At 41.3% G+C, this 135,346-nt stretch overlaps 1 protein-coding gene across 1 annotated transcript; it reads left to right on the top strand.

Moving 5' to 3' along the window:
• The first annotated feature begins 22,703 nt into the window (after positions 1–22,703).
• Positions 22,704–89,089, top strand: LOC134356326 (dynein light chain roadblock-type 2). The gene is made up of 4 exons (XM_063067208.1): positions 22,704–22,788; positions 34,793–34,868; positions 75,898–76,065; positions 85,622–89,089. Exons 1-4 carry the CDS (start codon positions 22,786–22,788, stop codon positions 85,663–85,665), a joined length of 291 nt encoding a protein of 96 aa, XP_062923278.1. The 5' UTR covers positions 22,704–22,785; the 3' UTR covers positions 85,666–89,089.
• The last annotated feature ends 46,257 nt before the right edge of the window (positions 89,090–135,346 follow it).

The raw sequence follows: 135,346 nt of genomic DNA, 5'->3' as shown, positions 1-135,346 counted from the left end.
TTCACAAGAAAAATATAAAATAACGCATAAATTACACAAAATCACCCAAGAAAGAGCACAATTAAGAACAATTTAAAAATTCCTTTGTGGTGCAAAGTGGGCAGAGTGATGGAATAGTGAGGTAGAGGTTAGGGCTCAAACCACAAACGAGAAATTCTGCGGATGCTGGAAATCGGAGCAACACATACAAATTGCCGGAGGACCAGGCAGCATCTATGGATAAAAAAAAGTACAATCGATGTTTTGGGCCGTAACCCTTAGGTGGGACTGGATAAAAAAGCTGAGAGGTAGATTTAAAAAGTGGGGGGGAGGAAAGCGAGAAATACCAGATGTTAGGTGAAACCTGGAGAGGGAAGGGTGAAGTAAAGGGCTCAGAGGTTGATTGGTGAGATGAGGTGAGAGCATGAAAAGGGGATGGGAAATGGAGAGGGGTGGTAAGGAGGCATTACTGGAAGTTTGAGAAATCGATGTTCATGTCATCAGATTGGAGGCTACCCAAACAGAATATAAGGTGTTGTTCCTACAACCTAATTAGGTGGTTGTAGTAGTGGTAGTAAGGCATTGTTCCAGCTATACAAGATCTGAGACTCCTCTTGGAGAACCGTATTCAGTTCTCGTCACCTCATTACAGGAAGGATGTGGATACTATAGAGAGAGTGCAGAGGAGATTTACAAGGATGTTGCCTGGACTGAAAAGCATGCTTTATGAGGATAGGTTGAATAAACTTGGCCTTTCCTCCTTAGAGCATCAGAGGATGAGCCGTGACCTGATCGAGGTGTATAAGATAATGAGAGGCATTGATCCTGTCGATAGCCAAAGGCTCTTTCCCAGGACTAAAATGGCTAACACGAGGTTTTAAGATGCTTGGAAGCAGGTACAAGGGGGATGTCAGAGTTAAATTTTTCACACAGAGAGTGGTTGGTGTGTGGAATGCACTGTCAGCAAAGGTGGTAGAGGTGGATACAATAGGGTCTTCTAAGAGACTTTGATAGGTACATGGAGCAAATAAAAATAGAGGGCTATATGGTAGGGAGTTACTAGGCAATTTCAAGAGTAGTTTATATGGTCGGCACAACTTTGTGGGCTGAAGGGCCTGTAATGTGCTGTAGATATCCATGTTTCTAAGTGTGCCCTCCTCCACTGTCGTGATGAGGCCACAGTTAGGTTGGAGGAACAACATCTTGTATTCTGTTTGGGTCGGCTCCAACATTGATTTCTCAAAATTTCCAGTAATGCCCCTCAACCACCTGTCCCCCCCCTTTCTCCATTTCCCATCCCCTTTTCCCTCTCTCACCAATCAGCTTGTGAGCTCTTTACTTCATCTCTCCCCCTCCAGGTTTTACCTATCACCTGGTGGTTCTCTCCCCCCCACCCCCCACCTATTAAATCTGCTCCTCAGCTTCTTTTTCTCCAGTCCTGCAGAAGGGTTTTGGCCCGATTTGTAGACTGGACTTTTTTCCATTGATGCCGTCTGACCTGCTGAGTTCCTCCAGCATTTTATGTGTGTTAGAGATTAGGGCTGTGCAGATTGGCATAAATTCTATATCACCTCTGAAATACTAAGCATTTCCCTGCACATTTTTAAGTGTTTTTCCGTAAGGCATAGCATCAAAATTTAGCCATTTGGCCCATCGAGTCTGCGCTGACATTCGATCATGGCTGATTTATTCTCCCCCTCAACCCCATTCTAGTACCTTTTCTCCATAACCTTTGATGCCCTTTCTATTCAAGAAGCACAATCTCCACTTCTCAATCTGGATATCACTATACACACAGTGATCCAAGAACAAAGGATTTTATCTGCAGGAAGAGCTCTGTTCACTTCTGGAAAAGAGAATGTTATCCCAAAAGGATAGCTTTAGTTCTGACAGTGATAACTCCTCATGAGTATTTTAGATAATGATCTTTCTCTCTGCGAAAGAGAACCAAAAACTGGAGGTGAAAGAGACCTGAAGAACAACTTTAGAATTAGGTGTATTATCATTGCCTTATATGACATGAAATTTATTGTTTTGTGGAAAAGGAGGATGGTGTGTATATAGAACAAACTATCAGAGAAAGTAGTTGAGGTGGGTACAATAACAACATTTTATTAATTTGACATTTCTTTATTTTACTGTGACTGCCTGCAAAAAAGAATCTCAAGGTAGCCATGCCTTGACAATAAATTTACTTTAAACTGTCATCATTTTAAATTATAAACAAATAGTTCCGCTGACCACCTTGCATGTTATGGTGGAATTGGGGTGTTGGGCTCGTAGCTATGTTGCATTCTACTTCTGTTCTAATATTTATATCCGTGCACTTGTAATGCTAATGTGAGACTAATTTCCTTTAGGATCAATAAAGTATCTATATAATCTATGACTATGTATTTTTAAAATTTAGTCACCATTATGTAAGAGCATAGAACGGTAATATTAATGCAAGTAATTAATTCAAATAAAACCAAAATGCGATACTACCCAGATAATTTGTTTCCCTTGTAGTTAGTGGACGAGCAAATGTTGGCCAGATAAATCAAATAAAATTGTCCAATCTGCTTTCCCAATTGCTGCTGAATCCTCAGACACTCTCCTTAAGGAACTCCTTTATCACCATCGGGAATTCCTACCATTCTATATTTCAGGAAATCTGATAAATTGGCAGTTCTCCTCATCAATGTTCCCTCTAAACTGTAATGACCAGTGTGCATAAACATCTTGTGCTGTGCTACTTTTGTTGCCCAGTGACAACAACATATGCACACTGAATAATTTCTTCAATAAAAACAGTATAAATAAGCCAGTTCTAAAATCTGAAGACAAGTCATCTCAGACTCCATGTTTTCAGAAAGCAGGGCAAAAATGTGATTGCGTATATAGATGTATATATGTGCATGCATGTGCACAGTACATACCTTAGAGGGAACATTGCTCCTCGTACCTGCAAGCTGGCAGAGGTAAGGACAACAAAGAAGTGGCCACAGGAAGGAGAGGACTGGCTACGCAATTGCTTCAAGTTGGTGGACTGGGCCGTGTTCAAAGACTCATCCAAGGAGAAGAATTGATACATTACAGTTGTCAAGGATTTTACAAAGTCAGTCATGGACGAGTGTGTCCTCACAAATTCAGAGTCTTCCCCAATCAGATGCCCCAAATGAACCAAGGGACCGCAAACTGGCAACAAATTAAAGTAGAAGTGGTCCAGGTACGACTGCTGGAAAACCATCTCACATGCAAAGTAGCAATTCTGGAACAAACTTGAATCACAGAAGGATGCTCGACTGCTGTGGTAGGGATTGAATGCCATCACCTCCTATAAACCAAAGGACATATAGTAATTGACAACAAGGTTTTGCTCCTAGATGAGTCCAATGCCTTTTATGCTTACTTTGACTGACAAAACATGGAGGCACTTTCAATAACTCCCACAGACCCCAGTGACCCCCTGATTTCAGTATCTGAGGCAGACATGACAACATTCTTCAAGAGGGTGAAGCAATGAAAAGCATTCGCCCCAGATGGGGTACCTGGCTAAGTACTGAAAACCTGTGCTAATCAATTGGCTAGAAGGTTTTGTGATATCTTTAACCTTTCGCTTCGGCAGTCTGAGATAGCCACTTACTTCAAGCAGGCTTCAATTAAACCGGTGTCCAAGAAGAACATGGTAACCTACCTCAATGACTATCAGCCAAAAGCACTTACATTCAAGATGATAAAGTGATTTGAGAGGTTGGTGATGAAAAATATCAACTCCTGCCTGAGGAGCAACTTGGATCGGCTCCAGTTTGCCTGCCAACACAACAGCTCAATAGCATATGCCATTTCATTGGCTCTTCACTCAACCCTGGAACATCTGGACAGTGAAGATGCTCTTTATTGACTACAGCTCAGAATTCAATACTATCATCTACTCAAAACTAATCAATAAGCTCCAACACCTAGGCTCAATACCCGCTTATGCAACTGGATTTCCTCACTTGAAAACCCAGTCAGTTTGGATTGTCAACAACATCTCCTCCACAATCACCATCAGTGCCAGTGCACCATAAGACTGTGTGTTTAGCCCCCTGTTCTACTCATTTGATACTTATGATTGTGAGGTTAAGTGCAGCTCCAATCTATTTTTAAGTTTGCTGATGACACCACTTTTGCTGTAATTGTATCAAACCAGTACATCTGCTCAAGCCCTGTAGATTATTCTCACTCAAGTACCCCACTCAATTCCCTTTGGAAGAAAATTAATAAATCTGCCTCTACCACCCATGCAGGCAGTGTATTATTGAGGTAACTACCTTATCAGTAAAGTGTAAAGCTTTTCCCCCTCACATTCTCATTTCTTTCTGTTCAAAATTTTTCATTTGGCTAATAGGAAGAGCTTTCCTCTAACCTATCTAAATCATTCATTATTTTCTAAACTTCCTTCAGATCTCATATTGTCAAGACACAGAAAAGGTATCAATTCAGCCAGTCAGGTTCATGGCTGTTCCCTGGTAGCAATCCCGTTAGTTCCATTCTACCACCACCCCGCCACCCCCCCCGCCAACCCATTCAATTCATTGTCTCCCACACAAATCTACTCTCCTTCATAAAACAGAGAACAAGTTCTTGATCAACAATTCAATTACATTGCAAAAAATGCTGATTACACACTCTGAGGATAGGAAGTAAATGACCTGTGAACAACAAGAGCCTGTGCTGAGGAAAAGAAAAACTAATTTAGAATATTCTCCATAAGGATCAACAACACACGCCACAAGAAGATTTTCATAATTTCATCCCATTTTTATTTTCTTTCAGGAACACTTTACAGACAGAACATAGGGATGAGGATGCAGGTAGAATGATTAGTAAGTCTGCAAATATCAACAAGGTCGGTGGAACAGTGGACAATGAAGAAGATTACCACCGGAAAAGTGGAGAATGGAAAGTGATGCATTTTGTGAAATTAAATCAGGCTAAATGTTAGAGTTTTGGAAAGTGTTGTAGAACAATGTGTTCTAGAGGTACAAGTTCCCTGAAAGTTGAGAGCAGGTAGACAGGGTGGTAAAGAAGGCATTTGGTACACTTGCTTTTCTCAGGAAGAGTGCTGAGTACAAGTGTTCTAATGTCACATTAGAAGATGAATCAGAGTTATAGGGATAGGTTAAATGGGTTAGGAATTTATTTCCCTGGAGCACAGAAGAATAACAGATTTTTTGATATAGGTATACAAAATTCTGAGGGGTACAGGTAAGATGAATTCTGTTTCCCCTCAGATTAGGTAAGACTAGAACTAGAGGTCATTGGTTTAAGGTGAAAAGTGAAGTATTTAAGAGGGATCTGAAGGGGAACTTCTTCATTCAGAGGGTGGTGCTTGTGTGGAATCAGTTGCCAGCAGAAATGCTAGATGCAGGTTCAATGATAGCATTTAAGAGAAGCTTGCAAATGTACCTGAATGAGAGGGGAATGGAGGGAATCAGAATCAGATATGGTCTCAGTACATGCAGATAGGACTAGGTGGGTGATTAGATGGACTACATGAGCCAAAAAGCTTTTTTTATGTGCCATAGTGCCCTACAGTATGATTCTATGTTGGTGAGACAGCACTTAGAACAGGGTTCCCAACCTGGCGTGCTCTTAATGGTCGGGGTCCATGGCATAAAAAAGATTGGGAACCCCTGTGCTAAGCGCTCTGACCATTGTGTTCCACTCTGGTTGCCCTCCTAGAGCATAGATGCCATTAAGCTGGAAACAGTCCGGATTCATAAGGATATCACTGGGATTCAAGGGTCTGAGATAAAAGGAGAGACAGTTTCCCCTGGAACAAAGAAGTCAGAAAGATGACCTCAAGGAAGTTTATAAAATCATGAGGGGCATAAATGAGATAGATAATCACAGTCTTTTTTCCAAGGTAGGGGAGTCTATAGATGGCATAGGTTTTGTTGTGAGAGGGGAAAGATTTAAGAGGGACTTGAGGGGCAAGTTTTTCACACAAAGAGTGGTAGGTGTATGAGCTGAAGAAATGGGAGAGGCAGGTCCAATTAAAACATTTAAAAGACATTTAGACAGGTACATGTTAGGTGGGCCCCTTGTTCAGCATGAACAAATAGGGTTGAAAGACTTTTTTCTATGTTGTATAACTATATGACTCTATAATGTAATCAATAGCTACATTTTCTAATAAGGCTGCCAACCAGAACAAGTGGAATTATAAATAGTTTGCAGTACTTCACTACAATGATCTATTTGTCATCACTCTTAAATCTGTGTAAATAATCAGTAAGCACACAAGTATTCCATTTAATACAAGTCATGTAACTCAGTTGGACTGTATGCCAGTAGGAGTTAGCCCATACGGCCTCAGGAAAATCCTAAAAGTTTGACAAGGATAGAATAGTTTGCTCCTTAGATACCTTCGTCACTGAGTGCATTGTTCATTCTGTTCATCAGTTAGTCTCATTTATATTTGACTGAAGGAAGGTGTTTCAGCAATTAGCCAAATCCTTCCCTGACATTCACTTCCAAGAATTACAAACTCACCAATAATAAGTCACACCATTATCAGAATCAAATTTATTATCACCGGCATGTGTCATGAAATTTGTTAATTTAACAGCAACAGTTTAATGCAATACATAATATTGAAGAAGAAATAAATAAATCAATTGATCAATTACAATATACGAATATTGAATAGATTAAAAATCATGCAAAAAGCAGAAATGATATATATATAAAAAAGTGAGGTAGTGTTCACGGGTTTAGTATCCATTTAGGAATCAGATGGCAGAGGGGAAGAAGCTGTTCCTGAATAGCTGAAAGTGTGCCTTCAGGTTTCTGTACCTCCTACCTGATGGTAACAGTGAGAAAAGGGCATGTCCTGGATGCTGAAGGTCCTTAAAAATGGACGCTGCCTTTCTGGCATCTCCTTGAAGATGTCCTGGGTACTTTGTAGGCTAGTACCCAAGATGGAGTCGACTAAATTTACAACCCTCTGCGGCTTCTTTCAGTCCTGTGCAGTAGCCCCCTCATTACTCCCCCCCCCCCATACCAGACAGTGATGCAGCCTGTCAGAATGTTCTCCTTGGTACATCTATAGAAGTTTTTGAGTGTACTTGTTGTCATACCAAATCCCTTCAAGCTCCTAATGAAGTATAGATGCTGTCTTGCCTTCTTTATATCTGCATCGATATGTTAGGACCAGGTTAAATCCTCAGATTTCTTAACACCCAGGAACTTGAAACTGCTCACTCTCTCCACTTCTGATCCCTCTAAGAGGATTGCTATCTATGAAGTGTTATCTACAGTACCCCTCTAAGTTACATATCATCACATCCAGGACAAACATCGCTTTTCACGCACGATGGTTGGATGAAATTTTATTATTCCTTGGCTGGCACCACTATTAGAGAACCATCACCAAAGAGATATCCCTCCACTACCTTTTCAGATCACTAGGTCGGAAGGTGACTAATTTGCCATCCTATCCCTCTTTCCAAAATAATTACCCTTTGATACCTGAGTTAATCTTTATATATGTACTTCAACAACTATTACCTTCCTTTTGAAAGCAAAACTTCTGTAACTGGAGGATCATCCAGGAAACAACTCCAACTAAATCCCAAATGACCTCTAGATGAGGTGAAAACCAATAATGTACCTTCCATTAAAGAGATCTGTTCTAAATTTTGTAGAAGGACTGATAGTTTCTGAGAAAAATATGAAAATAAAGTAAATTGATCCCATGCTCCTTGGAATTTATAATGAGTTGTGTCTTTATCAAAGTAAATATTATTCTGAGGAGTCCTGACAGAATAGCTACTGTGAGGATGTCTTCCCTTGTCAGGGATCAAGAACTAGAGGGCCAAGAATATGTATAAAAAGACATATACATGAGTGAGTTGAGGGAGACTTTCTTCTTATGCAAAGTCGTTAACCTTTAGCATTCTCCAGCAGGCTGTGAAAGCAAAATTGTGAACAATAAGACAGATCTATTTTTGGTGTAAGATCTTGAATATACCACTTCTGCTCCTGTTCCTTCTGTTAACAGCATAAAGGGAACCATTAAGCCCACCATTCCTCTGCCAGAATGATTTCCAAGTCAATTTCTTCCAAGTTTTCTTAAAAATCTTGATCCACTTTCTATTTTAAAATAATATTTCCAGCATATCTTCTATTATTAATATTCTTTGTAGGAGCCATGTATCTGTTCTCTATCTGATATATATTTTTGTGTGCACATTTATTATGGTAACTGGTCAAATGAGCGGAGGTGTGGTGAATGTGAAAGGAATAAGTTACCTATTCTTGCTTATTGCATGGCAGTTTGTAGCTTGGGACTAGTGGAGATCGTATCCTTTGCTGACCACTGAGGTAATGCTCAATAATGCTTAATTGTATGTTTGCTAATGGCTAATAAAGATCGAATAAAGGGTTTGACTTTTGGAGCAATCATTGGAGCGGTGGGCAGGTCACGCAAGTATAACAGTCCGTACGGTTGCAGGCAAGCGGGATTGTTTTGATTTTGGATTAGTTTTGCTGTTACATTCTTCTTGTGCTCATCCTAAAGTAGCTATGTCTCCAACTCAGCACTTTCAGTTCAACACACAATGTATAAACCATTATGTTCTACTGAAGGTTCTTCAATCTGAAGCAAAGTCTGTTTTACCTTCAACGAATACTGTCTAACCGGCTAAGTCTTTACATTTTCTTTTTTTAATTATTCCAGATTTGCAGAACTTGCATTTTTGTTTTACTTTCAGTGTATAGAACTTCCTGGAAATGGGCATGCCATAAAAAGCTGTTGAAATCTATTACCGTATAGAAACTATTATCAATGGTGAACGGAAGCATCACTCATCACTAGAGTTTAAGGGGATATCAAGGGGAGAATGCATGCAATGCCTTTCAGAAGAACAGGAAGTGCAGATGAGGAAAGAGAATGCTAACAGAATATATCATTAAATATTCAAAGTTAAAGTCAAGTTTATTACCAAATGCACAAGTAGATGTATACAGAGGTGCAATGAAACACTCATTTGCAGCAGTATCAGAGGCAAATAGCATCATATCAACAGCACTTAAAAGAAAAGCATCCAGCAACCGTAAATTATGCATAATTTTTACAAGAAAATTCAATTAGAACAAAAAAAAGTCCATTTTAGTGCAAAATGGCATCAAAGCAGCTTGCGTGCACTGTACTGTAGAAGCTAGTGATAGTATCAAAATCAAAACCTACACCTAAAATCAAGGGACTTTTCTCATGAAATTATGAATCATAAAAATTCGTACTATTACTCAGCAGATGCAAATTACCCTAATAGCTAACTATAATATCTATCTATCAAATTTAAATAATATTTTATCAGTAGTCTCCCTTGGTGAAGCACTCATGGTAATACTAGACTTCACTGTAAAATTCTTCCTTTTTCCTTCCATGTTCCTCTGATGGGAATCCATTCCTTTGTTCTCTGTTCAGTCACTGGTGGGAAAATAATAATTTTCAACTGCTGCAAAATGAAGTTTTATTTGCCTGTTAATTGTTTGCTATTCCCTTGATACTTTTACCATGTTGCTGTTGCTGCTCCTAGTCCTCTGAAAAATCCTTAACCTCATCCAAAATATGGCTTCCCATTACAACCACAACTTTGTCACACTTACACCTTGCAGCCACTATTGTCTATGGTCTATTTCTACAGTTTAACCTTTTTCATTTATGTGCTCAAATTCTTTAAGGATTTTAAGCGTATACGTTTTGCAAGTGTGATGCAAAGGAATACAGCATGCATCCTGAGTTCAGGTGTTCAAAAGTGGCAGATTGTGGAGTACATACTTCGCGGTTTTAAATATGTGCTGTTTAACCGGTATCCGTCTTCAATATTTTGCGTAGTGTAGGAATCAGTGTGGAGATATCTCAGTGAGAGGTTTTACCCAGATGTATCTACCAGGATGGCACCTAGCGAGGTCAGGCAATGTCAGGTCGAGAATCCTGATGATCCAAGCCAGCCCTTGACCTTGATTACAACCCGGGGAGAAATAGAACATTTTTGTCTGAGTTACCCTCGCTCAGTTGCATGTGGGAATTTGGAATTCTGGCGTAAGCTTGAGGAAATTGTTGAAGTTCACCAGATGCACTATAAAGATAGATATACACGTGTTGGTGAAAGTGAAGTGCCCAAGGAATATGTGGGATGGTATAGCCCAGAGGGTGCGGGATGGTACATAGGCAACTACTGGGAGCGCCAGCAATGAAGAACGATATCACTCTTTTAAAGGAGAAGTGAGGCAGCGAATGGGGGGAGGCGGGAGTAGCTGGGGAGTGATAATAGCAGTAACTCAGGAGCTGACGAGACAGCCATGGATTATGCAGAATGTAATATCGAGTGTACAAGGAGTATACAAGAATCCAGGGAGGGACGACCAAGAGAAATCGTAAAGTGACTATAGTGGATGCAGCTGCTGTGATGTCCCAGAGGGTTTGTTTTGCTTGCTGGTGGCTAGGGCACGAAGCAAGGAACCAATAGATGTGGGAGGGTAAAGGAGTTGATATGCTACAGGTGCAGCCTATTGGGACATGGCTGGAGGGCAGTGTCCAAAGAAGAGGAAAGTAAAACAGGTGAACGCCACAGCAGACACGCAATCTCTCACCCCATCGGTGCCCAGTCTGACCAATCTGACTGCCAATCAAATCATAAAGATGGCTCCTCGATCAGAAAAAGATGTGGCGGCGGGCCCCACTGTCAGCGCTGGTGACCCGCAGATGTACGCAACAGCATTGTTAGGGGGACGGCAATGCAATATGTTGGTGGACACAGGGGCATCGGTATCGATAACAAACCTATTGTTGCCAACAACCGGACAGGCTATTTATACTTGGGGTGTAGGAGGGAAAACAGTGAAGGCAGAAAGAAGCAAATACTCGAAATCCGGGGAGTGCAGCTTCCAGTGTATTTCTGGGTATGGCCAAATATCGAGGGCACTATCCTTGGAATAGACATCCTAAGGGAAGTGGAGGCTGTTATACAGTGGCATACGAAAGTTTGGGCACCCCGGTCAAAATTTCTGTTACTGTGAATAGCTAAGTGAGTAAAAGATGAACTGATTTCCAAAAGGCATAAAGTTACGGATGACACATTTCTTTAATATTTTATGCAAGAAGACTTTTTTATTTCCATCTTTTCCAGTTTCAAAATAACAAAAGAGGAAAAGGGCCGAAGCAAAAGTTTGGGCACCCTGTATGGCAGTACTTAGTAACACCTCCTTTGGCAAGTATCACAGCTTGTAAATGCTTTTTGTAGCCAGCTAAGAGTCTTTCAACTCCTGTTTGGGTGATTTTTCCTTGCAAAAGGCTTCTAGTTCTGTGAGATTCTTGGGCCGACTTGCATGCACTGCTCTTTTGAGGTCTACCCACAGATTCTCGATGATGTTTAGGTCAGGGGACTGTGAGGGCCATGGCAAAACCTTCAGCTTGTGCCTCTTGAGGTAGTTCATTGTGGATTTTGAGGTGTGTTTAGGATCATTATCTTGTTGTAGAAGCCATCCTCTTTTCATCTTCGGCTTTTTTCTACAGATGGTGTGATGTTTGCTTCCAGAATTTGCTGGTATTTAATTGAATTCATTCTTCCCTCTACCAGTAAATGTTCCCCGAGCCACTGGCTGCAACACAAGCCCAAAGCATGATGGATGCACCCCCATGCTTAACAGTTGGAGAGGGGTTCTTTTCATGAAATTCTACACCCTTTTTTCTCCAAACATACCTTTGCTCATTGCAGTCAAAAAGTTCTATTTTAACTTCATCAGTCCACAGAACTTGTTTCCAAAATGCATCAGGCTTGTTTAGATGTTCCTTTGAACCTTTTGAATAGAACTTTTTGGCTGGTATGTTTGGAGAAAAAAAGGGTGCAGAATTTCATGAAAAGAACCCCTCTCCAACTGTTAAGCATGGGGGTGGATCGATCATGCTTTGGGCTTGTGTTGCTAAAGGGGGTGTTATTAAGTACTGCCATGCAGGGTGCCAAAACTTTTGCTTCGGGCCCTTTTCCTTTTTGGTTATTTTGAAACTGTAAAAGATGGAAATAAAAAAGTTTTCTTGTTCAAAATATTAAAGAAATGTGTCATCTTTAACTTTATGCCTTTTGGAAATCAGTTCATCTTTTACTTGCTTAGCTATTCACAGTAACAGAAATTTTGACCAGGAGTGCCCAAACTTTTGCTTGCCACTGTAGATTTGGGAGAGGGAGAAATAATATGGACAAGTCAGGGGCAGCAAACATATACAACCAATTGAAGACACAACCTGGCTAGCATAGTTGTGGCTGCCCCGATCATTAGAGACTGGAGCCAGCAGTTCCCAGCAGTGTGGGGTAGACACAAGTAAGATTGTGGTAGAGTAAAGATAAACCCAGTTAAAACAGAGGAGAGGCTGTATAAACCCCATAAGCAGTACCCTATAAAAACTGATGCACTGACCGCTGTTCAGGGTAAAGTGAAGGAACTAAGACACCTGGAGATACTCAGAGAGACTGCGGCAACTACTAACTCGGCTATATTGGTCAGTAAAGCCCAGTGGATCATATCGCCCTTAAGACCATGCCGAGATTGCATCCCATAGTGGTGAGCCCTGCAATAATCCTGAATGGCCTGTCTCCAGAACTTAAAGTTTTTCCAGTCCCTCTGCGTTTAGACATTACTGCGAATAAGGCAACAGAGGAACAAGAGGCAACTGAAATTGCAAGTGTGCAGGAAGAAACTATGGAAACCAATTTAGTAAAATTGGCAGAAGAGAAGGAGAAATGGCGAAGAAAGGAGGCGCAAGTGCTACACCTGCCCCTACACCTCCTCTCTTGCCACCATTCAGGGCTTCAAACAGTACTTCCAAGTGAGGCAACACTTCACTTGTGAGTCTGTTGGGGTTACCTATTGCATCCGTGCTCCCGATGCGGCCTCCTCTACATCGGTGAAACCCGACGCAGATTGGGGGACCGCTTCGTCGAGCACCTCCGCTCCATCCGTCAAAACAGACAGGATCTCCCAGTAGCCACCCACTTCAACTCTGCTTCCCACTCCCATTCAGATATGTCCATACATGGCCTCCTCTACTGCCATGATGAGGCTAAACTCAGATTGGAGGAGCAACACCTCATATACCGTCTAGGTAGTCTCCAGCCCCTTGGTATGAACATAGAATTCTCCAACTTCCGGTAATTCCCTCCCCTTCCCTTCCCCTATCCCTATGTCACTCGGCCCCCTCCCCCAGCTGCCTACTACCTCCCTCTTGGTTCCGCCTCCTTCTACTACCTATTGTGGTTTCCCCTATCCTTTCTTCACCTTTCCTGCCTATAACCTCCCTGCCTCCCCTCCCTGACCCCTTTATCTTTCTCCTTACTGGTTTTTCACCTGGAACCTACCAGCCTTCTCCTTCCCACCCTCCCCCCACCTTCTTTATAGGGCCTCTGCCCCTTCCCCCTACAGTCCTGACGAAGGGTTCCAGCCCGAAACGTCGACCGATTGTTTCCACGGATGCTGCCTGACCTGCTGAGTTCCTCCAGCATGTTGTGAGTGTTGCAAAGGAGGGACCAGATGGGGAAAAAGGAGTCGTGGTACCACCACGTATTAGGCAGATACCACTGAAGTTATATCATGGGGTGATGCATCGGGGGAGGTAGAACATATTCATGACCCTCCAGCAGGATTGGTGGTGGCCAGGGATGGGCGGGGATGTTGAGAATTTCTGCCACCATTGTATCATTTGTGCCCAGCATAATCTTGGTAAGGGTAGAAAGCTACAGCTGGCAGATCAACCACAGACAAGGGTACCCTGGGAAATCATCAGATGGACTTCACGGGCCCCTACCCGGAAGCAGGGGAGGTGGGGAACGTGACTGTCAAGTAATTATGGATCACTTCACTGGGTAGGCAGAGGCTTTCCCAGCAAGGGACTGCACCGCTGAACGCATTCTAGTTCAGGAATTCCTCCCAAGGTGGGGAACCGCGTTTCAGGTGGACTCAGATCAGGGAGCACATTTCACAGGAGAAGTGATGAAGGAAATGTGCCAACTGTTTGGGATTCGACAACAGTTCCAAGTACCCTACCACCCTCTGAGTTAAGGAATGGTAGGAAGGATCAACCAAACAATCAAGAACACCTTAGGCAAAACTATAGCTGAGATAGGAAAGATATGGGGTGGTGTATTACCAGGAAACATGACGAGATTACAAGCATCCCAAACTGCACATTGGGCTTCAGCCTCTACGAATTATTAATGGCGCAAGCAATGCAACTCCCTTATGGAGTAATTACGGGTTGCGGGGAGCCTGGGGCTTACAGGGATAGAATGACACAGTATGTGAAAGACCCTTGTAACCAACTTAAAGTGTTGAAATACCGAGCAAAACAACAGCAGCAAATCGCTGATCAGAGAGAGCCAGAGGGAAAGGAGATAGTCCTTCCACAGCTCAGTGACCAAGTCATGGTGCGGGTGCTTCCGGAAAGGCCAGGGTTTGCCCCCAGATAGATAGGACCACAGATGGTACTCTTAACCGATGGTATTTGTGTCTGTGTGCAAGGCAGTGGAAACACTGGACTCAAGTTAAAGCATACGACTCATCCTCTTGTTGCTCCCACAGATGCAGCAGGGGAATCAAGTGTACCCAGTAACCATGTAATTACAGTGAATCTAAGAGAGGAACAGCAGCCAGCAATATCAGACCTGACCACAGCTGATGAAAACACACCTGGAGGAAATGCAAAGGCAAAAGACCCCTAGAGTGTGGCAGAAGACACAGAGCATGACAAAAAACTGAACAGCATGCTAAAGGGTGATGGTGATGGTACTCTGCAATGAAGACTAGTTGCTGAAGATAGCTGATTAGTTTAATAGCATAGAACAGCGGTCCCCAACCACCGGGCCGCAAAGCATGTGCTACCGGGCCATGAGGAAACAATATGAGTCAGCTGCACCTTTCCTCATTCCCGGTCACGCACTGTTGAACTTGAACATAGGGTTGCCAACTGTCCCGTATTTGCCAGGACATCCCATATATTGGGCTAAATTGGTTTGTCCCATACGGGACCGCCCTTGTCCCATATTTCCCCAGCTAAGGTAGAGAGTTTAATGAAACCTTTCGTGCCAAAATGGCGTAAAGCAAAGAAGCAATTACCATTAATTTATATGGGAAAAATTTTTCCGCATTCCCAGACCCAAAAAATAACCTATCAAATCATACCAAATAACACATAAAACCTAAAATAACACTAACATACAGTAAAGGTGGGAATGATACGATAAAAACACAGCCTATATAAAGTAGAAATAATGTATGTACAGTGTAGTCGGGAAGATTAAGCCAAAACAGATTTGTGGGGAAAAAATCATCACGTACGTGCATGCGCATGTCACACATGAGCACATAGGTGCCCGCACAAGGCTCCATGGTCATGATAGTGTTTCCTGGGGTAAACACAAGTGCCCTGTATTTGAATACTACTTTTGACCCTCATTTGGGAGTGAGAAAGTTGGCAATCCTAACTGTAAAAACCATGTTGAGGTGAGTTTAACCCTACTTGAATACCAACTCCCTCCCCACCACCCCCCTCCACAAGTTCCACAACCTTGATAGCATTTCAGACTACATAGATTTTAGTAAGGCATTTGACAAGGTTCCACACGGTAGGCTTATTCAGAAAGTTAGAAGGTATGGGATGCAGGGAAGTTCAGCCAGGTGGATTCAGAATTGGCTTGCCTGCAGAAGATAGAGGGTCGTGGTGGAGGGAGTACATTCAGATTGGAGGATTGTGACTAGTGGTGTCCCACAAGGATCTGTTCTGGGACCTCTACATTTTGTGATTTTTATTAACGACCTGGATGTGGGGGTAGAAGGGTGGGTTGGCAAGTTTGCAGACGACACAAAGGTTGGTGGTATTGTAGATAGTGTAGAGGATTGTCGAAGATTGCAGAGAGACATTGATAGGATGCAGAAGTGGGCTGAGAGTGGCAGATGGAGTTCAACCCGGGGAAGTGTGAAGTGGTACACTTTGGAAGGTCGAACTCCAAGGCAGAGTACAAAGTAAATGGCAGGATGCTTGGTGGTGTGGAGGAGCAGAGGGATCTGGGGGTACATGTCCACAGATCCCTGAAAGTTGCCTCACAGGTAAATAGGGTAATCAAGAAAGCTAATGGGGTGTTAGCTTTCATAAGTCGAGGGATAGAGTTTAAGAGTCGCAAGGTAATGATGCAGCTCTATAAAACTCTGGTTAGGCCACACTTGCAGTATTGTGTCCAGTTTTGGTTGCCTCACTATAGGAAGGATGTGGAAGCATTGGAAAGGGTACAGAGGAGATTTAACGAGATGCTACCTGGTTTAGAGAGTATGGATTATGATCAGAGTTTAAGGGAGCTAGGGCTTTACTCTTTGGAGAGAAGGAGGATGAGAGGAGACATGATAGAGGTGTACAAGATATTAAGAGATAGATAGGGTGGACAGCCAGCGCCTCTTCCCCAGGGCACCACTGCTCAATACAAGAGGACATGGCTTTAAGGTAAGGGGTGGGAAGTTCAAGGGGGATATTAGAATAAGGTTTTTTTTTACTCAGAGAGTGGTTGGCGCGTGGAATGCACTGCCTGAGTCAGTGGTGGAGGCAGATACACTAGTGAAGTTTAAGAGACTACTGGACAGGTATATGGAGGAATTTAAGGTGGGGGGATATATGGGAGGCAGGGTTTGAGGGTCAGCACAACTTTGTGGGCTGAAGGGCCTGTACTGTGCTGTGCTGTACTATTCTATGTTCAAACTGCACAGGGCATCTGAAGGCAGTAACCCCCTCAGTCTGAATGAGGAGCTGGGCCCTTTCAGTAGTCAGACCAGTGATTGACTGGACAGTTCAAAAGGGGGTGCCACCGGGGAGAGGTCCTTGCAGACTTTGACATAAAGACCACCCCAACTCCTTCTTGTACATCGATGAGAGGACCTGTGGGTGCTCCTGGAAAGAAAGAGTTTCAGTGACCAGAGAATGAAGTGGTGAAGACAAGGAATGTGATTAAGCTGCAATTGGCCTGCAGGGAAAGAGCTGACTGGCACACGAAAGAAGCTGCATTTTTAAAGACTTGTTCAAATTTCTGGAACAACCTCTCTGCTTAACATTTGGGTGTTTTTGCTGCCCTATTTGAGTATATCCTCCTAGGTTGGCCTTTCCTAGTACAAATTTATTTTTGTCCAGGAAGGCGAAGAGGAGGGACTGTTAGAGCGATTTTTAGGTTTAGGTCATTTACATTTAGCAAACGGCTTTGGCTACCAGCCTTCTGTTCCTTGATAATGTACTGTGGATTCAGTTTGGGACAATGCATTCCTGAAAGCTGTGGATCCCAGTTAGAAGGTGTGAAGTTTGTATGTCGTTTCAAAAGAAAGCATTGTCTATACTTTGTAAATATGGTATTGACCTTTGTGCTTAGCAAATAAATATTGACTCCAGCAGACCTTTCCACCGAAAACGTCTCTACATGATGCCTGCGGTACCTTGTTTTGTCGAATAAAGAAGCTGCTTTGTATCTAGCAGTAACTTTCTCTGGCGATTTAATTCATGCAACAACAGTGCTAACACACTTTCTGAGAGAAAAATGTTTTAAGATTGAGATCTCAAACCTGGTTTCACATTTTTTATAGTCTTCTGAGAAGTAGTGAACCCTGCATTCCTAATGTTCAGACATATGGATACTTCAATGGATTGGAAAGTACCAATCACAAACAAGAGAAAACCTGCAGATGCTGGAAATCCAAGCAACACACACAGAATGCTGGAGGAACTCAGCAGGCCAGGCAGCATCTATGGAAAAAAATACAGTCGATATTTCGGGCTCAGACCCTTCGGCAGAAAAGGATGAGTAGATTAACAAGGTGGGGGGAGGGGAGAGAGAAATGCAAGGAGATAGGTGAAACTGGGGGTGGGCGGGAAGGGAAGTTGATTGATTGAAGAGATACATGGCTGGAGAAGGGGGAGTCTGATAGGAGAAGACAGAAGGCCATGAAGAAAGGATGGGAGGGAGGAGCACCAGAGGGAGGCAATGAGCAGGGAAGGAGATAAGGTGAGAGGTAAAAGGAGAAGGGGAATGGTGAAGTGGGGGGGGGGAGAGCGGACATTACAGAAAGTTCAAGGCCATGCCATGATGTTGGAGGGTACCCACATGGAATATAAGGTGTTGCTCCTCCAGCCTGAGTGTGGCCTCATTGCAACAGTAGAGGAAGTCACTGATTGACATATCCGATTGGGAATGGGAAATAGAACTAAAATGGCTGGCCACTAGGAGATACTGCTGTAGGTGCTGGGCAAAGTGGTCTCCCAATCTACATCATGCACAGTATATGACCCAAACAGACTCACAAGCCAAGTGTTGCCTCACCTGGAAGGACCGTTCAGGGCCCCGAATAGTAGTGAGGAAGGAGGTATAGGGGCAGGTGTAGCACCTGTTTCGCTTGCAAGGATGTGCCAGGAGGGAGATGAGCGGAGAGGGACAAATGGATAAGGGAGTCACGTAGGGAGTGATCCCTGTGGAAAGCAGAAAGTAGAGGGGGGAATGCAGGGAAAGATGTGCTTCATGGTGGGATCCTGTTGGAGATGCTGGAAGTTTCAGAGAATTATGTGCTGAACATGGAGGCTGGTTGGATGGTAGGTGAGGACAGGAGGAACCCTATCCCTGGTAAGGTGGTGGGAGGATCGGGGAGGAGAAGATGTGTGTGAAGTGGAAGAGATCCGGTTGAGGACAGTATTAATGGTGGAGGCAGGGAAGCCCCTTTTTTTGAAAAAGGAGGCCATCTCCTTCGTTCTAGAATGAAAAGCCTCATCCTGAAAGCAAATGCAGCAGAGACAGAAAAATTAAGAGAAGGGGATGGCGTTTTTACAAGTAACAGGGTGGGAAGAGGTATTATCCAGGTAGCTGTGAGAGATTATGGGTTTATAATAGACATCAGTAGATAAGCTGTCTTTAGAGATAGAGACAGCGAGATCGATAAAGGGAAGGGACGTGTCAGAAATGGACCAGGTAAATTTGAGGACAGGGTGGAAGTTGGAGACAAAGTTGATGAAGTCGACAAGCTAGGCGTGGGTGCAGGAAGCAGCACCAATGCGGTCGTCAATGTAGCAAAGGAGGATGGACGCCAGTGTAGGCTTCGAACTTAAGACGGTTCCACGTCGCCAACAAAGAGGCAGGCAAAACTCTGACCCATGCGAGTGCCCATGGCTACACCTTTTGTTTGAAGGAAGTGGGAAGAGCCAAAGGAGAAATTATTAAGAGTGAGGACAAGTTCCACTACACGGAGGAGGGTGGTGGTGGAGGGGAACTGATTGGGTCTGGTATCCAGAAAGAAACAGAAGGTGTATAGGTACTGGACATCCATAGTGAAAATAAGATAATGGGGGCCAGAGAACTTGAAATCATTGAAAAGATCCAGACTCTGTGAAGTGTCACAGTTGTAGATAGGAAGGGACTGAACGTGGCGGGATAAAACAGAGTCAAGGTATACCAGTTGAGGGTGGCAGGAGTTCCGGAGAATTATCTGGTGGATGCGGAGGCTGGTGGGGTCATAGGTGACCCATTGGAGATGGCAGATGACTATTGCTCTACTCTCTCAACACTCATCCTCCTTTTCTTTCTTCCATGGCCTTCTGCCCTCTCCTATCAGACTCCCCCTTCTCCAGCCCTGCATCTTTTACCAATCAACTTTCCAGCTCTTTACTATGTCCCTCCCCCTCCTGGTTTCACCTATCAACTTGTGTTTCTCTCTCCCCTCCCCCATCTTTTAATCTACTCCTCATCTTTTTTCCTCCAGTCCTGCTTAAGGGTCTCGACCCAAAACGTCGACTGTACTTTTTTCCATAGATACTGCCTGGCCTGCTGAGTTCCTCCAGCATTTTCTGTGTGTCGTTTGGAACAGTACCAACAATACTTAACCAGCTGCAGTGGGAAAGCCACATTGTTTACATGACAGATACCATATGTCCAAAAACATACTATTATGCTCTGTTTTGGAACATCTAGATAATCGCAAAACATACATCAGGCTGATATTCATTGATTACAATGGACATTCAACACCGTCATCATCTCCATACTAATCACCAGACTTCAAACCTGGGCCTTTTTATCAATGGATCTTCAACATTTTTAATCAGAACATCAGTCAGTGCAGAGCAATAATAAAATCTCCTCCCCACTGACAAACAACACAGGTACACCACAAAAATATGACTGTAGCTCATTGCTCAGCTCTCTTAACACTCATGAGTAGGTGGTTAAGCACGGTTCAAGCACCATAATTTGCCGATGACACCACTGTTGATAGATCTTAGATGGTGATGAGGAGGCGTACAGGAGTGAGATAGATCAGCACATTTAGTAGTATCCCAACATCAGCCTTGAGAGAAACAACAGTGATAGAAAACCAAGGAATTCATTGTGGACTTCAGGAGGGGAAAGACGGGAGAACACACACCAATACTCATTGAGGGGTCAGTGGTAGAAAGGATGAGCAGCTTCAAGTTCATGGATGTCAACCTCTCAAAGAATCTACGCTGGGCGTAACGCACCTATGCAATCACAAATAAGGCACACTAGCAGCTGCGCTTCATTGAGAGTTTGAGGAGATTTGGTATGCCACCAGACTCTTGCAAATTTCTATACTGTATATGTATAGTGGAGGTCACTCCGTCTGGTTGCATCAAAGCCTGGTATGGAGGATCCAACGCACAGCATCGCGTTGGGTTATAGACTCAGCCAGCTCCATTACTGGCACAATCCTCTCACCATCAAGGACATCTTCAAGATGCCATACCTCAAGAAGGTGGCAACCAGCACTAAGGTCCCTCACCATCTGGCACACACCCTCTTCTTGTTACTCGCTTCAGGGAGAAGGTACAGGAGCCTTAAGACCGATACTCAATGATGCAGAAACAGCTTCAGGACCTCTGCCATCAGATTTCTATATGGTCCATGAAACCAAACACTACCCCATTATTCCTTTTATCCTGCACTATTTATAGTCATTTTATATTGTTGCATAGTACTGCTGCTGCAAAACAACAAGTTTCATGACACGTAAGTCAGTGATAATAAATCTGATTTGGATGCCTGTCAGAATCATAATCAAGTTTATATTATCATCGGCATACATCATGAAACTTGTTAACTTTGTGGCAGTGGTACAATGCAATACATGCTAAACATAGAAAAAGCTGAAATACAGTATGTACTAGACAACAGGGTGACTCACTGGCGCACCCTTTGAGAGAAGGGTAGTGCAGTCTGTTGTGACCAGAATGAACATTAAATGTTCCTGAATGCTATTGGTATCACTTTGCTTTGGAAACTGAATAATAAACCTCATTTTATTAAAGAAGAACGACGCATAGCAAAGCAAATATAGCTCCTCCTTGTTTAATGAAGGACACTTTTAATGGCATCATTTCTGGTTTATCTGCCACTCTGTGCCTCTTGTTGTCATTCTGGAGACGTGTACTCCTTACATCCCCATCTCTTCAGTTGTTTGTCTCTGATCCTGGAGACATGCATGCCTCTCCTCCTCTGTCTCTTCTTCTCTAATCTTTTTTGTCCTCATGTATGTGAAGGATGTAAGAAATAAAGTCAATTCAATTGATTCATGGAAATCCCTGACTACGTAATTCCAACTACCATTAATAGATCCATATCTCTGCAAGTCTTTGCTTTTCATATATGTGTACTTTTTAACTCTCTTGAGAGTTCATGCATTAAGTTTCAGTCCCTACCACACCCTAGAAAAAAAAACTTGATCTTCCCTTTAATCCTTCTGGCAATTATTTCAAAACCATCTTCAAGGTTTTTGAAACTACTGCTATATTTCTATATACCCAGGGCTTCATAATTTTTACAGCTGTATTAAGTATCCATCCCTTCATCCTCCTTAATTCCAAAGGAGAAAACCCTTGCTTATCTAGTCATTCTTTATAGTTATCATTTTTTAAATTCTCTCAGAGCCACTGAATAGGCAGTGAGAACAGGACTCACGACGATGGGTCCATATGGCATTCAAATAACCTATCCAGTTGCCATGCCATGCACAATCTAGTTCACCTGTAGCAGAATCTACTATCAGTTATCTCAGAGCCCACAAAGCAGGAATGGAGGCAGGTCATTCTTAACTGCAATGTGCTGTCAGCACAAATAGTTATTAACAGAAAATCAAGATCATTCTCCAAACGATCTCGCTCTTTAGATTACCTTCTTGACCTCCTTTCAGGTGGTCTGTTTCTCAGAAATGTTCGCAGTTGGCATAAAATCACAAGAAAATCTAGTGAACTCTATCAGATAAGTAGTAATTATATTTGCAATTGTACATTTCTGCTTTTTACATTTTCTGGTATCTCTATTCACAAATATCTATTATAGATTGAGATGACAATAGTTGGAATAAATGTGCTTCCTTCAATTGATAACGCTCTTTCTTCATACAATTAGTTTAGTACATAGTGATTAGATTATATTAGCCACTATAAAACTACTTTACGTCAACTGGCAAGCATATTGACAATCAATTACATTCTTATTCCGTTAGTTTTCACACTCTTCACCGACTATCCAAGTTATTTCTCCAAGGATTAATAATTCTAAGAGTTTGGCGGACCTTTCCGAAACAACACTGAAAGCTCAAAGAGGACGCAATTTACAATTACACAGCGCAAAAGAATGTCGCACAGCGAATATATCCGGGCCAAGAGTCATTTCCGGTTCCGCCTAGCAACCGGTGGTCACTGTGAGGTGTTTGTATCGTTACTTGCTGCTGGGTTTTGGGGCGAAGATGGTAAAACGATATATTACGCTCATTTGTTATTATTTTTTGCGTATTGTTGCATCGTGGGGGAAGTTAATGGAGGTTGTGTTAATGCTGTTGTGCGGCACGATCTGCTGTGGAATTGTCAGCAATGAATCTCAGTGCCCAATAGTTTTGAAAAAAAAGTCCTGTTCTGTTCATAGATCAGATTCTTTTAAAATGTATGTTTCGGTCTCTTTCCAATGTTGAAGATTTATTGTAAGAGTATTTTCTTTCCTTTTGTAAAGTTTCTGTGGAAATATGTTTATTTTAATACACTCGTAATTAATACATCGATAATTTGGCCTAAAATAGGTTTTCCTTGACACTTAAATTCTTGTGCTGACGAGCAGCTGAATATTGATGGGTTCAATTACTGCATTCAGTATTTTACAATAACGAACTGCTTTGATGGTTTTCCTGTGATCTAGTTCTTCAGACATCTTCAGCCCTTTTTAAAAAAAAAATCCGAGATTTTACTATTTTTATTGTTCATAATTGGCTCTAATGTTTTGCAAATTACCATTAATTATAGCCTGATAGAATCTCTGGGTTCTGAAAGTGTTTTTTCCACTTTTTTTGGCCAAAAACTGGATGAAACAATAGATTGAAAAACATAATTGTGTATTTTTAAAGAAACAAAAAGATTTGTACTTTTTAAATGGGGTTGTGAGTTAGCAATGTGTGTATTTTGGACTACTGAATTTTATTTCTTGAGAAGGACTATAGATTTGTATAATATTTGATTTAAGTATAAGTTATTGCTGTTGTCTGTTTATTGCTGATAGGAACAATCTGAGGTAGAAATTTCAGAATACTGTGGCATACTGAGAAAAGGTGCTTTCTTCCTAAAAGAGGATTGCGGTTCTAATACTGAATAATCCTGCTGTCAAAATTGAAAATCTTCAGAGTTGTTGATTTAACAAGATTGTTAAGTGAAAATAGACTGGGCGTTCCTCTCTGCAGGCGGTTTAGATGGGGTAGAATTTGTTAGGTGGGTCCAGGGGAGTTTCTTGAAGGAGTATGTGAATATCCAACCTCAGGGGAGACTATATTGGATTATTGACTGAGGAGTGAACCTGGCGAAGTGACTGACTTCTCAGATGCACATCTGACATGTGGACATCATTTAAAGACTTGCTGCACAGAGTTTAAGACTTTTTTTTCAGGAAGAGAGAAAAGGATGGCAAGGTATGGGAACCTTGGATGTCAGGAGAGATAGTTAATTAAGTCAAGAAGAAAGAGGAAGTGTAGGTATGGCTTAGGAAGCTGGAATCAAACAGGATGCTTGAGGACTATAAAAGGGGCTGAAGAAAATGCAAAAAGACATTTAGGAAAGCTAGAAGGAGCCATGATAAGTCCTAGTTAAGTAAGATTAAAGAGAATCCCAAGATATTCTGCACATACTTCAATAGCAAGAGGATAACTAGGGAGAAGGTAGAATAAAAGAGGTAACTTGTGCTTAGATGCAGAGGGTGTGAGCGAGACCCTAAATAACTATTTTGTCAGTTTTTATCAAGGAGAAGGATATAGAATATATAGCAAGATCAGAGTGGAACATAGTGAAATGATGTGTTGCAGGGTAGAATATGCCAAGATGACATGTTTCAGTGCAGAGCACACTAAAATAATGAGTTTCAAAATTAGGAAAGAGGTAGCATTAGGTCTCTTGAAAAACATTAAAGTAGCTAAATTCCTAGATCTGTTGGTATATACCCCAAGTTCTTGAGAGATGAGATTTCTGAGGTCTTCACCAAGATCTTTGTATCCTCACTAGCCACAGGTGTAGTGCCAGAGGACTGAGGGAAGGTTAATGTTGTTCCGGAATAATCTTGGAAATTACAGATGGTTCTCTTGTCAGTGGTATGGAAGCTAAAAGATAGGATTTTTAGGGATAGAATTTATATGCATTTGGAGAATCGAGGCTTTGGGGAATAGATCACACCTGAGTAATCTGAGATCTTCCAGGGGGTGACAAGGGTTGATGTGCAGCAATTGCATACATGGATTTTAGTAAGGCATTGGGCAGCCACAATAGTGTAGTGGTTAGCATGATGCTATTACTATTGAGGATGTTCTGGAGTTCAGGGTTTAATACTGCCACTGTCTGTGAACTGTTTGTATGTTCTCTCTGTGACCACATGGATTTCTTCTGAGTGTTTTGGTTCCTCCCACAGACCAAAGACATTCTGGTTGTAAATTGTCTTGTGATTGAGCTAGTAGTAAATAGGTGGGTTGCTGGGCAATGTGGCTCATTGGGCCAGAAAGGCCTGCTCTGCAGTTGAACTGCCTGTCTGCCAGAGGCCTTTAGGTTCAAACCCACGGAATAATTGTTAAACACAGTTTACTTAAAAGTAAATACTATTTATGAGCAAGTTTGCATGCTCAGTTGAACCAGAGAACTTGGAAAAATCTGCAAGTCAAGTGAGCCCCCAAGTACGGTCTGGGTTGCTGTTATAGGTCCGTTATCACATACATACTTTGATAAGAGTGCAGAGAAGCTTTCTCATGCAACAAACACTTCTTTGTTCATACATTATTCTCACGGCACGACTTGGCAAACTGCCGATGAGTCGGTTAAGTTTTAGCCCTTTTAATTCTGCATGTAATTCCTCACTGCACTGAATCTCTAAATAAAGTAAATTAAAATAAATCTACAAGGTCCTTATGATCGATATGTCCAGAAAGGTAGGATGCGTGAGATCCAGAGTGACTTGGCTAATTGGATCCGAAGTTGGCTTGAACAGAGAAGACAGAGGTAGTGGTGGATGGGTCTTTTTCTAGATGGAAGTGTGTGACTAGTGGAGGCTCATGGGCTAGTAGGTGGGAACAAGAGGAGCTCTTTCCCTGTTAAGGTGGTGGGAAGATGAGGTGAGCATAGCTATCCAGGGAATAGTGACTATGTGGGCGAAGACAGCATCAATGGTGGAGAAAGGGAAACCCTGTTCTTTGAAGGAGGGGGTCTCTGATGTCCTGGATAGGAAAGCTTTCTCCTGCGAACAGATGTGGCAGGGATGAAGGAACTGAGAAAAGGGACTAGTATTTTTACAGTAGACAGGGTGGAAAGGGGTATACTTAAAATGGCCATGGGTATAAAAGATAGTGGTAGACATCTTCAGAGATGGAGACAGATCGAGAAAGGGGAGCAAGGTGTTAGCAATGAACCAAGTGAGTTTAATGGCAGGGTGGAAGTTAGAGGCAAAGTTGATGAAATTGATGAGCTCAGCATGGCTACATGAAGCAGTACCAATGCAGTTATCAGTGTAGCGCAGGAAGAGTTTGGGGGCATTGCCAGGGAAGGCTTTGAATTTGGACTATTCTACATAGCCAACAAAAAGGCAGGCATAGCTGGGGCTCCTGGGTGTTCCTTAATTTAATGTTACTTAATATTACTTAAGTTATGAGCATGCCCATTGCCACCATATCTTCAGGAGGTACATTCCAGGTAAAACCAACTCTCTGGGTGAAAATATTCATACTTTACATCTAGTACTCCTTACCTTAAACCTATGCCCTGCAGTTATAGGCATCTCTGTTGAGGAAAAAGTTTCTCACTATCAAAGTAAGATGTTTCTCACGTGTTCATGTTTTGGGTTGAAGCCCTGCATCAGACTCATTGTCAACAATTCCTTTCCCCTCACAAATGCTGTACGACCTATTAAGTCTCAACAGTAGATTGATTTTTTTTTGTTGCTCCAGATTCCAACATCTACAGTCTTTAAATTTTGCCTCCTATGGACATGAACACTAATGTCCCTTTTCCTAACTACTCCTGAGGGGAAGGCCTTACTGTTTATCATGTATATCCTAGCCTAAAGTACCCTCCCAAAATATATTGCCTCATTTTCAAGATTGAATTCAATATGCCCCAGCTCTGTCCATCTTGCCAACTCATAAGTATGTTTCTGTAGCTGATCCTCCTCGCTACCAGCAATATTACCTGCAAATTTACTAATCATATTTCCAAACTGTTAGTATATATAACAAGCAGAAAAATTCCCAGCACCAATCTCTGTAGCCGGCTGGTGGTGTAGTGGCATCAGCACCAGACTTTGGAGCCAAGACTCCCGAGTTCGAATCCAGCCAGTTCCCTTGCACACTTTCCATCTGTGCTGGGTTGAGCGTCGAGCTAGCAACTCGGCCTTGTAAAAATAAGAAAGACTGCTAAAAAAAACTGTCACAACAGCATCCCGATGACGCCACTTGGAGTTAAGGGCTTTCTTCTTCTTCTTTCCAATCTCTGTTCTACATCAGCTCATAAGCTACTAATTACAAAAAGAAGCTGCGCCTCTCATTCTGTTTCCCATCACCAATTTAGTTTTGGTTTAGTTTGCCAAATTTCCTTGATTGTACGAATGCTTACCTTGATTTCCAGAGTCCATTTGACAACAACTGCCCTACCTATGTCAACACACTTAGTTGTTTCTTAGAGAAATTCAATTCAATTAAGTAGGATCTACCTTTAACAAAGCCATGCTGACTAACAACACACATCAAAGTTGCTGGTGAACGCAGCAGGCCAGGCAGCATCTCTAGGAAGAGGTACAGTCGACGTTTCGGGCCGAGACCCTTCGTCAGGACTAACTGAAGGAAGAGTTAGTAAGAGATTTGAAAGTGGGAGGGGGAGGGGGAGATCCAAAATGATAGGAGAAGACAAGAGGGGGAGGGATGGAGCCAAGAGCTGGACAGGTGATTGGCAAAGGGGATACGAGAGGATCATGGGATAGGAGGTCCGGGGAGAAAGACAAGGGTGGGGGGAACCAGAGGATGGGCAAGGGGTATAGTCAGAGGGACAGAGGGAGAAAAAGGAGAGAGAGAGAAAGAATGTGTGTATATCAATAAATAACGGATGGGGTACCAGGGGGAGATGGGGCATTAGCGGAAGTTAGAGAAGTCAATGTTCATGCCATCAGGTTGGAGGCTACCCAGACGGAATATAAGGAACATCTGCTCTTAGGATGAGGCTTTTCATTCCAGGACGAGGGAGATGTCCTCCTTTTTTAAAGAAAGGGGCTTCCCTTCCTCCACCATCAACTCTGCTCTCAAACGCATCTCCCCCATTTCACGCACATCTGCTCTCACTCCATCCTCCCGCCACCCACTAGGAATAGGGTTCCCCTGGTCCTCACCTACCACCCCACCAGCCTCCGGGTCCAACATATTATTCTCTGTAACTTCCGCCACCTCCAACGGGATCCCACTACTAAGCACATCTTTCTCCCCCCCCCCCGCTTTCCGCAGGGATTGCTCCCTACGCGACTCCCTTGTCCATTCGTTCCCCCCCATCTCTCCCCACTGATCTCCCTCCTGGCACTTATCCTTGTAAGCAGAACAACACATGCCCTTACACTTCCTCCCTTACCACCATTCAGGGCCCCAGACAATCCTTCCAGGTGAGGCATCACTTCACCTGTGAATCGGCTGGGGTGATATTCTGCGTCCGGTGCACTCGATGTGGCCTTCTATATATTGGCGAGACCCGACGCAGACTGGGAGACCGCTTTGCTGAACACCTACGCTCTGTCCACCAGAGAAAGCAGGATCTGCCAGTGGCCACACATTTTAATTCCACATCCCATTCCCATTCTGACATGTCTATCCACGGCCTCCTCTACTGTAAAGATGAAGCCACACTCAGGTTGGAGGAACAACACCTTATATTCCGTCTGGGGAGCCTCCAACCCGATGGCATGACTTCTCTAACTTCCGCTAATGCCCCACCTCCCCCTGGTACCCCATCGTTATTTATTGATATACACACATTCTTTCTCTCTCTCTCCTTTTTCTCCCTCTGTCCCTCTGACTATACCCCTTGCCCATCCTCTGGTTCCCCCCCCTTGTCTTTCTCCCTGGACCTCCTGTCCCATGATCCTCTCATATCCCCTTTGCCAATCACCTGTCCAGCTCTTGGCTCCATCCCTCCCCCTCCTGTCTTCTCCTATCATTTTGGATCTCCCCCTCCCCCTCCCACTTTCAAATCTCTTACTAACTCTTCCTTCAGTTAGTCCTGACGAAGGGTCTCGGCCTGAAACGTTGACTGCACCTCTTCCTAGAGATGCTGCCTGGCCTGCTGCGTTCACCAGCAACTTTGATGTGTGTTGCTTGAATTTCCAGCATCTGCAGAATTCCTGTTGTTCCATGCTGTCTATCCTTGATTAAAGCCTGTCTCCAAATACCTATGCTTTATAAACTGTCTTCAATAATTTCCCCACCACTAATTTTAGATTCACTTCCTGGCGTAACTCATTAGCTACTGAGTTGAAATGGTTCTGCATTTGCTGATCTCCAGTCAACTGGACCTTCTTTTGTTGCCAGTGGAGATTTGAGAATTTCTGTCTGTGTCTGAGCAATCTTTCTTTCCTTCACTCTCAACCTGGAATATATCTCATCAGGCCCTGGCTGTTTGTTCTCTTTAAATTCCATTAAGGTATCTTCCTTTTCATTGGTAATTTGGTGTGGAATTAGTGAACACAGACTGCAGCCCTGTTTAACCAACACATTTTCCCTAGTCACGCTATTGACCAGGTTCTCTTTTTTTCCTTTACATTTTTATAAAGATGTGCTTATAGTTATCATTAAGGAGTATACGACACAGGACATTTCCTCTTTTCATTGCTACCATCAGGGAGGAGGTACAGGAGCTGAGTGACACACAAGTTTTTATAAACAGCTTCTTCCCTTCTGCCATTCGATTTCAGAATGGCCCATGAACGCTACCTTGCTATTTCACTCTCTTTTGGCACTACTCATTTATTTTTTATGTGTTTCTAAATGTAACATAAATTTTTATGTATTGGACCATACTGTTGCTGCTGTAAAACAACAAATTTCACATTTCTCAGTGATAATAAACCTGATTCTGGTAAGGTAGCAGTTTATTCATGTAAAATATTACAAACTTTTGGACCAATCCATTCTTCTGCTGGTTCTTAAACCTGTAAATGCATTTTCAGAATCAGCTTTATTATCGCTGATATCTGTTGTCAAATTTGTTGGTTTGCAGTAACAGTACAGTGTAATACATAAAAAAAACTAAGTTACAATAAGAAATATCATTAAAAAAAACACTGTGCAAATAGCATAGAACTCTATTGTCATTGCTTAAGACAACAAGATTGTGGTTCTATTCCAGTCCGTGAAATACAGATATCTACAACGTATGTGGTACAGCTTAATTTTTAAAAAACTCTCATATTTACATACAACAAATGACTTCAATAGTCCATAACACTCAAAGGCCATTGGCAAGGTAGGGTGCATCATTATTCAGCTACACAACAACCCTCAGGAAGAAGTTGTTTTTCAGTCTTACTGTCTTGGCTGAGATGTTTCTGGATTTCCGACCAGATGGCAGGAGATTGAGCAGACAGTGTCCAGCATGGGATGGGTTTTAAATGATGTTATGAGTGCACCATAGGCATTTACAGTTGTTGATTGTCTGCAGGTCTGGTAGTTGAGTCCCAGTGATGTGCTGAGCTGTCCCAATTGCTTGTTGGAGTGCTTTGTGGTCTGTCTTGCTGCAGCTAGAGTACCACACTCATTCTGTATGCTGTCTCTTGCACATTAATAAAAGTTGACCAGCAATTTTTGGGCCAGATAGTTCTCCTTTAAGCACCCCAGGTAGTATAGTCGCTGTTGTGTCTTCCCTACTATCGAGGTTGTGTTGATGGACCAAGAGAACTCCTTGGTCATGTTTATCCCCAAAAACTTGAAGCTGGAGGCCCTTTCCACTACCTCACCATTTATGAATAGTGAGGCTTGTTCGGAACCTCTTGCCGTCCTGAAGTCAATGATCAATTCTTTTTATTCGTCCTAATGTTGAGTGATGCATTGTGGTTTCTGCACCAATTGGACTGTTTCAGCACCACCTCTCTATATACAGATTTGTTATGTTTGTGATTAGAGCAATCAGATGGAGAACAAAATAGTGAGATGGTGTTCATCGATCATTCAGAAATCTGATGGCAGAGGAGAAAAAGCTAACCCTAAAACATTGAGTGTGCATCTTTAGACTCCTTTGCCTCCTCCCTGATGGTAGTAATGAGAAGAGGGCACGTCCTGGAATATGAGAGTCCTTCAAGATAGATGCTGCCTTAAGGCACTGTCTTTTGAAGAATTTCTTGATGGTAGAGAAGCTTGTGACCATGACCATGCAATCCATCAGCATTTTCTCCCTGGTACATCTGTAGAAATGTTATATAACCCTCTATTCCTCCACTACATTCCACTCTTGCACTGTTGCGGTGTAGGTAAAATTTTGCAATTCCACATGTGGATATCTGTCCTAGGTCTCAAGCTTAGGGCAGATGTCGACCTAGGACAGATGTCCACAAAATAAACGATAATTTTCTTGAGGTAGAAACAATTTTGGAGTGTTGCATCATGCTTATTTGCCCATCTAACTCCTTATTGGGTCATAAATATGATACAAAGAAGTATTAAGCTATAACTGAAAAGGAACAAAACTTTTTTATCCTTCTGTTGTTAGCATATCTTTACTATTTACAGTTCCAAGGAATGGTTAGATTGACTCAGCTGCAAGCATTTTCTCCTAATGTTAAGCTGTTTAGCCGAAATATTGGAGGAAATTGCAAATGAAAACTCATGTATTCCCTGTGGTGAGCAATTTTCAAAACTGCTGGATGTAGTTAGTCTTTTATTTTCTTATTTGAGAAAAGCTGTGCTTGGGCATTATCTCTTAAGTTGCATTTTGTGTATTTTTCTGCTCCACTTCCAGGGTTATGTGAGCTGAACTGAAGTGAGTCTAGTATACGGATCGATTGGCTGATTCCCTTAAAATTCTGGTGTCATTATAGCAATGTTACAAATTGCCTACTTAGCATGGCAGAGCATGTCAGTGTTTAGTCACTACTGGTTCCATTCCTCACAGTACCAGAGAGTGAATAGATTCAATGTCATATGGAAAATGAACTAGAGGTTTGGTCATGTGCTTACCATTTCACATAATTGGGGTGTGTGCACTTTATCAGTTTATTCAGATTATTGGCTCTTATTATATAAAGCACTTTTCATGGTTTATTTTCAGTGGTATTTGCACTTGCGCTATTTTTTTCACCTAAGCTGGGAGAAAAACTTATTTCTTGGATCTTGCTAGGGAAACCTGAGGTAACTCAAAGATGTGCCAGTTCACACTGCATTGTTTAAAAGATGATTTTTATTCACCTGCAGTTATTGTGTAGCTACCTTTCTCAGATAGAGAGGGAAAGGTTTGAAATAATTCCACATGAATAGAAATACAAATATTATACTTGATCTTATTCTCCCCCCTCCCCCCAATTTGAACTCTGTCCAAACATCAGCCCAGGTCTTGGGTGTGTCAGTCCTGCTTCTCCTTGACATTTGCAGTACAATCTGATACTTTAATGCTTCATTCAGATTTTGCTGATTGAATCTTCTTGCATTTTTCCCAATTGCTTTTCTTTGTATATCTTCATTCTTTGGTTATGCTTTTAACTCATTTTCCTTTTTTATTTATCGCTCTCACATTTGCTCACTTTATTTTGGAAGATTCAGTCTGCTTTGTTTAGACTCATTATCACCATTTTAAAAACTTTATATATAATAATGATTAACAATGTAAAGAATGGAAGGGAACAATGGGTTCAGTGCCTTGTACCAACTTCATCATTCAGTAACATCATATTGGTATTTTAGCCTGGCACTTGATTCCCTAAGTTTAGGAATCTATCTGTCTATCCTCAGCACCAGTGCCTGCAGCAGCCTCCAATTTGAAAGTAACTTTTTCAATCCTAAATTCATACCAGTTTGTTACTACCAATTCCATGTGCTTTGAGTTCATTTATATCCATTTATGTGGCATTTTATTGAGGACTTTCGGAAAGATCACTTGTACCTCATCCACTGATTAGCTCTTGTGTATGCAGCTGGTTGCAATCTCAAAAATTTCTAGAACATTTGTAAACTATGATTGTCCACAAAGGAGCAGGATAAATCCATTTAGGTCAATGAATGTCTCATCAGTCCATTTATAATCGTTAGCAAAGTGGTGACAGGCTACCATTTTGGTATTAAGTTTCCAATTAGCTGCTTGCCAATTAACAGTTTGGGTTTTGTCCAGATCTCTAGGTTCCTGTCATTATCATTAGTTTTGGTTCAAACATGAACCAAAGCACTAAATACCAGTGATGAGATGGAAATGGCTATCCTTGTCATCAAGGCAACCGTTGATTGATTGTTGCATTAAAGTTCTTTGGTTGAATTACCATACTGAGCACTACGAGAAAATAATCCAATAGTTGGAGCCCCTTGCAGAAAAGAAAATAGATAAAGAACATTTGACCTATTTGACACTATTTTTACAAATCTTTTGGAGTCTTTCGTAAAAGGTGGAAAATAATGCTTTTTAATTGCTGTATCATTTCCTTATTCCACAACTTACTTTCTGCTGTCTCAGTCCATAAGAGGGCCAGAACACATTGGCAAATCTTTTTCTTTCTTTGCATATTTATCAAAGCTTTTACATTTTTTTTCTGGTTGGACTATAGATGTATTCTACTTGAACCTTGAATTGTGATATTTTCCCAATCCTTGGGTTTCCTGCTCTTTTTGGCTACATTATGAGCCTTTTTCTTTGTCTTGAGCATATAAGCCATGGTTTTATCATGTTTCCTGTTGGTATTTTGTTTTAACTGTAAAATTAATTTGATTATTCAAATACTAGGTATTGCATGATTGATTACTTAATGTAGTTATGTCAATCTTTCATCGGTAGCTCATACCTCATACCTTTTATGGTTTGTTTTGCTTAGATTGAAGATCCTGTTTTCCCATTAAACTGAATGGCTCTCATTAAGTTGCAATCATATTGTGATCACTCTTCCCTAAAGGCTTCTTAACTGCAAGATTGCTAATTAAGCCATTTCCTTCATTGGTTCTTCAACATATTTATCTGGATTTTTTTTTCTTGTACACTGCATGATTTCTTACACTTACTGCTGGTTTGATTTGTGTGCTTTATATGTAGATTTAAATCTCCCATAATTATTATAATACACTTGTGACATTCTCCCTGTATTTCCTGTTTTTGTGTAATGTACATTACTACCATGCATTTGGGACTATAAATAACTCCTGGATATTTCCTTCTCCTGTTTCTTAGATCTATCCAAATTGATTAACTATCCTAGAATTGGTCAGAATGCACTTAGAGTATTGTGAGCAATTTTAGCCCCCTTATCTAAGAAGGGATGTGCTGACATTGGGGAAGGTCCAGAGCTGGTTCACGAGAATGATCCTGAGAATGAAAGGGTTAACATATGAGGAGCATTTGATGGCTGTGGGCCTGTACTTGCTGGGGATTGGAAAAATGAAGAGGGATCTCATTGAAACTTAACAAACATTTAAAGGACTAGATAGTAGATGTAGGGAGAATGCTTCCTATAGTGGGGAGTCTAGGACCAGAGGGCACAACCTCAGAATAGATAACTGTTCATTAGAACAGAGATAAGGAGAAATTTCTTTAGCCAGAGAGTGGTAAATGCTTTGGACCCCCTAGGACACTCAGCTAAGCGCATTAAGAATGCACCAAGAGGTGGGGCAGAAGAACCACATATCTGTAAAAGCCTAGCCATTTCTAGTTTCCATCAATTTGAGTTCAGCAATTAGAATTTGAATTCAACAATTACAGATGTTGCATGAATTCACATGAAGTATTCAATTATTTTAACCAGTTTTCCCTATCTGATTCTAATGAGAAGCAATCTCTTGTGTTTTCATACTCTATCCTTTCCAGAAATATTGGGCTTATCATTATCCCCTCCACTATCACCTGAAATTATCATCCTTAATTTCCCATTACCAAACTTCTTTAGAATAGTCCACTAATGAGAACAATCGTAAACCCTTCAAGTTGCTACATTCTTAAATTCTTATTATTACATCAGTCAACACACTTGTCTTGCGAGATTTTGAATTATACTAAATGGTGCCTTACAGAGATGTCTCTTGTTTACAGAGTGAGGTAGAAGAAACTCTGAAAAGGATTCAGTCTCACAAGGGTGTGATTGGTACAATAGTTGTGAACTCAGAAGGTATGTCACTCATTGTATGTCTTAATATATTTATCAATTGTTTTATTCACATTAGTAGAAGTGGTTTCCTTGCTGTATAACGCAAACTTTATGACTTAATGTGGCAACAGATTTGTAGAATAAACTATAGCACCAACAATGTCAACCCATGTCACAAAATCTTAGGGAACATAGTCCTTGAAGCAATGCACAGTATGTAAATGGAACATTTCTTCCATGTTTGATTTCTAACCTAAACAAATGTTTTGTTCGTCAGAATGTGTTCCTCAGAATTTTCTCCTTTTCTGAAAACTTCGTGGCAACTTGACAGATGGCATTAATGCACAATTTTAGGGATAGTGGGGAAGGCAATATCTTGTGTGATGTTGCATCTAGTAAGCAGTTGAATGGTTTCTTGATTTCCTGATCATTCTCATCAAACTGGTCCTGCTCCATGGTGGAAAAGCCAAGAGTATTTTTTTTCCACAGCTGTGACCCACAGCAGTCTACAGGAGAGCACATGAGCTGTGGGACACTATAGCTCTTGGAAGCTGGGTGTTGACAGGCTGATTGTGAGGCTCTGAGTAGAACCTCTAATGAAAAATATTCTAAAAGTTTTGTTCCTAGTTCTTTACTGATTCAGCAGCAAGAGGTATTTGCAAACAAAGGGAAACACTGTGCAGGTATTAAAGGTATTTTATTAAAGTTGTGTAGCATAAGTGAGAAAAAATAATATTTATCTATGCCTCATAATATACTACCAGAGGGAACCATAAGTAACCCTGCCTTTCCAGTCTCTCTGTCTCTCTCACTCCTGATGTCCTTGTCTCAATCTCCAGCTCTTAGCACTAGTGTAACCCAGTTTAAGAGAAGATGCCCCACTTGTACAAAGAAGTTGTTCCTTTTTAGACCTTCAACACTTCTTTTATCTCTTACAACCTTCGGCCTAGACACACAACTTAAAAATAGAAGAGGAAAACATTCTTCACTGGTATCTAATCTTAACAATGTGTATTCAAAATAGAGACAAAACATTGGTCACTAAGGGGCAGAAATCACATTCCAAGCTGATACCATGTTGTCTTACACATTTTACCATGTGCAAAAGGGTATCAAATTTAACTCTTTCTTACAGAGCTGTCTTTCATGGGGTACTCAACAGTTTTGTCATTGATCTTCTCAGGGTAATGCTTCTGTTGGCATTGATTTTTTTTATTAAGACCATACTGACAAAAATATTAATATGGATTTGGAAGCTGGATGATGCAGGAGGGATTTGTGGTCCCTCCTTCAGATGATGCAATCTAACATTGGAAGATATAATGTTTTGTTTGCCTCTCTGACAAACAAATTGTACTTACTTGGGGACATTGTTAATGGAACTAGTGTTGGTCCCCTGTCTTAATGGGAACAAGAGTTATTCCAGACCACTTGCAGGAGTACAAGTCTGCTGCTACTGTTCAAACCCCCAATTGCATATCTAGTTTTTAACCAGTTTATCTATTATGAATCTATTTAGCAGACTGGACTTCCACAAGACATAGGAACGTATCTTATGAATAAGCGGACTTGGCCTATCAAGTCTGCTCCACTATTCAATTATGTCTAATTTTTTTTTTCAATTGTATTCTCCCACCTTTTTAACCCTTAACCCCCTTATCAAGTGAGAGCCTATCAATCTCTGCCTTAGATGGACTCAATGACTCGGCCTTCACAGCCCTCTGGCAATGAATTCCACAGATTCCCTACGCTCAGGCTGAAGAAATTACTCCTCATCTCAGTCTTAAAGGGATGTGAACTTTCTTCCACAGAGGACATTTATAGCAGCAGGTGCAGAAAGAAGACCTGGCAGATCAGCGGGGACACAAGTCATCCCAACCGTAAACTGTTTCAGCTACTTCCATCTGGCAAATGCTACCGCAGCATTAAAACCAGGTCCAACAGGCTATGGGACAATTTCTTTCTACAAGTCATTAGTCTTTTAAATTCACATGTCTGTACACTGCAACGGAGTCCTAACACAAAGATGTTTACTCTTTCATGTTGTGGGATATATGTAAGATTTAAAGAAATCCTATTTATAATTTCCCCTTTATTCTGAGACTATGTTCTCAGATGCTAGAATCTCTTATGAATGGAAATATTCTCTTTGTCCACTGTATCTAAGCCTCTTAATATACAGTATATTTCAATGAAATTTCCCCTCACCCTTCTGAACTCAAAGTATGGCTCCAGAGACATCCAATGCTCCTCATGTATCAAGTTTCTAATTCCTGGAATCATTCTTATGAACCTCCTCTGAACCCTCTCAAGGGACAATCATAATTCAAATACGTAATTTCTGACAGCTAACCAAGCTGATGGTGTGGCTTAAATTATTAATCAAATTCATATAATTTCTGAGGGTAATTCCTGTCCTAGGTTGATGTGTTAATCCGTTCTCATGTTGAGAACTGAGAGTTTCTGGTGGTCTCGTCATCAGGAGATCCACAAAAAATGTGTGTAGGATGAGCAGTGTTTGAGCAATAATGTGAATGATCTTCTTATTAGAAAAAAAATGACCATTTGTTGAGTATTTATCCAAGTCGTGTTTTCCCCTTGCCTCTTTCTTGCACTGAGGCCCTATTTGATTGCAAAGTAAGAGAGCTTTGCCATTATAATCCAATCCTCTTGTAATAAAGACCAACAAAGGCATCTGTTTTCTATAGCTATCCATACTCTATCATTTTTTTACATGTACCTGCTATAGTTCTTTTATTTAGATTATGAGGACATGCAGTCCTCTTTTATTGTCATTTAGTAACGCATGCATTAAGTTCAAAGTCTCTCAAAAGTCCCACATCTCACGCAGACGGGAGAAGGAAGAAAACTCTCCCTGCCAGGCCCGACCACAGTCCGACTCTGAGTTGTCCGAAAACTTCGAGCCTCCGACACCGAGCACCATCTCTGCCGAGCGCTTCGACCTCAGCCCCAGCCGCCAGCAGCAGGCAAAGCCGAGAATTTTGGGGCCTGCCCTCCAGAGATTCTCGATCACACAGTAGCAGCGGCAGCGAACCGGGCATTTCAGAGGTTTCTCCAGATGTTCCTTCGTGCTTCTCACGGCTGTCTCCATCAAATCAGAATTGTGCACGGCCCCCTATTTAACAAATACGATATAATTTCACCGGAGAGCTGCGTCGCACCGCCATCTTCTCCTCCTGCCTGATTTCATCAAATATTCACTCTAACACTACCATAACTGAAATAATGGCGTATATATTGTAGCTAGTCATTAATAAACAACACAAAACATGATTATTACTAATACTGCTACCTAGGAAAATGATTTAAAGATGTATGTGAGAACTTTAATAAGGTTGGATTTCCTTAAGTTGGGTCATCCATAACCCATAGCATCTTTGTATTTTGCTTTTCTTATTTTTTTATTTGCATCAAAATGTACGAACTGACATTTTACCCGAGGATATTCCATCTGCCATGTTCATTCCCATCCCTTCATCTCATCTTGTCTTTGGATTCACTCCCTGTTCATTCCACAGGGACATGTATTTTTTTCCTTCCCACCAACAAATATCTAGTTGCCATTTGCAAGTTGCTTTTGAATTTCTTCATCCTCTGGTTTTTTTTTACTGGTCCTCTTAAATCTGTTAACATCAATCCTACCATTGTTAGCATTTCCTCCCTTATTGAGTTCATCACTCAGTGGAAAATATGAAAGACTCTTGACTAAAGTCAGTCTATGTACGGGAAATAATTGATGAGGCAAATATTAGATTTTAATGCAAGGCAATAGAATATAGGAGCAAATAAATCCTTCCCCTGATGAATGAGAGTTTGCTGAGACAACAACAGGCTTTACTCAAGTGACACAGTAGCACAACAGCTAACAAAATGCAGTTACCCTGCCAGTGGCCTTGTTCAATTCCTGCCACTGTATGTTAAGAATTTGTATATTCTTCACATATCATGTGGGTTTCCTTTGAGTGCTCTGGTTTCTTCCCACATTCCAAAGACATACAAGTTAGTTGGTCACATGGGTGTGATTTTGCAGTGCAGGCTCATGGGCCAGAAGGGCCAGTTATGGTGCTGAATCTCTAAATAAAAATAAAAAGTAAGTAGTAGCTGAAGCAAATAATGCACAGAGCTTGAATTCCTCAGGTTTGATTTTGGGTTCATTTAAGGAGTTTTAAATTGTTTTTAAATGTTCATAAACCATTACTATTCTACAATAGCAAATGCATAATCTTCCATGATCAGACTGCATTTGGGGAAATCTGATCACTTGGCTGTCCTTCTATCTGCATACAGCCAGAGGCTAAAGAGTAAGGCTCCAGAGATGAGGACAACAAAGAGGTGGTCGTGGGAGGCAGATGATTGGCTATGGGATTGCTTTGAGTCAGTGGACTGGGCTGTATTCAAGGACTCATCAGTAGATCTGAATGAACACACCTAATACGTCATAGTACTTTATATATAACAGTCGTAGATAAGTGTGTCCCCACAAAAACATGGTAGCATTGGCACAACGCTTTACAGTACAGGCAATCCAGTCTCAATTCCTCTCGTTAACTGTAAGGAGTTTGTTCCTTCTCCCGGTGACCATGTGGGTTTTCCACTGGGTGCTCCGGGCATACTGGTTAGTAGGTTAATTGGTCATTGTAAATTATCCTCTGACTAGGTTAGGATTAAATACAAGAATTGCTGGGCTGCATGGCTGGAAGGACTGTAAAGACCTTGTCTGCACTACATCTCAATAAATAGTGCCTATAGAAAGTAATCAGCCCCCCCCCCCGAAGTTTTTATGTTTCATTGTATTTCAATATTGAATCACGGTGGGCAACAGTTGTATGTGCAGTCTCTCCCATCTCAGCCACTGAAGTTTATAACTATTCCAGAGTTATCATCTGTCTCATGGTGACTTCCCTCACTAGTCCCCTTCTTACACAGTCACTCCGTTTTTGAGGACAGCCTGCTCTAGGCAGATTTACAGCTGTGCCATATTCTTTCCATTTCTTGATGATTGATTTAACTGTAAGGAATATTCAGTGACTTGGAAATTTTCTTGTTTCCATCTCCTGACTTGTGCTTTTCAATAACCTTTTCATGGAGTTGCTTTGAGTGTCTTCATGGTGTAGATTTGCCAGGATACTGACGCACCAACAGTTGGTCATTTCAGATCCAGGTGTACTTTTACTACAATCAAGTGAACCACCTTGGCTACACACAGGTGATCTCCATTTAACTAATTATGTGACTTCTAAAACCAATTGGCTGCACCTGAGATGATTTGGTGGGTCATATTAAAAGGGTTGAATACTCATGCACGCAATTATTTTGTGTTATATTTGTAATTAATTTAGATCACTTTGTGGAGATCTGTTTTCACTCTGGCACAGAAGAATCTTTTTCTGGTTGATAAGTGTCAAAAAAAAGCCAATTTAAATCCACTGTGATTCAATGTTGTAAAACAATAAAACATGAAAACTTCCATTGGGGGTGAAAACTCTTTATAGGCACTATAAATAAACAAATATATCATTCAGAGTCTTCCCCAACCAGAAGCCTTGGATGAATCAGGAGATCAGCATACTGCTAAGGACCAAATCAGAGGCATTCAGGTCTGGTGACCAAGTAAAACACAAGAGGTCCAGATATGATCTCCGGAAAGCCATCTTGCAGGCGAAGAGGCAATTCTGGACTAACTTTGAATCAATGAAGGATGTTTAACAGCTGTGGCAGGGTTTGAATGCTATTACCTCTTACAAAGTGAAATCATGTGACATGGGTGACAGCAGGACTTTGCATCCAGGTGAGCTCAATGTCTTTGTGCTCTTTGACCATCAAAACATGGAGGAACCTTCACGAACTCCCACACTGACCCTGTGATCGGAGTGGCTGAGGTCGACATGAGAGCATCGGTCAGGAGGGCGAACCCATGGAAAGTATCCAGCGCATGTGGGGTCCCTGGCCGAGTACTAATGACCTCTGCTAATCCACTGGCTGGAATGTTCATCAATATCGTTAAACTCTTGCTTCAGCAGTCTGAGGTACTGACCTGCTTCAAGCAAACTTCAATTAAACTGGTACTTAAGAAGAATGTGGTAAGCTGCCTCAGTGACTATCATTCAGTAGCACTTACATCCACAATCTCCTCCAGCACAAGTGCACCACAAGGCAGGGTCTTACTCCCTTTACACTTATGACTGTGTGACTAAGCACAGTTCCAATGCCATATTTAAGTTTGCCAATGACACCACTGTCATTGGCCGAATCAAAGGTGGTGGTGAATCAACATATAGGAGGGAGATTGAAAAGCGGGGTGAGAAGTGCTACAATAATGACATGTCGCTAAATGTCAACAAGACCAAGGAGCTGATTATTGACTGCAGAGGGGGGAAACCAGAGTTCCATGAGCTGTTTCTCATTGGGGATCAAAGGTGGAGAGGGTCAGCAACTTTAAATTCCTCAGTGTTATCATTTCAGAGGACCTGTCTTAGGCCCAGCATGTAAGTGCAATTACGAAGAAAGCACAGCAGCACCCTTACTTCCTTAGGAGTTTGCATAGATTCAGTAGGACATTGAAAACTTTGACAAACCTCCATAGGTGTGTGGTGGAGAGTTTAGTGACTGGCTGCATCACGGCCTGGTACGGAAACGCCAATGCTTTTGAATGGAAAATCCTACAAAATGGGTGGATACAGCCAAGTCCATTGTGGGTAAAGCTCTCCCCTCCAATGTGTACATATAAACTGAGTGTTGTTGCAAGAAAGCAGCATCCATCATTGGGGACCTCACCATCCAGACCATGCTACCTTTTCGCTACTTGCATCAGGAAGAAGGTACAGAACCTCAGGGCTCACACTACTCCTCAACCATCAGCCTCTTGAATCAGTGGGGTTAACCATTGAACTTCACTTGCCCCATCACTGAATTTCCGGTTTAAGATGGCGCATGCAAATCTCAGTGACTTCTGGCTGGTGGCCGGTGAAATAAAGAAAACAGAAAAAAGTATTTTGTTAATCACTCTTTTTCTGGTAAATGATCATTGCAAACAATGGCTTACAACTTCCCTTTGGACTTGGAGGCAACTTGATAGACCGAGGCGAGGCAGTGGGCCCATTGCTGAGAGTGAGGAGGATTCCAGACTGGGCTAAATATGAAAGGTCATGTGCAGGCCATATTCAGGCGGCGGGATCCAGGTGCTGGAGTGTACTGAAGCGACTGAATGCAATGTTTGGATGACAACTCGGGTGCCAGGCCAGATTGGAAAAGTCACGGTGGGGCCAGTTCAGCCCACTGCTCGGTTCTATGCTGAACTAAGTGTCTGAGGATGGATTCTTTGTGGAGTTTAGTTCAGAATGCTGTTTACTGTTTGCATGATTTGTGTTTTTTCCCCTTTGCACATTGGGTTATTGGTCTTTTAGTGGGTTCTTTGGGGTTTCTTTCTTTTGTTGGCTGCCTGTCAAGACGAATCTCAAGGTTGTATAATGTATACATACATTGATAATGTACTTTGAACTCTGAACTGAATTGTTCCCATAACCTATGGTCTCACTTTCAAGTACTCTTCATCTTGTTCTTGATACTTGTTGCTTATTTATTTATTATTTTTTTCCTGTTTTGAAATTGCACAGTTGTGTTTTGTGCGTTGGTTGTTTGTCTGCCGTGTTGGTCTTTCCTTTATTCTGTTATGGTTCTTGGATTTACTGCGTATGCCTGCAAGAAAATTAATCTCAGGGTTATGTGTGGTGACACAAGACCATAAGACATGGGAAGAAGACCATAAGACGTAGGAACAAATTTAGGACATTTGGCCCATTCAGTCTGCTCTGCCATTCAATCGTGACTGATCCTATTTTTCCCTCTTCAGCTCCACTCCCCAGCCTCCTTATAACCTTTGATGTCATGTCTAGTCAACAACCTATCATGCTGTGGCTTAAATACACCCAGAGACCTGGCCTCCACAGCTGCCTGTGGTAATAAATTCCACAAGTTCACTGCCCTCTGGCTAAAGAAATTTCTCAGCATCTCTGTTCTAAATGGATGCCCCTCGATCCGGAGTCTGTGCCAACTTTTCTTAGACTCCCCCACCATGGGAAACATTCTTTCCACATTACCATGTTCAAAATTCAAAAAGTTTCAATGAGATCTCGCTCCCCCGGCTTTCTAAGTTCCAATGTGTACAGATCCAGAGCTATCAAATGTTCCTCGTATGATAACCCTCTCAGTTCTGGAATCATCCGTGTGAACCTCCTTTAAACCCTCTCCAATGCCAGCACATCTTTTCTTAGATGAGGAACCCAAAAATCTATATACTATTAAAACTCTCATGCTCTGTTTGTCTGTTTGTGACCTCCAATTATTGACTTAAAATGCGCTAACTTACAGAATGCAGGCAAGGTTCAGAGTTATATATTCGTTAAAAATTGCTCACTGGCCAAAATCAACAGCCCCGCTTTCACCTGAGAGCCGATGTCAGCCATGATGGAAACCACAGCGCAACACCACGACACATGTGCACGGCCAGCCTCAGAAGTGACTCACGATGCTCACAGCAGCGACAGCAACTGGTCGGAAAGGGCAGGGCAGCTCTATTTCGAGCGGTCACATTCTGCTAATCACCAACAGCATATGCAGGATTTGGACAGATCAGACCCATCAACAAGAGATATTTAAATCTTATTGTAATGACATACTTTGAGACACCCACCAAACCCTTTGCTGCAGTCAAAGGACAGCGATGACTATATCATGTCCATTTAGGAGAGCGCCAACCACATCATCAAGAATAATCAGCATCCTTTGGTGTTACTGCTTCGTATCTTCTATCCAGTATTAGGATAAAAAAAAAAATATGGTCAGCCTAATCATGCTCCATGGAAAGAGAAGGAGGACATTATGGTCAAGAGATGATGCCAAACGCCGTTGGGAAGCGGCAAGGAGAGGGAAAGAACAAGAATCGGATGAGGCCAGGGCTGCACGACTCCAGGATCAAAGAGTCAGGACAAAAAAGATGAGAGAAGAAGAGACAGAGGAGCTGAGAAATGCATGTCTCCAGGTTCAGAGACAAACAACAAACAGCAGAAGAGATGAAGAGATGGGGGATGAAAGGGCTGCACATCTCCAGAATGACAAAAACAGGCACAGAAGGAAGAGAGAGGAAGAGACAAAGGAGCAGAGAAATGCACGTCTCCAAGATCAGAGACAAAGAATAAACAGAAGAGATGAAGAGACGGTGAATGAAAGGACTGCACATTTCCAGAATGACAACAAGAGGCACAAGAGTGGCAGATCAACCAGAAATGATACCATCAAAAGTGTCCTTGGTTAAACGAGGAGGAGCTATATTTGCCTTGCTACACATTGTTCTTCTTTAATAAACTGAGATTTTCTTCTTCAATTTCCAAAGCAAAGCGATACCAATAGCATTCAGGAAAATTTAATGTTCATTCTGTTCACATCAGACTGCACTGCCCTTCTCTCAAAGGGCGCCCCAACGGGTCACTCCGTTGTCTAGTGTTCACTGTACTCAAGGTGCAGCCTGACCTGTGCCTTATAAAGCTTCAGCATCATGTTCATGCTCTTGTATTCTAGACCTCTTGAAATGAATGCTAACATTGCACTTGCCTTCTTCACCACTGACTCAACCTGCAAGTTGACCTTTAGGTTCTTCTACACAAGGACTCCCAAGTCCCTTTGCATCTCAGATTTTTGGATTTTCTCCCCATTTAGAAAATAGTCTGCACATTTATTTCTTCTACATAAGTGCATGACCATGCATTTTCCAACATTGTATTTCAGTTGCCACTTTCTTGCTCATTCTCCTAGTGTGTCTAAGTCCTCTTTCAGCCTCCCTGTTTCCTCAACTTGGCAACAAATCCATCTATTCCATCTTCTAAATTATTGATTATGCACCATGTTACGTACCCCGTAACTGGGTTGCCAAACCAGCAGAAATGGATCACTCAGTTGGAGTCTGGAGTACTAGAACTAAGAAAGTTTTATTAAAGAAACGAGCAACACAGTAATCGAAAGGATAATAAATGCAACAGTTCAACAATGATAACCACACATGTGCACAGAATTAAGATAACAGCATCAATCAAGCTCTATCGTTGTCTAGGGGGTAAATGACCAAATTTCAAAATGACTCAAAGTTCAGTCCAGTTCAGTTCGCAGTAATCGTTGCCATGGCGAGGGACAACGTGGGGGGAGAGAGAGATAGAATAGGAACAACTGATCATTCAGAACACTGCTTCACTCACAGACCAGCGAGATGGCTCACAGACCAGCGAGATGGCTCACAAACAGCTTTTGGGCGGGTCCTTGGTGATGTCACCTGAGGTCACCGACTGTGACCCCTCCTCCAGATGCGGTCGATCCTCTGCAGTGAACCCAGCACCCAGGCAAGGGCGGACACACACCGGGTTCCCGCTGATCGTACCTTTCCACCCTTGTCGTTGTCTGGCACTTCTCACCCACTCGTGAGAGGCGCACCGCTTCCAGGGTCTCGTTACCTCGGGTGGCGTGTGTCTGTCTTAGCGAACCTGTCCCTTTTTATCCCCCTGCTGGGGTATCGCCTGTCCATCACTTCAAACAGTTCAGGGTTCAAAGGGGGGAGCCGCTCCAGACAGCTCTCTCTCCCACATCCCTTCATTACACATCTCCAGACGCTGCTCCATTGTTCCTTATCTCTCCTTCCCCTGAGGGCAGGTGGCAGACCAACTGCTGATGCCACTGATGCTAGCCCAGGCCAGCAAACATCTTAATTTTATGTGTATTCTCGTAACACTTCCCCCCTTTAAGGATTTTTACCGGGAGGTAAAAATTACAAACATGACTACATTATCTGATACATACACAATATACATCTTTAACAGTTATTTAGCTAATACAGAGAATTTGAAGCTGTCAACACCTTGACAGACAGTCATCACATTTTCTGTTCCTTTTACACGTGTTATTAATAATCCCTTAGACCAGGCTCCAACTCAGCAAACTTCATAGTGGCCAAAAACACTGATGAATTGCGACCAATGTAACCTCTCATTTGGTTTTGTCCCGGACCACAACAACAAGGGTCGTCCCATTCCGACTCAATTTTCTCTCGCAAGGGCTTAGTAGGAGGGGGACGGGTATTGACCGCAGAGTTATTGCAAAACTTCCTGCAGTACCCCACCATCTCCAAGAGCCTTCTGAGGGCCCTCTTGTCTGTCGGGGTTGGGAGGTCAGCGATAGCCTGCACTGCAGCTTGCATCACTGCCAGCTGCCCCTGTGTCACCACAATTCCCAGGTAAGTGACCCTCGTGTGGCCGAATTCATTTTTTTCAAGGTTCACTATTAAACTGGCTTCAGACAGCCGTATTAAATTGCCAATACACACCTCTGTGGTCATCAGCCCTTTAGTCACTGAATTACTCAATATATATGAGTGTTCTTTACTGGGCTGCCCTATTGTAACAGACATAACCCAACGTCCCAGTTCTTTGCATTTCCTCGGGACAATCAAACACATAGGTGCGAGTCGTTTAATTACTCCTTCTAAAGATTCGCTTTATTCGGGGATTAAGGGAGAGACCTTATCAGTAGACCTGGCCAAAACAATAGCCTTCTCCCATCTGACCGATCCCATCCTAATCTTTTCAAAATGGTTTTTTCCTCTTATCAAGGGGCCCCTAGCTTCATTGATTTCCACGCTAACACCGACTAGGTTTGTTAGCGTATCAAAAGCCGGTGACCGTCTCAGTTCGCGTCGGTCATGATCAATAACATTCTTCCCCCTGGGCAGCCGGTAAATCTCTTTCATGATTCCACCAACTGTTTCCTCCAGCACCGCAAAATGTCCACCGGGGGGTACCTCGTGGGCCATGTTAAAAACCTCATCCCCATAACTCTTTTGCACCACCCCCCACTCCTCATCTGCGGATGCTGTACTTGATTTCCCTTTCTTCCTTAGCACTTGCTCATCCGCACAATAGCTTGTCAAGGCTGTGTCAGAGAGAGCGGTCTCGGCAAAAACCATCAGCCCCTCGTCTCGCTCCTGCGTCTGCACAAATTCTTTCCTGGCTACTGCTACGTCCGTCCCAGCTCCCTCACTACCTCTTATCTCACTACACCCTGTCTCATACAAGGTTGGCAGAAATGTTTCAGCCAAATTCACCATCGCGGGTGGGGCCTCCATGCTGGCAGGCTGACCCGTCAATCTCACGACTGGGAACACGATTCCTCCGGCGATGTCATTACCGAGCAAGACTTCCACGTCTTTCATCGGTAATTCGGACCTCACCCCGATCGTGACTAGTCCAGAGACCAGGTTGCTCTGTAAATGTATCTGGTGCAAAGGGACTGACTCTGTCCCTTCCCCAACACCTTTGACCTCTACCTCCCCAGTCTGGGTCTCTGAGCTAAACTCTAATACACTCTTCAGTATTAGTGACTGACACGCTCCCGTGTCTCTCCAGATCCGCACTGGAACTGGTTTTAACCTCTCCTTCACTGACACCAGTCCGGCCGAGATAAACCTCTCGCGCCCTTCCTGGACTTTTTCAGACCTGTCCTTCCCTAGCGGTTCGCTTAACAGCTCGATACAGCCATTCCAAATTTCCGCTTTTCCTTTCCCCGCCTCCTTCCTTGGGGCAAAGCACCTGGACGCAAAGTGTCCGACTTTCCCACAATTATAACAGACGACCCCAGGAGACTTCCTACCAGACTGCTCCCGGTCTACCTTATCCTTTTCACTAGTCCCCGGCTTACTTTCTGACTTTTCCGGCGGACTCTCCCCTCCGTCCTGACTACCCTTCTGGTAGCCTTTACTCGGGGCAAACTTCATTTTATGCGTCAACGCATACTCATCCGCTAACTTAGCAGTTGCGGCTAACGTGGCTGCCTCTTTCTCATCGAGGTAGGGTCTCATACCCTCAGGGACACAACCTTTAAACTGCTCAATCAGAATCAGCTGCAGCAGTCTGTCATAATCCCCCTCTACCCCCTTCGAGGCGCACCAACGCTCACAATATGTTTGCATCTCACGAGCAAACTCCAAATACGTGCGGTCCCACCGCTTCCTCGCATTCCGGAACCTCTGCCGGTATGCCTCCGGGACCAACTCATAAATCCTGAGGATGGCCTCTTTCACCACCTCATACCTCTGGGCATCTTCCGCGGACGGGGCTGAGTAAGCTTCTTGGGCCTTCCCTTTCAGTACACTCTGAAGTAAAACAACCCACTTATCCCTCGGCCAGTCCTGACTTATAGCCACCTTTTCGAAGTGGAGAAAGTACCGATCCACGTCGGTATCGTCAAAAGGGGGAACCAGCCTTACCTCCTGGGTCGCCCGGAACCCTCCACCTTGGTTCGGCACGAGCCCCTGCTCGGCTCTTATCTTTAACTTCTCCAGCTCAAATTCCCTTTCCCTCTGTTTCTCCTCTCTCTCCAACTGTCTGTCCCTCTCTCTCTCTTCTCTCTCCAACTGTCTTTCTCTCTCTTGCCTTTCTACCTCTCTCTCTTTCTCTTCGTGTTCTAACTGCCGTACCCGGAACTCGTGCTCGAGTCTCAGTTTTTCAAGCTGTACCTGTACTGCGTCTCCAGCAGGTTTTTCAACAGACACCACCCCCAGCTCACCTTGGGGAAACACACCCTTAGATACATAGTGCTCTACAATAGCTCTGTGTATCTCCTCTCTCCTCATTGTCGACTTCACCTTAGCAAGATTCACCCGTTTTGCCACAGCTATCAATTCCGATTTCCTGGCATCCTCTAATGCCTCCAAGGTCGGCGCCTTTATAAATTCCTCAACCTCCATTTCTGCTGTTTGTCTTTTCTTTCTTTCGGGAATTTTAACCCAATCAATTTACTCCGTCCCAAATTTAGCGTTCAAAATCCCGGACGAGCCCCCACTTATGTTACGTACCCCGTAACTGGGTTGCCAAACCAGCAGAAATGGATCACTCAGTTGGAGTCTGGAGTACTAGAACTAAGAAAGTTTTATTAAAGAAACGAGCAACACAGTAATCGAAAGGATAATAAATGCAACAGTTCAACAATGATAACCACACATGTGCACAGAATTAAGATAACAGCATCAATCAAGCTCTATCGTTGTCTAGGGGGTAAATGACCAAATTTCAAAATGACTCAAAGTTCAGTCCAGTTCAGTTCGCAGTAATCGTTGCCATGGCGAGGGACAACGTGGGGGGAGAGAGAGATAGAATAGGAACAACTGATCATTCAGAACACTGCTTCACTCACAGACCAGCGAGATGGCTCACAGACCAGCGAGATGGCTCACAAACAGCTTTTGGGCGGGTCCTTGGTGATGTCACCTGAGGTCACCGACTGTGACCCCTCCTCCAGATGCGGTCGATCCTCTGCAGTGAACCCGGCACCCAGGCAAGGGCGGACACACACCGGGTTCCCGCTGATCGTACCTTTCCACCCTTGTCGTTGTCTGGCACTTCTCACCCACTCGTGAGAGGCGCACCGCTTCCAGGGTCTCGTTACCTCGGGTGGCGTGTGTCTGTCTTAGCGAACCTGTCCCTTTTTATCCCCCTGCTGGGGTATCGCCTGTCCATCACTTCAAACAGTTCAGGGTTCAAAGGGGGAGCCGCTCCAGACAGCTCTCCCTCCCACATCCCTTCATTACACATCTCCAGACGCTGCTCCATTGTTCCTTATCTCTCCTTCCCCTGAGGGCAGGTGGCAGACCAACTGCTGATGCCACTGATGCTAGCCCAGGCCAGCAAACATCTTAATTTTATGTGTATTCTCGTAACAACCATAAAAAGAAGGGGTCCAAACACAGACCCTTGTGGAACACCACTGGTCACTGGCAGTCAACCAGAAAAGGATCCTTTTATTTCCACTTGCTGCCTCCTACCAATCAGCCAATGCTCTAACTATGTCAGAAACTTTCCTGTAATACCACGGGCCCTTAACTTGGTAGGCAGCCTCATGTGTGGCACATTGTCAAAAGCCTTCTGAAAGTCTAAATATACAACATCCACTGCATCCCCTTTATCTATCCTACTTGTAATCTCCTCAAATAATTCCAACAGGTTCATCAGGCAAGATTTTCACTTGAGGAAGCAATGCTAACTTGTGTCACCATGTGCTCCATAACCTCATCCTTAACAATTGACTCCAATATCTTCCCAATCACTGTGGTCAGGCTAACTGGTCTGTAATTTCCTTTCTGCTGCCTTCTTCCTTCCTTGAAGTGTGAAGTGCCATTTGCAATTTTCCAATCCTCTGTCACTCTGCCAGAGTCCAAAGATCATTGCTAATGCCTCCACAACTCTTTACCGCTACCTCTTTTAGAACCCTAGGGTGCAGTTCATCTGGCCTGGGTGACTTGTGTACTCTTAGGTCTTTCAGCTTTTGAGCACCTTCCCCCTTGTAACGGTAAGTGCACTCACTTTTCTTCCTTCACACCCTTCAACATCTGGCCTACTGCTATTGTCTTCCACAGTGAAGACTGATGCAAAATACTCATTTAGTTCATCTGGTCCTTCTCCTTGTCCCCTGTTATTATTTCTCTGGACTAATTTTCTAGCAGTTCTATATCTACTCTCCTCTTGTATCTTTTACATGCAGAAACTTTTACTATCCAGTTTAATATTGTTTGCTGGCTTGCTTTCATATTTCATCTTTTCCCTCCTAATGACTATTTCTTTGGAGATTTTTAAAAGCTTCCCAATCCTCTGTCTTTCCACTAACTTTTGCTTTGTTGAATGCCCTCTCTTTTGCTTTTACATTAGTTTTGACTTCCCTTGTCAGCCACGTTTGTGCTATTTTGCCATTTCAGTATTTCTTTGTTTTTGGAATACATCTATCCTGCACCTTCCTCATTTTCCCCAGAAGCTCACGCCATTGTTGCTCTGCTGTTATCCCTGCCTGTATCTTCTTCCAATTTACCTCAGTCAACTCCTCTCTCATAATGCTAATTCCCTTTACTCCACTGAAACACTGCTACCTCAGACTTTACTTTCTCCCTATCAAATTTCAAGTTGAACTCAATCGTATTGTGATCTCTGCCTCCTAAAGGTTCTTTTGCCTTAAGCTCCCTAATCATCTCCAGTTCATAACGTAACACCCAATGTAGTATAGCTGATATATATATATTCACTCTCATCTCTTTTATTTTTACATACTTGAAAAAGCTTTTAGTAATCACTTTGATACTGTTTGCTAGCTTGCTTTCATATTTCATCTTTTCGTTCGCAGTGATTCTTTTAGTTGCTGTCTGTAGGTTTTTAAAAGCTTGCCAATCCTGTAGCTTCCCACTAATTTTTGCTTTGTTGTGCGCCCTCTCTTTTGTTTTCACTTTAGCTTTGACTTCCCGTCAGCCACAGTTGCACTATTTTGCCATTTAAGTATTTCTTTGTTTTTTGGAATACATCTATCCTGCACCTTCCTCATTTCCCCCAGAAACTCACGCCATTGCTGCTCTGCTGTCATCCATGCTGGCATCTTCTTCCAATTTACTTTGGCCAACTCCTCCCTCATACCACCGTAATTTCCTTGACTCCACTGAAATACTGCTATGTTAGACTTTACTTTCTCCCTATCAAATTTCAAGTTGAACTCCATTGTATTGTGATCTCTGTCTCTTATGTGTTCTTTTACCTTATGCTCCCTAATCACCTCCAATTCATTACATAACACCCAATCCAGTATGTAGGCTCCACGACAAAATGTTCTAAAAAGCCAACTCTTAGGCATTCAACTTACACACTCTCTTAAGATCCATTACCAACCTGATCTTCCTAATTGATGTGCATGTTGAAATCTCTTTTGACCAGTAATATCATTAGATTCTTGAAATACAATAGCTGAGGGTTCTAAAGCCAAGTCAAAGAGCAAAGGGCTCAAGGGACAACCTTGTCTAGTTCCACATTGAAGTTTAAAAGATTTAGAATACTGAAAATTAGTAAGGACCCTAGCAGAAGGAGATAGATAAAGTAATTTAATCCATTGAATAAAATCGGGCCCAAAATTAAATTTTTCTAAAGTTTTAAATAAATAATTCCATTCAACCCGATCAAAAGCCTTCTCAGCGTCCAAAGAAATCATGCGTCCAAAGAAATCATGCATCCGATGTCTCCTTAGAAGGGGAATAAACAACGTTTAATAAACTATGAATATTAAAGTGGGAATATCGATTTTTGATAAATCCCATCTGATCATCAGAAATGATAGATGGTAAAATATTTTCAATTCTACGGGCCAGAACTTTAGATAGGATTTTGTTACTAACGTTAAGTAAAGAGATTGGTCTGTATGAAGAGCATTCGGTTGGGTTCTTATACTTTTTAAGAATAAGCGAAATAGAAGCTTCACAAAAAGATTGTGGCAACCTACCCAACTTAAAGGAGTCTGAAAAAAATACACATAAATGAGGTATAAGCAGTGTAAGTCTTATAAAATTCTGCAGAAAATCCATCAAGACTCGGAGCCTTCCCCGTGTGCAAGGAATGTACAGCCTCGGCAATTTCCTCATATGAAATAGGTTGATCCAACTGTTTTCGGTTATCAACAGAAAGTGATATTACTGGTATTCAAAGGAGAGGGACTGTTCATAAAGTTTCACTTTATGCTGATGATCTATTGCTTTTTATTTCTAATAACGAGACTTCATTACCTCCTGTGCTTTATCTACTTTCTTGTTTTAGCCAGTTTTCAGGATACAAACTGAATTTACATAAGAATTAACTTTTTCCTCTGAATAATTTGTTATTAATTAATACTAACCTTCCTTTTAAAATTGTAAGAAATCAATTTACCTATTTGGGTGTAACAATTACCAAGAATTATAAATACCTATTTAATGAAAATTTTCTTACCTTGCTGAATTTTGTATAAAGGACACTGTCAAACTGGTCACCTTTTTCATTATCCTTGATTGGCGGAATTAACTTTATTAAAATGAATATTTTACCTAAATTTATATACTTTTTTCAGGCGTTACCCGTTTTTATTCCTAAATCTTTTTTTGATTGTCTCGATTCTATTATATCTTCTTCTATATGGAAAAACAAACATTCTCGACTAAATAAAATTCATTTTCAAAAATCTAAGAAGAATGGAGGTTTAGCTTTACCAAATTTTAGGTTTTATTATTGGGCAGTCAATATATGAAATCTTACATTTTGGACATATTATATTAACCGTGAGGACTGTCAGATATAGGTTGCTTTAGAAGCTAACTCTGTTAATAAATTGTCTATTATTTCTCTTCTCGGATCCTCACTCTCTTTATCCTTTAGTAAACTAACTGAAAATTTAGTAGTTAAACATACTTTGAGGATCTGGGTACAATTTAGGAAATTCTTTGGTGTATCAAGACTTTCTTTGTCTAGTCCCATTTGTTCTAACTGTTTTTAAAACTTTGGTGACCGATTTACTTTTTAAAGAATGGGATAGATTGGGTATTAAATGCTTCCAGGATTTGTTTGTTGGAGGAAGTCTTCTTTTGTTTGAGCAAATATCAGCTAAATATAGTTTACCCAAAACTCATTTTTTTTCGTTATTTACAAATTAGAGACTTTCTGTGTTCTCAACTATGTACATTTCTTATAAGTTCTGATAAGGACTTATTAGATGTAATTTTTAATTTGAAACCTTTTTATAATGGTTCAATATTCAATATTTATGGTATGTTGCTAGGAATGAGAAATGTTCCTATAGATAAAATTAAAGATCTTTGGGAACAAGATTTACAGACTTCAATCTCTGGGGAAACTTGGAATGAAATTTTTAGATTGGTTAACACTTCATCGTTATGTGCCTGTCATTCCCTCTTACAATTTAAAGTGGTTCATGGGGCTCACATGTCTAAAGATAAGCTATCTTGTTATTATTCGGATATATCTCCTTTCTGTGATAGATGTAATAATGGAGAAACTTCATTAATTCACACATTTTGGACATGTCCGAGCCTTGAAAGATACTGGAAGGAAGTATTCCAAACTTTCTCCGTACTTTTCAAGGTAAATTTTAAACCTAACCCTTTGACCGCATTATTTGGTATTGTTGGAGGAAAAGACTTTATTTTGGAGACACCTGATCTGCATATTTTGGCTTCTATCTCTCTTTATAGCTAGGAGGATGCTCTTGCTTAAATGGAAGGATGCTGTTCCGCCTATTCAAGCTCACTGGTTATATGATGTTATGTCATGCTTAAGATCCGTTGTTCAGTTGTTGAATCTAGTCTTGACTTTTATACATTGTGGGGACGATTTGTTGTAAAAGTACAGATGGTGGCTAATAATATATGATAAGGGGGTTTTTCCCCCTTTTTTCTTGCTTTTCCTAATAGCTCTGACTTTGGTAGTGGGTTTAGATTTTTTTTCTGTGTAACAAAATTACTATATTTCAATATTACGATTCAATTTAATCTTTATGAATACGGGGTTTTGTGATTGTAATTGTATTTTTAGTACAATGTATTTGGTACTGTTTTATTTTTCTCTTTTGACTTATAGTATGTTTCTTGTACTCTGTATTCTTCTATGCAGAAACTAATAAAAATGTTGAAAGAGAAATCTCTTTTCTATTTCCTGTTGTAATCTGTGGTCCATATATCAGCTACTATTGGGAAGCCTGCATATATAACTGCCATCAGGGTCCTCTTATCCTTGCAATTTTTTAACTCAACCCACAAGGATTCAACATCTTCTGATCCTATGTCACATCTTTCTGCTGATTTGATGTCATTCTTTCTCAGCAGAGCCACGCCACTCCCTCTGCCTACCTTCCAATTCTCTGATACAACATGTAACCTTGGACTCAGCTCTCAACTACAACCGTCCTTCAGCCACGATTCAGTGATGGCTACAACATCATATCCAACAATCTGTAAAAGTGCAACAAGGTCATCCACCTTATGTCTTATACTTCATGCATTGAAATGTAACACTTTGATTACTGTATTTGCTACCCTTTTTGATTCTGCATTCCTAATGCACTGATACTCACCCTGCTGGCAGCAATTTTGTCCTATCATTTGTTTGCCCTTCCTGACTGTCTGACTGCACGCTATCTTTCCTTTTTTTTAACCATCTGTCCTATCCTGAGTCCATTCACTGTGTTTCCCATCCCCCTGCCAAACTAGTTTTTAAACCCTCCCCAGCAGCTCTAACAAACCTGCCCATGAGAATATTGGTTCTCCTCTGGTTCGGGTGCAATCCATCACTTTTTGGGGCATCTCATCACTAGTGAGGGACGTCAGCCTGATCCTAAAAAGGTCGCTTACTTCTCAATATGCCAGCACCCACGGATGTGCAGGGAGTGCAGCGATTGATCGGATTTGTCAACTACCTGAGCCGTTTTCTACCAAATCTCTCAGATACCCTTGAGCCAATAAGACAGCTGTCAGAGCCAATGTAGCGTGGGATTGGTCAGCTGAGCAGCAAAATGCTGTCTCCAAGATCAAGCAGATGATATCCGAAGCACCAGTGTTAGCATACTACAATTCTAAGGAAGAGCTAACCATCCAATGTGACGCCAGCAACAAAGGCCTAGGGGCAGTACTCCTCCAGAATGGACATCCGATCGCATATGCAAGCAGAGCACTAATGGACACAGAAAAGCGTTAGGCAGCAATCGAAAAGGAAATGCTTGCAATCGTTTTCGCACTTGAGTGTTTTCATCAATACACTTTTGGCCACTTCACAAGAGTACTCAGGGATCACAAGCCGCTCGAAATGATAGTTAAGAAGCCGTTGGTGAAGGCACCAAAGCACCTACAGGGAATGCTTCTTTGCCTGCAGAGCTATGACTTTGACATTACCTACTGTCAAGGAAAGCTCATGCGCCTTGCAGATATGCTATCGCGAGCAGTTAGCGTTACTCCAGGCCAGGAGAACAGCTTCGAAGAAGTCAACATGCTATCACACCTGCCAATCTATGATGAGCGTTTAGAGTAGATTCGCGTAGAAACAGCGAAAGATGACACACTACAGATGTTGAAACGCGTTATCATCAGTGGATGGCTGAGCGAACGTGACGCACTACCACAGCAACTTACACCTTACTGTAGCTATAGCGATGAGCTCGCAGTCCAAGACGGCTTAATCTTCAAAGGTGAGCGTGTCATCTTACCGCAAAGTGAGCGAAAGCAAATGAAGGAAAGAATTCATTAGAAATACTTGGGCGTAGAAGGATTCCTTAGACGTGCATGCAAATGTCTTTTTTGGCCAGGCATGAGCAGCGACATCAAGCAATATATTGCTACATGTGATATTTGTCGCACATATGAAATGAGTCAGCAGAAAGAATCGCTTATGAGTCATGAGGTACCTACTCGGCTGTGAGAAAAGATAGGTTCTGACCTGTTTACATTGGAAGAAAAAGAGTAACTCGTCACTGTTGATTACTACAGCAATTTCTTCGAGGTAGATCTTCTTTGCAATATGACCAGTACAGCCGTTATTCGCAAATTGAAGGCTCATTTTGCGAGATATGGTAGCCCAACACAAGTGGTTAGTGATAATGAGTCACAATACATGTCAGCGGAGTTTCATAGATTTGCACGAGAATGGGATTTTGAGCACTTGTGTAGCAGCCCCAGCAGTTTATGTAAAGCGAATGGAAAAGCGGAATCGGCAGTTAAAACAGCTCAGCAGATCCTCACAAAGAGCAACAAATCGCGAGCAGATCCCTACCTTGCACTTCTAGACCTTCGCAAGGGCTCAGCACGAGTCCTGCCCAGTGTTTGATGAATCGCCGCACACGCGCGCTCCTGCCTACAACAGCAAGTTTACTGGAACCTGAAGTTGTACGCGAGCATATGAAACAACGCATCCAGCAGCAGGCCGACAATTACAACAAATCAGCCAAAGATCTTGCCTCACTCAGGGGCAAAGATCTTGCCCCATGTAGTTCAAACCCCTTCTGGGATGTACCGACGTAATCACACACATCTACGAAAGGCGGCTGAGGAACCACCTGCAAAGCTAATCACATATGAACAGGCAAAACTACGGCAAACGACTGAGATCAATGACCACAGTGTGCCTACCGCATCAAATGCACACAGCCAAACACTAGCAGAGGCTAATGACACAACATAAACATTGAAACATGCAAATAACAAACAACAGGATTCGGACAAAACAGTAAAAACTCATTCTGGCCGCACAGTGAAAAGGCCATAATATCTAGAAGACTTTGTCCCACATTGAATAATTGCATGAACAATTGAACAATAAGTCTGTGACACTATTTGGCATTTTAATGGCATGTTTATACTCTGAGAAGGACCATGTCCTATTTGAGGTTGTGTAGTTTGAAGTTAAGGTTGAATTTTAGTATGTTTTATATTTTGTATATATGCTCAAACAAATGGAAATAATGAGTGGTATGTATTTGTGACAGGCATAAGAGACATAAGGCATGATTAATGAATGCTTTGAAAGTTAATTCCATGAAAATACACTGGAAAGCAGACTTCAGAGAAATTGAGTTTAGTTGTTAGTACAATAGTTCCTTTTCTTTGTTTTGATAAAAGGGAGGATGTTATGATATACTTATACATGCAGTCGTGAGCAGACGATTAAGGTTGGTGCGCATGCGCCGTTGTTTTTATCTGAAATATCTGTCTCGAAACAACAGAAAAGAATCTGAACGCCCGCAAAGCTCTCCATTTAAATAAGTGTCACTGACCTGTGTGAAACCTTGTTGCTGTGGCCTGCTCCTACCACTGATTGGTCTGCAGGAATATATATAGCTTGTTAATGAATTTACTTTGAACTGCAAACCTCAATGAAACGATGCATTGCCTTATGAATTGAGACTATGAAATGGTTGGCACAGTGGCTCACAGTTGGTATTGCTGCTTTACAACACTAGGGACCTGTGTTTATTTCTGACTGACATTAGAGTTTGCACTCTCTTCATGTGACTGTGTGGGTTTCTTCAGTAAGGCATTCAGGTGCATTAGTTGTCTGTTGTAAGTTACCCTTGAAGGGGAATTGGTGAACATGTATAAGAAAAAATAAGGAGAGGAGGAATGTGATTAATAGGAATGTTCTGCAGCAGCTAGCATAAATCCACAGACTAAATGGCAGCCTTTTGTACTGTAAGAAGATAAATAAATCAAAATCAGTAATAACAACACATTCATTGGTTACTTAATTAAAGTGTATTTAATTCATTGCTTGTCTATTGGCACCTTCGTAGGAAAATATTTCTATAAAAAATGAAGCTTCAGCAAACTTCATATAATAAATCATGGTGTGCAATTTTAATTAGCCTGGAGACATGGATAATCCTCCCTGTGTCTTTGATGATTTAAATCAGAGAAATGCTTCATATTTGTTCTAGCTCTGGGTACTACCCAGAATATCAAAAATATTAGCTAATTCCAGCCAAAATATTGCATGTAGCCTTTTCTATTAAAGTGGTAATGTAATATCCAAGATCAAATGAATATTCCAAAAAGTTATTGTATAGAACTCCTTTATCTTTTTTCCAATGCAGAATTGTTAAATGTCAAACTGTGATCATCAAAGGTTTGGAGAGATTGCTTCTTCTGTCAAAGGTGAAAACCTTGTAGATTAACTCAAAATTGCAATACATTATCTATCCAGCCCCTTGTTGCCAGTTTTTTTTTAAACATTAACCAACTTGTAAGACTTAAAAACTACAACAAACTTTTCAGTGCTTTTTAAACTGCAGCATCTGGTGTCTCTGATCACTGACCCTACAGCTGACATCAGAACATCTTTCAAGAGGTTAAATCCTCGCAAGGCCCTAATGGTGTACTTGGTAGTGCAGTGGTCCCCAACCTCTGGGCTGCGGACCAATACCAGGCCGCGAAGCATGCAGTGTGCAGCGGTGACCGGAACGCACCCAGCACATCTTTAAGAAAAAAACCCAAAATAAACAAGCTAGTTAATTAGGTGCCGCCCGACACGTAAATGTCAGCCCAGATCATAGGTGATTGCCGATTGTATCGCCTCTGATCTGGGCCGACATTTACATGCCGGGTGGCACCTAATTAATTAGCTTGTTTATTTCGGCTTTTTTTCTTAAAGATGTGCTGGATGTTCCGGCCACCGCTACACCACTGCATTCTTCGCGGCCCGGAGGTTGGGGACCACTGTGGTAGTGCACTGAGCACCTGTGCTAACCAACTGGCGGGGGTGTTCAAGGATATCTTCAGTCCCTCACTTCTGCTTCAAAAGGGCGATAATCATATCAGTGCCCAAGAAGAATAGGATGAGCTGCCTCAATGACTATTGCCCAGTTGCAGTCATATCTCCTGCAATGAAGTGCTTTGAGAGGTTGGTCATGACCAGAATCATCAACTGCCTAATCAAGGACCTGGACCTGCTGCAATTTGCCTACCACCACAGTTGGTCTGCAGCAGATGCAACGTAACTGGCTCTCCACTTGGCCTTGATCACCTGGACAATAGCAATACCTACGTCAGGCTGTTTATCGATTACAGCTCGCTGTTCAACACAGTCATACCCGCGGTCCTAATCAATAAGCTACAAAACCTGGGCTTCTGTGCCTCCCTCTGCAACTGGATCCTTGATTTCCTCACTGGGGATCAGTGCAACTAGTCAGTGTGGATTGGAAATAACGTCGTCTCACTGACAACCAACATAGGCACCTCAAGGACATGTGTTTAGCCCACTACTTTGCTGTCTCTACGCCAATGACTCTGTGGCTAGGCACAGCTCTAACACAATAACACAATTTATAAGTTTTCTGATGACACAACTATTGTTGGCAAAACTTCAGATGGTGACGAGGAGGTAGACAGGATAGAGATAGATCAGCTAATTGAGTGGTGTTACAACAACAACCTTTCATTCAACATCAGTAAGACTGAAGAATTGATTGTGTACTTCAGGAAGGGTAAGTCGAGGGAACACACACCTGTTGTCAGTGAAGATACAGGAGTGGAAAAGGTGAGCAGTTTCAAGTATCTGGATATCACTGAGGATGTATCAGTTTGTCAGGGTCGACTGTGGACATTACATCCTAGCTGTTCTAGATATGCAAGCCAGGGCAGTACCATATGGAGAGCAAGCTGTTGCCCATGTAGCAAGCTTCCGCGCACCCCCCCCCCCAACATATCTTATGAACCCAAAGGAGTGGCAGAGACCGATACAGGTTAGCACTGGCAGAGTTGCAGGAGCTGCCAGTCAGTGTTGAACTCAATGTAAGACAGCCTCAGGGACTCCAGATCCGGATATTTTCCTCTTGATTTACTCCATGAGTGGGTATAGCTGCAAGGCAACAGAGGTTTGAGGTCAGAGTTCTCCTAGATGAGTTGCCAAACATGGCTGACGAGTTCTATCTGCCCGAAGCAACCGGTTTTAAGGTGCCAGTAACCCACTTTTGGCCTTTCGCCTGTCAGTAGAAACTGTTGTACTGGGCTTAGAGCTAAGCCACATGTGAAGGCCTGGAACTGGACTTGGTTGTCAGAAGCTATTTGAAGTGCATGCCATTGGTAGCATTTAATAGGTAGTGGGAGCTTATCCCATTACCAACCACAGCTGTAACAACTTTAAGGAACTGAGGATCTATTCTGGGGCTGACATTGATCCATTACAATGAAGGCACAACAGCGGCAATATTTCATTAAGAGTTTGAGGAGAATTGGTAAACAGGTGTCCCCTGCTTTTCGAACGATTGCTTTACGAAACCTCACTGTTACGAAAGACCTACATTAGTACCCTGTTTTCGCTTTCAGAAGGTGTTTACACTGTTACAAAGAAAGGCAGCACGCAATAAAAGGCAGCGCGCGTCCCGAGCAGCCGCTCTCCCCCGGATTCTGAATGGCATTGCTTAAACACGTGCCTGTGAGCAGCTGTTTGCAAGATGAGTTTTGAGGTATTGGAAAGCCTAAAAGAGCTCGTAAGGGTGTTACACTTAGCGTAAAACTAGACATAATTAAGTGTTTCGATCGTGGTGAACGAAGCATGGACAAAGTGAGTTTGGCTTGTGGAAGCTGACGAAGATGATGCTGAAGAGGTTTTGGCAACCCAAGACCAAGAGCTGATAGATGAAGAGCTGATGCAATTGGAAGAGGAAAGGATAACAATCGAAACCGAATGCAGAGAGTGAATTAACTGCGTGAGATTTTCGCTGCAATGATAAAGTACGACTTTAATTTTGAAAGGATATGTAGGTTTAGGGGATATTTGCAGGATGATTTGAGTCCTTACAAACAACTGTATGATAGAAAAGTACACAAGGCTCAGCAGTCAAGCAAGCCTTCCACAGCAGACGACGAACCTCGATCTTCGACATCGAGGCGGGCAGTCATAGGAGAAGATGAGCTGCCTGCCCTGATCAACAATGAGATGACACCCCTGTGTCCCACCACCCCAACACCCGGGCCCCGGACAGATACTGTACCAATTTGTGGAGAATGCAGCAGTAGCTCGGAGGCACACAGCACATCTTTAAGAAAAAAGCCGAAATAAACAAGCATTTCCGATTGCATCGCCTCTGATCTGGGCCGACAATTATGTGTCGGCGGCACCTAATTAATTAGCATGTTTATTTCGGCTTTTTTCTTAAAGATGTTGCTGTGTGCCTCCTGGCTACTGCTGCGTTCTTTACGGCAATGTATCGGGTCGACGGCCCGGAGGGTGGGGGCCACTGCACCACCCAACCTGTGACGACTCAGCCTAACACACCATCATCAGTTTGCTCGGCAAGCTGTCTTCCCGATTCCGGTAAGTGATACTACACTGTACATACATTATTTCTACTTTATATAGGCTGTGTATTTTTACGTGTTATTTGGTAGATTTGGCAGCTTCATAGCTTAAAGGTTGCTGGAGAGCGTGTTTATGCCAACAGCGCTTGCGTGAGATTTTCTGCTGAGAGTGCTTCGTGAGATTTTCGCTATGGAGATCTGTGCAGGCAATCGTTGTAGAGAAGTATTTCTACTTTAGTTAGGCTGTGTATTTATCATATTCTTGCTTTTATTATATGTTACTGTTATTTAGGTTTTATGTGTTATTTTTCATGATTTGGTAGGTTGTTTTTGGGTCTGCGAACGCTCACAAAATTTTCCCATATAAATAAATGGTAATTGCTTCTTCACTTTACAACATTTCGGCTTATGAACCATTTCATAGGAATGCTCTACCTTCGGACGGCGGGAGAAACCTGTATCACCAATAATGCTCACAAGTTTTTACAGATGTATTCTGGAAAGCATTCTAACTGGTTGTATCTGTATCTGGTATGGAAGGACCATTGCACAGGATTGGAAAAAGCTGCATAAAGTTGTAAACAGCCAGTTCCATCATGGGCACTAGACTCCCCAGCATCGAGGACACCTTCAAAAGACAATTCCTCAAAGAGGCTGCACTCATCATTAAGGACTCTCATCACCCAGGACATGCTGTCTTGTTGCTATTATCAAGGAGGTGGTACATAGTATGAAGACACACACTCAGTGTTTCAGGAACTGCTTCTTCCTCTCTGGCATCAGATTTCTGAATGGACAATGACCCCCATGTACACCCCACTTCGAGTCAGTATTTAGTAGATGCATCTTTGGCAGCAATTACAGCTTTGAGTCTATGTGGATAGGTCCCTATCAGCTTTGCATGTTTAGTCACTGCGATTTTTTCCCCCATTTTTCTTTGCAAAACTACTCAAGCTCTGTCAGATTGCATGGGAATCGTGAGTGAATAGCTCTTTTTAAGTCCAGCCACATATTCTCAATTGGATTGAGGTTGGGATTCTGACATGGCCACTCCAGGACATTAACTTTGTTGTTTTTAAGCCATTCCTGTGTAGTTTCATGCTTATGATCATTGTTTTGCTGTGTACCGTATAGCCTACATTATAATAAGGGACTACTTTATGTTGTAGTAACACGTCATTGCATGCATTATTAGGCACATATGGATCTGTATGTGTGTGAGTCAAAGTTCGGACTCTAGCAGTAAAGAACCATGAAACTTAGCTCCCGTCTCCCGCATTGTTATTAAAAACATAGTTGTGTAAACAGGCCACATACACAACAAATTGGCGACGAGAATTATGAACCTACGTCTTATCGGAATGTTGTGTTTTAGTTGATAACGACACACAGAGGAGAAGAGAGAGAAGGAAGATGAAAAGGAGCAACTTGCATCTAGATGGAGTGCGCTCATCGCGCTAGCAAAAAGGACACATGAGTCAAGTGAAACGTGCTGTGACTGCAAGGAGCTAGCTAAAAGGAAAACATGGAAAAGCAAGGCTAAATTAACATAACAAAGATGGTGATGATTGGAACCATTACAGCATTTGACAGTGGCATTGAAAACTGGGTAACTTACTTTGAAAGAGTGGAGTTATATTGTGATGTTAACGTTGTTAATGATGAAAAGAAAGCCAGTGTCTTACTCAGTGTTATGGGAGCAAAAACATATGGGCTGCTACGGAGCTTTTTAACCCCTGAAAAGCCAGCTGACAAAAGGTTCAAGCAAATAGTAGATACTCTCCAACAGCACTTAAACCCCAAACCACTGGTCATTGCTGAAAGATTTAAATTTCACAAATGGAATCAGAACAAAAATGAAACATTTCTGAATATTGTGCTGAATTGCGCAAATTATCAGAACATTATCAATTTGGAGCTGGTCTGTCGGACGCATTGAGGACAGGTTAGTATGCGGCATGCACTGTGAAACCACAATGAAGAACCTCCTGTGTGAAAAAGACCTTACCTTAGGGTGCTGAACATTGCAATATCATTGGAAATAGCAGCACGGGGTGCTTCAGAGACGCAAGAAAAATCTCTGGAATATGCTACAAATAAAATGTCACTGAACAGAAATGAAGGAAAGAAACGTTACCATTGTGGGAACAGGTCACATGACCCTGATTGTTGGTTTAAAGATAAAGAATGCAGAAACTGGCAAACAGGGCCACATTGGCAGAGTATGCAAAGCTAGTAAACAGCAGAAAAAGGACAAAATACAAAGAAACAAGAAACCCCAGATAGGAAAATACAACAATGTAAACAAAATGAAAGGAAGCAGTTCTGACGAAAACAACTCAGACAAAGGTAAATTGTCTTGTCTGCAACTTCATGCCATGAAAGAGGCAGATGATCGAAGAGTAATAAGGATCACTCCACAAGTGCCAGGCGTGAGACTGAAAATGGAGTCAGACACAGGCTCAGCTTTAACAGTGATCTCTGTACATGACTACATACAACTGTTTTCTCACATACCTCTGAAACAAACTAAATTACTGCTAAAGACTTACACAGGACAGAAAGTGCCTCCCAAAGGTAAAATTAAAGTGACAGTGACCTATAGAGACAAAACATAGCAGCTGAACCTCTACATACCGAAAAATGGAGGACCACTGCTGCTGGGACATGAATGGCTCAGGAAAATCCAGTTGGATTGGCATACCATCAAGGCACTAGATGTGTCAGTAAAGGAGGGCAGCAAGGCTACATCTGAGAGACTGTCAAAAATACTTGCTGACTCTGAAGAAGTGTTCATGAAAGGACTAAGAACACTTGAGGGCATGAAGGCAAAGATTGCGATTGAGGAAAATGTTTGTCCAAAATTTCACAAAGCCAGACTGGTGCCATATGCAATCCATCCTACAGTAGAGGCAGAGCTGAAAAATCTGGAGCAGACTGGGGTCCTGTCAAAGGTGGATTGGAGTGAATGGGCCACGCCTATTGTTCCAGTGATGAAGAAAACCTCTAGCGCAAAACCAGGAGAACCAAGCAAGGTGCGCATACGTGGAGGCTTTAAAGTGACTGTTAACCCAGTTTTCCGCACAGTACAGTATCCTGTACCTTGTATTGAGGACAGCTTTGCTTCCCTGGCAGGAGGGAAATATTTCACAAAAATCGATTTGGCCCAGGCTTATCTCCAAATGGAAATCGAGGAAGCATCCAAGAAATACCTGTCAATAAATGTACACAAAGGACTTTACCAGTACAACAGGTTGGTGTTTGGGATAGCATCAGCTCCTGCAAACTGGCAAAGGGCAATGGACCAGGTCCTGTAGGGGATTCCAGGGACTCAGTGTTACCTGGATGACATCATTGTCACTGGCAAAGATGACGACGAACATCTTTCTAACCTTGAACAAGTGCTCACCAAGTTACAAGAATATGGGCTCAGAGCTAATCGACAGAAATGTGAGTTTTTCAAAAAGGAAATTTCATACTGTGGGTATGTGATCAACAAGGATGTCTCAGGACAAGATAGAAGCGGTCCTCAAGGCACTACCACCTGTAAATGTGTCTTAGCTGAGAGCATATCTTGGACTAGTGAGCTATTACCACAAGTTCTTGCCTAACCTATCCATAGTCCTACATCCACTAAATGTACCGTTACAGACAGGGACACAATGGAAGTGGACTGAGAACTGTGAGAAAGCTTTTCAAGAAACTAAAAGACTCAACTTCAGAAGGGTTGCTCGCGCACTTTGACCCCTCCTTACCAATCCAACTAGCTTGTGATGCCTCGCCCCATGGGATAGGAGCTGTGTTATCGCACAAGTTTCTAGATGGCTCAGATAGACCAATAGTCTTTGCCTCAAGTCCGCTAACTTCAGCTGAATGCAACTACGCACAGATTGACAGAGAGGCCCTAAGCCTCATGTGGGGAGTCAAGAAATTCAGTAACTACCTGTATGGTCAAAAGTTTACCCAGTTGACTGACATCAGCCTCTTGTGTCAATCTTCAACCCAAGAAAAGGTGTGATGACAGCACAACGGCTGCAGCGATGGTCTATTTTCTTAGGAGGTCACATGTATGACATTGAACACAAGGGGACCAAGCAACATGGCAACGCAGATGGTTTGTCAGGTTTACCACTGCCGACTTCAGAGATAACTACACAAATGGATTCAGCAGCGGTCTTTCACACAACAATAGTTGAACAATTACCAGTGACAAACAGCTTCATTGAAAGAGAAACACGCAATGCCCCTATGTTGCCTAAAGTGTATGACATCATGGTAAAGGGATGGCCAGCACGGGGTAACACACTGTTTCCAGCCTTCTCAGTGAGGAAAGAGCAGTTGTCAGTGTGTCGGGGAACACTAATGTGTGGTTCACGAGTTGTGATTCCTCCCAAGCTACGCACCAGAGTGCTGGAGGAACTGCACATGGGGCACCTGGGTATTGTGAAGATGAAAAGTCTTGCCCGTGCCTATGTGTGGTGGCCAGGAATCGATAAACAGATTGAGGACTTAACCAAGAACTGCTCTGGATGTCAAAAGATCCAGAACACACCACCACAAGCCCCTCTCCATCCAAGGGAGTGGCCCTCATCACCATGGCAACAAGTGCACATCAACTTTGCTGGTCCATTCATGGACTCTATCTTTTTAATTGCCGTCGATGCACATTCCAAATGGTCAGGGGTCATCAAAATGAAGACAACCACATGGGAAAAGACCGTTAGGGTTCTGAGGACCATGTTCGCCAGGAATGGCATACCAGAACAAATCTGCACGGACAATGGATGATAATTTGTCTCTGAAGGATTTCAAAGTTTTGCGAAGAACAATGGAATCAAAACTTTACATCTGCCCCTTACCATCCGTCCACAAGTGGCTTGGCAGTGAAGATTTGTGCAGACATTCAAAAAAGCCATCAAGGCAATGGACAGCGAAAATCGACCACTGCAACACAAGATAGACAACTTCCTCCTTGCCTATCATAATGCAGTACATGGAACCACTAATCAGACTCCAGCAATGATGTTTCTGAACAAGTACCTGAGGTCCCGCATGGATCTTCTCAAACCAAATGTATGGCGTGATGTGGAGAACAGACAATTCGAACACTTGAATGCTAAGTCAACACGGAACTTCAGTGTGGGATAGTCAGTTCTTGCCTGTGATTACCGGGCTGAAAACTGGCAGCCGGGTACAATTTTCACCATAGACACTGATATATAGTGTACAGGTGGGAGAGAATGTATAGAGACGTCATGTGGACCAAATCCTGGATGCTCAGGTAAAAAATGCAACAGCACTTTGCCTGGACTCCCCTGACATAGAAGCAAACACTCCTGATGTGACCACATCAGCCTCATCTACAGATAAGCCTGTCATCAGTGCTGATGACCCACCTGATATACCTGTGGAGACTCATTCCCCAAGGCAAATGTTTCAGGACAGATGTTACCTGGAGAGGCAGAGAAGACCTCCCCAGAGTCTTGAGTTATAATTTGATATTATCAAGTTACTTTGTTATAGTTTATAAACAAATGGTAGGCATTTGTATGTCAAGGGTAAACATGTTTGTTTAGCATAGTGCCCCAGTAAAAAACAGTTGGTACACTTTTAAAATAAAAGGGGTGGAGTGTACCGTATACCCTACATTATAATAGGGACTACTTTATGTTGTTGTAACACGTCGTTGCATGCGTTTTTAGGCGTGTATGGGTCTGTATGGGTGTGAGTAAAAGTTCAGACTCTACCAGTAAAGAACTATGAAACCTAGTTCCTGTCTCCTGCGTTGTTATTAATAACATAGTTGTGTAAACAGGCCACATACACAATATGCTGGAAAACAAAATCTCCGAAGTTGCAGTTCTTTTGCAGAGTACATCAGGTTTTCCTCCAGGATATCCCTGTATTTTGCTGCATTCATTTTACCCTCTACCTTCTCAAGCCTTCCAAGACTAGGTGCAATGAAGCATCCAAACAGCGTGATGCAGCCACCATCATGCTTCATGGTAGGGACGGTGTGATTTTGATGGCATGTAGTGTTTGGCTTATGGCAAACATAGCATTTAGGCTAATGGCCAAGAAGCTCAATTTTGATTTCATCAGACCATTGAACCTTCTTCCAGCTGACTTCAGAGTCTCCCACATGCCTTCTGGCAAACTCTAACTGAGATTTCATGTGAGTTTTTTTTTCCAACAGTGGCTTTCTCTTTGCCACTCTCCCATAAAGCTGTGACTGGTGAAGCACCCGGGCAAAATTTGTATGCATAGCCTCTCCCATCTCAGCCACTGTAGTTTGTAGCTCCTCCAGAGTTGTTATCAGTCTTTTGGGGAGTTCCCTCACTAGTCCCCTTCTTGCGCGGTCACTCAGTTTTTGAGGACGGCCTGCTCTAGACAGATTTACAGGTGTGCCATATTCTTTCCATTTCTTGATGATTGATTTAACTGCACTCCAAGGGATATTCAGTGACTTGGAAATTTTCTTGTATCCATCTCCAGACTTGTGCTTTTCAATCACCTTTTCACAGAGTTGCTTTGAGTGTCTTTATGATGTAGTTGTTGCCAGGATACTGACTTACCAGCAGTTGGACATTTCAGATCCAGGTGTACTTTTACGACAATAATTGAACCACCTTGACTGCACACAGGTCTCCAAAAACAGATCTCCATTTAACTGATTATGTGACTTCTGAAAAATATTGGCTGCAGCAGTGATGATTTGGTGTGTTCTACTAAAGGGGCTAAATACTTCTGCAATCAATGATTTTGTATTTTATATTTGTGATTAATTTAGAACATTTTGTAGAGATCTGTTTTCACTTTGACACAAAAGACTCCTTTTCTGTTGATCAGTGTCAAAAAAGCCAAACTAAATCCTCTGTGATTTAATTTTATAAAATCTCCAAAGTTGCAGTTCTTTTGCAGAGTACATCAGGTTTTCCTCCAGGATATCCCTGTATTTTGCTGCATTCATTTTACCCTCTCCCTTCTCAAGCCTTCCAAGACTAGGTGCAATGAAGCATCCAAACAGCGTGATGCAGCCACCATCATGCTTCATGGTAGGGTGGGGGGGGGGAGGAGTATATTCCTTGTAATTTACAGTTTATTGTATTGCAATGTAACAGCTGCCACAAAACAACAAATTTCATAACATATACCACTGATATTAAATCTGATTCTGGAACCTTCTAGTTTTTATTGAATTTCACTTTCAGTTCTCACACCAGGTATGGCATAAGACTATTGAACATGGGTTGTTTCACCTTCTGGAGCTTTAATTGAATGAGTCAGTTTAGTTCAAAACCAATGACATGAAAAGAACATTTTCTTCAGAACTGATAAAGTGGTTCATTCTGAGGGATTTTATTTCAGATGTTGCGCTGAACTGAGGTTATAAATGATGTACAATATTCAATCAATTGCCTAATAACTTCATTAATAAAACTAACAGGTCAATCATGATCTCTTTGGTGATAAACCTGTTTTCTATCTTATTCCAAAGTAGATGTTTGTGCATGACTGTATAAATAACAATAACACCATCACCTAAAATTAAGGTCATAGATGCACTTCACCAAAAGGCTTTCAGAATCAGTGCACAAACGTCACAAATCAGTCTATAATTGCAAATGAATTCAGAATTGCAGATGAATTCAGAAGTTTTACATGAAAGGGAATTCCATATCAGCCACTTTAATTCTTGTCTTTGAACATGAGCAGAAATTACAAACGGAACATTATATATCTCGGGAAATTTCTCATTAATTGAAATATCCTTATTTAATTACTTGACATACTTGTAATGAGTCTCAAGTTACTTAGTAAAACTTTGGATAGTAATTTACCAGAAGAACACCACGGTAGCATAGCGGCTAATGTAATGCTATTACAGTTTGGGACATCGGTGTTCAATTCCGAAGTCATCTGTAAGGAGTCTGTATGTCCTCCCCATAACCAAATGGGTTTTCTCTGGGTCCTCTGGTTCCCTCCCACAGTTAAAAGATGTATTGTTTGGTAGGTTACGTGGTCATTGTAAAGTGTCCTGTGATTAGGCTAGGATTAAATCGGGATGGCTGGGTAGTGCACCTTAAATGCCGGAAGGGCTTATTCCATGCTGTATCTCTAAATAAATAAAATACAACTTGCTGTAAAGTTGTAGCAGAATTTTCATTGTTTACAAGTTATTCATTTTGTATGTCATATATTGTTCAAGTTATTGCAAATGCATTTAGTATTTGCCATATTTCTACCAATTTATTATTGTATTTTTACACCATATATTCTTGATTCCATTTCTAGTAGTTATAGATAACAATTCATAAGAATAAATTCAGGTTAAGAGTGAGCCCTTGTGTGACTGGACATACTAGTGAAGAATTGGAAAGAAAATCTGTTGCCAGAACAATTTTGGCTACAAGTCTCAGTAAAACCAAATGCAGGCAAACTCGCAGCCCAGAGTGACAAGGTGTTGATAAAGGGTGTTGTCCTGTAAAGTTAACTATTTCAGACATAGATCGCAAAGAGTAATAGTTGTTTTGGTGCACTGGAAGGTTTGAAAAGTAATTGCAATTGAAAGATGCTAAAGTGGTGGACAACAAACAGTGATGCAATAAACGCTCACTTTTATATGAACTCTTTTGTATTTGCAGTCGGCTTCATAGAGAGGATGATGTTAGAATTTTTCTAAGCAAAAACAGGAAAATCATTGATTTGTTAGCTAATTAAAGGGAACTTTTACTGAGAATGACGTTGCAGAAAATATGGCATAAGGGAATTTTTTGGATGGAAAATTGTTCAAATGTTAGACAGTTAAGTGTTTTAATGAAACTTTAAGTGAAAATAGATTTTTTATCTTAAATATTAATAATAAAATATCCCCACGTTTTGCATATGCTGCCACATGCTTTATTCATACATAACAGATATTCAATTTGCAGTGAAGGATTTTGTGTTCATTATGAATTTGGAATCTAAAATGCAATGGTAATCTAAATTAGAATGAAATTAACTCCTGCAATATTTGTTGGACCCGGCTGGTGGCGTAGTGGCATCAGTGTCGGACTTCGGGACGAAAGGTCCTGAGTTTGAACCCAGCCGACTCCCCTGCACACTTTCCATCCATGCTGGTTGCGAGCTGGTGATCTCTTTGGAAACTCACCCAGCAGAAGGCAATGGCAAACCACTGCTGTGACTTGCCGCGTACGCGGTTCCCCACTATGTCAGAGAGGCGTGGTGGGAAATTGTCCGCTAACCAGAGAAACTCTGAATGCGACGTACCTTTCCTAATATTTGTTGCAATGTTCCAAATGTCCATTTTTTAAAACCATTTTTATTACATCTTACTTTGGTTAATCTTTTCGTAACTGGTATCCCCATGTGCATTCCATTATTTGCTGAATAAATTAGAGCTATTGCAATCAAATTAAAGCTGATCATGGTAATACCTTTCTTCATGATCCTAATACAGTACTTCCTTTGAGACTGCACTGGGAATGATCAGGCCAGGCTTATTTTGAAGCTCTAGGACTTGTGGAATCAGATTTCTGATACTTCCTCATAAATTGCTTTGTGAATCAAATAGCCACAATATTACTTCCTATTTGTAAGTTTCCCACTGAGGAAAGCTGACAACTTGTTAATGAGGTAAAAACACATCCAAAGGCACAGCTTCAAAGAACGACAAAAATAACAGTTAGAGTGGCTGAAGCATAGCTTCTGTTGAAAATTTCACATGCTAGAAGTGGTAGAGATTGTGGAGGCTTTAGTAATGATCTTTCAAAAATCATTAAACTCTGGCAGGGTGACAGAGGACTGGAAAATTGTAAATGTCACTCCACTCTTCAAGAAAGGAGGAAGGTTGCAGAAAGGAAATTATAGACCAGTTAGCCTGACCTCAGTGGTTGGGAAGATGTGGAGTCAATTGTTAAGGATGAGGTTCTGGAGTACTTGGTGACACAGAACAAGATAAGACAAAGTCAGCATAGTTTCCTTAAGGGATAATCTTGCCTGATTAACCTGTTGGAATTATTTGAGGAGATTACAAGTAGGATAGATAAATATGTGCAGTGGATGTTGCATATTTGGACTTTTCAGAAGGCCTTTTTACAAGGTGCCACACATGAGGCTGCTTACCAAGTTAAGAGCCCATGATATTACAGGAAAGTTACTGGCATGTTTAGAGCATTGGCTGATTGGCAGGAGGCAGCAAGTAGGAATAAAAGGATCCTTTTCTGGTTGGCTGCCAGTGACCAGTGGTGTACGACAGGAGTCTGTGTTGGGACCGCTTCTTTTTGTGCTGTATACATGATTTAGATGATGGAATAGATGGCTTTGTTGCCAAGTTTGTAGATGAATCAAAGATTGGTGGAGGGGCAGGTAGCGTTGAGGAAACAGGTAGGATGCAGAAGGACTTGGACAGATTAGGAGAATGGGCAAGAAAGTGGCAAATGAAATACAATGTTGGAATATACATGGTCATGCACTTTGGTAGTAGAAATAAATGTGCAGACTATTTTCTTTTCAATATTTGTATTAGTTTCTACATAGAAGAATACAGAGTACAAGAAAGTATATATAAAGGTCGAAAAAAAAACAACTACCAATTACATGTTATCTATTCATAATAACAATCTCATTACCCCTTATTTATGTAGGTTAGTCAAAGTTATATTGAAATATACTAATTTATTACAAAAAAAAGAATCTAACCCCTACCAAGACCGAAGCTGTTATATTAAGGAGAAAAAAAGGTAAAATTACCATCTTGTATAATAAAAATTAATAATAGCCAACATCTAAATTTAAACAATGAATTGAGGGTTTTCAAAGTTTTGAAAATAATTCAGAAAGGGTCCCCACGAAGTTTGAAAGTCTTGACGAGATTCAGAAATTGAACAACGAATCTTCTGTAAATCTAAGCATGACATCATATCGCATAACCATTGAGAATAAGTAGGAGGAGAAAAATCTTTCCATTTAAACAAAAGCGCCCTCCGAGCTATTAGAGAGCTAAAGGCCAAAATATGTAAATCTGATATCTTCAACTTGATATCTTGTCCTGCAACAATACCAAATAGGGCCGTCAGAGGATTAGGCTTAAAATTGACAACTTCCTTCCAATATTTTTCAAGACATGGACAAGTCCAAAACATTTGAATTAATGAAGCTTCTCCATTATTGCATCTGTCACAGTAGGGAGATATATCCAAATAAAAATGAGATAGCTTATCCTTAGTCATATGGACTCTATGTACCACCTTAAATTATATGAAGGAATGGCGAGTACATAGCGATGACGTATTAACCAGTTTAAAAATTTCATTCCAAGTTTTCTTAGATATTAATGCCTTTAAGTCTTGTTCCCAGAGATCCTTAATTTTGTCTAAAGGAACATTCCTCTATTTTCTAAATGGGGAGAAAATCCAAAAATCTGAGATGCAAAGGGACTTGGGGTTCTTTGTGCATTTCAAGCTAAAGGTTAACTTGCAGGTTGAGTTGGTGGTGAGGAAGGCAAATTTACTGTTAGCATTAATTTCAAAAGGTCTAGAATACAAGAACAAGGATGTGATGCTGAGGCTTTATAAGGCACTGGTGAGGCCGTACCTTGAGTTTTGAACAGTTTTGAGCTTCTCCTCTAAGGAAAGATGTGCTGGCGTTGGAGAGGGTTCAGGGGAGGTTCACATGGATGACTCTGAGAATGAAAGGGTTATCGTATGAGGAATATTTGATAGCTGGACTCTGTACTCGCTGGAATTTTGAAGGATGGGGCGGGGGGTGGAATCTCATTGAATGTTAAAAGGCCTGGACATAGTAGGTGTGGAAAGGATGTTTCCTATGGTGGGGGAGTCTAGACAAGAGGGCACAGCCTCAGGATAGAGGGGCATCCATTTAAAACAGAGCTGTGGAGAAATTTCTTTAGCCAGAGGGTGTGGAATTTGTTAACACAGGCAGCTGTGGAGGTCAGATCATTGTACTTATTTAAGGCAGAGCTTGATAGGTTTTTGATTGGACGCGGCATCAAAGGTTACAGTGAGAAGGCCGGGGAGTGGGGCTGAGGAGCGGGGAGAAAAAAGATCATTCATAATTGAATGGTGGAGCACACCCGATGGGCCAAATGGCCAAATTCTGCTCCTATATCTTATGGTCTTAAGGACAGCACAGCTTTACTTTCCCCTGTGAAGTGCTGGTTGTCCTGCTGCACATATCTAACTTTTTTTTGTTTGATTTTAGTGGCCGAATTTTTACGATAAATTCTAACAATCATTTTCTGTCAACAGTCATCAACTGCTTTGTACAGAGTATCTAATTTGCTCATCATTCTGCTTTCCATATATTTAAACTGCATTGAACCACCATTGAACTTGTCTGAATATAGAAAAAATGTACAACCATGAGTTAGTGCTTTTTTTTTTCTGTCCCACCATATCATGGCTTTGTCCACTTCATTCCTTCTGTTGTTCCATATTCTTTGAATAGTAAGAAAAATTTCTATGTCCTTCTTGAATATATTTTATGACTTGGCCATTATTCACATGTATAGTAGGGAATTCCAAGGGCTCACCACCTGAGTGAAGAAATTTCTCCAATCTTGATGCTATGACTCCAGGTGTGGACTTTCCAGCCATTGGGGTTGCCCTCTCTATTCTGAGTCCATCCAGTCCTATTGGAATTTTATAGATTTCCATGAGGTCTTCCATCATCCTTCAATCTCCAGTGGTGTAAATCTAATCTATCCTTGTATATTAATCTTGCTAATGCAGGAGTGGGTCTTGGTGACTTTTGTTATCCCTCCATAACAGGAACATCATTCAAAGTTCAAAGTAGAATTTATTATCGGAGTGCATACATGTCATCACGTAAAATCCTGAGATTCTTCTTCTGCAGGTATACTCAGCAAATCTATAGAATAGTAACAATAAGCATCAGGAACTGTAAACAAACTGCAAATGCAGCTGTAAATAAATAGCAATAAATAATGAGCATGAAATAGCAATATAATAGAGTCCTTAAATGAGTGTAGCTGTACCGTTTTGTTCAAGACCTTGATGGTTGAGGGGTAATAGCTGTTCTTGAAGTTGGTAGTGCAAGTGCAATAAAGAGTATTGCCTGGGTGGTGAGGATCTTTGATAGATGCTACTTTTCTGTAGCAACATTTCATGTTAATGTGCTCAATGGTTGGGAGGGTTTTTACCCATGATGTACTGGGATGAATCCACTAACTTTTGTCGGATTTTCCACTCAAAGGCATTGGTGTTCCCATAGTAGAAAGCCCTTAACTCTGAGTGGAGTCATTGGGATGCTGTCGTGACGGCATTTTTGCCTAGCAGACTTTCTTATTTTTACGAGGCCAAGTTGCTAGCTCAACCCAGCACGGATGGAAAGCATACAAGGGAGCTGGCTGGATTCGAACTTGAGAGCCTTTGCTCCGAAGTCCGGCACTGATGCCACTATGCCACCAGCCGGCATCGGTGTTCCCATACTAGGCCGTAATGTAGCCAGTCAGCACACTTTCCACCACACAAATATACAAGTTTGCCAAGGTTTTTGATGACATGCCCAACCTTCGCAGGCTCCTGAGGAAGTAGAGGCGAGAACAAAACTGCACATAAAACTAATTGGAGTCTTATCAAGGTCCTATACAGCTGCAGAAATTCTTTCGCAACGAAAGCTAATGTACTATCTACATTTAAAAATTCTGCTAAATGGTCTCAGGCCTACAATATAAATTCTGTGTATTTTTTCATTAATACTACCGGACTTGACTTTCCACAGTTTATGTTTATATTTCAGATTTCTAGCACTTAGTTATTCTTTTATGCTATCCACTTTTTTAATTGCTTTCTGGATCTGAAGACTTGTTTTCAGCAAATGGTGTACAAGAAATGCAAATCTTGTCAGACCTGCCATATTCATGGGAAGCCAGAACATAAGCTTCTTCCTTTTGATTGGCTTTAGTGCTTGATTTTAATGCTGTGGTTGAAAGATAACCATATTTGAATTAATACTGCAGAAAGTACGATAGTACTTAGTTAATGAAAGAAGCTGAGATCAGCTTTGTTTCTCATCAGAACTAATTTATGGAAAAGGAACAGCTTTGTTGATGGTAACCAACAAGCAGACCATTCTTAATGAGAAAGTGAAGATGAATAATATTCACAATTTCCAGAAAACGCTCTATATTTTTGTCAAAATTTGCATGCAAGCCCTTTTTATATTCAATGCAAATACCCATGCTACATTTTATTTACTCTAAAAATGTTAATTTTAAAAATGTATATTTTTCCAATCATTTGGACAACCAAGGGAAAGTAATCTTAAGATAAAACTGTAAAGTGAGGTAAATTTATAAATTTCTATAATTGCAATTTGCAGGAATCCCAATTAGGACAACTTTGGACAACTCCACAACTGTGCAGTATGCAGGACTATTCCATCAACTTGCCATGAAAGCTAGAAGCACTGTCCGAGATATTGACCCACAGAATGACTTGACATTCCTACGAGTTCGATCAAAAAAGCATGAGATAATGGTTGCACCAGGTAAGAATGTGTGATTTTTAACAGCAAAGTTTTATTTCTTGATGGTTGGCAACACGAACAATTTAAAGGCACCAAGTGAAAACCTGAGGAAAGTGCTAATATTACTTTGTCTGTGTAGGACTGGTTCTCTACTATTCATCCTGTATATCCATTGCCTTCGAACATTGTGCACTCAAGTTAAATTTGGTTCTAGTAATTTATGGAGCGTTACCAAGCTTTTAATATTAAAGGACAGTATGTCTTTTTGGGTTAGGAAAGTTGTGAGGGGAGGTAGAGAGTTAGGAGGTTTTTTTTAAAAAAAAACCATTTTTTAACCGAATGCACTTAAAGAAGTTCAAGAACATTTAAGTCTATATATGCACAATAGAACTGTGGAAATAACATGTTAGCATTTCTTAAAGCTATTTAAATGTACATTTTCTCTATTTATATTTGTTTAACCTAATAGTCATAAAATTGGGCTAACAACTTAGAAAGCATGAATTCAATGGTAGCTAGTTCATTGACACCAGAAAGGAAATGGATTATTGCCAAATCCCAAATATTCACTAACGCGACTCAATTTGATCTACTAGACTAGATCAAACGGAACAACACTGCTAACTTTATAAATGGCTCCTCATAGCCTCAGTAGGATAGGCAATACATATTACCTTAGCAGTTAGGAATTCAAATTTGAATTTAGGAATTTAAATTCCTAAAAAATGTAAAAATCTACCTTTCATTTATACTTAAGATCAGGTGATGATGCCCCCAACCTTAACTAAACTTGCTGATTGCCTGGATATGAGCAAGTTTCAAAAGGATTTGCCTTCAGATCTTTCACTAGTATAATGCTTTACAGTGCTAGCGATCAGCATTTAATTCCTGGTCCTGTAAGGAGTTTATACGTTCTCTCCATGACCATGTGGGTTTCCTCTGGGTGTTCCCACATTCTAAAGGCTAAGAAGGGTTAGTAAGTTGTGAGGATGCTATGTTGTCATTGGATGCAACTCGATGAGCTGATACCCTTCTTCAGGTCTGGCTAGTAACAAACAGATCTAAACCATATGCAGACAGATGGAATTAACCTAATTTTACATTATGTTTGGCACAGACATAATGGGCCAAAGGACCTGTTGCTGTCCTGTTCTTTACTATGTTCTATAGAACAAAACCTAGACATTTTTCCAAACAGAGATTGAGATAAGTGAAGGGATGAGTCGTATGAAAAAAGAGCTGAACGTTAGCCCAATTTTATGACTATTCATTTAAACAAATATAAATAGAGAAAATGTACACTTAAATAGCTTTAAGAAATACTAACAAGTTATTTCTATAGTTCCAATGTGCATAAATGTTCTGTGACTTCTTTAAGTGTATTTGGAGAATGTATAAACTCCTTACAGGAGTAGGAATTAAACCCTGATCACTGGCACTGTAAAGTCTTATACTAGCCATTTTGCTATTGTTTACTACTACACATTCCACATTACATCAGTGACTGCATTTTAAAAAGTACTTGATTAGCAAGAAAGCACTTTGAGATAGGGTCATGAACATTGCTGTTTTGTGGATAATAACAGTTTTACGGCCTGTGATGAGCAAGAAACTATATTCATTATCCCAGCATGGTTCAGAACAGATAAATATTAGAGGTCGGATAAAACTTTTATCTCCATGATCAAATAACAGAATAAATTAAAAATATTCATCAAGCATGCTGTAATAAATCGTGTTGGCAGTCAGATTCTCTACAATGAAGGTTCCAAATATAAATTTGAAAAAATATGATATGGATTGGTTTGGAACCATGTGAAATGCCTAATGCAGTATATACAAAAGAGCTTTTAAAAGCAATTTCTCAACAGTAATGATTTTAGAAGAGATATTGGAGCAGTTTCAGCATAAATGACAAATGTACATTAAGAAAAGGACAAAATAGATTTCATTTATATTTTTAAAAAATGAAGAATTTCCCTACCAAAATAGATGAAATCATGCCAAGTATTTTCTGTTATATGTCTGATAAAAATCTTTGACACTGTGCTGTATCATGAAGTTATTTATAGGTGCTTAAAAATTCTCTCATGATACAACTCAGATGAAAATGGATAGCCTGTGAAAAGTTGTATCTAATACTTGATAATTATTTTTATAATTTGTTATGTGAATAACTTCAGCATTTTCATTAAGGTGAAAAGGAAGTCCTTAATAACTCCTTATTACTTTAACACTGCACTCATGAGTCGCTGGGCTTGATTATGCATGGAAAGATTGTGTACTTGGCTTCCAAATTAACCTGCCATTTATCAAATTACCACTGTTGACTCTGTTTTCTTTATTTATCATGAAAGAACTTTGCAATCCAGTGTGATCGCCATACTTGTTTAAGCAGCCTGTTGCTAATGTGTTAATGGAATGATTTCACTTAGGCAATTGTATTTCGGTCTGTCATAATTTAAATTTTACTGGTTATTGCACTTAATATTAATAGCAAGAGCCGCAATGACCAGTACTACATCTCAGTATAATGAAGCTCAAGTTTCCTCGGCATTTTAAGTCTCTTGTACAATTTTCATATAATTACCATTATTTTCCGAAAACCATAGATAACTGATGAAACAAGTTTATTGAATTATAAATGCGAGAAAGTCTTCAGGTGCTGGAAGTCCAGAGTAACACACAAAATGTTGGAGGAATTAAGCAGGTTAGGCAGAATCTATGCAAATGAATTAAACATGACACTACAGGCTGAGACCCTTCTTCAGGTCTGGTTGGTAATGAACTGATATAAACCAAATGCAAACAGAGGTAATTAGCCTAATTTTATATCCTGTTCAGCACAGACATAATGGGCCAAAGGACCTGTTACTGTCCTATTCTGTTTACTATGTTCTATAGAATAAAACCTAGATACTTCCCCCAACAGAGATTCAGATAAGTGAAGGGATGAGTCACATATATATATAAAAAAAATGTTGAATAGTTCTTTGTAACTTCATAGGGAATTGGTTGTGCTTCAGGAGTAATCTGTTAAAGGCCTTGCTATCTTTCTTTTCTGACAAGAGAGTCCTGTAAAACTAGCAAGTCAAATAAAGAATTTACAATACCAGTTTTAAAATTGTTGAAAATATTTCTACTTTATAAATGGTTTCTGGAGAACAAAATGATTAGAAAGAGATCTGTGCAGTTTCTCTTGCAATTTCATAAGTGTTAGTAAACCCTTTGTGTTGGTAACAGAAAAGTAGAAAAATCTACTGGAAACTGAGTAAGTTTGAAGGTTCATCAATTTGAATGGAAACTTTGATTTATTTACACTGTTATCATCTGCTTTTGGGATTGTGGTCATTCCAGTCTGTGTTATAAATGGCTTCTTTTTTCTTTCAGTTGGCTAGAAATTTCCAGTAAAGAGATTTTTTTTTTAAAAAAAGCTCTTGCATCGACTGAGGATAATTTTATTCAGGGTTAATTTTATTTATAATTTATTGGTGGCAGGTTTTGCCATCAAGTAAAAGCTAGTCTGACGTCTCAGAGACACTTCAGCAGGATAAATAGTCTTTCTGATCCTGCGGCTCAGTTTTAATTAGAATTGGTTTATCATTATGAATATTATTATTACTTATTTTAACTCAGAATTAGTAAGGTTTCTTAGTACATTGTTGCATATATATCCAGCAAGCAATCCCACTGGAATTCAGCTTGTATGCAGGGCAAATGAGAAATTGTTCAACTTGTGGTTGCCTCCACCCAATAACCAATGTGACCCAACTTTACTAAAGAAGCTCCAATTAGTAGATCAAGCATGACCGGTACCTATAAGGAGTATTCACTCCCTTGGAAGTTCTCATGTTTTATTGTTTTATAACATTGAATCACAGGGGATTTAATTTGGCTTTTTTGACACTGATCAACAGAAAAAGACTATTTTGTGTCAAAGTGAAATAGATCTCTACAAAGTGATCTAAGTTAATTATAGATATAAAACACAAAATAATTGATTGCATAAACATTCAGTTCCTTTAATATGTCACACCAAATCATCACTGGTTCAGCCAATTGGTTTTAGAAGTTGCATAATTAGTCAAATGGAGATCACCTGTGTGCAGTCAAGGTGTTTCAATTGATTGTATTAAAAATACACCTGTATCTGGAAAGTCCAACTGCTGGTGAGAGAGTATCCTGGCAAAAATGACACCATAAAGACACAAGAAAACAAAAAGCAACTCCACTAAAAGGATATTGAAAAGCGCAAGTCAGGAGATGGATACAAGAATATTTCCAAGTCACAAGCGCAAGTCAGGAGATGGATACAAGAATATTTCCAAGTCACTGAATATCCCTTGGACCGCAGTTAAGTCAATCATCACACAATATGGCACAGCTGTATATCTGCTGAGAGCAGGCCGTTTTCAAAACTGAGTGACCATGCAAGAAGGGAGCTAGTGAGAGAAGCCACCAAGAGACCTCTGGCAAAGTTACAAGCTTCAGTGGTTGAGATGGGAGAGGCTGCACATACAACAACTGTTGCCCGGGTACTTCACCAGTCACAGCTTTATGGGAGAGTGGCAAAGGAAAAGCCACTGTTTGGGGGGGGGGGGGCGCGGGGAGAACTCATGAAATCTCGGCTAGAGTTTATGGGAGACTCTGAAGTCAGCTGGAAGAAGGTTCTATGATCTGATTAAACCAAAATTGATTTTTTTGGCCATCAGACTAAAAGCTTTGTTTGGCTTAAGCCAAATATCGCACATCATCAGAAACACACCATCTCTAACGTGAAGCATAGTGGTGGCTGCATTTTGCTGTGGGGATGCTTCACTGCAGCAGCCCTGGAAGGGTTGTGAATGTAGAAGGTAAAATGAATGCAGCAACATGCAGAGAAATCCTGGAGGAAAACCTGATGCAGTCTGCAAGAGAACTGCAACTTGGGTGAAGATTTGTTTTCCAGCAAGACAGTAGCCCCAAGGCTACACAGAAATTGCTTTTAAACAGCAAAGTTATGTCCTAGAGTGGCCAAGTCAGTGTCCTAACCTCAATCCAATGGAGAATTTGTGGCTGGATGTGAAAAGAGCTGTTCTCTCATAATCCCCATGCAATCTGACAGAGCTTGAGCAGTTTTGTAAAGAAGAATAGGAAACAATTGCAGGTCCAGATGTGCAAAGCTGATGGTGACCTATCTGCACACTCAAGTCACTCAAGTAATTGCTGCCAAAGGTGCATCTGCTAAATACTGAGTTGAAGGGGGTGAATACTTATGCCAACGATTATTTTGTGCTTTATATTTGTAATTTGGCAGACAGGAAGCAAAGAGTGGGAATAAACGGGACCTTTTCAGAATGGCAGGCAGTGACTAGTGGGGTACCGCAAGGCTCAGTGCTGGGACCCCAGTTGTTTACAATATATATTAATGACTTGGATGTGGGAATTAAATGCAGCATCTCCAAGTTTGCAGATGACACGAAACTGGGCGGCAGTGTTAGCTGTGAGGAGGATGCTAAGAGGGTGCAGGGTGACTTGGGTAGGTAGGTGAGTGGGCAAATTCATGGCAGATGCAATTTAATGTGGATAAATGTGAAGTTATCCACTTTGGTAGCAAAAACAGGAAAACAGATTATTATCTGAATGGTGGCCGATTAGGAAAAGGGGAGGTGCAACGAAACCTGGGTGTCATTATACACCAGTCATTGAAAGTGGGCATGCAGGTACAGCAAGCGGTGAAAAAGGCGAATGGTATGCTGGCATTTATAGCAAGAGGATTCGAGTACAGGAGCAGGAAGGTACTACTGCAGTAGTACAAGGCCTTGGTGAGACCACACCTGGAGTATTGTGTGCAGTTTTGGTCCCTTAATCTGAGGAAAGACATCCTTGCCATAGAGGGAGTACAAAGAAGGTTCACCAGATTGATTCCTGGGATGGCAGGACTTTCATATGATGAAAGACTGGATGAACTAGGCTTATACTCGTTGGAATTTAGAAGATTGAGGGGGGATCTGATTGAAATGTATAAAATCCTAAAGGGATTGGACAGGCTAGATGCAGGAAGATTGTTCCCGATGTTGGGGAAGTCCAGAATGAGGGGTCACAGTTTGAGGATAAAGGGGAAGCCTTTTAGGACCGAGATTAGGAAAAACTTCTTCACACAGAGAGTGGTGAATCCGTGGAATTCTCTGCCACAGGAAACAGTTGAGGCCAGTTCATTGGCTATATTTAAGAGGGAGTTAGATATGGCCCTTGTGGCTAAAGGGATCAGGGGGTATGGAGGGAAGGCAGGTACAGGGTTCTGATTTGGATGATCAGCCATGATCATACTGAATGGCGGTGCAGGCTCGAAGGGCCGAATGGCCTACTCCTGCACCTATTTTCTATGTTTCTATGTAATTAATTTAGATTACTTTGTGGAGATCTGTTTTCACTTTCATATGAAAGAGCCTTTTCTGTTGATCAGTTTAAAAAAAAATTGTATCCACTGTGATTCAATGTTGTAAAACAATAAAACATGAAAACTTCTGGGAGGGTTGAATACTTTTTATAGGCACTGCATACATACACTTTCAGAAGCATTAGTTTTGAGGTGCTATCTAACAAGAAGAGTTGGGTAGTGGGTTCAATAACTTTTAAGTTGTCATCTTGAGGTAATGAGCCTTTGCTAGCTTACTTCCCTTGCATTACACCACTGTCTGTGAATAAAAATCAAGAATGAGACCCTGGAAAATGTGGGCCACTTGCCATACTCTGGAACTGATTCTCAACAAAGGCAGACATTGATGAAATTCACCATTCCGTCATATGTCAGCGTAGTATTTGGCCATCTGAGATAAAGTGTTTGAAGATCAGATTTCAAACTTGTCTAATCTTTATTGCTTCTGGATCATGGACTGATCACAACAGACAACTCGCAGCATTGTAGAGGCAATTTTGCAAAACTCCAAATTTACTGGTGAGATAAGTGAGATAATGTCAGTATCTGCTGGCCTGCTGCCATGTCACACCTCGCTATTGAGTGTGGGTAAGTGTGTTGGAAATCTTGAGCAACACACACAAAATGCTGGAGGAACTCACTGGCCAGGCAGCATCTAGGGAGGGAAATAAACTCGATGTTTCGAGATGCAACCTTTCATCAGAACTGCAGTGATGGCTGACTGATGGGTTGACCACATTTTGAGCCCAACATCACTGTGGTTAATTTATGAACAATCATGACAAACTATCAGCAGGTAGGAAAAAACAATTCAAGTACCCAATATATGCTCAAAGCTGTCTTGGAAGAAGTAACATTTCCACTGATTTGTGTTCATCCCTGTCCTCTGACCACTCAAAATGGAAAAGGAACCTTAAGGATCATATTAAGAATCATGACCCATTCACCAGGAGAAAATGGTAACCGAGCGCAAATGATAGAGGAAGTATGTACTCTCTGATCAAGATCCATCTCCTTTCCCAGTTATGACAGTCTGTGAATTCCACATTGGTTTCATCAGCCAGCTTAGAATGAATAAAACTCAACTAGAAGCGAGTTGCCTTCATCTACAAGGAGTTATCTAACAAGGGAAGATGGGCAATGAGTTCCATAATTTAGGTTCAAGAGTCTCACAAATAATATATGATAAATCTGTACTTCCTAAGCTGGTTTCTTTTTTCTGTCATCCATTATGGAAGCATATAATAATACAGGTTTCCCCCCGCCATCCGAAGGTAGAGCGTTCCTATGAAACGGTTTGTAAGCCGAAATGTCGTAAAGCGAAGAAGCAATTACCATTTATTTATATGGGAAAATTTTGTGACCGTTCGCAGACCCAAAAATAACCTACCAAATCATACCAAATAACACATAAAACCTAAAATAACAGTAACACATAGTAAAAACAGGAATATGATATGATAAATACACAGCCTATACAAAGTAGAAATAGTTTTCCACAATCATTACTGAACTGTTCTCCGTAGCGAAAATCACACGCAAGCGTTGTTGGCAGAAAATCTCACGGAAGCACTGTTGGCAAAAACCCGGTGCAAGCGCTGTCCAGTAACCTTTAAGCTATGAAGCTGCCAAATCATACCAAATAACACATAAAAATACACAGCCGATACAAAGTAGAAATAATGTACGTACAGTGTAGTATCACTTACCGGAATCGGGACAGCACTGAGCACACTGATAATGGTGTGTTAGACTGAGTCGGTGCAGGTTGACTGGTGTGGTGGCCCCACCCTCCAGGCCTCCGACAGATGCCGAACCATGAAGCATGCAGGGGTCCAGCGGTAGCCGGGAGCATCCAGCACGTCATTAAGAAAAAAGCCCAAATAAACATGCTAATTAATTAGGTGCTGCCCGGCACGTAATTGTCGGCCCAGGTCATTGCCGATTGCGTCGCCTTTGATCTGGGCCGACATTTAAGTGTGGGGCGGCACCTAATTAATTAGCATGTTTATTTCGGCTTTTTTCTTAAAGATGTGCTGTGTGCCTCCCGGCTACTGCTGCATTCTCCGTGAATCGGTACGGTATCTGTCTGCGGCCTGGGTGGTGGAACACTGGGGTGTCATCTTGTTGTCTATTTCCATTAGAGCAGGCAGCTCAACTTCTCCTATGACTGCCCGCCTCGATGTCAAAGATCGAGGTTCGTCGTCTGCTGTGGCTGATGTAGAAGGCTTGCTCGACTGCTGAGCCTCACGCATTTTTCTATCACACAGTTCTTTGTAAGGACTCAAACCATGCTGCAAATATTTCCTAAACCTACGTACCCTTTCAAAATTAAAGTTGTACTTATCATTGCAGCAAAAATCTCACGCAGTTGCTTCACATTCATTTCACTACTGCATTCGGTTTCGATTGTTATCCTTTCCTCTTCCAATTGCATCAGCTCTTCATCTATCAGTTCTTGGTCATGGGATGCCAAAATCTTTTCAACATCGTGTTCGTCAGCTTCCACAAGCCAAACTCACTTTGTCCTTACTACGTTCACCACGATCGAAATGCTTAATTATGTCTAGTTTTACGCTAAGTGTAGCACCCTTACGAGCTCTTTTAGGCTTTTCCGACACTTTCGAACTCATCTTGCAAATGGCTGCTCGGGGCGTGCGCTGCCTTTTATCGCGCGCTGAATTTTTTATCGCACGCTGCTTTTTTTTCGTAACAGTGAAAACACCTTCTGAAAGCGAAAACAGGGTACTAATGTAGGTCTTTCATAACAGTGAGGTTTCGTAAAGCCAACGTTCGAAAAGCGGGGAACACCTGTACATAATGTCACTCACATAGATTCAGAGGATAAAGAAAAATGATCACCAGATATTTAAGGTTACAATCTGTTTTTGAGTCTTGATTAATTTTAAATGTCTGCCTGATATAGTTTGTCATAAATATCCAGTATATTTTTGAAAATAAAAGGGTTCTCAAACACCATGTACAAATTTAAAGAAAAACTATAGTTTGTCTCATGTAATCTGATGCAATGGAGTTTTGGTTTTTTTGAGTTCAGGGTTTTAAAATAAAGAAAATATTGCAGTAAGTTGAATAGCTGAATAAACAAAAGATTTTATTTTTCTAATCCCTTAAGGTTTGAATTTTCTGTTTCCATTGCAGATAAGGAATACCTTCTAATCGTCATCCAGAATCCAAGTGAATAAATTCAGAATGGATATCTAAAAGACATCAAGGATAACATTCAGCTGTTAGACTAACACTTTAATAATTTAATAGTGAAAAGTGAATTTGTAAACAGAGGTTATGAATCAGAAGTTCTGAATTAATGATTTTTTGTTTAAAAAAAACTTAAAACAATAAACAGTAATGCCATGTAGCCTGTCCTCACTTTTGTCTCTTTCATTATTTGTATTATAGGTTTAACACAGAAGCAAACCATTCAGTCTAATCAGAAGATCGTTATGCTCCATCTGCAGCCTTCCCATCTTTCCTCATTAATGAGTTTTCTCAATCCTTTGGTATGGATTAGATGGGCCGAAGGTCTGGTTTCTGTGCTGTAGTGTTCTATGATCCTAACTCTATTTAAATCTATCTGCATAACCCTCTAACTTCTAATTTTATTATGCTTGTTCAACCTTCTCTTAAGGCTGCTTGCTTCACTATTGCTCGTGTTAGCAAGTTCCACTGGTCTCGTGCAGCTTTGACTAAAATTTCTTCTAAATTCCCTTTTGATTTATTGGAAATGTTCTCTGTAGTGATTCTACCAAAACTCTATCGATTCTTTATTAGGTCATATACCTACCTTCTGAGGAAGAAAAATGTTACAAATGGTTGATTCCACCCCCCCCCCCCCGATATGTACCTGGTTGCATTTTTAGTATAATTCCTGTAAATCTTTTCTACACTGCTTCTATTTCCTTTTCATTAGAGACAACACTGTGCCCAGTTATTCCTAACCACAATTGAAGAAAGGTCTAGTGTAAGTTCCCTATTTTAAAATCCTGTTCTTCCAGAAATAAATCCTTATGCTTGATTTACTCTCATCATTCCCTGTAAATTACCAGTAATACAGCTTTGAGTGAATGGTCTTTCTGTATGGTATGGCATGATGCCCTTATTCTTCTATCCCTTCTAGGCTTGTAATTTGCAAATAATCAACAAAGTCCCTAACTGTTCCTAAGTTGTGACTACCATGTATTCATCCTCACCATCCTCACTTGCACATTAAGTTTATTAATGCAGTCTTGTAATCTGTTGCCTTTTTCCTGTGTTGACTAAAGTCTAAATTATCATTGTGAATTGCAAACATTGTGAAACTTTGTGCACCTTTTTCCACTGTAGTAGCTACACTGGCTGCCTGTAATAAAGTCAGATAGTAATCCATCCTATTACTTCTACCCTGTCTCTGTATTCTCTGAACAGGGTCGTTAAGTTTCTTATAAAGTTATACAGCACTTAGCACAATCAAGATACCAACCTGATCTCATCCCATTTGACAGCATTTGGTCCTTCTCTTGCTAAACCTTTCCTATCCATATACCTGTCCAAAATGTTTCAAACATTCCAAATGCATATACCTCTACCACTTCCTCTGGCAGCTGCTGCTATGCATCCACAAGGCTCTATATGAAAATAATTGTTCCTCAGGTCCACTTTAAATCTTTGTAGTCTCATCTTAATCACATGCCCTTTAGCTAGACTCTCCTGCCCCTCTGCCTTCTTTGCTCCAAGGAAAATAATCCTAGCCTAGCTAATAGCCTTATAAATCAAACCCTCCAGTACAGGGCACCTCCTGCTGCATCTTTTCTACACCCACATCATTGGATCACATCTTCCAATAGCATAGCAATCAAAGCTGTACATAATATTCCAAAAGTGGTCTAATTAACAAATAGTACAACTGCACTGTGCCATTCCATCAATACTGGAGTTGGTGAAGGCAAATATGTTTCACCTTTATCACCACCTCTCTACTGCTTTGCTATTTTTATTCTCCATTGGACAACAGTCTTCAAAAACCTTCTCATTCACTATGTATGTCTGGCCTGGACTAATTTCCCAACATGTATTACTTTGGCTCCTACCAGAGTTAAATTCCATGTGCCCACTCAAAGGAACATTTCCTTTGAAATTCATGCTAACAATTGATTATTATGTTATTTGTGTCCAAATTTTTTATTCTGTAGTCGGGTTTCCAATATCTTCCTCCCACCCATGTTAAGCTGATGAATCTATAATTTCCAGGGCATGGTTCTACCTCTCATATATAGTTATTATGTCGGATAGTAGTTGGTATATTATTGGCATATGTACTGAGGTACAATGAAAAGCTTGTCTTGAATACTATTCATACAGATTTACACAGAGGTGAAGAGTCCATCTCATCATACTAAGGAACAATTTAATGTCATATAACAGTGGATTAGAAGCTGTCTGTGAGCCTGATAAAATGAGTGTTCAAGTTTTTTTTATTATCTGCTACCTAAAGGAGGAGAGGAGATGAATTTCCAGAAGGTGTAGAATCTTGATTATGCTGGCTGCTTTACTGAGGCAGCAAGAAGCATAGACAGGCAGTATGGAGAGGAACCTGGTTTCTGTGATGTACTGTGTCGTAGAGACAACTCCCAAGTTTCTTCTTGTCAGGTACAGAGCAGTTGCCATACCAAGATGCTAGGCACCCAGACAGTATGCTTTCTCTGGTGGTTCAATAAAAATTAGTAAGGATTGATGAGCCATTCCAAAATTCTTTAGCCTTCTGAGGAAGTAAAGGAGTTTGTGAGCTCTCCTGGCCATGACATCTACGTGGTTGGACTAGGACAAGGTATTGGTGATGTACACTCCTTGGAACCTGAAGCTCTCAACCATCTTAACCTCAACATCATTGGTATAGACAGGGGCAAGTGCACTGAAGTCAATGAAAGTTCTTTTACTGACATTTAGGGAAAGTTTGTTGTCATGACACGTTACTAATCTCACAATCGCCTTCCTGTTCTTCCTATATGTTATCAACCCTTGGATAATTAACTATAAAATATGTGTAGCCATTTCCTATTTCCTTAAATTCTTTTAGGATTTTTTTAATGATTACATCATAAAACCATCTATCCACAAAGGTTTTATCCTCTGAGTATGATTGGTTTATTAAATGGAATCCCCCTTTGTAGTTTAAATCCACTTATTCTCATCATCAAATGCCATGTCCACCTTCTCCATCTCCCTGGCGAATACTAATGTAAAATAATGACTTAGTATTTCTGCATCTCCCTGTTGCAACCAATTTGTTCTTACTTTATTATTTATGTGTTTGTGAAATATTTTGCTAATTTAACATTCCTTGATGTTTTCAGTTTCTTTTTGTCTTTATTTAATTTTTGACTTGTGTTGTACCTGTGGGCTGTTCTGCAGTCTACAAAATTTAATATATAATATTAATAAGTACTTTATTGATCTCGAGTGGGAAATTCTTTCATTATAGCAGCAACATTTAAAAGCACACTTTAGCAGTGTGCAGACTTAACTAATAATAAAGTACAGAATGATAACATGCACAATAATAATTGACCAATGTGCAATAATTTGCAATAAAAATGTACGAAATAATAAAACAGAGACAATTGTACTATGGTGTGTATTCTCCTGTCTCATATGTTTATTGCATTTAGGAGGAAAGATTCTCTATAATGATCCCTGTGACAGCAGAGCTGATTGAGTCTGTTTGAAAGGGTGCTCCGCTGCATATTCAGTAGGTCATGGAAAGGATGTGCCAGATTATCCATAATGGATAACAGTTTGTTTAGTGACACACTCTCCACCACTAACTCAATAGACTCCAGGTTGTAGCCAAGGATGGATGGATCCTTTTTGAAAGAAGAGGGCACTCGCTACAACAGACTGGTAAAAAATCTCCAACATCCTGCTGTACACATTGGAGGACCTCATCTTCCTTAGAAAATAGTCTGCTCATCTCCTTCTTGTAAATAGCCTTGGTGCTGGTTTTCCAGTCTAGTCTGTTGTGAAGGTGAACACCTTTTCCTCTGTCCCCCGTTGTTCCCTTATCATTAGTCATCTATAGAATCTTGTATTTAGTTTGTCTTTTTAGACATTCCAATTCTACCCCATTTATATTATTCCACATACCCAACTGTATTCCACCTCTTGGCCTTTTTCCTACCCTTTCCAACTGTGGTATACTGCATCATACCAAATCAAAATCACAGTAGCCTTACTTCAATGAAGTAATCTTTGGTTATTAATATATGTTCATAGTTATGATTCAACAATTAAGCTGTAAATTGTTTTTAGAGTTTTGCAGTTCTAGATTAAACCGGAGATCTCATAGTCACACAGTGTTTAAAAAAAGTTAGTAGTTCAGCCCAATTTGTCCATGCAGACTGCAAGCTAGTCTCATCTGGTCTGCATTTAGCCCATAGCCATCTAAACCTTTCTTATCCATGTACTTACCTAGATGGATTTTAAATGTTGCTAATGGGCCTGTCTTAACTATCTCATTCCAAATACACACCACCCTTTGCATGAAGAAGCTGCCCCTGATGTCCCTTTTAAGCCTCTGGCCTCTGATCTTAAACATATACCCATTTTTCTTTGGGTATATTTTAGTATTGCTTTCCTGGGAAAAAGACTGTGCTTTCACCCTTCCTATGCCCCTCATGTTTTCATTTACGTTTATCGTCCTCCCTCAACTAGAGAGGATGCAATATTAGATCTCCTATTAGGAAACGAATTAGGACAAGTGGCGGAAGTATGTGTAGGGGAACACTTTGGTTCCAGTGATCATAACACCATTAGTTTCAATTTGATCATGGATAAAGATAGATCTGGTCCTAGGGTTGAGGTTCTAAACTAGAAGGCGGCCAAATTTGAAGAAATGAGAAAGGATCTAAAAAGCATGGATTGGGACAGGTTGTTCTCTGGCAAGGATGTGATCGGTAAGTGGGAAGCCTTCAAAGGAGAAATTTTGAGAGTGCAGAGCTTGTACGTTCCTGTCAGGATTAAAGGCAAAGTGAATAGGAATAAGGAACCTTGGTTCTCAAGGGATACTGCAACTCTGATAAGGAAGAAGAGAGAGTTGTATGACATGTATAGGAAACGGAGTAAATAAGGTGCTTGAGGAGTATAAAAAGTGCAAGAAAATTCTTAAGAAGGAAATCAGGAGGGCGAAAAGAAGACATCAGGTTGCCTTGGCAGTCAAAGTGAAGGAAAATCCAAAGAGCTTTTACAGGTATATTAAGAGTAAAAGAATTGTAAGTGATAAAATTGGTCCTCTTGAAGATCAGAGTGGTTGGCTATGTGTGGAACCAAAAGAAATGGGGGAGATCTTAAATGGGTTTTTTGCCTTTGTATTTACTAAGGAAACTGGCATGAGGTCTATGGAATTAAGGGAAACAAGTAGTGAGATCATGGAAACTGTACAGATTGAAAAGGAGGAGGTGCTTGCTATCTTGAGGCAAATTAAAGTGGATAAATCCCCAGGACCTGACAGTGTATTCCCTCCGACCTTGAAGGAGACTAGTGTTGAAATTGCAGGGGCCTTGGCAGATATACTTAAAATGTCGGTGTCTACGGGTGAGGTGCCGGAGGATTGGAGAATGGCTCATGTTGTTCCGTTGTTTAAAAAAAGATCGAAAAGTAATCTGGGAAATTATAAGCCGGTAAATTTGATGTTGGTAGTGGGTAAGTTATTGGAGGGAGTACTAAGAGACAGAATCTACAAGCATTTGGATAAACAGGGACTTATTAGGAAGAGTCAACATGGCTTTGTGCATGGTAGGTCATGTTTGAGGAATCCATTGGAGTTTTTCGAGGAGGTTACCAGGAAAGTGGATGAAGGGAAGGCAGTGGATGTTGTCTACATGGACTTCAGTAAGGCCTTTGACAAGGTCCTGCATGGGAGGTTAGTTAGGAAGATTCAGTCGCTAGGTATACATGGAGAGGTGGTAAATTGGATTAGACATTGGCTCAATGGAAGAAGCTGAAGAGTGGTAGTAGAGGATTGCTTCTCAGAGTGGAGGCCTGTGACTAGTGGTGTGCCACAGGGATCAGTGCTGGGTCCATTGTTATTTGTCATCTATATCAATGATCTGGATGATAATGTGGTAAATTGGATCAGCAAATTTGCTGATGATACGAAGGTTGGAGGTGTAGTGGACAGTGAGGAAGGTTTTCAAAGCCTGCAGAGGGACTTGGACCAGCTGGAAAAATGGGCTGAAAAATGACAGTTGGTTTAATGCAGACAAGTATGAGGTATTGCACTTTGGAAGGACAAACCAAGGCAGAACATACAGGGTAAATGGTAAGGCACTGAGGAGTGCAGTGGAACAGAGGGATCTGGGAATACAGATACAAAATTCCCTAAAAGTGGCGTCACAGGTAGATAGGGTCATAAAGAGAGCTTTTGGTACATTGGCCTTTATTAATCAAAGTATTGAGTATAAGAGCTGGAATGTTATGGTGAGGTTGTACAAGCCATTGGAGAGGCCGAATCTGGAGTATTGTGTTCAGTTTTGGCCACCAATTTACAGGAAGGATATTAATAAGGTTGAAAGAGTGCAGAGAAGGTTACAAGGATGTTGCCGGGACTTGAGAAACTCAGTTACAGAGAAAGGTTGAATAGGTTAGGATTTTATTCCCTGGAGCATAGAAGAATGAGGGGAGATTTGATAGAGGTATATAAAATTATGATGGGCATAGATAGAGTGAATGCAAGCAGGCTTTTTCCACTGAGGCAAGGGGAGAAAAAAACGAGAGGACATGGGTTAAGGGTGAAGGGGGAAAAGTTTAAAGGGAACATTGGGGGGGGGGCTTCTTCACACAGAGAATGATGGGAATGTGGAATGAGCTGCCAGACGAGGTGGTAAATGTGGGTTCTTTTTTAACATTTAAGAATAAATTGGACAGATATATGGATGGGAGGTGTATGGAGGGATATGGTCCGTGTGCAGGTCAGTGGGACTTCACAGAAAATGGTTTGGCACAGCCTAGAAGGGCCAAAAGGCCTGTTTCTGTGCTGTAGTTTTTCTATGGTTTCTAATCTCCTACATTCCAGGGAATAAAGTTCTAGTCTCTGCACCCTTTCCTTATAACTAACTACAGTACTCAAGAATGAAACACGGTAGAGAAAAAGCAGTTTCCCTAATTCTGGTGTCAAAGGTCAAAGTAAATTTATATCAGTGCATATATGTCACCTTACTCTGCCATGAGATTCATATTCTTGCAGGCATTCACAGTTTAACAATATTACAGTAGAATCAGTGAAAAATTACACAAACAGCCCCCAACACTTCAAAATTTGAGGAAACGAAGATCTGGCACTTAGCAGTGGTTGGAGGTAGTGCAGTGGTTCCCATCCTGTGGTCTCCTGGGGTTATTAGTCATGGTCCGTGGCATGATTAAGGTTGGAAACACCTGAGGTAGTGGGTTAACTGTTTAGTCACCCTCTTATGGACTTAAAACAAAAGAGCACCCCTTCACCCCTCTATTTCTCCATATTGCCCACTCAAGTTTTGTTTTTGCTAGGTAGACACTAGACTCCATGCTGTTTATATCCCATGTAAGCAAAGACGTGTTTATACAAACACATGATCTTAAATGCATTCTTTGCATCTGTATTTACTTGGGAGAGAGACAAGGAGTCTATAGAAGTAAAGCAAAGTGCCATTGACTTCATAGACTCTGTACAGATTGCAGAGGAGGAGGTGTTTGCTGTCCTGAAGCAAATCAGGGTGGATAAATCCCCAGGGCCTGACAAGGTGTTCCCTCAAACCCTACAAGTGCGAATGCAGAAATTGCCAGGGCCTTAGCAGAGATATTTAAAACATCCTTAGCAATAGGAGAGGTACCGGAGGATTGGAGGAAAGCCAAAGTTCTCCCACAGTTTAAAAAAAAGGCTCTAAACGAGTCTGACATCATTTGTGGGAAAGCAATTGGAAGGTATCCTTAGGGACCAGATACTGTATATCAGAACTTAGATAGACATGAACTGATTAAGGATAGTCAGCATAACTTCATGCGTGATAGTCACGGTTAATCAATTTTATAAACTTTTTCAAAGAAATTACCAGAAAAGTGGATAAAGGCAAGGTAGTGGATGTTTTCTACGTGGACTAAGGCAGTTGACAAGGTCCGGCGTGGGAGACTGTTTGAGAAGGTTCAGTGGCTCAGCATTCTGCATGAGATAGTAAATTGGTTTACATATTGGCTTTGTGGAACAAGCCAGAGAGTGGTAGTAGAGGGCTGCATCTCTGACTTGTGGTGTGCCACAGGGATTGGTGCTGGGTCCTTTGTTGTTTATCACCTATATCAATGATCATGGATGATTATGTGGTTAACCGGATCAGCAAATTTGTGGATGATACCAAGATTGGGGGTGTAGTGAGCAGTGAGGAAGGCTATCGTGGCTTGCAGAGGGATCTGCATCAATTGGAAAAATGGGCTGAAAAATAGTAGATGGAATTTAATGCAGACAAGTGTGAGGTTTTGCTCTTCAGTATGACCAGCCAGGGTAGGTCTTACACAGTGAATAGAAGGGCACTGAGGAGTGTAGTAGAACAAAGAGATCTGGGAATACAGGTACATAATTCTTTGACAGTGGCAACACAGGTAGATAGGGTTGGAAAGAAAGCTTTTGGCACATTGGACTTCATAAGTCACTGTATTGGTTACAGATGATGGGATGTTTTGGTGAAGTTTTATAAGACGTTGGTGAGGCCTAATTGGGAGTATTGTGTGCAGTTTTGGTCACCTACCTGCAGGAAAGATGTAAATAAAATTGAAAGAGTACAGAGAAAATCTACAAGTATATTGTGGGCCTGGAGAACCTGAGTTATAGGGAAAAATTGAATAGGTTAGGACTATATTCTTTAGAACATGGAAGATTGAGAGGAGATTTGATAGAGATATACAAAATTATGAGGGTTATAGATAGGGTAAATGCAAACAGGCTTTTTCCTTCTGAGGTGGGGTGAGACTAGAACTAGAGGTGATGGGTTAAGGGTGAAAGGTGAGAAGTTTAAGGGGAACATGAGGGGAAACTTCTTCACTCAGAGGGTTGTGTGAGTGTGGAATGAGCTACCAGCACAAGTGGTCCATGCAAGCTCAATTTCAATGTTCAACAGCAGTTTGGATAGGTACATGGATAGTAGGGATATGGAGGGCTATGGAGCCAGTGCAGGTCATTGGGAATAGGCAGTTTAAATGGATTTTGGCATGGACTAGATTGGGCCTGTTTCTATGATTCTATGACTAAGCTAAAATTCTAAATTTACTCTTAACTGGATTCTCTGATATGAATTTTTACTGATGTCCTGGTTTTTTCTGCTAGGCAGATTTTGTGCCAAAATATATGCAAATTTCAATAAGAGAATTTACAGCCTTGAGATGTTTCTTGGCAAATATGAAAATCTTCACTATTGAGGTGGAGGGTATTTGGGTTTGCTGAGGACTGGAACAACAAATGTCATCTTGTTAAGTGGCAGGTAATTTAACAACATTCATTTTTTATTTCAGTGAAGGAATGGTTGTTGAGTACAAATTATTGAAGTTTCACGCTGGGCAGCTACTAGCATTAATGTTTCTTGGTTCTAGTCTTTCCCTCCTCCTCAATTGGAAAAAAAAATACACGAGATAATTTATATGGGAAATAGTGTTAGCTATGTTAGTCCTAGTGAGTAAGAAAAGTAAAAATCAATTTTTATATTTGGGTTCTCCAAAACATAAATTTACACTTCGTGACTTTATCTTTGTTTTCTCAGGGGAGAAAATACTCGAATCATAAAATAAAAGAGAATTGTACTACCAACACACACACAATGCCAGTGGAACACAGCAGGCCAGGCAGCATCTATTGGAAGAGGTACTGTCAACGTTTTGGGCCGAGACCCTTCCTCAGGACTAACTGAAGGAAGAGATAGTAAGAGATTTGAAAGTGGGAGGGGGAGGGGGAGATCCAAAATGATAGGAGAAGACAGGAGAGGGAGGGATGGAGCCAAGAGCTGGACAGGTGATTGGCAAAAGGGATACAAGGCTGGTGAAGGGTGAGGATCATGGGACAGGAGGCCTAGGGAGAAAGAAAGGGGGAGGGGAGCCCAGAGGAAGATGGAGATCAGGCAAGGAGTTATAGTGAGAGGGACAGAGGGAGAGGAAAAAAAGGGAAAAAATAAAAAATAGTAAATAAATAAATAAGGGATGGGGTAAGAAGGGGAGGAGGGCATTAATGGATCTTAGAGAAGTCAATGTTCATGCTATCAGGTTGGAGGCTACCCAGACGGAATATAAGGTACTCCTCCAACCTGAGTGTGGCTTCATCTTGACAGTAGAGGAGGTCGTGGATAGACATATCAGAATGGGAATGGGACATGGAATTAAAATGTGTGGCCACTGGGAGATCCTGCTTTCTCTGGCGGACAGAGCATAGGTGTTCAGTGAAACGGTCTCCCAGCCTGTACTACTACTACTTTTTATAATGGACCAGCTGTTAAGCATAATTCGCTCCATTCACTTTGCACTCATGACTGTGTAGTTAAGTACAGCTCCAATGTCATATTTAACATGACATGAACTGGATTGAAGGTGATGATCAATCAGCATATAAGAGGGAGAATGAAAATCTGGCTGAGTGGTGCTAGAACAACAACCTCTTACTCAATGTCAGCAAGACCAAGACTTTTGCATTTGCAGCTTGTTGTCTTTTGCACACTGGTTGTCCACCCTGTAGGTGCAGTCTTTTATTGATTCTATTATGGTTATTGGATTTATTGAGTATCCCTACAAGGAAGTTAATCTCAGGGTTGAGTATGGTGACATATATGTACTTTGATAGTAAATTTACTTTGAGCTTTGAGTTCCTGTACAGGCAGTCAATGTTAAATGGACAATCTCTGATTGATTGGTTGATTTCCTCACATTTATACGACTTACCACTAGGCAACCTTCAGCAGAGCAAACACGAAACTTAAACAGAAACTGGCACCAACCTGACCAGATGAAGGGTCTCTGCCCGAAGTGTCGACACTTTATTCCCCTCCAGGGATGCTGCCTGACCTGCTGAATTCCTCCAGAATTTTGTGTTTCTTGCTGAAGATGTTAGTTCACCAACACTGTCTACCACTCAAATTGGTTTTGACCCACAACAGCATTACATCTGACATCCATTGAATTATCTCCCTGTTTTCTCTTTAAAGCCAGGACAGGTTTCTGCTAATCTTATTATATTCTTATACAGTACTGTACAAAAGCCTTAGGCACATATACGTAAGGGGGTTTCATCTTTTATGTTACTCCGGAGGCTAATTAAAGTGGCTTCTTTGTTATGTTATACTTAGGAATGCTGCTGCGTTATGTTAAATGCTGAGAAAGCCCTCCCACTAGCAGTTTGTTGAATCACATCACTGATAAGGTGTTATGAACCAATTGGGATAGTTGTTATATTTTTGGTATATCTATAAGATATTGTATGCGCGGGGTTTTGGGACAGAAGGCGGGAGAGAGGGACAGAGGATGAACCAGGTGCTGTGATGTCCGCTAACGGGGTCGGACCCCGAGGAGGGTGTTCGGCGAGGAGAGGAGACGGAGACGGACTCGTGTAGAGCGTCTAGTCGACCACCGTTGTTGGTCCCAGGCGGCCGGTCGAGGTGATCCGAGGGGTCGAAGGAAGAAGAAGAAGGGTCTTGAGCTCCAACTTTTTTGTGCACGAAGAGATTGAACTTTGATAAGTGTGGTGCCTTTTATTTTCCTTTTATATTTTATTCTCTATTAATTATATAGTTCCAGTAATATCTATAAACTGTAAATCATTTAATCATATCTGGTGTATTGTCTGTTATTTGGGCAGGGTGGGGTACATCACACAGCATCCACACAAACTAATTACCCAGTTTGGTGGGGTCGAGGGCTGTTTCCCTAGACGACAGCGAGCCGAGCAACTCTGAGGGTGGCCAGCGGGGCTACATATATATAGCTAGGGATCCTAAGACTTTTGCACAGCGCCATGGTAATTTTATGTATTGTACTGTACCATTAAAAAAATTATGACATATGCAAATGAGATGAATATGGTAGTGCTGCACAAAGGGAGTTTAAACTAGATATGCAGGGGGATGGGAACCAGAGTGACAGAACAGTTAGTGGAGGCAGATGCTGTTAAGGCCTCAGATGAAGTCAGGAATCAAAAGGTTGAGCATGGTGTGACTAATGTCCTGAGCTGTGTATATTTCAAAGCAAGAAGTATCATAGGAAAGGCAGATGGGCTCAGGAGATATATCAACACCTGGAATTAAGATATCGGAGCCATTAGTGAGAGGGGCAGGACTTGCAGCTCAATATTCCCGGGTTCTGTTGTCTTGGACGTAACAGAGCGGAAGGGATTAAAGGAGGAGGGATGGTGATACTAGTCGAGGAAAATATCAAGGCTGTGCTCAGTCAGGATAGACTGAAGAACTCGTCTAGTGAGGCATCATGGGTGGAACTGAGTAATAAGAAAGGTATGACCATGTTAATGAGAACTATATTAAAGACTACTCAACAGTCTTGAGGGATTTAGAGGAGCAAATTTGTGGCAAGATCGCAGACTGTTGCAAGAAACATAAGGTGTTATAGTAGGTGATTTTAACTCTCCATGTTATAAAAGGACTAGATGGTATAGAGTTTGGCAAATGTATTCAGGTAAGTTTCCTTAATCAGTACATAGAAATCCCAATGAGAGAGTGTGCAATACTTGATCTGCTATTAGGGTATGAAACAGGGCAGGGGTGACAGGAGTTTATATAGGAGAACACTTTGCATCCTAGGATCACAATGCCATTAGTTTCAAAGTAAATATGGCAAAGGATAGGTCTGGTCCGGAGGGTGAGGTTCTAAGTTTGAGAAAGGCCAATTTTAATGGTATGAGAAAGGATCTGGCAAGTGCGGATTGAGACGGCTGTTTTCTGGCAAAGTGTACATAGTAAGTGGGAGGTCTTCAGAAGTGAAATTTTGAGAGTACAAAGCTTGTTTGTGGCTGTCAGAATGAAAGATAAAGATTATAGGCATAGGGAACATTGGATTTTAAGAGATATTGAGGCCCTGGTTAAGAAAAAAAAAGGTGCGTAGCAAGTATAGGCAGGTAGAAATAAATGAGGTGCTTGTGGAGTGTAAGTAATGCAAGAGAACATTTAAATAAGCTATCAGTAGAGCTAAAAGAATGCATGAGATTGCCCTAGTAGACAAGGTGAAGGAGAACTCCAAGGGATTTGACAGATATATTAAGAGCAAAAGATAAAATTAGTCTTCTGGAAGATCAGAATGTTAATCAATGCGTGGAGCCAAAAGAGATGGGAGAGATCTTAAATGAATTTTTTGCATCTGTATTTACTCAGGGGATGGACACAGAGTATAAAGAAGAGAGGCAAAGTGGCTTCAACTTCATGGACCCTATACAGATTACAGATGGGGGGTGTTTGCTGTCTTGAGGCAAATTAGGGTGGATAAATCCTCAGGGTCTGAAGAGATTGAATAGCATAGGACTTTATTCCTTGGAACTTAGAAGATTGAGAGGAGATTTGATAAAGGCATACAAAATTATGAGGGGTATAGAAAAAAACAGGCTTTTACCACTGAGTTTGGATGAGACTACAACTAGAGTCATGGGTTAAGGGTGAAAGGTGAAAAATTTGAGGGAAACATGAGGAGAAACGTCTTCACTCAGAGGGTCATGAGAGTGTGGAACGAGCTGCCAGAGCAAATGATGCATGTGACCTCAATTTCAAACTATAAGAGAAGTTTGGATAGGTACATGGATGGTAGGGGAATGGAGGGCTGTGGTCTGGGTGCCGGTCGATGGGAGTAGGCAATTTAAATGGTTCAGCACAGATTAGACGGGAAGAAGGACCTGTTTCTGTGCTGTACTTTTCTCTGACTCAATGACTCTGTATGTGAGTGATGATAAATCTGATTCTGATATGGGTCTCTATTGTGGACTGAGAGTGGGAAGGGGGCAGGGAGAGGGGAATCATGGTTGGGAAAAGGAGAAGGGAGAGAGGAGGGAGTGCAAAACACCAGAGGGACATTCTGTAATGATCAACAAACCAATTGTTTGGAATCAAATTACCTTGCCTGATGTTTCTAGGCCGTGTGTGTCTGCACCCACACCACCCCCGCACCTGGCTGTCCTCTCTGCTACCTGTCCCACATGCTTCTGCGGTGCTCCACCCTCACTATTCCCAACATCCTTTGCTCCTGCCAGATTTACAAACTCGCTCTCTGCTCCACATTGACAAATATAGTACTGTGCAAAAGTTTTACGCACCCTAGGAATATATATGTGCTTATGACTTTTGCACAGTACTGTACTACAAAATCAACAAGGGTCCATTCCAACGTCTCAAGAGACTACAGATGCTGGGATCTGGAGCAATAGACAAACTACTGGAGGAACTCAGCAGATCAAGCTGTATCTGTGGGGTAGAAGGAATTGTCAACATTTAGGGTCAAAACTCTGCATCATGTCTGAGAGTGGAGAGGGGAAATAGCCAGGAAGAGGAGGGAAGAAGGAGTGGTGAGACAGGAGACCGAGGTGATTGGTGGATTGAGGAGAGATGAAGGATGACGGGCAGGTCGTGCTAAGGAAGAGAGGGGAGGTGTGTAGTTGGGAGACAAAGACAAGTGGATGGAGGCGGGAAGAAAAAAATGATAAAGCCCAACTGAGAGACGAAGGTGGGGGGGGGAGGTGTTGGTGGAGACAGCTGCTGGTTCACCAACCCCCTCGACTCACCAATCTCCTTGAGCTCTTGTCTCACCACATCCCTTCTCCTTAACTGTCACAATCAAAGTTCCCAGACAGTCGAAGGTGCCTGCAGCTTCGTATCCAGCAAGTCCATACTGCCAGTTTCCCAAACACTCATTTGTATATACAGCCTGTACTTAAATCAGGCCTTTGTAAACTGGAGAGGGCTTGTGCTCTGTCCTATAGAAGTAAATCTGAAAAACATTTGGTGTGGTGATAAGTGAAATTTGCAGCCTGATTTCAAGCATCCCTCCACACCATCTACATTATATGACTAGTAAACACTGACGTGCTCTCAGTGACCATTAGGTACACCTGTACACCTGCTCATTAAAGCTGGCAGGAAAGCAGCAGTAATTCAAATAACCATGCGTTACATCAGTGGCATGCAGATGAGCATCTCAGAAGGCACAACGCATCAAACCTTGAAGTGGATGGGCTACAGCAGCAGAAGACCATGAACATACTCACTGGCCACTTTATTAGGTACAGGAGCTACTTAATAAAGTAGCCACTAATTGTACATGTTTATTTATGGAAGCTTTTCTATTTTTGTCACCACATCCTCTTTTTATGGTGTATCAAATTAAAATAAAACTATTTTCAACAACCACCTTGAACTATAATGTTGAAATCCACTTAACTTTAACAACTGCTGTCCTTAATAGTAAATAGTTCTATTTAAAGTCCAAATCAAATGCAACTGATGAGTGTTAATCACAGTTCAAAAGTTCAAAGTAAATTTATTATCAAATTACATAAATGTTACCATATACAACCCTGAGATTTGTTTCCTTGCAGGCATACACAGTATATCCAAGAAACACAATAGAATCAATGAAAGACTGCACCCAGCAGGATGAACAAACAACCAATGTACAAAAGACAACAAACTGTGTGAATACAAACTAATAATAATAAATAAATAAGCAATAAATATTGACTAGATGAGATTTTCAGTTGATAAACTTTCCCATATGTTCTTTACAGAACTATTGCTGAGGAACTGTTGACCTCAAAAACACTTAAGGATATGAAGTTAAACCATTGATGAATTAATCAGTACTGTAGGATTGAAAAGTAGAATTTAAAAGAGAAAATAATTAACGTTTTCTCATCACGTATAATAATAGAGTGCCTCTTTTGGACTGAGTCATTTTCTTTAATTTTCCTGGTATTGCATTCTCAATGGGCGGGCTCTTTACTGGGAATGCACAGTTGGAAAATTTTTACCATGACATGTATTCCTTGGCAGCCTGTTTAGAGTCAATTCAAAGAACTGAAAGCTAAAGAAAACAATCATTTGCCTGAGCAAAATGATACTTCAATAAAACTATTTTTAAGTTGCTTTCCCAATGGCACAGAAAATAAACAGTGTTCCTCTGGTATCGTAAAAAACTGTGAAGATCAACGTATTCCTAATCCCTGTTCCTAGCTGAGGTGGAAAACTTCGCATGGATCAGAAGCAGAGTGCAAGCACCAAGCGACAATGTACTTGGGCAGAAGGAGACAAAAACAAGTTGCTAGAGAGCACGCACTGTGGAGTTTTCAGAGGGGGCTGGGTAGATTTCTCTATGAACAGAGAATAATACAGCTTGGAACTCTTTTAGCACATCATTTTTATATCAAAAGGTCAACCAAATAAGACCCACATCTGGCTGTTTGCCCACATCTCTGCAGCTTTTCTTCTTTTAAGTATTTATCCAATTTAATTTGAAGCTCCCATTGAATCTGTTTCCATTATTTACCACATTGTCCATCCTAAATCCAATGCATTCACTGTACGAGAATGTTCTTCCTTGAACTGCCTCATCATAAGTTCATTTGATATGGTTATCAGCACATCAGCCTCTGGAGGTTCCTTCAGTTTATTATAGCCAGGGGTGGTAGTAGGGATAAGCTCCCACTACCCACTAAATACTCCCAGTGACATGCCTCTCAGATAGCCTCTTGACAACTAAGACCAACACCTGGCTTTCATGTGTGGCTTAACTACTAAGCCTGGTGGAACCATTTCTGTTGACAGGAGAAGGGGCAAAAGTAGATTAGTGGTTCCTTAAAACTAGTTGCTTCAGCTAGATTGGGCTTGTCAACTATGGTTGGCAGCTTATTTAGGAGAAGAAAAATGCTGATCTCAAAACTGTGCTTACTTGCAGCTATACCCACTCACGGGGATTAAGCCCTGAGGAGAAATCTGGAGCCGAAGCCCATAAGGCAGTCCTATTTTGAGATCAATGCTGGCTGGCAACTCCTGCAAATCCAAACCGGTGCCAAACTGTATTGGTCTTTGCCATTGTTTTGGATTCATCAGCTGTGTGGACCGGGGGAGCCTGCTACATGGACAACAGCTTGCTCTCCTAGGCAGCATACTAGTTTGTAGATCACGTAGACAACTGGGACACAATGGTCAACCTCAACCAATGGAGGGCCAAGTCACTGAATTGTTTATCTTGTATTCTAAATTTGTTGTGATTACACAGACATCCGAACTCCGTTGTCAATCTTCTCTGCTCTAAATGGAAAAAAAAACATGATTATAATCCCTCATTATTGGAACTTTCCCAGTAAATGAAAGATTGAAAGATACTGGAAACCTGAAATAAAAACACAAAATGATGGACGTACACACCAGAGCAAGTGGCATGTGAAGAGAAACAGAGGCCATCTTTGAGGTTAGTGACAACCATCACCAACATTCTAGTAAATGCCTTTTGCAAAATCTTCAAAATTTTCATTTTAGCCTTAAAATGTAGTGCCTTGAATTGGGACAACTCAATAGATTGTACCCTGGTGTCCTAATTAGATTGAACATTACTTACTGGCCTCCAAGATGACTACAACCTTGCTGTGGTTTGAAGGAGTGCATGCCTCAATATCCCAGAGAGCTATGTTGGCTGTCACTTGGTAGAATCACCCATGCCAAGCAAGTGAAAGGACAGACTAAGAGTGGTCCACCGGTTCTTCAGGTTTGGGGGTTCAGCTCAGGGCTAACAACTCTGACTGATAAAACAAAATAGTTATGGAAACAACAATGAAGTATCCTTCTACATCTGAGCGGCCAAGGATGGACGGATGGAGGACCTTCATTGCTGCCCTAAATGCCAGCTGGTGTAATGGGCAGTAAGTAGAACTTACTGAGTATATTATTTATAAAATTGTACGTCCTGTGTGTTTCATTAATTGCTTGATTAACATGTCCTTCCACTTTCAAAGATTTTCACAGATCTTGAACTCTTGTGAGTTTGTGCATTTTTACTTATATTTTATCTTCTGCTGTTTACCAAAATGTAACATTGCAGTCATTTTGTATGCAATGAATTCAGTTTTTCATGTACTTGGCATTCACCAGCTTATGCAATCTATTACGACCTTTCTCACTTCACGATATTTCCAAATGTTGAAAATTGTTCCTTGTTCCCACATCTCCAGGTCACTGATGCATATCAGAAAAATAATAAGAATAGACACAAGGTGTACTGCAGATGCTGGAAATCTACAGCAATACACATAATGTGCTGGAGGAGCTTAGCAGATCAGACTGCATCTATGGATAGGAATAAACAGTTGATATTTTGGGCTGAGACCCTTCATCAGGGCTGCATGGAATTTGGGGTGGTGTGTTTGCGTAACATGCAACAAAAAACAACATTCAGCAGTGATAAAGAAAAGCAATTACAAACAAAAAGATAGAGGTTAACTTTAAGCCATGGTATCATTACTGAACCTGAGAAAGCATTTGTCATCTGATAAGCAGGTATTACCTCAACATTTTATTTTCTGCACCTAGTCTTTTTAAATACTATTCTCATGTCTTTAATTTTCACAATCTACAAATATTTTTAAACTAGAGTCCAAAGGACATATTTTCACGTGAGGAATGAGGTGGCAGGAACTATACTCCTCATTGATTATGACATTGAGAAGAAAAAAATACAAGAAAAAATTGTGCACTCTTAAATCAATAAATCCAGACAGGAGAATGAACTAAAGGGTTCAGCAGAGTGCCACTGTCTTGTTTTCAATCAGAAATGAAAGGAACTTCCTTCACATTGCATACAAAATTAACTAGATTTTTTTTCAGATGCACCAGATGGTTTCAATTCAAAACATTCAATCAATGTTACCAAATATTCACCATCTACAAAATGGGTTCTACAATGCTGTGTTTTATGTAAATGTGAATACTTTAAAGGTCATTATGATGATCTAACAGAACTACTTATCACTGTAATTACATATTGGTAGAATTATTTGTCCTTCCTTATACCAATAACTTAGCAAAGGCCCTCTTAATGTTGGTGTCTTGGAAGCTTGATAATATGTGAAAAATATCACAAAACTACCTTCAACTCCCAGGTCTCGGCCTGAAACGTCGACTGCGCCTCTTCCTATAGATGCTGCTTGGCCTGCTGCGTTCACCAGCAACTTTGATGTATGTTGCTTGAATTTCCAGCATCTGCAGAATTCCTGTTGTTTGCGTTCAACTCCCAATCATCACTTCATGGTAAAACTTCAATCCATATTTAATTTCATTATTTTTATCACCAATGATGAGCTGTCATTTGAAGACATTTCTAAGGGTGTAACTTTCTAAGATACAGTGTAAAAATACTATCAGTCAAAAACTGCAATAGACAGAAAGTTGCTGATGCAAAGATCTTAAGGGCAATTTTTTTTAGACCAAATCAGATCTGCAGTTGTAATACTTTTATGACTGCTTTGCACAGAAAATCAAAAGTTTCAAAGTAATTGTAGTTCTTGTTTACATGTTTGCATTTTGTAAAGATAATTTGAAATGTTGATTTATGATGTATTATCAGCTTATTTGATAATATTTTCCCATCTTCAACACAAGAGATTCTGCAGATGCTGGAAATCTTGAGCAACACACATAAAATACTGGAGGAACTCAGCAGGTCAGGCAGCATCAATGGAGGGTAATTAATTGTAACACGCAGTTATATTGGCTCGTATATGATTAGGGGAAATCCCACCCAGCACCTGCCTCAACGCTTCCTATGTAGTCGGTTGCCGCCCGAATCAATCTCAAACATCAATCATCAGCCAGCACACCCAGTACGTTTTACCAAGTATACTTTATAGATATTACTAATTCTATGACACTAATATAAATTCGATACAGAAAAGGAAGTAATGAAAAAAAGGCGCCAAGACTTATCAAAGTCCAAGTTCTTCGCGTGCAACCGTTGGATCTCAATCGATTCCTGACGACCACCCGAATCCTGTCGACTCACGGCTCGGGACCACCGGAAGTGATCGACCAGAGCCTTTCCGCATGTCCGCCGTCCTCCCCGTCTCTCCTCCGACTCCCCGCCAAAACCCCGTCCCCAGTCATATGATACAGCATTATCATCCGAAAACAAAGCAATACATGACCACCCATTGGCTAATAGCACCCTGCTGTCTGTATTAACCCAAGCAAATGTCTAGCTAGAGACTTTCTCAGCATTTAACATAACAAAGAAGTATTCCCCAGTATAACATAACAAAGAAGTATTCCCCAGTATAACATAACAAAGAAGCCATTTTAAATTTAACATAAAAAAAAGAAAGACCCCGTACATAATGTTTTGAGCCAAGATTCTTCATCAGGACAGGAAAGGAAGGGGGCAGAAACCAGAATAAGAAGATGGGGTGGGGGACCAACCTTCTTATTCTGGTTTACCTATCACTGGCCTGTTTGTATTTCTTCTTCTCCCTCCACATTCAAAGCATCTTCTATGGCATTACATTCAAAGACTGGTACTGAAATTATAGGTGGCAAAATAAGTAAAGTGAAAACTAAAGAGTAAATTAAAAGTTTGAAAGCAGGTTTATTAAAATATAGTGCAACAAGGATAATTTCTGGGGCTTATGTCATGTACCATAAAGGAACAAACATATTGTAAATTCATGAGCTGTGTGGGAAGCCTAAGTGCATTTTGGAACAGGGTATTACAGGGAGTTCCATAGACAAAGCTTAAAACAATTAACTGATATACCATATGAAGTATTGGTAAGTGCACAGACAAGTATGTAAATGCTAAAATTAATTATTCATTATATCAATGGGTATTTCAATTCTGTCCCACATTGCATAACCACAGATTTTCTTGACATTTGCACATTGTAAAATAGATAATAAGGATGAAGAAGTTTGCTCAGTATTTGATGCCCATTAATATCATGCAGTGAAATGATTATTTGGACTGACAAAGTGGTTCAACCCCAGTTTATAAGAGTATCTTTTCGGTGTCATTGTTGGTATTCCACTATCTTCCTGTGACCACTACTAATTTAGAGCATTATAATTATGGGCTTTTTTGCCATAATCTCATGCCTATGAGGAGGTGGATTGAATTCATGCACTCATTTCAGTTACATTATTCCTAGCAGTTTATTAGAAAATAGTTATAAGTTTATTTGATAACATTATCCAGTCTTATCTATGTAAGTGGCTTATATTTAAAAATGTAAAGCCCACGGCGCATACTTCTGACAGATTTTGACAAATATCTGAATAAAGTATTTTATAGTGTGTGACATTTAACACACTGTTGATGTAAGGTGTTATACTAAATGTTTGCTGTTAGTATGAAGCAAATTATGCTGCCACTACACAAGTACACTTCATAATCCATCTGAAATACACATCCTACTTGATTATGGGCAAAGTGGTATGAAGCTTTGGACTCATATAGGGCTACCCTCTGACTTCAGGTGCTAATTGAAGCATTGGTGCAATTTGCTTTGCATTTGTACGAGAGCAGCAGTAAGTTTAATAGGGCACTTCTGGGCTGTGATATCTAATCGCATATTTACAGAAGGTTAATATTGATGTGCTAGCACTTCTTGCAGAAGCTCTTAGAAATGCTTATGTCATTTTCAGACTTGATTATTTGAATGGGTTCCATTTCAGGAAATCTGAGCAAAAAGATCTAAGCTGATACTTCAAAGTGCAAAGTAAATTGATTGTAGTCATCACTCGCTCAATGTCAGCAAAACAAAAGAGCTGATTACTAAAAACAGAGGGAGGAAACTAGAGGTCAATGAGCCAGTCCTCATCAGGGGATCAGAGAGATTCAGCAACTTTTAATTCCATCGTGTTATCATTTCAGAGGATCTGTCCTTTATCCAGCACATAAGTACCAATACTTTCAGTGCCTCTACTTTCTTAGAAGTTTGTGAAGATTTGGCATGTCATCAAAAACTTTGACAAGCTTCTATTGATGTGTGCTGGAGAGCATACTGTCTAGTTGCATCATGGCCTGGTATGGAAACACCAATGATCTTCAATGGAAATACCTCCAAAAAGTAATGGATACAACCCAGTCCATCATGGCAAAACTCATCCCCATCATTGAGCATATCTACAAGGAACGTTATCACAGGAAAGCAACATCCATTATCAATGGCTTGCACTATAGCCCATGCTTTCTTCTCGCTGCTGCCATCAGGAGGTAGGTAACAGGAGCCTGAGGTCCCATACTGTCAGATTCAGGAACAGTTATTACCCCTCAACCATCAGGCTCTCGAACCAGAGAGATAACTTCACTCAATTTCATTTACCCCAGAAATGAACTGTTCCCACGATCTATGAATTCACTGGGACTCTACAGCTCATGTTCTCGATATTTATTGCTTATTTATTATTATTATTATTATTATTATTATTATTATAACATTTTTATATATTTGGACAGTATTTTGTCTTTTGCTTATTGGTTGTTTGATCTTTGTGTGTGTGTGTGTGTGTGTGTGTGTGTGTGTGTGTGTGTGTGTGTATACATATATATATATACAGTTTTCATTGATTCTGTTGTGTTTCTTTGTATTTACTCAGAATGCCCACAAGGAAATGAATTTCAGGGTAGTATATGGTGATATTAATGTACTTTGATAATAAATGTACTTTGAACTTTAAAGTACACATGTCACCATATACTACACTGAGATTCATTTTGTTGCAGGCATTCACTGTACAAATTTCAGTGCAATAATTAAGGGATGCTGTATGATTTGAGATGGGAAGAGGTGGCATTTTTAAAATGTTGAAGCTCTATCTCCTCTCAGCAGACAGAAGAGATTCCATACTTGTTGAAGAACAGTTAATTTATTACCAGTGGTTTGGACTACATTCCCTTAGTCAACTTCACTGAAATAGATAATCTAATCATCAGTAGCGCAGCACAGAAACATAACAAGAGGTGCTGCTGCCTCATAGCTTCAATGATCTAATTTTAATCCTGCCATCAAATATTATCTGCATGGAGTTGCACATTTCTCTCTCAGTCTGCATGCACTTCAGTAATTCTTCAATAAGGGAATCCATCCTACCATCCTGGATTAGATATTCAGGATTAAATATGAGGATGAGGAGCTAGAAAAGATGGGTTTTGCAGAGCCAGGTGACTTCCTCCAGTTTCTCCACAAAACAACTTACTTTTCTTCTCTTATGCCTTTCTTTTCTTTTCAAGGTGGTTGGGGTTCTGTCGGAGTCCATGGCCTACAGCTCAAACTATGGTTCTCAGCAAGTGGTGGATTTTCAGATTGGCTGTGCAGCCTAGCGCTTTGCTATCTCAAGGAATGGCCTGGAAGATGCGTGCCTTCTCTGTAGACTGTTAAATTTGTTCTGATAAAGGATGGACTTATGTGGGTAAAAACCACTGGAACTGTTTTATTGACAGAATGGCTTCAGCTCAACCTACCCATTCACCAACGTCACCTCCAGTTCCAGGTGAGCAACCCGCTCTGCACATTGAGAACTGAAGTTCTTTATTATGTGCACACATAATAACACATCTGAATGTGCCCCATTTAAAGAAAACAAACACAATGGTATGTCTTCATAATCCTGCAAAACATGGTAGTGCTTTCCAATAAAGATATTTACATTGGTTTCAATTGTAATAAGCAAATACAGTCCCTTATTCACTTATTCACTCATTCACTCTCAATCCATCTCTGTGGTGGCTCAATAATCCCCTTTGAACTGCTATTTGTTTCCACAGATGTCTTGTTTTCACTTGTTGCATTAATACCAGTGTCTTTTTGGGAATGCTGATCTACTTGTTTATTTCTTTCACGTCATTCTGCCAAGATCCTATCTGTAGGCTGCTGTTCTTGTTCTTGCTGTGTGACCATAATTTGCTCCACATGCCTCATAATGGAGTCCTAGACTACATCCATGTGATTAGTGAGTCTTTGCATGAGTTCCAACTGACTCTGTCTCAGTTCAAAGAGCTCTTTCTGTTGGCTGTGTATCTTAGACAGCAACTCCTCCTGTTGGTTTGTTTTGAACTGGTAATGTTGTTCTGACCTTGGGGATTGCGTGGTCTCCCCATCTTCCTTTTTATTTTCCTCTTCAACTTTGGCGAGGAATGTAGAGATATTTTTGATTTCCAGTCTTTAACTGGAAGTTGATGAGAGACAGATTTTGAGCCAAAGCTGCATGATGTGGAAGCAAGACAAGCGTCTTCTTCATCATGATCACTCTGTTCAGCACTGGCATCCTAACTATCATGCTGGTGTAGCTGGTACAGATGTCTATGGAAGATGAAGTTCTTGTGCTTCTTTTGTACAACCTCTCAGGAGCCCTCATGGGTGCTGTAACAGGTTTCTTGAATTACATCAGGTAAGCACCCAAGCCCCTCAAAGGCATCTGCATACTCCTTATTGAGTGTTGTCTGGTCACCTTTGGTCTGTGAAGCCACTACAAAAATTCTCCCCACCAGGTTGAGCCTTTTGCATGTGGTCAGACCTAATATCGGCTTTTCAACAATGAGTAGCCGTGCCTTTAGATGCTGCTCCTTGTGCTTGAAGGTCACTCTACAGCCACCTTTTACTGGAATGTTCTCTCTAGTATAGCCTGTCACTTTTAATTTCACTGGGTAAGTCTTGACCTTTACTTTGAGAGTCTTGTAATTGTAACCAGGTGACCATTGAATATTACTTTTTATTGTTAAAGTGCACTTATGTATTCACCCTGGTAATGCTAAAATAGCTGCCTGTGCTTTAAGAGAAAATGGTGATGCCATTGTGTGGAGTTGAAAGAAGAGTTACAATGTTCTAGAATGAACATTGAGTGCAAGGAGTACCGGTTATATGGTGAGGAAAAGTGAATAATATTTGATAATATCCATGTAAATTCCTTTATACTTAATCTAAAATATCAGTAATTTGACAAGTTTTACATGTGGATGCTTTAGATTTTCGTGAATAAGGCATCAGCGCTGGATGGTATGGTTGTGCGAAATTCCTTATCGGCCTAGTAGGTTAGTCTCTCAAGTAATTTAACCACAAGGCAATATATTGTAAAAGTTTTTGTAAAGGTTTATTTTTGTCTTACTTTATTGTTTCATGACTAAATGTGAATGTAATGGAGTAATGCGAATGTATTCATCTCTGTTCACATAGAGTGAGCGAGGAGAATTCGTTTCAGGGACTAGCCTATATGAGTTAGGAAGTTAAGCACATGTGTGCCAAAGTGAATATACCTCTTAGTTAAGATGAAATGTATTTATTCATATTTTTGATGTTATGTATAAGGTACAGGGTTGGTGGGATTGTTTTTTAGAATTGCCACTACCATATTGGTTTTCTATATTTTGTTTTATTGATTTTCATACTGCATATGTAATGAGTAAATACACAAGTGTGTAGACTGAAATTCAGCTGAAATTGTAACAGCGGGAACTGTGTTTTTTTTTAAATCCAGTTTGTTGTTTTTATTTTGATACCCTCTTTCTGCATGAAAATATCTAAAACAGATAAAGGAATCAAAGACCCGAAAGAGTATTTGTTGTTCTAAGTGTGTATTTTTTTTCCCAGGCTACAAAATAGTCATCCACGGATATGAATGGAATTACTGTTTCATCCACTGTCACTGGAACAATCCATTCTGCTTCACCAGCACAAGCAGTCTGCAGAGAATCTACAAAGACTTCCTCCATTTCCTCATCAACCTTATGCACCTTTTTCTTGGTACCCCCAGCTTTGCAGCACTTTGCAAAAAGATTCTTCTCCCACAACTATTACAGGACATTCCCTAAGCAAGGCACGTCTTTGAGATATGCCTACCTCTTCGGTTTGCTATTGCCTTGGGAAACACCTGTGCTTGGGCCCTCTGTTTCCGCAGCATGCACTATTGTTTCTGCACTGGGCAGCTCCTTAGCTTGTGCTCATGTGGTTTCCACTGCTCTAAATATTCAGCCTTTTCTAATGTTAAATCTTTTTCCTGGAGCAGGATTTCTTTGGGCCCATTGTCTGGGATTCCACAAAGTATTTTGTCTCTGGCTAGTGAGTCTCTCAAGTCTCCAAACTCACGGGACTTACTCAGTGTGTGAAGCTCAGCTAAGTACTGGTCAAAGCTGACAATTTGTTTCTGGTCGCAGGAGGAGAACTTAACATCTCTCTAACATGACATGTTTACTTGGGACAAAATTCTCCTCAAGTTTTGTCATCTGAGTGTCCAATGTGAAGTCTGTCTCATCAACTTGAAAGTTGTTATAAATGTCCAAAGCATCTTTGCCAATTAAGTGTAGAAAGATAGACACTTTCAATTTTTCCTCCACCCCACCGGCTCTGCTCGCTGCTAAATATACATTGAGTTGCTGATTGAAGTGTTTCCAATTATCAGCTAGATTGCAGGTAAACTGCATTGCTGAAGGAGAACTTAGGTTATCTTTAGGCTCACATCAATTTCTTGGTGAACTTCGAGACAGCATGCTCTCTGTCGGAACCCAGCGTCTCTTTCTTAGTTGCTCATGGTATTCAATTACGCTTCATATTTAGACCTCACGCCAACCTAACACCGTGTTATGTTTGTTCTTGATAGAAGACAAGCTTGCGAGGAAAAAACATTTGAACTATTTTATTTACAGGTTTACAGAATGCGTTCAGCTCAACCACATTTTACTCCGGATACTCCAGCCCGCCAAAGGTGTGTGCGGCCCATTCACCAATGTCACCTCCAGTTCCAGATGAACCTGAAGTTCTTTATTATGTACACACATAATAACACAGATGACCTGGTTCCTTGCTGATTTCGCCAACTGAAGCATTGTGGGACACTGAAACATCGAGACAGCTTCGGTGTGTGCTGCGGTTGAAAAAAGCTTCCGTACTTGGGCGATCCCTCTCTTTCTCTCTCTTTTGATGGAGAGTGAGAGCTTGTTGGTCTCCTGTCTTGGGGTGATTGGAGAAGTTACGAGGAAGATTGTAACATCGGAACAGCAAGTTGCTGGTCTTCACTCTCGTTGTTGCAGATGTGACCTCTCTCTCCCTCGATGGAGAGAGAAGGTTTGTCTGAGATACCAGAGTGCTGGGTTATGGACTGTAGTTTTTGATGAACACTGGATCAAGGTTTCTTGGGAGGCTTTAACTATTGCTTGCATGGTAGGAGTTTGGGGCTCGGTGCTCGTGAGGGGGAGGGGAAGGTTGATGCTTCTGTTGCTGATTGTGAGATGGGGGAGGGATGGCTAAGGGGCTATGATGCTTCCATCATTCATTCTATGGAATTTCTTGTTTCACGGATGTCTGTGAAGAGTAAAAATTTAAGGTTGTATGTTGTACATATTCCCTGATATTAAGTTGAACAATTTTTACTATTTGAAGTCCTACGACAATTATCAAGTGACGAAGGAGCAGGATTGTGGGGTCTGGATGCCCCTAGTTATTACTCTACACCAGAATATGTGGATCCCAGATCTGCCTCTACAGCCACTTGAGGCCCCAACAACAGACAATCCCTTAAGATAGGGGTTCCCAACCTGAGGTCCACGGACCCCTTGCTTAATGGTATTGTTCTATGGTGTAAAAAATGGTTGCGAATCCTTGGGAGTACATCATACTCGACTGGAGTGATCGCACTACTACTAGGCATTTGGGAGATAAATCTGGGTGGAGTTTGACGAACGTGTGTAAGAGAATAGTTTCCTGAGAAATAGAGGGAGAATGAAATTGATGGGATTGTTCTGAGAAATGGGATTAAATCTATGAGGCAGATGGCCTCCTATGCAGTGAGAAATATGAGAATGCACTGAAGCGTTTTGGATTTGTCAGTGCACAAAGTGGCTTCAGTGCTTTTTACATTCGAACAGTAGGTATAGTTCAAAAACATCATACCCTCAGGAAGTTAAAGTATCTTACACATTTTTTCCTCTCCATAAATCAGAACATGGAACACACCAATACAGAATTGGATCAGCCCATGATTGAATGGCGGAGCAGACTCGATGGGCCAAATGGCCTACTTCTGCTTCTGTATCTTATGGTCTTATATACTGTAGGTACAGAATAGGCCAGTCAGCCCACTGGGTACACTCTGCCATTCAATCATAGCTGATATTTTTCAACCCCGTTCTCCTGCCTTCTGCCTATAACTCCTAAACTCTTTACCAAATAAGAACCTATATTACAACATTCATTGGCAGTAAAGACAGATGAGCTGCTGTGAGGAAATAGTAAAATACTATAAAGTAAATCTTTTGCTATGAATGCAGTCCAAACTGCTTAATTCCATTATATATGAATCTGGTAATGAAGCAGTGTCTTGGAGGTACACACGTTCCTATTTAGAACATGGAGGCTCAGACTGGGAATTTTGGGTGACACAAGATTCTACAGATGCTGGAATCTGGAGCAGCAAATTGAACTGAACTGAACTAAACTGAACAATCTTAGACTGTTACAATAACTTTGTGCTTTGATGTTTCATATTCTGTGTTTTTCACTCATTTTTGCCATTCGTGCGATTTGTTCATTTTTGTTTGCGTGTGTTGGGGCTTTCATGTTTTTCTTTGAATGGCTCCATGGTTTTCTTTGCTTTGTGGCTGTCCGTGGGAAGATGAATTTCAGGTTTGTATACTGCATACACACTTCGATAATAAATGTGCTTTGAAGATTGTTCTTTCTCATTCTTCAGCACACAAGTGTAAAGGAGAATGAAATAATTGCTAGTCCAGCATAAAAAATCCACAATAAACACAAAGAATGCAATAAAAAACAAAAAAGTAAACACAATAAATATAAATATAAAAGCAATCCATAAAAACACAATTATAAGTAACTTGTGTGTGTATATATAGACTTATTGTATATACACTAAGTTACACTGGTGATGTGCATGTAGTGTATGTAGTGGTGGTGGGGGATGATGGGGTAAGTTAATCAGTTAACAGCTATGGGGTGGGGTGGGGGAGGAATTATCAACAGTCCTGATCCTGGGTTTTGACCCAAAATGTCAATGATTTCATTTTCTCTTACAGCTGCTGCTCAACCCACTGAGTTCCTCCAGCAGATTGTTTTTTTGTTGGGAATGTTGTTTGCTGAATTCTGATGGAAAAAGAAGGGGTAAAAAAATCACAAATACATTTATCTTCCAAGCAGCTAAAGGAAATTAGAGACTAAGAAAACAATGAGAAATTGTTTATTTCAGCGGGATGCATGGGAACACGGCCAGATTAATTGGTTGGAAAAACTGCAAAACAATTGGAAGATCAATAAGTCAAAGATTACTAAGGGGCACTGTTGATACACTATCATCAGTGGATTGCAGTCCCAGTAGTGAAGTGCAAAATGCAATTATAAACACAAGTTTGTCATCAACACGGCTATGGTACAACAACGATTAAAAGAAAATGAAATTGTCCTGGAACATGAAATGAATTATAAGTAGTGAATTCACCAGGCCACACTTGCACGCATTCAAGAATATTAAAAGATTAAACGAGGGAGCTGGGTAAGCTCAGAAGAGAGAAAGGACAGATATGGGAAAATCAAAAATGTGCAGATACTGCAAATCTAAATTAAAACAGGAAAATTGCTGGAAATATTCAGGAAGTCAGGCTGCATACGTGGGGAAAAAGAGGAAAAAATAAGCAAGCTAAACATATTTCAAAGGTGGTTCTGTTCTTATTTGTTCCCCTCCCCCCCACCACACACTATTTTTTTGTTTTTATTCCCTTCTGGGTGTAGCCTGACCTGCCAGATAACTCATTCCACTCTGCATTGCGCAATGTCTACTTTCCTTTGCTATGTCCTTTTGTTTCTGTTCTCTCTTTCCAGCTGCTTCTAATCACACACTGACAGATTAGGACAGATAGTCACCTTGGTTTTATCCTTCCAGCGACATCATCTTCCCCCACTTAATTTGCAGCTTCTTTTCACTCTCTAGTGCCTGTTATGCTGCTGGCGTTTAGGGCAGCAATGAAGGTCTTCCCTCCCTGGCGGTGTTCAGGGTTTCCTTCATCGTGTCAGTAGCTCAGTTTTCACTACTGTCAGTCATGCAAGTTTCAGGTGGAGATTCAGGAATGCTGTCGCACTCAGATGTAGAAGGATTCTTCATTGCTGGTTCCGTAATAGCTTTGTTTTACCTGTCTCGCTTGGTGGCGCAATAATATCAGTGCCGGACTCCAGAGCGAAGGTTCCTGAGTTCGAATCCAAGTCGGGTTGAGCATCGAGCTAGCAACTCGGCCTCGTAAAAACCAGAATAGCTTGCTACGGAAACACCCTCATTATAGTGCCCCGATACCTCCACTGCCGAGTTAAGGGCTATTCTTCTTCTTTGTTTTACCAGTCAGGGTTGTTAGTCCTGAACTGAACCCACAAACCTGGAGGACCAGTGATCCACTCTTAATCTGGTTTCTACCTTTTGGCGTGGGCGGCCCTACCAAGAGCTAAAGCATAAAGTCTAACTCCAGCCAACATATGTAGCTCTCTGGGTCATTGAGGTATGCAAGCCTCCAAACCCTTCATGAAGGTTGTGGTCATCTTGGAGGGCAGCTTCTAATGCTCTGATGATATTCTTCGACCTGAAACATTAGCTCACTTTCTCTACTCACACACGTGGCCTGATCCATCGAGTATTTTCAGCATTTTCTGTTTTTTATTGTTTTAGATTTCCAGCATCTGTAGTTATGTTTTTTAAAAAAATTTTCACTGATACACAGATCCATACATGAAGAATGGTCACTGAATGAGCTATCAGGATTTGTAACCACAACAGTGCTCAGGCCTCCGAGCAGAAAGCATTCTTCCAGATCCTGAAGGGCAAAATCAAGGCTAGCACTTTAGTGCAGGACTGAAGACATGCTGACATGTCAGCGCCACTGATTTTGTGTGAGATATTAAAAAAAACCTTTTGCCTAAACTCTGCAGTAAATGTAAAATCTTCCCTTCCAGTATCCCAAAGAAGAACTGTAACAATGTCCCTGAAATAATAGGCAATGTTTTTCCCTTAACCATCTTTACTGGGAAAAGCAAACTATGCATATTGAACAAAACTGCAGATGTTGGAAACCCGAAACAAGATGTTTAAATTTTTAAAAGATCTAAAAAAAACAAATATTAAGGACAATAATTGTTTTCTTAGCCTTTAACTTCCCTTTTGTACTCTCATTCTTTGCCTAATTATATTCATTGAATCAATCACCTCTTCTCCTCACCCATCTTCTCATTCTGGCTATGTCCCCGTTCCTTTCCACTCCTGATGGAGGACCTCAGACCAACTCGTCGGCTATTTAATACCCTCCCCAGGTGCTGCCTGACTTGATGAATTTATCTGGCATTCTCTGTGTATTGCTCTGGGTTTCCAGAATTCGCAGAATCTCTTGTGCTTACGTGTGCTTAAGAAGATTGGTGAGTTTTGTAGATTGTTGCAGGTATTGACATGTTTTCCAGTTCAGCATGCTACGTTTATTCAAATAATAAATGCTGAGAGACCTCTGGGAAACAATTCACTTTAGCACACCTGACACCTGGAGCTTCAAAAAGCTCAAAATCATGTGCCAGAACTACAGCCAATTCTACAGTTGGAGGAATAGAAACGTAAAATATAATGACTCAAACTTCTGCTATTTACTTATTTCATGATATAGCATGGTGCAGGCCTTCTAGCTCTTTGAGTCACCCTTCCCCAGTAACCTCACAATCCCGATTATCCCTAACCTCATCACGGTACAATTTACAATGACCGATTAACCTACCCGGTACGTCTTTGGACTGTGGGAGAACCCAGACAAAACCCACTCATTCCACAGGGAGGACGTACACGGTCTCCCTACAGATCAGCGCTGGAAATGAACTCTGGAAGGCGCCAAGCTCTAATATGCTACCATGGTGCCCAGTTATGCAGTCAGTAAAAAGACCATTACTTCCAAAGGTGAAAATACAAGCTCGACGCAAGGAAATCTAAAGCAAAGCAAACAATAATCCAGAAATAAAAAGCAGCTTGAGAGTCTTCACATTCTGCTTAAACATATCTGTCATCTGCCAGCCATCATTTCTCACACGAGAAGCAAAAATTATATTCTGTTTTATGAGGCCATTTGGAAGTTCCGGTAAAATAGCAGTGCATTTGGTTACAGCAGCCTCTTCGGGTCCAACAAATAGTGCAAATGTTTGTCTTAAATGTTTTTTTTTGTGATCACAAGACCCTGTTGAATATTGGTAACATAAGATACTGCAAGTGCGGTTCCTTGGTTCATTCGCAAGACCGAGGCGTCGGAGCTGTGTAGCCTCGGCGGTTACGCAAACCAGGCCCTCATGCCACAGCATTGCCTGTTACGGCCACCCAGGGGAGGAGGCACCGAAATCAGTGTGGGAAAAAACAGAGTTGTGGCAGGCGCACTGGAATCTCTGCTGGGCTGGGGTCTGGCCCCTGTCGGCCAGCTCACCCAGTGTGCTCTCCCATTGCTCCCTGGAAGACAAGCTGGTCAGCCTTCATCTGCAGCTGACCCTGTGCAAGATGAGGAATTGCTATGTGCTTGTTCTTGCAGAATCATGGCTCCAGGACAACATCCCCTGCACCATCAGTCTACAGGGTATGTCACTCATGGACTTGGGCTAATGTTATTTTGTCACTGTAGGTGCTATCGTAACTATATCTGTTATGTACTGTGTATGACTATTGATGCTGTGATTTGCACCTTGGACCCAGAGGAACGATGTTTCGTTTAGCTGTATACTTGTGTATGGTTGAATAACACAGGCTTAAACTTCAACTTGAACTTGAGTTGGTTTCAGTTGGATGGGTAGCAAGGCGATTAGCTGAAGGAGGATGATATATTTCATTAGGAGTTTGAGGAGATTTGGTATGTCACCAGAGACACTCACAAATTTCTACCGATACACTGTAGAGAGCATTCTAACTGGTTACATCACCATCTGGTATGAAGGAGCCACTGCACAGGATCAGAATAAGCTGCAGAAAGTTGTAAACTCTGCCAGCTCCATCATGGGCACGAGCCTCCCCAGCGTCCAGGACACTTTCAGAAGGAGATGCTGCAAAAAGGCATCTATCATTAAGGTCTCCCATCACCCAGGACGTGCCCTCTTCTCATTGCTATCATCAAGGAATCAGAATCAGAATCAGTTTTAATATCACCAGTATATTGTTGTGAAATTTGTTGTTATGGGGCAGCAGTACATTGCAATATGTAGCCTCCTGGCCACCCTCAGGGTCACTAGGCTCGCTGTCGTCTAGGGAAACAGCCCCTGGCCCCGCCAAACTGGGTAATTAGTTTGTGTGGATGCTGTGTGATGTACCCCACCCCGCCCAAATAACAGACAATACACCAGATACGATTAAATGATTTACAGTTTATAGATATTACTGGACCTATATAATTAATAGGGAATAAAATATAAAAGGAAAATCAAAGGCGCCACACTTATCAAAGTTCAGTCTCTTCGTGCACAAAACAGTTGGAGCTCAGGGACCTTCTTCTTCACCCTGCGACCCCTCGGACCACCTCGACCGGCCGCCTGGGACCAACAACGGTGGTCGACCAGACGCTCCACACGAGTCTGTCTCCATCTCCTCTCCTCGCCGAACGCCCTCCCCGGGGTCCGACCCCGTTAGCGGACTCACAGCACCTGGTTCATCCTCTGTCTTTCTCTCCCACCTTCTGCCCCAAAACCCCGTGCATACAGTATCTTCAAATACACCAAAAACATAACAATCATCCCAATTGGTTCATAACATCTTCTTATCAGTAACGTGATTCAACAAACTGCTATCGGGAAGGACTTTCTCAGCGTTTAACATAACAAAGAAGCCATTTTAAATTTAACATACAAAAAAAACCCATACAAATACATGAATAGAAACTGTAAATTACAGTAAATATATATATATAAAGTTAAATAAATAATGCAAAAGCGAAAAATATGTAGTGAGGTATTGTTCATAAATTCAATGTCCATTCAGGAATCTGATGGCAGAGGAGAAGAAACTATTCCTAAATGATTGAGTGTGTACCTTTGGGCTCCTGTATCTCTTTCATAATACAGTAGTAGCAATGCAAAGGGGGCATGTCCTGAGTGATGGATGGTTGCCGTCTTTTTAAGTCATCACTTCTTGAAGTTGTCCTGGATGCTCAAGAGGTCAGTGCCCAGGGGGTACAGGAGTTAGAATACACACAATGAACTCATCAGCACCACCTCAGAATTTTTCCTCTCTTTTTGCACTACTAATTTAATTCAATTTTTTATATACAGTATACTTATTATTGTAATTTATAGTTTTTATGATTATGGATTGTAGTGTACTGTTGCTGCAAAACAAAAAAAAATCCAACATATGCCAGTGATATTAAAGCTGATTCTGATTAGATTAGATTAGACTATGAGGACACGCAGTCCTCTTTTATTGTCATTTAGTAATGCATGCAAATGATACAATGTTCCTCCAGAATGATATCACAGAAACACAAGACAAACCAAGACTAAAAAACTGACAAAAACAACATAATTATAACATATAGTTACAACAGTGCAAAGCAATACCGTAATTTGATAAAGAACAGTCCATGGGCACGGTAAAAAAAGTCTCAAAGTCTCTCGAAAGTCCCATCATCTCACGCAGATGGTAGAAGGAAGAAAAACTCTCCTCCTGCCATGAGCTTCCAGTGCTGCAAACTTGCCGATGCAGCATCCTGGAAGCACCGAACCACAGCCGACTCTTGAGTCCGTCCGAGAACTTCAAGCCTCCGACCAGCCCTCCGACACTGAGCACCGAAAACCATCTCTGCCGAGCGCTTCGATCTCGGCCCTGGCAACAGGTAATAGGCAAAGCCAAGGATTTTGGGCCTTCCCCTCTGGAGATTCTCGATCGCACAGTAGCAGCGGCAGCGAAGCAGGCATTTCAGAAGTTTCTCCAGATGTTCCTCCGTGCTTCTCACGTCTGTCTCCATCAAATCAGGATTGTGCACAGCCCCTACTTACAAATATGATATCATTTTGGAGCGGCCGCACGCGCTGCGTCTCGTCGTCATCTTCTCCTCCCCTCTTCTCTGGCAGGATAAAGACTGGGGGATGATGATAGAGAGAGAGTGAATAATAGTTTTGAGGTAGTGGTGAGTTACCTATGTGTAGGTTGCAGGGGTAGGGGACAAAGACCAAAAGTGATTCATCATATTGTTTGGGTGATGGCCATTGGTGCGATTGGTATCTAGTTTTTTTCTATCATCCTTCGTAGCTTTGCAGTTGCTGGTATCTAGGTTCTGTCACAGCCAACCCTTGGGGTGTGTTTGCCAGTCTGAAGGAAGTTATAGAAAGCTGTTCACAGTGGACCCTATTGGCATTTAGTGTTCCTGAACAATCACCTTCTTCCAAAAATGGCTGTACAATTTTGAAAAGGAACGTCCTAGAGTTTCTATTGCTAAATTTATTTTCTATCCCAAGAGCTGCGTGACTTAGAGTTGCTCTCATCATCATCAGCAGACACTCATAGTCGAGTATGATTCTTCTCCTGGTGGTTGATCTGGTCACTGTGTGTCTTGAGATGACTGAAGACGCTGATCCATGATTACAAGTCCTATTGCAGTGTTGGCAGGTGTAGCTGAAGTGGTGGTGGATGTAGCTGGTTGGGCCTTTCCCAGTTTCTCCTTACACTGAATCTGCTTAGTCTCAGTGGCATGGTGGAGGTATTCTTCGAGCTGTGCAGTCCCCTCATAGACAGTCCTTCTCCAGCTTTCCCTGTCCTGTGCTAATTTCTCCCATCCATTCAGGTTGATGTGACTCTTCCTCAGGTAAGGTCTTGATATTGTCCTTCATCCATTTTTTTCTGCCCTCCAGAAGTACACTTTGCATCCTTGAGTTGGCTGAACAAGAGTTGTTTAGGGAGCTGGGAGTCAGGCATATGGATGATGTGGCCGACCCATCACAATTGGTGTTGAGTCACGATTGTGGCTATGAAATTAATGTTAGCTTCCTCCAGGATGCTGGAATTAGTACACCTGTTCTTCCAGCGAACTCTCAGAATCTTTCGGAGGCATCTTTGATGGTAAGTTTCTAGGGATTTTATGTACCTGCTGTGTGTTGTTCATGGCTCTGCTCCATATAGCAAAGAGGGGAGGACTGTAACTTTATAGACCAGAAGCTTAGTGTTTTCTTGATATCCCAGTCTTCAAAAACCTTCTTTCTCAGCCTGGCAAAAGCTCCACTTGGACAATCTATTGCACGATTTATTTCAAGGTCAATATTGGCTCTTGGAGAAAGAAGGCTGCCAAGATATGGGAAATGCTCAGTGTTTTCCAGAGGGATGTTGTCATCTTGGATGGTTGGAGATTTAGGAGCTTCATCTGGAGCAGTTTGGTGCAGAACTTGGGTTTCCTTGATGTTTAAATCAAGTCCCAGGAGCTCTGGCAAAAGCATCCATTATGCACTGTAGATCTTCCTCTGTTACCTGATGCAGATATGACCCAAGTGTGGAGTGAGAGACACTGAAGTAGGTCGATAGTTCACAGACTTTAATGCAAACAGTGTTAAAAGGAAAAGAAAGCAATAAACACTAGGGCAAACAGGGCTGTTAACTAAAGCTGTCAAATGGAAAATGAAGCCTACACTGCGGCTGAAAAGAGCCACTAAGAATAAAACGAATATTGCTTCTTCAGAGTCAGTTGACACAACAGTCCGATTTCTCAGGCAAGACAGAATGCAAGCAGGCAGTGAAGCGTTGTTGTGTCCAAGTCTTGACAAATACTACGACGAATTGAATGGAGTCAAATACTATCACAATGAAATAATAATTAACTGACACATGCATATTCACGAGCGCAATTGCCGAATCTGCTGCGTGCCAAATCTGTGGTTGTGACATCCTCAGAGTGAGCGACGATGGCGTTGTCATCTGCAAATTGGAGCTCCATGGCAGAAGTAGTTGACACCTTGCTCTTTGCCTTGGACCCGTTAACGTCAAAGAGCCCCCCCCTCCCCCATCAGTCCTATAAGAATCTAGACTCCTTGTGGGAGGTCTTGGCCTGTGAAGTGAAGAATGGTTGCAATGAAAACAGCAAACAGAGTCGGGACAATGATGTACCCCTGTTTGACCCTGGTCTCAACCTTAAAAGGTGTTGTTTCAGAGCTGCTATTGTTGATGACTGTTGTACTCATATCATTGTGTAAGGGCTGCAGGATCTTGAGAAATCTCTCTCGGCACCTGATTTTGGACAGGGCAGGACGATTTACAGTGTCAAATGCTTTTGTAAGGTCAATGAAGGCACATAGGGTGGGAGATTATGTTTCTGGGCTTTCTCCTGCAATTGATATGCTGTAAAAATTATGTCAGATGTTTCTCTGGCTCGAAGGCAGCCACACTGAGTCTCAGGCATGAGATCTTCTGCCAGAGGTGAAAGCTGGTCAAATAAAATTCTTCTCCTTGTCCCAGAACTTCACAAGCAGGTCATGAGTGTGATTTTAAAGTTCTGTGCCACCTTCCGTGAGGATTTCTGCTGGAATTCCATGAGGCCCAGTGGCCTTGTTGTTCCTCAAGTTCTTGCAGGCTGTCTGCACCTCTTTGATACTAGGAGGCTTACTCACATCCTCCTTCATGAGTCGTTGTGGGAGCTGGTTGATGACTTCGATGTCAATGGTAGTTTTACGATTAAGTAACTCTTGAAAGTGTTCCTTCCAGTGAAATTTGATGACATCATTGTCCTTTAGCAGCCTTTCTTCATCTTCGGAGCAAAGGGGGTTTAGGCCACGGTGGTTTGGGCCATACACTGCCTTGGTGGCAATAAAGAAACCCCTAATATCACCAGAGTCAGCAAGCTGCTGTATTTCCAGGGCTCTATCAGTCCACCACTGATTCTTTATTTCCCTTACACTACGCTGGACAACAGCCTTAGCTTTGGAGATGGCTTCTCTTTTTGCCTTGCAGTTGACATCCTTCTGCCAGGCACAGAAAGTTTTCATTTTGTTGTTGATTAGCACTTCAATTTCATTGTCATTTTCATCAAACCAGTCTTGGCTTTTCCTGGTCTTGTATCTTTTTATAAGTATCAAGGCTGGTGGTCTTCGGTGTGGTCCAGTGTGCTCCAATGTCCTCCGGATACTGCTTTGGGAGTCTTTCAGAAAGGACAGCCTGAAGATGTTGTACTTTCTGTGTGTCTTTTAGGCTCTCGATGTTGAACCTGGGGTGGCTCAGCTTCTTTTGCACTCTACTCTTCCTCATGTAGAAGAGGTGCTCTAAGGTGAATTAACAGAACATGGAGATAGGAATTTGTTATTCGGAAGTCCTGTTCAAAGCCCAAAGGTCAATCAAAGGTCCAGAAGTAGAGTTGCGATGGCCATGCCTTCAAGTCTATGAATGTCTGTGGGTCCACTGGGAAGTCAAAGGCCCCATGTCTGAGAATCTGCAAGTCCACTGGCCTGTCCTGGGGTTAGAGGACTGTGCATGTACAAGAGTAGGCAAGTGGATCGGGACTTGTTTTGCTTTGTCTCTTGGTATCTTCTGTTTTGTTCTGTTATGTGTTGTTCTGCTGAACATTGTAGGCATGCTATGTTGGCATCAGAATGTGTGGCGACACTTGCGGCTGCCCCCAGCACATCCCAAGATGTGTTGGTTGTTAATGCAAATAACGCTTTTTACTGTGTGTCTTGATGTAGATTTGATAAATAAATCTGAATCTCTATTGTCTTGATGTTTTGGACGGTTTTAACCTCTTGCTGTTCTTTTCCTCACTGGTGTAGTATTCTTGTTATAATCACGGTTGAGAACCCCGTGGATAGAAATAACTCCCAGTAAAGTATTTAAGGTGATTTCAGAATTTGATTGCATATACTTAAGGCGACAAGATAATGTAACAGTTAGCGCAGCACTGTTACAGCTCCAGGCGTCAGAGTTTGGAGATTGATTCCAACGCTCTCTGTAAAGAGTTTGTGCGTCCTCCCAATGAACGAGTGCGATTCCTCCAAAAGCTCCAGTTTTCTCCCACATTCCAAAGACATACAGGTTAGTAGGTTAATTGGTCATTGTAAATTGTCCTACAGTTAGGCTGGAGGTTGCTGGGTGGTGGAGCTCGCTGGCTGGAAGCGCCTGTTGCATGCTGCATCTCTGAAATAAAATTAAATGAAACTTAGCTCCTCCAACAGCAGAGTCCAGAAACCTTGAGATAAGACTTTGAGAGTTCAGAGGTCTCCTCGGCAAGCACTTCTCAAGGAAAGTGAAAACTTAAAGAATTCACTCTAAGAAATGTCTGTTGAGGCCAGGAAAATATATCAAAAATCTCAGAATCTCAACAGGAAGATGTTTATTAGGTAAGGTTACAGAGGACTATGCAGCCTTAGCAACTGGAATCGGTCATAGTTTAACTAAATAATGGAACAGGTTCCAAATTCTGAAGGGTCTCCCTTTGTTCCCATGTTTGTTAAGGAATCATGGATAATGACTTGTACATGATACATGGGTAACATCAGATCATGGAACAGTTCTTCTGAACATTGCTTTAAACAAGATGGGATGTCTTGGAGGAGGAATAACATATTTAGGGCTTGGTTGAAAGGGTCAGGAACCACCAGGTTCAGGCACAGTTATTACCTTCAGCTTATCAGGCTCCTGAATCAGTGTGGATAACTTCACTCACCTCAACACTGAACTGATTCCACAACCTATAGACTCACATTCAAGGGCTCTATCACCTCATACTCTCAATTTTTTCATTTATTTATCTATTTATGTATGTATGTATTTATTTACTTAGTTATTTAGTTATTATTTTCTATTTGCACAGTTTGTCTTCTTTTGTACGTGAATGCCTGCAAGAAAATGAAGCTCAGGATAATATATGGTGACATATGCATACTTAGATAATAAATTAATTTGAACTCTGAACATTGAAAAAGGAGGTACTGCTGCAATTAGCTTTGTAATTTATGATGTTTGTTTATTTGGAACCACGCTTCTTATCAAGGATGCAAAACATTAAATTTCACAGCCAATGAAAGAACGCCAAGCTGATTTCAATTGGTTCATTGCAAATATGGACTATTAATTGGAGCAAGCAGTTTATTAAACCTGTGGCTAAGTAACATTGTGGTGGAACGTAGGAAGAGTTAATTTTGATTATTAATTTATACAGAAGAAATTTTGAAAGTGTAATCCTTTCTGAATTGTAAAGGTAAGAATATTAATTTAAAAACCAAACAAACACCCACAACTATGTCAATGCATTCTCTAACAAGATCCTGGTTTTGTAATGTGATGTTGCCGTGGTTACATTATTCAGCTGAAGGGTGAGTTGGAACAACTGAGTTGAATTAAATTTTGACTCATTAACACTATCACACTTTTGAGAGCTTGTAACCCTTTTTCAGGTTTAAAACTTGACACTTCTTTCAGATTAAATCTACAAAAAAATTATTATACAATACAATTAAAGAAGTATGCAAAATCTCCCAGAATAATCAACCTCTGTCCAATTGGAACCAAACACACCTTGCTCCCTTCTAATTAACTATTTTTCAGAAAGCATGTATTTGGTCATGAAAGAATTAATCTTCCAAGGCACATCAATCAAATTAACTGCCTACAGATGAAAACAATGGCCTAGATTTTAAGTTCAAAATGACTGCAAATTAAAATGAGTAGGGATTGAAGTTTTGGGCCTGTACTTACTGGAATTTGGAAGAATGAGAGGGGAGCTCACTGAAATCTATCGAAAAGCCTAGATAGAGTGGATCTGAAGGGGATGTTTCCTTTGGTGGGAGAGTCTGGGATCAGAGGGCACCGTCCATTTAGAACAGGGATAAGGAGGAAATTCTTTAGCCAGAGGGTGGTAAATCAGTGGAATTCATTGCCTGTGGAGGCCAGGTCACTGGGTGCATTTAAGGCTGAGGTTGATAGGTTCTTGATTAGTCGTGGCGTGGGAAGTTATGGGCAGAAAGCAGGAGAATGGTGCTCAGAGGGAAAAGGATCAGTCATGATGGAATAGAAGAGCAGACTTCATGACTTAATTCTGCTCCTATGTCCTATGGTCTAAAATAAAAGAGTAAATCATACAGGTATTTCCACTGACTGTACATTTTCAATTAGATGGATAGATCAAGAACTTGTAGTTCAGGTTGTCATGCCAGTCCAAAATCCAAAATCTTCATTCCATCAATGGCTCGCTGAGAGATTTCATACTGAATAGGTAAAATGGTACAAAGTTGGTGCAGTTGTCCACTAGTTGCCCATGAAACAAAACAGAACAAGCAATAAACCCAAGAGGTACCGCAGATGCTGGAAATCCAGGGTAATATAGACTCAGAGATCTGATGAAGGGCCTTGGCTCGAAACACTGACTCTTTATTCCTCTCCATAGATGCTGCTTGATCTATAGAGGTCCTCCAGCATTTTGTTTGTGGAACAAGTTATGGCTGGTCCATACAGGTAGAAGTTTATTTTTAACACAATAAGTAGTCTAATTGTTGAATTCCAGATAGACTTTACACCTTTAGTGAACTATGACAATTGGAATGTTATGATGAGGTTGTATAAGGCATTGGTGAGGCAGAATCTGGAGTATTGTGTTCAGTTTTGGTCACCAAATTACAGGAAGGATATAAATAAGGTTGAACGAGTGCAGAGAAGGTTTACAAGGATGTTGCCGGGACTTGAGAAACTCAGTTACAGAGAAAGGTTGAATAGGTTAGGACTTTATTCCCTGGAGCGTAGAAGAATGAGGGGAGATTTGATAGAGGTATATAAAATTATGATGGGTATAGATAGAGTGAATGCAAGCAGGCTTTTTCCACTGAGGCAAGGGGAGAAAAAAACCAGAGGACATGGGTTAAGGGTGAGGGGGGAAAAGTTTAAAGGGAACATTAGTGGGGGGCTTCTTCACACAGAGAGCGGTGGGAGTATGGAATGAGCTGCCAGACGAGGTGGTAAATGCGGGTTCTTTTTTAACATTTAAGAATAAATTGGACAGATACATGGATGGGAGGTGTATGGAGGGATATGGTCCGTGTGCAGGTCAGTGGGACTAGGCAGAAAATGCTTCGGCACAGCCAAGAAGGGCCAAAGGGCCTGTTTCTGTGCCGTAGTTTCTACGGTTCTATGGTTCTATGTCCTTTGAGGTGCCATTGTGGGTGGTGTGTGAGAAGATTTATAGCACCCTGAAAACTGCCCTGACTTGGATTTCCTGTTGTACCGGCAGATGCATTTCTTTTGTTATTTCTTCCCTGTGACTTGGTGGTTTTGTGGCTTATTTAGCTCTGTGCTCTTTTACTCTTGGGGTTTACTCTTCGATCTATCATAGCTCTGAAGGCTTTTTATACAGGCAAGTGTGATTTTGTGAAAAAAATAGAGGCTGAGGTGTGAAGGTGTATCAACAGTTATTCTGTGGTTGCTTCTGAAAGACAGTAAACCCAATTGTCAATCATACTATGGAGGCCTTAAGACACTTCCTCTCTTTGTAGCAAACACCATCTTCTACACAACAGTGTACTTACTGTTGGACTAATCCCATAGCATCAACGGCGATGGATTTTGATTCCATCATCAACATAGAGTTCTTCTGGCTTGCCTCTTTCCCCTGCTTTACAGACTATTTAACACCCATCATTCCTTCCATACTAAGTGAGCTAATAAACTTAGCGCGTTGTGGCTTTATTCTAAGAGGGCAAATTTTGTTCAAGCAGAATAGGATCAATGTTTTTCGTCATTCACTGTGTTTTAGTCTGAAGGCTAGGCATCCTGTTCTCTAATAGTTGAAGGTAGAGGTGTTCATTTGCAAATTTAGTGTATAAGTAAAATTACAGAAGAAAATGGCGCCAGCGAACAATGCTGTAAAGAGCAACATCCTCCAGGTGATCAATGAAACTACTTCTATTACGTCTTCGTTTTCTTTGTTAGAGCCTGTAATCTACTGTTTGTTGGTGTGTTTTCAGGCCAATTGATAGATTTGGTGCTTTACTGTCTGCGAGGGTGTTCGCTGAGGAAGCGTGTGGCCTCGATGCCAAGAAGTTTGGAGACAGGGCACGAGCTCACAATCTACTCCATTTCTCGTCGATCTCACCAATTAAAGCATTGAAGTAGATTAAAAGCATTGAGACGAGTGCGGAAGGCGAGTGAGTGTTCAGTGCTGTCTACCAGCCTCACTGCTGCCAGAGGAAGGAGTCAGCATGTGACGGTCTTTCTTTCTTCCTCTCACTCGCTGCTTCCAAAGGAAAGTCCATCTGTTGAAATGGTCCCTTTTCCCCTCGATGCTGTCGGAGGATGGTGCCGAAGTTCTGGGTCTGGGGTTTGTAGATTGGACGGTCGTTCACTTTATCATGTGTTTCTGGTTTCTTGTTGCTCTTTTCTTCTGTTGCTATTTTGGGCAACTTTGAATTGGAGCAGCCTGCAGATAATGAACACTTGGACTCTTTTGATTTTGTGTTTTACGTTCTGTGTTTTTTGCTAGTTTTTTTCGTTGTTGTTTCTGTGTTTTTTTACACAGGGCAGGGTTGATGCTTCTCTTTGGTCTTCTTTGCTTCATGGTTGTCTGTGGGGAAGGCAGATGGCAGGGTTGTATACTGCATACATATTTTAATAATAAGTGTACTTTGAATCTTTGAAGCAGAAGTTGAGCTGAATAAAAATGCGAACATTTTATTTGTGCTGACTTACATATGGTGAAAAGCTTGTCTTGTATACAATTTGTTCAAATCAAATCATCATGCAGCACATTCAGTTAGAATAACAATAACAATGTAGAATAAAGTGTGAAAGCTTGCAGTGGAGGTAAATGATAAAGTACAAGATCATAACAAGATAGATTGTGAGTCCATCTTATTGTACAAAAGGTCCGTTCAAGAGTCTGCTAACAGCAGCATAGAAGCTATCCTTGAGCATGGTGATAAGTACATTCAGGATTTTGTATCTTCTGCCCAGTGGGAGAGGGGAGAAGAGAGAACATGCAGCATTGGTGGGGTCTTTCATTTTCGTTGTGATGGAATTGTGGAGCAGCCACAATGGGCCTAATGGTCTAATTCTGCTCCTATATCTTATGGGCTTACCATCTTATAAAAACTAGCCAGAAGATCAAAGGTGAATGGGGACAGTGCTGCCTAGAAATCTATCTTTTTAATCACCACAGTGCCAAAATATTGCAACTCTCTATCCGCCTGCTTGTTCACCTGTTGAACTGGAGAGATTAGTCAACTTCAAGATGATGACAAATCGCCAGGTTCTCAAGGGCAAATAGGGATAGGCATTAAATGCTGACTTTGCCACTGATGGTGACATTCTCTGGAAGAATAACTAGAAAGTAATGAGATGATCAAGTTCAGATCATCTGCTTGGTGGTGCAGTGGTGGCAAAGGAAACATTTGCTTCATAGTCCGTGAGCCAGGACCCCAAATTTGGGCCACCAGTACCATCTAGGGGGAATAATTCTTATAGTGAATTTTGGCAAAGTATACACCCTCTAGTTTAGAAAGTATGTGATAGCATTGCAGCAGTGGTAGCTTTTTGTGAGGGAGACTGGGAGTTGCACCTCCATGCTATAAGAACCATGATCCCATGGTGCTTTGCCTATGATAAGATGAATTATGCCAGGTACCTGTCCCCTTACTTTGCTCAGATGATGAACCTTCCAGAGAAGAATCCTTCTGTGTATGAGGCTTTCAAGACAGGCCAATTCTCAGTGCAGCTGTCAAGTAACAACCCTTTGGGTAGATCCCTGTGGACCAGGCTATTGAAGCCACAGTGAACACACAGACTCCTGGAGGCACATCACGGTTCAGGCTGAATGCTGGAGCTATCAAGCGTTACTACATAACAGCTGAGCACCACAGTGCATTCCTGGGACAGTTAAGGGAGATGGCGCAAGGCAGCAAATCAGAGCTTTGTCATGCAGCGCTATAGCGGCCAAGAATCCAGAAAGATGAGGAAGCAGTTTCAGCAGTGGGTAGCCTCATGCATGAATGGGTCAACCCATTTGCAAAGAAGTGGGATCTCATTAGCATATCTACGGCAAAGGCAACCCCCAAGGACATTGCCTTCCACCTGATGAAGGCATATGAGATTGGTGAGCAATGCTATGCAACTTTCAAGGATGAGAGACTATAGGAAGACCCACCAGCAAAGAAATTCCATGACTCAATGAAAACAAACAAGCTGAAAACATTCAGTGATATGTGTAAGATGAGAGAAGTGAAATCAAATGGGAGGGCGATCATCTTGAAAGCAGACAGGTCTGTGTTTGGACACATCATGGTGATGGCACAAGGGCACAGTCTACGTATGGAGGATATCCTTTCTCACCCCCTTGGACCATTGCACTGGACCTTGTCCACACCAGAAGGATTGCTGAACTACTTTAGCCACAACCTTGCAGAAAAATGTAGCAGTGGAAGAACCACTCCCAGGAAACTCTGCTACAGTGGTTGATGGAATGAACTTGTTCCAAAAAGTGAAAGGTGATCAAGTTACTTTCAGAGATGTTGCCACAACAATTCTGGGTATGGCTCTGAGGGAAGGCTGTCAGAGTAGCAGAATAGATGCTGTGTTCGACACATATAAGGAGAACTCTATCAAGGATAGTGAAAGATCTCTACGGGGTGAAGAGACTGGTCATGAGTTGCAAGGTATTACACGCACATAGGTGGTGAGTCAGTGGAGGAGCTTCCTGACCAAAGTCAGTTACAAAAATAGTCTCATTAGCTTCATAGTCCATGAATGGAAGAAGACAGAGTATAGAGCAAAGCTACAGGAGAAGATTCTGTATGCAACCGTAAATGACAAATGTTACAGAATCACATCTCAAGACGGTGAGGAGGTGTCAGCTCTTCAGTGTCAACAAGAAGAAGCAGATAACCGCCTACTTCTCCATGCTGCCCATGCCACAAGAGAGGGATACCAATCTGTAGTGACCCACTCAGAAGACACAGATGTGATGGACAAACTGGGGGCATTTACATGTCTCCTGTGTGCCCCAAAAGCATCGACCACCAAGGTCAATGAGCTCAGGTATCACCTTTTCTGGGCCAAAAAAGGTGAAATTGAAAGTCATCAAATCCGACCGTGCAAGGACTGCCTAACAAAACATGCACAGCGAGCCAACTACCAGGCTGGTATATGGAGAAGGTGTTTGGAGAAGGACCCACAAGTGCTAAGCCCTGTTGGCAGAGGATGGAAAATGGAGAGAGAAGAGGAAGCTGAACAGTTGGTGGTGCACTAGATGGAAGGCCAGCCAGAAACCAATGCCGTCCTGGATCTACTGGCCTGTAACTGTCCAAAAAAATGTTCACTCCCAAGATGTATGTGTGTTGTAAATGGCCTCAGGTGTACTGACATGTGTAGACTGGCAGACTGTGAGAACCAGGCATCCACCTCAGAGAGTGTGGAAAGTTCAGATGAAGTGTGGAAGACGTGGAAGACTTGGAAAATTATTATGATTATTAATAGGTGATGAAAGTATGGAAAACAAAGTATGGAAAGCAGTCTTTGATAAAATATATTCATTTTATAACCAAGTGGGGCCTAGGTTATGGCCGTGTGGAACCCTACATTTGATTTATTGTACTGTAATTCTATGTGCTATGACAAAAGCTTAAGATTGTTTTGACTTGATGCAACAATATGGAAAATATCATGACATTGATAAAACTCCAGAAATCTCTCCAAATGAGGTTTTTTACTTTTTGGGGAGTGGGGTAACATTTTCTGCTGTACTGATTTAATATGGAACATATACAAAAAGTGATTACTTATTTGAAGTAATAAAGCTACCACTGGTGCAATGCTATCACTTATTTTCTAACTCTAGAGATGTGTACCTTGCCAAAAATCACTGTGAGCATTATTCCCCTCAGATGGTACCGACCAACCCTACTGGCTCACGGACGATCAGGTATGTGGAATCCAGCTGTAGGCCTTCCCACTTTATTGATACTTCTTGCTCCTATCTTATTCAATTTTGACCAGTGGAACAGAAAAAAATCTAGGGCTCATCGTCTCTCCCTAGTTTCTCCCACTGCTATTCAGCCGTAAAAGCCAATTGGCCTTTATCCAACTGTTTTAATTCTCACCAATTACAGTTAACACAACCTTATCCATGGACATCTGGATTGAGGTTGCAATCCAATTAGTTTTACTGTAGTGACAAACAAATTATTTCCATGTAACTTTGTTGGAATAGCTACAAATTTAGATCATAATCGTTCTGAATTAATTTAAGTTAAGCCTCTCTATTTGAAGAAATTAATCTTTATTAATGACCACTGATGTGATTCAGATTTCCTTTGCAGTTTTCCACTTCTTCTATGGTTTTATAGCAAATACTTTGCAGTAGTCCTGTTTTCTATGATTTCAATTTACAGTGTTACATAACAAAAATAATAAAACTGGGCAGAACAGTAGCATAGTGGTTAGCGCAGTCGCTTTACAACACCAGCGATCACCAGCTCACCAGCAGGGGTTCAATTCCCGCTCTTGCCTGAAAGAAGTTTGTATGTTCTCCATGTATGGGTTTCTTCCGGGAGCTCCGGTTTTGTCCACATTCCAAAGACATACGGGTTCGGGGCATGCTATGTTGGGGCTGGAAGCATGGCAGCACTTGCAGACTGCTCCCAGCACAATGCTTAGACTGTGTTGGTCATTGCTGCAAATGACACATTTCTCCATATGTTTCCAATGTACGTGTGACTAATAAGCTAATCTCTAAATCTTATCTCTTTACAAAATGTTATTATTAACTCAAATTTAATATACCTTGGGCTGCATAGTCTGTGGATGAGGACTAAACTTTCAAATGCCTTAATATTATAGAATATGCAAATATGTTTCCAACCTAACAATGGATTCACTTGTAAGTGAGTAGTATGTCAAGTCTGAGAGCTTCATCTTAGAACATCATACATAGAACAGTACAGCACAGAAACAGGCCTTTCGACCCATCAAGTCTATACCAAACTATTAATCTTATTAGACCAATTGACCTTTACTCGGACCATAGCCATCCTTACCCCTCCCATCCATGTACCCATCCAAATTTCTCTTAAATGTTGAAATCAAACCCGCATCCACAACTTCAGCTGGCAGATTGTTCCACACTCTCACCACCCTCTAAGTGAAGAAGTTCTCCCTCATGTTCCCCTTAAATTTTTCACTTTTCACCCTTAAACCATGACCTCTAGTTCTAGTCTCAACCAAACTGAGTGAAGGATAAAGACCTAAACACGAGGAATTCTGCAGATGCTGGAAATTCAAGCAACACACATCGAAGTTGCTGGTGAACGCAGCAGGCCAGGCAGCATCTCTAGGAAGAGGTACAGTCGACGTTCGGGCCGAGACCCCTCGTCAGGACGAGGGGTCTCGGCCCTTCCTAGAGATATTGCCTGGCCTGGAAGGATAAAGACCGTTTCATTTACCCTATCTAAAACTCTCCTATGTTTATATACCTCAATTAAATGTCCCCTTACTCTCCTACACTCTATTCAACCTTTCCCTATAACACAGGTTCTCAAGCCCTGGCAACATCCTTGTACATTTTCCCTACACTCTTTCAATTTTATTGATACCTTTTTGGTAGGCAGGTAACCAGAACTGCACACGGTACTCTCAATTAGGCCTTATCAATGTCTTATACAACTTCAATATAACATCCCAACTCCTGGACTCAGTACTTAGATTTATGAAGGGCAATATGCCTGAAGCTCTCCTTATGACCCTATCTACCTGTGATGCCACTTTCAAGAAATTATAGTATTTATCTGTATTCCCAGATCCTATTGTCCTACCATACTTCTCAGTGCCCTATCACTTGTCATGTAAGAACTACCCTGGTTGGTCCTCACGAAGTGCAACAGCTCACACTTGTCTGCATTAAGTTCCATCTGCCATTTTTCAGCCTATTATGTTGCATTTACAGCCCTATCCACCATTGAGTAACTTCAAATATGTCTTTTTCCTTAATGGATCAAATGCATGCTCACAAGTCAATTTAACAGCCTCTTCAACACCACTACCATATCTGCTTGCATCACTACCCCTGACTGCCCGTTCCAGGCATCTATCATTCTTTGTGTAAAGGACAATTTCAATGTTCTCCTCTCAATCTAAATGCAGGTTCTCTAGTACTTGACATTAAATTCCAAGCCAGCAAAAGTAAATTTTCAAGATCTCATCATTATTTTTGAGGAAAACATAGTAATTCATACGTAAATGCAAAAGATTCTGCAGATGTTGGAGATTCAGAGCAAGAAACACAAACTGCTGAAGGAACTCAGCAGGTCAGGCAGCATCTATAAGGAAGATTAAACAGTCAATGTTTCTGGTTGAGACCCTTCATCAGAATTTCATACTTGGTTGCACTTACACAGTAAGTTAAGACCATTAGACATAGGAGCAGAATTAGGCCATTCTGCCCATCGAGTCTGCTCTGCCACTCCTTCATGGCTGATTTATTATCCCTCTCAACTCCATTCACTGCCTTCTCCCCATAACTTTGACACCCTGACTAATTAAAAAGATAATAACCTCTGATTTAAATATACCCAATGACTTGGCCTCCACAGCCATTCTGGGCAATGAATTCCAGAAATTTACTACCCTCTGGCTCAAGAAATTTCTCTTCATCCCTGTTCTAAATAGCCATCCTTCTATTCTGAGGCTGTACCCTCTGATCCTAGATTCTTTCCATGTCCACTCTTTTCAAAATTTGATAGATTTCAGTGAGGTTCTGCTGATACCCCTCCCCGCCATTTTTCTAAACTCCAGTGAGTACAGGCCCAGAGCCATCAAACACTGCTGATATGTTATCCTTTCGTTCCCAGAATAATTCTCGTAACTGTCCTCTGGAACCTCTCCAATGCCAGGGCATTGGGGCCCAAAACTGAATCTGAATCAGGTTTAATATCAC

This window comes from Mobula hypostoma, chromosome 14 (assembly GCF_963921235.1).
Source record: "Mobula hypostoma chromosome 14, sMobHyp1.1, whole genome shotgun sequence".
NCBI classification, from domain to species: domain Eukaryota; kingdom Metazoa; phylum Chordata; class Chondrichthyes; order Myliobatiformes; family Myliobatidae; genus Mobula; species Mobula hypostoma.
This window is presented reverse-complemented; position numbering and strand designations above follow the sequence as displayed.

What these genes read in the sequence shown, in the direction of transcription:
- LOC134356326 (XM_063067208.1), top strand. An exon ending in AATAGTTGTGAACTCAGAAG is followed by an intron (nt 34,869 to 75,897) that starts GTATGTCACTCA and finishes TGCAATTTGCAG; the next exon opens with GAATCCCAATTAGGACAACT. An exon ending in TGAGATAATGGTTGCACCAG is followed by an intron (nt 76,066 to 85,621) that starts GTAAGAATGTGT and finishes TTTCCATTGCAG; the next exon opens with ATAAGGAATACCTTCTAATC.